At 40.9% G+C, this 140,772-nt stretch overlaps 1 protein-coding gene across 2 annotated transcripts; it reads right to left on the bottom strand.

Moving 5' to 3' along the window:
• Positions 1–26,730: 26,730 nt before the first annotated feature.
• Positions 26,731–120,352, bottom strand: efna5b (ephrin-A5b). Of its 2 annotated transcripts, XM_083912899.1 has the most exons (5): positions 119,212–120,352; positions 46,213–46,505; positions 32,852–32,917; positions 32,377–32,457; positions 26,731–31,040 (listed from the first exon to the last, which is right to left on the bottom strand). In XM_083912899.1, the coding sequence occupies exons 1-5, from the start codon at positions 119,334–119,336 to the stop codon at positions 30,913–30,915; spliced, it is 693 nt and encodes a 230-aa protein (XP_083769025.1). In that variant the 5' UTR covers positions 119,337–120,352; the 3' UTR covers positions 26,731–30,912. The 2 variants fall into 2 exon arrangements, with proteins under 2 accessions (XP_083769025.1, XP_083769026.1); XM_083912900.1 differs by lacking the exon at positions 32,377–32,457.
• Positions 120,353–140,772: the final 20,420 nt, after the last annotated feature.

Below are 140,772 nucleotides of genomic sequence, written 5' to 3'. Positions count from 1 at the left end.
TGTTTATCATATGAATTTGCATATTTCATTAATGCCATTTTGTTGTATACTGCAACTTACATGACACCTTCCAAAAGTTGCCTATTGAGCTGACAGCCTCCATCGGTCACCGACTATTTGAGACAATTTGTATCTGCATGGTGGGGGTTTAATTGAGCTGTGATTGCTCCCACAGAGTACAGAGGAAGGCAAGGTCAGAATGCTGATACATATGCTCATTTTAGCACATAAAGAGGAACATTAATCATATTTCCTACGAGAAAACACACACTACTCACAATTAAAATGTGAATACGGCAGTTGACACATCCAGTTCTCATTTTTGTATAAATCATAGCTCTTCTCTCCCAACTCTTGTGTCTCCCCTCTTTGAACATGTCTATCTCTGTTATTAGACAGTTCCTTTCTCGCGTTTGTCCATTCATCGCCATTTACTGTATTTCCTCTGTCCCTGACCCTGTGCACCCTTGGTGAAGTGCCCTGATCAGCTTGCCATCACACCCTAATTTTTGCAGAAGGATCGTCTTGAGGATTACATTAATTGCTCGGACATCTCTAATGTAAAATCAAAGCCCATGAGAGTCGCACAGAAGATAAAAGGAGCAATGCCACATAATTGACAGAGAAAAAAAATACACATCAAAATACTGAAATGTTATCAAAGACAGAAAGTGGAGCACATTTTTCCTATACTTCACATTATTTTCATTTGTTGGGCCAACAGAGGAAAAGTCTAGACAAAAACATCAGAGAACAAAAACTCACTAGGCTTTTTTATCTCATGGATTCCGGATCAATTTGTTGCTTACCTTTGCAGGGTGTTAACTGTTGGACCTAAACTGTTAGGTGATGTTTAAAATCACTGTAGTGTATCTTCTGCACAATCTCATATCCCCTCTCTTGTTTCTGTCTAAACTGCTGTGGTAAAGCAGTGTCACAACCCTAGCACTCATCACTCACTGTAAAGGTCTGGCTCACAGTGTGTCTGTTACCACTCCTATATGTAAACGCAGGTCTACTCTTCTCTGCCTCTTGTCTCGAGAGCCCCTTCTCTCTGCGCCTTGGCTGCTTACTCTCTGTGATTGCAATCTTCATGCCTTTGGCGATGCCCTCCGCATACCGTGCTCCCCTGTTTCGGAGGAGCTTTATCGTCCACCACACACATGTCCCTGGACTTATATTCAGGTGGCTGTGACTGTTTCACTGGGGGGTTGTCTATCAGATGGAGAAAGACAATAAATAGAAACACACATACATAAGAAGACACACTCACACGCAGAATTGAATTTTTGTGTTAAAAAAAAGGCATTGTTGGTTTATCATTAGTCTGTTTCTGTCACATTGAAACTGGCTGAGATGCAGATAAATCTAAACAACCACAGAAAGGAGCTTGTTTGATTCCCTCTTTAATATCTGTCTCAGCTTTCATGAGCCCATCTCAAAAACATCTACAGAAACACTGCTACACTGATAGCCGTATGAGAAGGCAGAGAATAAAAGTTACATCGTCCCAGAGCAGAAAAATAACAACGCTCCTGCTAGAGACCTGCTCAGCATGGGGCGCAGAAATGACTACAGCAGAAATGACTACAGCAGAAACAACATCATACTTGGAAAATTAATCCATGCAAAAAGGAGAAAGTTAATTGCTCAGAGAGAAAGAGTTAGGCCTGCCAAAATTACAGACACTCTCAGGGAGGCGTTCATATATTTTACTAGGAGCAGGTTGGGTTTAGATGTTGGTTTGAGGTTGCCTTGTGATAGTGTTCTATTGTTAGGCACAAGGGTTTTGTTTGCTATTGTGGTGGTGCGGTGTGCAAAAAATGTGGTGGGATTCACTCACACAGGATGGCAGTGATGGTCAGACCCATATCCAACAGCCAGGGAAACACAAACAGAACCAGGCAGCTGTAGACTAACAAAGCTCCATGCCAGCGTGTCCTCCTGAGATCAGTGAGAGATAGTTAAATCTGCGCTTGCATTCTGGCTTTATTCAGTATGCACTGTTTGATGGCTTGTCTTTTTTTTTCGGAAGCAAACTCTGCAAATGACCAATGGCCAGTGACTGGGACCCTCCATCCAACCTGTGGTCATCCATTCTATTTGTTTTATTGAAACACCAACACTTAAATTCAAATATGTCCTCTAATGCAGCCCTATAACTGCCAGTGGACCATTTCACTTATGCAGTGTGAGGGAGGGGAACAGTGACTCCCTTAAACTTCAAATGATAACATACAGTCATTGTTTTATTGCAGAAAATACAGTGGGAGACATTGTAGTAGTCAGCCCACTAATGGATCCGTCCCATAGTGTTACAGAGAAATGAGAGTTGGTACGAGTATGATAACTGTACGTCAGTATTAACCATACTACTATAAAAGCAGGTCGTCTGAGCAGCGATGCAATGCTCAAAGCCATCAGTTCTCATTATATATATTGACTACCGGATTCACCAGTTGAAGCTGGTATTGCAAATCACTCATTTAGGCTCATCAGAAAATGTTATTATCTCATTTGTTGTGGTTTTTAGCCCAAATTAGTTCAGGGATTCTGGGATTCTATGAGAATGGGGATTATAAACAACTACAACATGGGGATGGTGTGTGTGTGTGTGTGTGTGTGTGTGTGTGTGTGTGTGTGTGTGTGTGTGTGTGTGTGTGTGTGTGTGTGTGTGTGTGTGTGTGTGTGTGTGTGTGTGTGTGTGTGTGTGTGTGTGTGTGTGTGTGTGTGTGTGTGTGTGTGTGTGTGTGTGTGTGTGTGTGTGTGTGTGTGTGTGTGTGTGTGTGTGTGTGATGATTTAAAGAAGGAGAACATTTTTATCTGCTTGTCAGCTAGTGGGTCTGTGTGATACAGAGAAAATAGATGCTTGTGTCTATGTACAGTATATGTTAGCATTTATGTTTGTATATATGTTTCTGTGTGTGCGTGTGTGTTTGAGTCTGTGTGATTGATCCGTAACCACACAGCTCTCTCCATCACAGATGGTGCAAATATGGATGCCAGCATGATGATTCGTCCAACCCCAGTGGGAGCCAGAACGATTGTCTGAGATCTTGGAAGAGCTGGAAAACAGAATGAGGCACAAATTAGACTTGTTAACGAAGGACAATGAGTCTGACATGCAGCTGTCTAATCTCATATCTTTGAAGCATGCAGAGAACATTCAGAGAAGAGCTGCCTCTCAGATGGAGGCCAAGAACATGTTATGTATGTAGCAAAAGGCACTTGCCAGGCTATATTCTGTCTGAATATCTGGCATCACATGTCGGATATTGCACAATGGGGAAAAGCACTTTATTCATTCACTCATGTCTCCGTGTTCAGACCATAAATCGGCCACTGTGTTACTGAGTCTGGTCTCAAAGGTTTAAATTATTTGATTTTGGAAGCACATTCGGAATCCACTAAGAAATCAGCGTTGATCCCTTGAAAATGTCATTGGATTAAGAGACACCATATTTATTGCCGCTACCATACAAGAACAAAATTGTGATGTTATAGTGCTAAATCAGGATGTACGTGCTGGAAAAGAGCATCCCACAACAGTGTTTGTGCGCGTTTTATCTGCTCCATTGACACACTTGCATGTAGTTACTGCTGATGGCTGGATGACTTGGCCAATCTATGATAGCTGCCTGCCAAGAAATGGCCACTATCACTTAGCATTTATAGCTAGAATCTAAACTCTGGGAGATATTTCTTACCAAACCAAAAATAAAGAACAACAACAGGCAGTCATTTTCTATAAGCTCATTTTCATTTCCTGTTTTAGTGTCACACTATCTATCACCCTTGAAATAGTTTCAGAGTCATATGAAGCCATATGAAGGGCCAGTTAGAAATTATGGTCCAGCTGCATCACTCGTATATTAATGTAGAAATAATATATTGTATTTAGAGAGAAACCAAAATGTTACAAGATATTCTACGCACGATGTACTATTTATCATATACATCATATTAAAGCTATATCATAAAGAATATGAGATTTGATTTTCACCACACACTTTTTGGCATGAGTGGAAGCTGACCTTTGAACCTACCATAGCCTCCAGAGTTTTTCGAGCAGTCACAGACCAATCACAGAAGGTGTGGATGTTAGAATTTCAGTACAGCGCTTGTAGCCAAAAACGCTTAATGTTATTTCTTCCCCTCTGTAAGAGACTACAAGGAGACAAGTTTAAGAGTTATAATGTTCTCTTACATGACCTACAAAACCAAGCTGAATGATTTTAATGTGGCTGTTCATATGAGTTATACTATTATTCTCCCCCCTCACTGGGAGATTCATCCCCGCTGCCACTTCATAGCTGTTGTGATTGAGGCCAGTGGCTAAAAGGGCCTTGTCAACAACTGTAGGACCATGACTTTAATGTCTCATTATCAGAAAACGGAACAAAAACCACCCTAAATTATTATCTGAACTATAATAATGAACAAGGGGCATAATAAGATGCTACAAATTGCCTTTTATTGTTTTCTTTGGATCATAAGCCCACATGACGCTGCAGATCAGGAAACTTCATGTAACCGTTACAATACCAGTCAAGCATATTTTAGGGCTCATTTGTGCAGCATGTGAGGAATGTGGAGCTAAGAGCTTGCAAGTCTGGTGATTAACACCTGGCTTCATTTTATTCTTCATTAAAATGGATTACTTAAAAAATAATCCCATTTATGGGATCATAAATATCTTAACTCTGAATTCCTTCATCCTAGAGCCTTCAAATGTTTGTGGCAGGCAAATGTTGTTATTTCACATCTGGAATTACTTTTTTTTTTTTTGAAAGATTGGCACATGTAGGCATCTGTGTGTATACACACCCATACACACATCATGTTGATATTGCTCAAACAATAGCCATTGTTTAGCATTTGAATAGGAAACTGGGACAGTGTCTCAACTAGCCAGGACATTTTAAAAAGGTCCAATTGGAAGCGGTAACGGTGCAAGTCTGAGCCTCAGCTCTTCCTTTAGACTGGGCTGGGTATCAGAGTTGACCCTACAGTCCCTAATCACATTATATTACCACTATGACTCAGCGAGCTGGACAGTCAGCCAGTCAGCTCGCCTGCCTGGTCCAACCCAGAGCCCCAGCAGAGGAGAGCCGACTTAGAGACCAAGGCTTTGACATTTTGAGAGATAGCAGCCGCACAGCAGTCCACAGTTTACACCAACTGTCTTTCTTGGCCCTGGTTAGTGGGGCCTATAATATTCAGCACATTTCCTACACGGCTAATATCTTATGGACAGTGTCTGAGCCAGTAAAAATACACTCATTTCCAGGCCTTGAAGCTGGTTTACATCCAGGTCTCCTTGACAATTTATGGAAAAAATACAAGAGAAGGAAGAGGGGTGTAAAGGGAGGTTTAATTTCTCGCAAAGGGTTGCATAGGTTATTTGACTGCCACAAAGAAAAACAGTAGCATTCAGCTTTTAGTGTAATAAACCATGAGATAGAAAAGGAAGAAGGGGTCGATTTGAAATACAGTATGTTCCTCTTACTGTGTAGTTAAGAAGAAAATTCACAATTAATATAACAAGCAAAAATGTTTAAAAATAGATTTTAATTCGAAGAACAGATAGCGTGTAGTGTGCAGACTGCAGTTTAAATTATCAGGCTAGTGTCTGTAGGCCCTGCCAGATGGACAGATCTGCACATAATACACACGCACTCAAGTACACACATTAAATCCAAACAATATGTTGGAAATACAATGTCAATGGTTCTCATCGAAAGATGTTTGCTATTACTGATCTAGTGGATTGAACCAATGTGAACTCAGCCTGTTTCCCAGCTTGCAGCCAAACTTGGCTCCGGTTCAAACTGATGTGGTTTGCATTCTTGTGGAACATTTTGGACACGATGGTGGGCAGTTTGAGTTGTACCAACATTCTCTGTATATTTCCCCAAATCTATTGGTCATCAGAAAACACTTAGGCTGAATCTGTTCAGTTGTTTTTGGACACACTTTGTTATCCCACATGAAAAGGGAAACGTTTCAATGATCAATATCTCCGCGTCTGCCTGTCAGCATGCGATAATCAATTTTCTCCACTGAAATATCAGTTTATGAATTCAGAGGCATTCATTGGTAGTGTTCCTGTTATGCACGTTATGATGTTTTGACATTAGAGCACTGTTAAAGGAAACCGATCTCTTGCCTGCCTCAGGTCAAGATGGAAGTGTTGAGAACCACAGCCCAGACCAGATTCCCTGTGGTCGTTGAACAACTGGCTCATTCTGGACTCCCCTCTTCCTGCATTTTCCTTCCCCCTATCTATCCCCCCGCTTTCCCTCCCAGGGACTATTCCACCTCGAGCGGCTGGAAATCCCCTGTCTGTTGAAAGGCATCCTTTGCAGCCATTTCAGACAGACATGTGATTCGGGCCCAGAATGAATACAACAAGCTTCTCAATCTTTCAGTCGCTGCAAAATGACTACTGACTGGTTTAGGGGAAGGAAATACTTTGACAGGCAAAATGTTTATACCCTGACGACTCGAGACGTGTAAGCGTGGATTAGGGACAATATTTCATGGATGGAGCAGTCAAACTGAACAGGATCATGTTTGTCTATCTTGACAAATTGGACAAGGGTTAGGCAGCATGTTTTCTATCCAAATAACCGTAATTTTTAGCCTCTGAACAACTATATTGTTTTAGGGACAATGAACAATGTACTGTAATGCTGCAGTAAAGTAAATTGTACAACAGCCAAGGACCAGTTGCACTCTGTGAAATGTGCTGCCAAATAAGAGGCAATGAGTGTTTTGCACATTTTTACTGTATAATAAACTGAGCTAATGGTGGTGCAGGGTACATTCAAATAATTAATACAGCCTTGGAAATAAAAAAAAGTGCCAAACCATTTAATGTGTTATAAAATAAGTTGGTTTTCTGTGTACTTGATTCTAAAGTGGAACTGGCTTAAGGTCTGAAAATATGACTATATTATAGAATGTTATTTAAAATCCAGCCTCCCTCTTTTTTATAGCTTTAGTGTTATATGGCTCTAGATGCCTGTCTCCCGACTCAGGTTTATGATTCTAGCTGTTGCACCCCAGAGGTATGTTTTGTCTCAGCATCTATCCCCATTTCACTTTTTAACACTCCTTGTCAGAAAGGGGATATGTCATTTCCCTCTGTAAATCTGAGTGGAACGTTAGCTTCCCCTGGAAACACATCTTTTACCTTTACAGACCTGATGAAGGTTATAGCCTCTCAGTCATCGTAATATGGCACTCTGACGTTCAAGCATACAAGAATACAATTTCACATGAACAACCTCTCACTCTTACACGTTAACACACACTCACAAGATGCACAACAAACCTAATGCCCAGAAAGAGTGATATCATGTGACAGTGCTGCAGACCTTAGATGGTACCCCATAGTAAAACTGTGAAATGTTGATATTTAGTTACTTGCCAGTGGCCTATGACGCTATGAAGGACAGCATGGCATACAGAGGAGAGGCCTTGGGTTAAACACATAGTGATAAACAAAGCAAAGCTCTAGCTATACACACAGACAGCTATGAACCAGATTTATATTTTTTATTCCTATGCCTAAAACTGCATTAAATTACATTATACCCTCAGTCAGGTGTGATATACATCCAATGAGTTTCTTTCTAGCTTCAAAATAATGAAATTATTGAGTTTTAGTTGCGTTTTTTTTCAACTCGCTTTCCCATTATCATTTTCCCAGTGACCTCTGTGGTAATTGCTCGAATAATTTCCCATTAGCCACAAGTGTTTGCTTGAGTTCAGTGGCCTTGACTAACTGTATCTCAAGGTGGAATTTCAGTTTGAGGACAGACTTTAGATGGATAATGTCTGTGGGAGAGCACACTGACACAATTACTTTAACCATTAAGGTTGGTCTAGGCTTACACTAGACCAGTGATTAAATTAATGCTAAGAAGAGGAGGGGCGGATGGCCTAACAGCCAATTACACCAACCCTGAACCACTGGACCGCATTATCTAATGAGCACTTACTCACACATTACACAACACAGGAAGGGTGAGAGGAAGGTGCATACTGTAAGAAACTTTAACCCCCCGCTGCTACAATTTCTGTGAAAATAGGAGATTTTCTGCAACTTTGAATGGTTTTCACATCCTGACTATCACTCACAAGCATGATTGCTTCCTGTGGAATTGTGGAATATGAAGCACCCCCCCCCACACACACACACACACACACCTTTCTACTTCTTACACACACACACACACACACACACATAAACACATACACAGGGGGAATGTCTAATTGATAAAATATGGTATTCATTAAAGCTAATGGACCCTCTTTTCAACTGCACACATGATATAGAGAGGCAAAATGGCTTCACCTGTGCCCTACTCCACACAAGCACATAGCTCAGGGTTCACCCTAATGGAAGCAGGGCGCTAGTTACAGGAGACATTTTAAGTGCACAATTTCAAGGTCTGTAACCAGATACAGTTCGCGGAAAAACTCAGTGCCCTTCCAAAGAGCACAGGGAACTGCAGTTTCTAGAACTTTTTATGTAAGCAAATCAACAAAACCTCCTGTTTCCTCTGTAAATCCATTTGGATAAATTTATGTGAGAGAGATTAGATTCTGTACATGAGTATACGTGCAATATTCAAATAAAGAAATCACTGTAAAGAAGCATGGAAGATTTTATTTGATTCCAGTGTCTGATAATGTTTGTGTAATAGTGAAATAATAATGTGTAAAAAGATGTAATATACATATAAAGTCCCCTTACTGTAAAACATGAGATTTCCATGTCTTTTTTAATTTTTATTATAAAGAAGGTTGAGCTGTGATATAAATACCGCGAAAGTATCAAAACACTCTATCCACGGAGAAATGCAAACAGTCCATATTCATGGAGTATGTCAGTATGAGAAAAATAATGTGTTTGAGAAACCCAAAATACAAGTACAAACCTAAGAGCATAATTTGGTCTCTTTAAAAGCATTGTATGCATTAATATAATTAAATTATTAAATTATGAGTGAATATAACTATCCTCAGTTGGACTTTTGCTCTTCTGGGTTGAGGCAGAACAAAGCAGGCCACTGCATCTCTTGTTATAGCTGGCAAGACAGACTGTAAGTGATCACTGAGCTAATGATGTGCGAACCAGCTCATCTCCCTGTTAGTCTTCTAGCCTGACCTGGCTCAGGGCACTGCAGCTGTGGACCGAGACTGTGCCAAAACACCAGTGGTAAAGTTGGTGGATAAAACAGAGGGTAGTAGGGGCATAAAAAAGAATTAATGCAGCATTTTAATATGTGACAGTAGTGCTCTTTTGTAATAATGCATCTGTGGCTGTATAAATGATCAGATAGGGATGTGGCAGTTTTCAAGGTTGTTTCTAAAACTACTTTACAAAATAAAATAAGAAAAACTGCATAATCTCCATTTCACGTTTCACAATTGATCATACAGTATTAAACCATGCAAGCAGCAGAAAAGAACGTTTGATTGTGTGGTGTATTGGGTGTGCTAATAAATGTTTATGCAAAGCAAGTGAGAAAAAAACAATTCTAGCACACCAGTGATAATCGACCACATACAGCTACTTTTTTTAATTTCACACAAAGCCTCATAGATGTGGGATGAATGGAGTTCATTTATTTCTAATCTGTTACAGATCTAGCTGGGGAAGAATAACAAAAAGTGATCATGCAAACTAGTCCAGCCAACACATCGGTTAACACTGAGGTTGGCAGCTTTTGTACCAGTGATAAATAAACCTCAATGGATTTGCAGTGCACAATGCTACTGCATGAGCAAATGAAGAAATACACTGGCACATTATCTGTTTTAGGATTTGGATAAATTCTGTCATAGAAGGTTGATAAGGAAGGTAGAAAAATCTCTGATCAATTACATACAACTGAAGTGATGATACTTGTCATTTCATTAATTTGAAGCATTTGAAATTAGGATGTAAAACACCTAATTTGCTATGATTGAAGTGTGTGCGTGTGCTTGTGTGTGTGTGAGTGAATGTGTTAGTGCCCAGAGTAATGTGTGTGTGTGTTGTTATTAACCCTACAGCACAATTAATGATTTTCCAACCACAACAGGGATTATACATTGGTGAGCAGACCATACAGTAAATGTATTGTCCATCAATTATATTGACATACTTCTATTGATCAACTAAAGACATACTATCCCAATAACCCAAAGAAAAATCTATACATGGGGTCATGCTGCTACACCGATTCCAGATGAGGAAAAACAGGAAAATGCAACTTGTGAATTAGGACATCTACTGTGAAGAAAAAGAAGCAAGAAGAAACTATTCTCCCCTGCTTGGTAGTGCTCTCATTTTGTGGTGATGTATTCAGCGCGGTGATGTGATTACAAAATCCCATCTCATTCCTCCAGACCCTATAAAAAGCCAGTATGACAGCGGCAATACTGATGTGTGACTGTATGGCCCTGAGCGCACCACCAGGTGAATGTCCCAGAAAACACAATTTTGCTCTGAACTTCTTCTATGATTCTATGGCCTGTTTCTGAGAAAGGAAGGGGAACGCTATAATTTATTTCATGTCTGTGCAATTCCACACATGTTTCCTTTTTGGTTTCAAAGAAAGAGGGATGAATTAGCATGAAGCTGGGGATGAAGCACAATGTATGATATTAACCTTTCTTTTTATATTTTTTGGAAATTAAAAGCTTCCTTTAACATTGTTTTACACTTTACCTTTGTTTGGAATTTGAATTTGTTTTTTCAGGAGAAACAAGGTGAAGGTAAAGAGACAGCATGGCAATACAACAAAAGCATCACTCTGTGACCTTGAGATCAGCTGCTGGCACTGTGCATAGAAGGGCTATAGGAGAATGAGGGGGACATAACAATTAAAGAAAATCAAGCCAGAAGAGAGAGAGCCATCAGGGGTTAAAATGTGGATGCATGAGTGCATGTTTGTGTGCCTGTATGGAGTTGAGGGGGGAGAGAATTGGGGGGCTTGAGTGGTACCCTTCATGAAAAAAAATAGACCCTACACATCTCAATTAGTACTTAACAGGATTCTAAGAGAACCAGCCTGAAAGCAGTTGGAGTTGTTCAGGAGTGGTGAGGAGGAACTAGAGGAAAATCAAAGACATTTTAAGCAGGATGCCGTATATGCTTTTATAGCCCTGCCTAGGTTTTTAGTGGAATAGCCGCTTGATGCTGGGAGTAAAGCTTGATACAGGCCCTGAAAGCTTTTTACGATGATACGGAAAGTAGATTCTATGGTACAAGTATGTTCTAATAAGGCCCACATTACTGCCATGGCAACAGAGACACCAAAAATATAGTTACAAAACAATATGAGAGGAATATAATTGAGATCAGGAGAAGGAAAAAAAAGAAGTGGATGAAGTGTATCATCAGAAGTAAAAGACTAGTTTGTGGTTTACAGTGGGAGAGAGTTCTCCCCCAAAGGAGCTTATTATCCACATATAGACACATCACTTTCCTTCTGAATGACATAGAAGATTTGGGCTCGCTGCAGTAGATCACTCTCACACACACACACAAACACACACACACACACACACACACTCACACACACACAAAGACTGTTTTTAAAGCAGACATACTACAAAGAGAGTTTCCACAATGTTTGACCACCCTGCTAATCTAAGATGATGAAGTGTCCGTTGCTCTCTGCTGTGGGAAACACATGTGCACAAGTATATGTGTGTATTTCTGGGTGTGTTTATAGGGCTACATATGCTCGTGTGTGTGTGAGTGTCTTCATCTATTTGAATCTTGCTTGTTTCCTCATTGTGAATAATTGCTTGCCAAGAGAGGTTGGCTTTGGAGTGATTTTCCTTCTCTTTCTTTTTTGTAGATTTAGTGACAGGGTTTAAATGGACCTCAAAAAGCTTCCACTGGAATGTTGTATCTAGAGTTTTATTACATCTACTGGAATGACTGCGTGAATGAAAAACCTTAAATACAACCTCTGGTTCTATGGATCAACAGGTACTTTCCCATTGTACCACAGACCAAAGAAGTTTTCTGTGCGGAGACACATCTGTCCTTGACCCAACACTTCAAGCAGGGTGGTTTAAAGTTGTTGCGGTTTGTGCAGCTCAGGTCAGTAAGATGCCGTGAAATGGTCAAAGACTCTTTTGGTTTCTGTTACATGCAAAAACCATAGTCATTTCAATTTTGGTTTTGTATTTTGTCCAGACTCTTCGGGGTTATTGTAAAGTTTGATCTCAACAAAAAAATTGAGTGAATTGAATGAGATTATAGAACAATATAGAGATTATTATGTATTCCTTGTGTATGGAAGTGCCCTTTTGTTGATCAATAGACTCTGTGATTATACCTTCTCATTCTCTGACCCATGACAAGATGGTTAGAGATTCGCTGTATATGAGGCTGAACTCGGTTTATGACCAACAGCTGAGTTTCTGTTTACATATAGACATATTCATGCAGACACTATCTCCTGACCTAAAATCCTTCTGCAGTGGAGTGAGCATGCTTCTTAGGAAATTAAATCTGAAGGGAGGAATATCATTATTTTCATTTACTCAAAAAGGCTCATCAAAGCAGCATGCTGTAACCTAGCTTTCACATCGCCATGTAATCATATAAAGCAAAGGTAATCAGTCTAATATTTCAAATCGGATATTTCAAGTTTACTTTCCGCGCTGTTATGTACAATTGAGCAGAATTATTGTGCTGTAGTGGTGCAAGTTTCTACCGCCACATCTATTGTAGATATTATATAGTAGTTATTATAGGCGCTAAACAGACATGCATCTTTCTACAGAAGAGATGTTAATGTCACTCTTGTCTTTTGTTTGACTCTGTATGACTGTTTGTTGTTTTCAAATAGTTTGTGTACAGAGTTTTGGGCAGCAGGAGGTAGATTCTCACCTGCTTTGTTTGGTGCTAGAATATGTTATATTATGTTGTTTACCACTCAGGTCACAGCTTATGACCAAGCATCACAAAGACTAGAAACATTTACGAGCCACATTGAGACTTGCATTACATATACAAACGTGTCTCAAGTAATTAAAATGACTTGTTTACTGTTACATAAGCAAGGTGGCTTAATGGTTAGCACTGTTGCCTCACACTAAGAACCTCCTGTATCCAAATGTCAGACAGCAGTTTGTATGTTGTCCCAGTCTTCACATGGATTTCTTCCAGGTGCTGGACTGACAATCTGTTCAGAAATATTTCCCAGCCTTTAGCCGAGTACATGCTGGATCTGCTCCATGCCACCTGTAAACCTCAATAAGTGGGTTTAGAAAATGGATGAATGAACAATTAATTAATTGCACATCACTTGATTAAAAATTCCTTTAATGAATGCAGTTTGGAAATTAATTATTTGCTTTTTGCTATTCTTAAGAGAGCCCGTTTGGTCTTTGGATGTCTCTGGTCTGCTCAGTTGAGTTGGACCATCAATCGCCATCAGGAGCTTCTCCATTTGTTTCTTTGGAAATGCTGCATACTTTATAGGCATTATTTACAGACTAAAGGGTTACATTGCTCAAAGTGGCAAGGATAGAAATAAATGAACTGAAAACACCATTATCTAGAGGAAGAGATTAACACACTTTATATGACTTTATTTCTTTCTGCATGCATTTAGCAATCGTGCACATGAACTGATTATTTCTATAATCCTTTAAGGATTAGGGCTCTTCTTTACGACTTGACTGTTTGTGATTATACCCCACGCAGTCAGCTCTGCCTGGCTCAGCCCAGAACATGTGTTTAAACACTTTGTTGAGAGTTTCCATGGTCAATCTGGCTTCCAAGATGAACTGCAATTCTGGCTTTTTTAATGTCCCCCAATAAAACAGTAGTACTCCATTCATATATATATATGTGTGTGTGTGTGTGTGTGTGTGTGTGTGTGTGTGTGTGTGTGTGTGTGTGTGTGTGTGTGTGTGTGTGTGTGTGTGTGTGTGTGTGTGTGTGTGTGTGTGTGTGTGTGTGTGTGTGTGTGTGTGTGTGTGTGTGTGTGTGTGTGTGTGTGTGTGTGTGTGTGTGTGTGTGTGTGTGTGTGTGTGTGTGTGTGTGTGTGTGTGTGTGTGTGTGTGTGTGTGTGTGTGTGTGTGTGTGTGTGTGCGCCACACAGCGCTGTGGTGAGATCCAGGGAGGTTTTTTTATTTGATGTAATAATTTGTCGGCTTTGAGCACAATACTTTTAAGCCTCCCCAGGTGACCTAGAACTCAGTCAAAATGTCTGCTCATGCACACCATGACAATTACACCCTAATGTTAGACACACACACACACACACACACACACACACACACACACACACACACACACACACACACACTCCATTCTCTCCATTTTATTTATTTTTATATTTTCTTGTGCCCACGTCCCCTGCATTATCATATTCATGTTAATTGATTTGACATTATTAACATGATGTCTGTAATAGAAAAAAATGAAAGCCATCTAATAAAACCAGTCCACTGATGTAAGTCTAATCGATAATGTCCAGACAGTAGGATCACAGACGGCCCTGAAACTAAACAGCTTTAATAGTGCTTTGGGAGGAATAACATCTAAGGACACTTTGTTTTTGACATATGGGTATTATTCATGGTTATTACCCCGTGTCATCACCGTAACCACAAATCATGTTTTATCCACTGAATAAACTTTTAGACACACAACACATTACAAATAAGAGCATGGAGCCTTTTCTGTTATGCATCAGTAGATCACAAAGGTTTATACATGGTATATGGATTCTCACTCTTACAGCCAAAGGCAACAACAAATGAGCACTTGTCATGTCATGCAATTAAAGTGTAACGTGTATAGAGTAAATAATAGGGTAAATGAGGGCATTGATGTGGAGGGGGGAAATAAGGGGAAATCAATAAGACTATTATAATTCAGGAAATTTGTATTATTTAGACCCTCAGGGACCAAAGCCAGATGATATCATTGAGAGCCTGTTGACGCCAAGCATCAACTAAGCAATATAAAAGGATAAGTAGCATGAACTGCCAGAGTTCATGTGTAGTGTATTTCTGTTGACATTATGCAAACCAGGGAGTGAACTTGAGGGCGTGTAATTCAGTATCCCCCCTCCCACATAACTTTTTTCATACTTTTTGGAAGATTATTATTATTAATAATAAAATTATGACACCTACTCATTGCTGAATATTTTTCATTACTGAAATTTTGCACTGAGATTACCTCAGCACGGAGCCTGGTCAGATTGACCAAAACCAAGCACCATGATGTTTAGTCTTTCACACAATCCCCATTTACACAGCTCTCAGCAGAACACACAGCTCATTCAATGACAATACGCTTGTTCAATTCCACTGAACACAGAGGGTCATACCGACTCAATTTAACTACAGTGCTACGAGGTGGCCATCTGAGGGGACAGAAACACAGTAGAGTGGTTATTGGATTGTTTGGTATCTGGTTTCAGTGATAGACGCCAGTGATAAATTATTGTGTGAAACAGGCCTTGACATTGGTGCTATGATTTTGATTAATAGACTTTTTCTATATATTACCACTGTGTGATTCAATGAAGGTGAAAAAGTGATGTAAAAAATGTTACTGTATGTATTAAAAACAATAGAAAAATGTTGTTTCCTTCGCTATTTCTACTAGGGCATTAACACCATCGTCCTTCATTTATACACAATATTACAGAATCTGCGGCATGGATTTGACCTCATCTCACCATTATCATTCATTCATCTTCAACCCCTATCCCTGTCGGAGCACGGGGGGGCTGGAGCCAATCCCAGCTGAGATCTGGCGTGATGTGGGGTACACCCTGGACAGGACGCCAGTCTATTGCAGGGCACATAGAGACGAACAGAGACAGACAACCACTCACACCTATGGGCAATTTAGAGTCATCAATTAACCTAACACATGCATGTCTTTAGACTATGGGAGGAAGCCAGAGAACCCCGAGAAAACCCACGCAGATACGGGGAGAACATGCTCCACACAGAAGGGCCCCAGACGGGAATTGAACCAGGAACCCTCTCGCTGTGAGGCGACAGTGCTAACCTCCACTTCACCGTCCTAAATGTGTGTTCAAATGGAGACAATGTTTAATTGGTACACCTCAAATTAATTAATTCCAGTTAATTGCTTCTGTAATTTAGAGCACTGATTCTCAAAGTGGGGTCAGGGGACCCTGAGGGCTCTGTAGCACTCTGCAAGAGGTTCTGAGAAAAGATTTCAGATTAATTTAAACTATTATTATTGACTCTTTTTTACATAGATCAACGTAATTTAATTTTTAAAGTCAATAAAAGCTAATTAACTTTGTTCTAATCTCTTATAATCTGCAAATTGTATATATATATATATATATATATATATATATATATATATATAATATACATTTTTATATACATTTTTATATTATATTATATATATAATTTTTACATATATACAGTAAATATATATATGTATGGATGTATATATATATATATATACAGTTTATATATATAATTGACTAATTTATTCTCAAGATGTGTTCTATCAATTTTTCAATTATTCAATCTAGTTATTTCAAGTGACATACATGAGAGGGTCCCTGGTAAATTCTCTAAAGAGACCTTGGCTGAAGGAAAATTGAGACCCTCTGTCTAAGAGAGTCATCTAGTTCAGAGGTGTTTTCATCTATAAACTATTAAAGATTTAAAAAAAAAATCAGAATTCATTGAACTATAAAACCTTTTATGAAAAAAAATGTCATGGTAGTTTAGATACATGACTTATCTGAAAAGCTTTCACAGACCCCCTGAGAGTGGGGCAGGGTGTCATGGACTGCTGCATAATTATTTTCAGAAAATGTCTTTTAGGAGAAATTAAATTAAAGGGTAATAATTCGGCCCAAGGAAGGCGCTGTAATTACGGGTCAATACCATTGTGCATACTGTTGTTGCTGCCCACTGTTCCACTGGTTTCCATTTTTTCCCCCTATGTATGTAGACCAAAACAGAAACTCGATTGCATCTTTGTACTGTATTTGCAATTTACATGTTTACTGCCTGCAGTTTTGCAGTGAAGTGACAGTTCTTTCCACACAATATTTATATAAATATAGATACATACGACTGAAATGTTCTTCAAGTCTTTCATCTTAAATATCATGATTCATCCTTGAGATATCATGTCTCTGATCTTCACATAGTGTACTACCCCCTCAGATCCAGGCATCAATATGTGGTTTTAGCCTCACATTACCACAGTTCACTGTGCTTTTATCTGGAATTAGTAGCTAAGCCTACCTAAGAGGTGCTCACCACTGCACACCTTTGTTCTGTCATCATCAATCCACCTACCCACCAAACCCACAACTATTCTAACACATTCCCAACCATTCACCAAAAGCTTAAACACACAGGCTTCAAGGGCACAAAATCTAATGCACACACAAGTGTGCACATGCGCTTCACTCAACAGCTACATTTCAGGTGGGTTACCTAATTTAATTTTCTGCATGTAGTGGCTGGGTCGCCTTTGTCCTTGACCTTGTTGCTGTTGGTCACCACCCCCCTGCCAAAGGGCCTGTCTGCCTGGCATATTTATGACCAGGCAGGACAGGGACAACAGCATTCATACAGAGTGCAGAAAAAAACACTGACCATAAATCTGCCAGTCATTGTTTCATTTTCAATAATTACCCCCAAATCAACACATACGAGCAAAGGTAGCCACTCTTTTGACAAGCTAATGGAGGAGTGCTGCAGGTTAAACAGAATGAAATGTGGCGCCAGCTGGAAATAGTTCTGTAATGTTGACACATCCAAATGTATCAACTCTGCATGATTTTAGTCACGTGTCATGTCCTTACCTGAAAAGCTGAAAGCGTATAAGTGTTATTACATAGAGGCCCTCATAAACAGCAAATGCATTTTTAAAAGTAAAATGTGGAAAATACTGTACAACACATTCTGTCAGTGAGTTTCACCTGCAAACCAGGTCAGTCAAAGTTGTCCAGGTTTCTGCGCTATTGTTGATGTGATCACATTACAACGTGAAACACTGACATGACTAATCCTCCTACACCCCGTCCCAAACTTTTGTATCTGACCATAAGGTTATAGTCATGACAGGTACTGAAGTGCACAGCATTAACTCACATGGTGTATGCAAAATCCCTGTCATATCTGCTGCCCACACACCAAGCAGAGCCTACTGCAGCTGTCATATAACATCTGTTCATCTGTCCTCTGTCTTTCTGGGCAAGAATTTCTGGATTTAGCTTTCATCCCTCAAACTGAAATAGTCTATAACTTTAACACTATTTGTTATACCATCATACAAAAATGCAATCCAGGCCATTAAAATATTTGTGATACACACCCTGTTTGCTTTTCCCTGTACACACGCTACTCAACATGAGTAGGGCTTTGCATAGACTAAATAATGTAGTGTGATGTGATATAATCATTGCTCTGTTTCAACAACCTGCATCGAGGCTTGCAAGAGCATCCAGACGTAAAATGCTGATAATTAAATCTCCACAACAGCAGGACAGGACCCCATGAAAACAACAGTTGCTTTAGTTTAAGCTGAAATTGCTCCCTTAGTTATTTCACGCAGTTTGCAGAACTACATTATTTTTCCTCAATACGTACAATGCCTTATGGTTAAAATGGTTTCTGTAAAGCACCGTTTTAGAATTATTGAAATACTTTTGACTTAAATAAGTCTCCAGAACCAGAAGGATGTTAATACTGTAGCCTTGTCCTTGCCATTGGTTTCATCAGCCTTACCTTCCCAGTGAAGAGAGAGATTTTCAACACATGAGAAATGTGCAGCAACACATTTAAATGGCTTAAAATATTGCACTAGTCCATGCGTCCTTGATGTATCTTGCAAAACACTCAGGGAGATAAAACACACCCAGCATTCAGTAATACAAAAATGTATTCAGCTTTTATACATCTATCCAGTGCATTGAAAGTGACAAACATACTGTAAGTATTTCAGTATCTACATTGCATGCAATGGAAGAGTGTGCTATTATGTGCATACTGCTGCAGAATGGCTTTGCTATTCCAATAGACATTCCTTTAGTGTTTGTACTGAGGTCACAAATAAATACCACATATTTGTACCCATGTATATGTGTGCCTAAGCCCGAAGCATGGTGACAGTGAGTGTGACAGCACATCAGCTGGGACAACTCATGTACTTTACTTTGGCAGTGCAGGCAGGCATTGACGGCCATATTTAAATGTTGACCTTGTGACCCCTGACATTTAGGACTGACCCACAGCAGCCAGACTTAAAAGTCAGAGGTCAGCAAAGGCGCCACTTGTATAAGGATCTGACTTCAATGAAGTGTTGAAGTTGTAAGTGCCTACAAAGCAGAGGAGGTTTTATATATTAATGTGTTTTTATTATGACTCAAAATACCAACTGATGTGGTTGCATACTCATAAAAACACAACACTCTTGTGTAACCTGTACATTTTGTTAGTTTACATGTGTATGTCCTATGTGATATCACGTATAAAAATGAGAGGCTAATAGAAAAACGGGAAACGTGTGTGCGTGTGTGCGTGTGTGCGTGTGTGCGTGTGTGCGTGTGTGTGTGTGTGTGTGTGTGTGTGTGTGTGTGTGTGTGCGTGCACTGTATGCACAAAAATAGGGAATATGTGTGAGGGGGGCGGGAGAGAGCAGAAGAGAGGACAGCAGGGAGAAAGGCAGAAGTTGGAGTTGGTCATTTGCATGATCTGTGAAATTATTGCCGTAGCCTCAGGCATTTTACTAAGGATACTGAGCTTAGAGAGAACTGAGTTTTTTATTTCCCATACTGTGTGTTCACTCTGACAGTTCCAGATTAATAAATACACTTCCACAAGCATTAAAACAACTATACAAGACAAAGCTCTTACCATTAGCTCTGCCTTTTCCCTTAATTAATGATATTCAGTGACTCTTCAGGATAATGACATTTAATAAATACATTAAGAATATGATTCCAAATGCTTGATTTGGACAGTATTACCCTAACAGATTCCTTTATTTTCATTATTTGGGGACATATCTAATTCCGAACTGTATACAAATTCTAAGATGATTTTAGTAACATCTTAATGTGAAATATGTATGTTGCACTTTTTTGTTAGTTTATGAGTTAAATATCCACTTTGTAGAACAGTTTAAAGGAACTTAGAAGTCCACATAAAATTACTATTTCTTTAAAGCTATAAATGAATTCATCCTTTGCCTCAAAATATGTAAAAAAGAACTGTGTGTAAAATAATCGCTAATTTATCTTGAGTTTAACAGTAATGAGGGAATTTTTTTTGGGAAATGATGAAGTGATGGCATTTATATATCCAAAATGTCAAAGATCAGCTTCACTGTGAAATCATACTGTTCTGCAGAAAAAAATGTTTTCTTGCCCATTATTGAATGCAATTTTGGTCGGATACTGACTTGGTAAAAGTAACCTTGTAACCATGGTGATTGAAGACATCTTCTGTGCTCCGAGGTTGAAGATGTGTGTGTGAAGTAGAGTTAAGATTCTCTGCCTAAGTCTGAGTCCGACCCTGACCCGACCCACTGACCCATATTTCCCACCACTATCCTGGGCCGGGTCTTTGATGAGTGCTTGTGTTTTTGTTTTTTTAAATCATTGCTTCATTGGCTTAATCCGAGGAGAAAGCTATGCCAAAGCTATGATCCTTTTGGGATCCATTCCATTCTGAATAAATCCATTCTGTAGTTCAACTCCTAATTTTATTTGAAGCAATCAGATATAACAGCCCATTTATTTGAAAAATTGCCAGATTGAACTCATAATTGATTGGGCTCATAATTACTGTTAATGTGTCGGGCCGGGCTCGGACCAAACATGCACAGGCTCGGGTAGGGTTGGGCTTGATTTTCTTGGCCCGATCTAAGCTCTAGTGTAAAGCATTATAATTTATACCAACATCCATAGTAAAAGCATTGTCTGTCATGGCTACAACTTTGTGTTCTATCGTGTTCTTCTTGTAGTACACCACAAGCTCATTGGTTTTGCTGATATTGATCTGTGTGAAGAAAGCATGTGTCTCACTGGAATTTATTCACTGGAATCAAATTTGTCAATAAACTGATGACTTCCATTTTGCAAAGAAAATAAATGTTAATACCTTTGTTATTAAATTTCTTCAAAGTCTTCACTGCATTATATGAGTCTGGACAGACACTGGTAAGCAAAGGCCTGTGTTGTGCATGGACATGCTAAAAATGAGCATGCTCATAGAAGATAGACTTAATCCCTAACCGTAACCTCAGAGAGGGCGCTATGGGAAACAAAATACTTTTCGACCCGGGAGCAAAGACAAATCAAGTTGAAGCATTCAATAAGTCTCTGAGCAGTTTACCTACAAAAAAAAGTATTTAAATGGAAGCAATGAACTACTTCATTTTTTAAAAACTGTGTGAACTTAGATCACTCCCTCTCCCCTCTCTGTCCCGAGCCAATGTGCTCTCTCTCTGAAATGACCTGTGATTGACCAAAGTCTCCACTCATGGCTACATTTTCTAAAGACTTAAAACAGAGCCAAGTGAAGCTGCAGAAATCTCAGAGCTGTCAGAACACTTGAATTAAAGTATGACGAAAGATTATTATGGGATTTTTACCCAACTATGCCAAAAATAAACTGCCTTCCCCAGGTCTAAGTGTGAACTTGCACATCACTAGCAGAGGCATACAACCGTGACAATGCAATTCTATTTTTTTAAATTATTATTTTCTTGATGTCTTGTTGCAGAGTGAACCTACAATATTCATACATGGGTTAATGAAAAAATGGAACATAACTCGAGCTGTCTGCTAATCTGATCTCAGTCATACTGTACTGCATTCTCATTTGAAATACAATATGATGCTATCAAGAGAAGGAGTGATAATCCATCCAAAGACACATTTGCAGAGATGAGGGCTTCCAAGAAATTGTGAAAGAGTGACGTGAAATATTGTCAGAAGAGGAAAGTCTGGAGATCTCAGATTAAAGTTATGGCAAGCTTCATGAATAATGCAGCCAACGTTTATTTCCCAGGAAGTCAACTGTAAGACGGTCTTCTGGCCAAGTCCCCCTGCTCCCAGTACTCTCTACATTTCATCGACACCGGTAATGATGGATGGCATTTTAAAGTAAACTAATTAAACCAGAAAAATAAAATGAATTGTGACAATATTTCATCGCATCAACATTATAATGGCTCAAGTGTCAGACTATTTCTTGCCATCAAAAAATTAAAAGCATAAATCAAAGGTTATGGAGGCAAAGAAAAACTGTCTGGGTTTGAAAGTTATTGTTTTAACAGGATGACAAAATCATTAGGATCTAATTTATGACCCTGGGGCAAAGACCTTTCTATGATCTAGTGTTGGCATGTCGGTGTAATATCCCTGTCATCGCTTTTGCCTCATTTATTCAATGGGCACTGGCAGGAAATACTTCCGTCTCAATGGCACACTTACTCTCAGTGAGCGAGCTGCTCACAAAATCACCACGGCTCTCTCGTCACTGGCAAAGTTGGTAAAGTGGTGTGCTCATATTGGACAGCAGAACGCCACAACTATAACTAATCCAGTCTGTGAGGTAGGAAGCAAACACACATGCAGGATATAATGCTGACTCTTGTCTCTGATTTCCACATTGCAAAATCGTCTGCAATAATTAATTCCGATTGTTGTAAAAAGTAGAAAAATAATAAATACATTTGACAGTTTTTGTGATTCCACCCCCCTGATGTTAATTTTACAATACTTTTGAACATTAAAGTTAAGTCATGTCAGCTTTGTCAGTGGAAAAAAACACTATCTGATCAACACTTTAAGTAGATGTGATTGAAAAGTCAACACTAAATGACAGTGGAAACGTGCCGTGTAAATTTTGAGACCATTTGACACAAACTAATTTGTTTTATTGTAACTAGTTTTGTGTGTTTGATTTGTTTCAAAGCAAACAAGCCAACAGTCTTTAATGCTCTAACCAGCATTCTGTTGCTTTCACAGTAATACTTCTGGGTCAGATCTCTTGGTGAAATTAGCTGTCACTTCAAATGAGGAAATCTTCATTTCTGCATGTGTGAATAATGTAACGCATCAGACCTGGTGTGAAACACTGTGTGAAAACCTGCTGTTTTCATACTGTGGCGCTTCGTTACATCCGACTGCCTACACACAGTACTGAAAACAATCCACTACTGTAGTTCACATCTCACAGGGACCCTTTTTTCCATTTTAGTTAAGATTTGAAAATGACACCACAATATCAGACATGCAATCATGATCCATAAAACATACACACACAAACATGATTCTCGCTAAGTCCTCACCTTCGACCATCACCTCTTTCGAGCTCTGTCTCATTTTTCTTCAAGTTTATATTTTGTAGTGGCGTCACATCTTCCCGTAATCCTCCTCTGGATTGGCTGCAGCCCCTCATCCCTCAACCCTCAAGGTCAACATGTGAGAGGCATCAGTAAAAGAAAATGACCTGCGTGAGACATGTTGCAGTAACCTTCACCTGGGCACAGCGTAACCTGCCTTGGATTTATAGAAAGACAGATGGAGAAAGAGAAGCCTTGATCATGAGAATGAGAACTGATAAAATAACACGCATACAATCAAAACATCTTTAAAACATCTTGCAGGCCATTTACCTTAAAGGTAGAGTTGTCAGGGTCCAGAGCGGGCGACATTGAGTTTTATCTCTGGGACTGTCTGTCTGTCTGTCTGCCTTTGTGTCCATCTGTCTGTCTGTCTTTGTGTCTGACTTTGGCTCTGTCTGTTGATCTGTCTCTCTGTCTCTTTCTCTCTCCTTTTCTTCCTCCCCAGGAACGTTCAACATTCCTGACGGTTAAAGGTAAGGTTTTCATCGCCACTGTGTGCACAAGATTGCCTGATATACTAATACTGTATATAATTACTATAATAATTATTACCATTTTTATAAAAGGTTGTGAGACTTGTGCTGCTCATTGTTGGGTGCCTGTAACTCATGAATAAATCATAGAAATTGAATTGAATAGAGTGTGGTCTTGACCTAGTCTATATGTATGTGTCTTTTTCTCTAACTTTTCTTAGGATTTTGCACTGTAAAAAAAATTGAATTAAACTGAATTGGGATACAAATCCAATACATGTTTTGTCAAATTTAGTGAATATCTCCTCATGGTCTGCTTGCTGTTTAGCTGGCTCTGTAAATGGGAAAAAAACAAAGTAACCCAGCCACTTAACACTTGTCCGTTTGTGCTCATAAACAGGGCAGGAGGAAAGCCAAGGATGTATAAGGAGTCAGGCAGCGGGAGCAAGAGGGGTGGCAAATCTGGTACATGCCTACGTTCTGAAGGTCAAGGGCTGTATTTGTTTTGGCATGGAGTTCAAATATCAATTTTTCTCCGGGATCGCATATCGCAATTTTACCATCTTTGCAAACACACCTTTTCACCGTATTGTTTATAAAATGCTGCTTTCTAGTATTTTGAGCCTGAGCTTTCAAGGATCGAGGCTGCTTATATGCCTGATTTATTCAGTTGAAATTTTGGAACTCATTCATATACTCTAAAAGCTTGAAATCTGTGACTTCCTGTTTTCTCCGAGGTACTGACTCTGCAAGTACAATGAAAGTAACTAAGACATTTTTTTTTTGATGGGTATTGATCAAACACAGCTGATAGGAAAAATATATCGCAGCTGCTTTGACAGAAACAAGGTGTTCGAATAAACAAGTTTCATGATGCTGTTGATGGCTTTGTTAAAAAAACCTTTTTTTTTCCTCCAGCTAGCGTTTGCTGTTTTATTTTCACGTCCCCTCACTATAATCATTTCTATTTTTCTTTCTGAGCTTGTTCTTGAAACATGTCAATGCTGTCATAAATCATAAATCCTGACCTTGAAATCAGTTCCAACTTTCTAACCCAGAAACACTGTGACATTCCACAGTGTGACTGAGACTCTGAAAATGCATTCAGCTTATCAGTTATTTCTGGCACAAGCAGCTACCGCCCAACTCCCTCTCAATAAATATGGGGTTGACTAAGTTGATATGCCTCAGAGGCATTTTAAATATTCCCCCAAAAATATATATTCATAAAGCAGGGCAACATAATTGGGTGATTTGTGACCTTTTCACACCACTGAAGCGATTAACTGAAGACATCATTCAGAGCTGTCAATCAAACAGATTGTTCACATGGAAACGAAACACCATGCAGCCAATAAGGGAGCCAGCTGGCGTGAGAATGATGCCTTCAAAAGCTTTTACTGAAGTGGCTTCTTCAAGATTGTCAGCTACATTGTTATTGTGTTAAGATAAAACTTCCTCTATCAGAAAGAGAAATAGAATCAAAGGCACAGGTAAATCTGTGCACATTCATGTTTCCATTTCAATGGTGACATGGTTTCAGTTGAATGCCATCTCATCCCGGTGCCCTCCTCTTACTCACTGCTGGTCACAGACCTTGATGTGTTCATAGCTTAATAGTACATCTGGGACACATCTTCACATAAAGCTATCATTACATCAGATTTAATGATCAGGCGCAGTGATTTGTCTTTATTGGTCTTTATAGACACACACACACCTGCATCTCCAGAGCCTTCCTTTGGTAATAATACTGGGAAGAACAACTTGACACTAATTGGCTCATCATGTCAAGTGTGTTCATGCATGACTCATGTATTCTTCTGATGCTTAAAGAAGTACACACTTTGGAAAACAATGAGATTGGAGAGGATTGCATCCTGGATGAAATATCATTATTTTTGCATCAAAACATTTTACCTCCGCCAACAAGGCTACTTACACTGTAACTGACTGTATGGTGGTGATGGAAAACCTTACATACCACAACTATCCTTCAAGAATCCAAGCTTTTTGTTTATTTTATATGTCACATTTTTTCTTCAAATCCATCTATTTATACAGTATGTATCTGCCATATGGAGAGTAGTGTTTGTATTCTGTTAAGTCAAATTTCACTGATCTTCATTATGTCACTCCAATTGGCTTATCAGGAGGCCTTTCTCCCCCCTTCGGTCCTCAGGGCTTGCCTGGCTCTCAGTCTAATTACCAGAGATAATGGAGGGTGAAACTAAATGGCGCTGATGGGGTCCAGCAGAAGGTTATTAGGTGTCCTCATTAGTGCCCCACTGAAGTGAAAGGAGGTTTAAGGTCTTATTCTGATCCTGATGGATGGTGTGTGTGTGTGTGTGTGTGTGTGTGTGTGTGTGTGTGTGTGTGTGTGTGTGTGTGTGTGTGTGTGTGTGTGTGTGTGTGTGTGTGTGTGTGTGTGTGTGTGTGTGTGTGTGTGTGTGTGTGTGTGTGTGTGTGTGTGTGTGTGTGTGTGTGTGTGTGTGTGTGTGTGTGTGTGTGTGTGTGTGTGATGGTGCATCCAATTTGGCACATGATGAGACATGATTGTACCTGAGTGAGAGTATTTTCATGTGCTGTACTAGTAGGTATGTTAAATGTGGTATACATAGCTAATGCACTGACAAGTTTGACAGTGCTTCTGATTACAAGGTTAACACAATGATCGCAGTACATACATACAGTAGAAGAGAAAAACAGCACAATGATCAAAGTAATGTATTTCTGTTTTATTGTATTACTCATAGTTGCTCAGACACGTGTATATACAAATACAGATACTTTTTTGTCAAATTTTTTGTTGTCGTTTATATACTGTAAAAGAGCAGGTTGGAAATGTTCCCCACTGATGGCAAAGTGTGTGTGTGTGTGGGGGGGGGGGGGGGGGGGGGGGTCGAAAGGCGGGGGAAGAAGGACAGCAGGTGGTGTGGTTGAGGTTATACAAGCACAAGAAGAATGAAGCGGGACAGGTGCGCAAAATGAACAAGTGGAGCTGTTGAAAAAAGAGGCATTGCCCTGTACGCACAGAGCCTGGATTGATGATAGGCTTTACCCAGCTAACAATCCAGTTCAGGATTTGGTGGAGGGGGTACACTAATCCTTGAACTGTGCCTAGGACCAACGTTTACCGTAGGGAGAAGTGATTCATGGTTGTTAAAAAGGGAGAAAAGTGAAGGGCCCTGTTGTAGTCTCTTCGACGCCAGCAGCCACACCGTGTAAAAGCACAATGGCAGAAAGCATCTTGTACACAGACAGGGCTGCCAGGGTAGAGGCTGAAGGGCTAAGGCATGGGAAACACTCTCCGTTGCCAAAGAGGGTTGCCGCTTCCCATTCACTGCGGCAACAGCAAATGAGACAAGCACACACACAAACTCAAAGGTCTCACACATTTTTTCACACTGAAAAACATCCACGCAGTGATGTATACACTTCTAAAACGCCTCCTCTTGGGAGAGCAGAAACAGAATGAATAGTCAGAAGAGACAGACTGCAACTACATGGGATGAATTTAGTAGATGTGTACAGAGTCATTCTTGGGAGAAAAAAAAAAGTTGCTTTTGAAATACAAAATGACCGACCCCCACTGTAACTTCTCACTGGTTTCTGTTATGTACATTTGTCATCTGTCACTACACAGCTTTAATGACATCACTCGAATGGGGATGCAAAAACACACAACATGAAAGTGATCTGCAAATCTAACACATCTTAAAGAAAAAGAAAATAAGAGCAAAAGAAAGTGTCTTTCAAAAACTTTTTTTTTTTTTTTTTTTTTTACATGTCAACAAGTTCATGCGCATGCCACATAATGAAACTGGTGAGATCCTTCCATTAAAAAGCAAACAGTCCACTCATGACAGATCATTGAGCTGACCAACATGCTTTCAAACACTGAAGACAAACAAGTACAAATAGGCCGTCCATTAAGTCCAAAGTGTTTCTTTCCATGGCAGGATCCTTATGAAGAAATGTGAAGGTTGATGACTGGTTTGAAACATGTAACAGGTAAGCCACTCGTTTGGCTAATGTTCAACCTTCTGTACACTGGTGTACAGCTCCCACAGGTTTCCCCTTCATATTAGTTAAAAGTTTCATTAGGCATTGAGGATCAAAGCACACAATGCATTGTTTGAGGACAGTACACACTCCGCAAAACCCAGAGATAATACCGTATTCATGTTTTAGAAAAGACATAAGAACCAAATTAATACTTTAATATCAAACACTATTTACATCAAGAAGTTTTCCTAATAATAATAATAGTCATAATCATCATCATCATAACAATAATAATAATTATACAGTTTAAACAATGATCTCATTTTTTTCTTTTGTCCTCCAGAAAGGTACAAAACAGATACTAACCTAATACTACTTGTTTTATGGTTGACTACCTCGGGATACACAGTATCCAGTTTATAAGTTGATCCTCATTTCCCAGGTTACGGTGTGTACAGAATAAACCATGGTAATAATAGCAATAATGACAAATAGTAGTATTGGTAATTATAAGAGAGTACAATTGAAGCTGGTTTCTGATTAAAGTCTAGTGATAATCTGCTGACAAGCGTCCATTTTGAATCTTATACGGTGCTCATTCCCTGTGGTGTTCTCCTGAAAATTAGTACCTCATTAAATGGCCTCGTCTCCTATGACCTCCCATAGCTGAGCTGCTATTCCGCCTAAATAGCATTGTTACCGTAGCACAAAAAACAACTGGTAAAAGGCAAAGGCAGTCTTTCGGGGAATTTGAAAAAAGAAAAAGGCAGCCACAAAAATGAAAAAGGAATACAAAACTCAACAGTGCCTTTTGAGACAGAGTGATACTGAACAATAGGTTTGTTATCGAATCAGGTGGGGTTTTTTTCAGTAGTGTTGCATGGATTTCTAGTTGTATTGTTTAGTTAGGCACTCTAGTCACACTATCTTCGGTTACCTCCCATGTCTTTCTATCTCTCCCTGTGTGTGGCTTCTCTCCCTTTAATTCTCTCCATCTCCTTCACTAACCAATTCTCTCAAACAGCAAGGTCATTGGTGCTTTAAAACCCCCAACAGTGGAAATCTACACCCCCCCTCCCGAGACCCCCCAAGCCTTCAACCATCTATTTTTAATACCAGGAATAACTCCCCTTGCCACAACATGGAGCCTGCATGCCTGTCATTTTGAACCTCATTAAAGAGTCACTTAAACCTGTAACTCTAGGAGTTGAAGGTGCACATGCAATTGCTCCCGAGCTCCTTTTCTTGCTCCATTTTTCTCTTTCTATCTGTATTTCCAAACCAATTGGTGTCCTATTTGTCACACAAAAACCTGTCTCTAAAAGGAAGTTAATTTCTGTATCTGTCCATATTCCTTTGAAAGCAAAGCAAGAGAAGTCCCTTCTCTTTGAAAAAAAGACATCATTGCTTTCATTAAGCTAACTCACCATATGCATCTCGACACTGAATATCATAATAACACAGTGAATTCCTTTTCATGTAAGTGCTAACATAAACCTGACTAGACTAAATAGAGCTGTGCATTGCCTTGAATTAAATGGTTCCTTTAAATAATTGGAGCTATGCATCAGTCCTCTAAATGTAACCCTAACTGATGCAATAAGTGATGATGATGCAATGTGATAACCAGCTAACTAATATTTGATGAGCATGAGTCAAAGCTGAGGTTTAAGTGAGGCGGACATGCTGTGAATCGAGGTGTCTTCCCCATGACATCGGTTATTGTTCTAATTTAAGTAGATTTCAGACAGTACAAATAAGTACAAAAACACAAAGTGTACAGTGTCTCCATAGTAAAAGACAATATTTGGAGACGCTGCTGGCAAAGTCAAATAGTAGTTTTAGTAGTTAAGAACAAGATAACGTCTCCCATTTAGTTTTGAATCATTTTTAATCATTCACTTTCATAATCAATAATAGAGAAAGAAAAGTTTTGCAAATGTTTATGGGAGTGTTCATATCGACTAATACTCAAATGGAACAGAGAGAACAATTGCAGCCCTGCTCTGTAAACATTGCATAAAATGACTGTGACTGTTGCCGTGAAATTGTGTGATCAACATTCAAAAGATATTGATCCTGGATCCTAATAGCAGTTTAAAAAGTGTATGAGAAAGTTTCAATTTAGCTGTGAGTCATGGTAAACAAAATGTGTTTTATTGAGCAGACTGCTCTACACAAAGAAAAAGATGCCTCGTGGTTCCATAGGTTTTACACACTCGCTCTAGTTTTAAGCAGCTTATCCACCTAGACACGCACTTTGTATTCAAGAGAGAATTGGGTGCTATCTTTAAACCAGGACAGCCTGAAAATCGGCGGGCTAAGGTGCGTGACATTTATGTATTTCTCAGTGCTGGGGTTTACAGTCTGACCTCTGCTTAAAACCATTATTCTTCTTTTGTTGCATCTTCATCTTTCAGTATTGTACCTCACTTCCTAGTAAAATGGAGGTTTCTAAGGACCACAAAGAACTTGATCAAAGATATTTCCGATGGCTTCTTGAGAGGTCTCGGGAAAACTATCTACTTGTGTATGTACAGTTCTTTCTAAGACCTAGAATCTTCGCTTTCCTACTGTGTACTGCTGCTACTGTATACAATTGTAAAAACCCTACTGCTATTAAAGTTTAGTGTAGTGTCGAGTTTTGTATTTAACTCTCTAAGCGTATGTGTGTGTGTGGGGAAATCAGTGCCGCAATGACATAAACATGATGTAAAGGGATGTCAAAAGTCACCGGAAAATAAGAATCACTAAGTGTCAAAAAAAGGGATTTGGCATCTTAGTTGAAGGTTTAAGAGGGGGAACTGTCTCTCCCACTTCCAACATCAACTTTGTTTCACTCACAGATGGAGAAAGACCACTTAAATATATTTCTGAAAAAATAGAGGGTTCCTTGAGAAGCCTGTTCTGATGCCCAATCAAGCAAACACGCTTCACCCAAATCCTGCCACTTCCCTGCAGCCTTGGGCAGATTCAGGCCACGCTAGGTGTAAATTCCCTCCGGGACAGAGGAAGGCGCTATAAAGTGAAGAGTGCTGATAGGCAGACCAGCAACAAAGCCAGGAGCGGACTTGTTTTTTGCAGGTGCGGCGCAGCATTCGTTTCGTCACTTCGGGAAGGCTCAGCCGGTTCATGGCTGGTGTCGTCTAAAGGATAAGAAAAAGAAACAGAGTGTTTATTGTTTACTGTACACACTGCTCTTTTGCAACAGTGCAACACAGACCAAAGACAACGTTATACAATAAATTAATAATTATATTTTTAAGGTTATCCTGGGTTACAAAGCCATTTTAAAATCAATAACTGCGGAGATGTCAGTGCGTCGCTGCATCTCTGAGCTGTGAAGTCTGAGTTGCCATATGAACTTGGTTTGCTATGTCAAGATATAAATCTTATCAGAAGCATTTTTAATTGAACTCCCAGGTGAGGTGCCTCTTGTGTCTGTCTGGCAATGGCATCAGTATCTGTGAGCAGCCATGTGCTCTCAGCACCATGAGAAAGTAGCTAAACCATGCACAGCAAAGGACAGATAGACAGAACAGAGGGCCGGGCAAATACATAATTATACAATTGTGTGCGTGTGTGCGTGTGTGCGTGCGTGCGCGCGCAAGGGGGTGAAGGGATGTGGCAACAGTACATGACGGATGGGTTTATTAATGTCCCTTCTTTGTCAAGCATAATAGGAATGAGCCATAAATAAGCATGCAAGGTGAGAGGCAGCTATCAATGATTCAGGCAGGATAGCAAGGCAGGCAAATAGGCATATAGAAAATCAGGCTGGAGGAGAGGCAGATGGGCATCACAAATGCCCCAGGATCTGGCCGTGTGTATGTGTGTGTGTCCAATTTAGATGGCAGTTTATGATAAACTCTGATCTTCACAGTGAATTAAATAGAGCTCATTTTCAAATTAATAATATCCCTAAAAATATGTTTCCAAATGTCCTATATTTGACAGGTTGTTAAATATGTTTTCCTACTGAGGCAGTCTTTGAGTTGTTTCAGATCTTAGGGTGAGCTGCTGCTGAGAATGAGACATCAGCATGTGGGTGATATGGAGTGTTTGAGTTCAATACAGACCCATGTATGAAGACATAAACATGCAGAAAATCATCAAACAATAACTCATGGAGGAGTTAAACAATCGTCAACTGTATTGCTGCTCTTTATATACTCTATACTATATATATATATATATATATATATACATATATATACATATGTAATTAATTGTACACACTATGCAGTGTATATGCAAATATATATCGACATGCAACATAGTCCAATCAATATAATTAGGCAAACAACAGTACAGTAGCATGATACAACATCTTGAGAAGAATCAGTGTAAGATAAGCATCAAGCAGAGATGTGTAGGGACAGATCACCTTCCAGACAAACAGGCACACAACAGGAGACACAGATATACAGAAGTATGTAGGTCATACTGAAGAGAATCAAAAAAGCAGGAAGCCATACTAACCTCGTGGTTCTAATGTATTGTCTACTTTGTCGTTAACGTCAAAAACGCGGTCATGTACGCCTATAGTTTTCACACAGCTGTCTATAACAGAAAATAGGGAGAATGAGAGATCATTAGAGGTTTGTGCCAAATAGGTTAGTGACATTTGAAGCCCCCCTTCTCAGTCCTGAAATTAAACATCCCAAGCAACAAAGCTCATGGCAACATTCAGATGAGGTATGAAGTGACCTCGATTTCATTTGATGTGATCGTTTATCAACCTTTTCATGTTTTAAAAAAAACTAAACAATTTTTTTTTAGCAAGTAAATCAGTTTTTGTGATAAATGAAAGGGGTATGTTGGACAGTGAACAAAAGGTAATTTAGGAGGAAGTGAGGTAACCAGAGAAGTAGACATAAACTGTTTTGATTTTCAATCCAAATGTGTACTTCAGCAAGCTCTATTACAAAGCCTTGTGTTGCATGCAAACACTTACTTGATGGTCGGACGAAAACTTTGAGCTTCAGGCATGTTTTCCGCCCATTCTCCGCAATGGTGGAGGCTGAAAGAAATGCAAAAGATAAAGAGGGTATTAATATAAGATTACATATAGCGTCACAGCAGCACTTGTTCCTGACAGTATTTTCTCTTGATATAAAACATTTATAATAATGAATATATTTTCTTCCCTTTAAGACAACTGCTAAAAGTGAGGTAGTTTATTCAGAAAAATACACTTTAAGATGGTTAATGGTGACTCTTAAGTGGATTTTGTAGGGTTAGTCATGGTTCTTGTAAAAGTATAGCCAAAAAGTATTTACAGATGTGCTAGGTAAATGTCTCTAGGGAAAGTTGAGTGCTTTGCTCAAAGTTAAATTGTAGCATTTTAGAATTACAACTGGCAGCGGCTTAATAAGGATCAAGGAATTTGCATCCTTTAAAAACATTAAAAACTGAAAGATATGTTGCACTAATAATACTTTATATGTATTACTGTATTTTTACGGTATATGTACCTCAACACTCTTCAAGGGAGACAAAATTCGCACAGCAAGGATGTATGTTCTGCATGTGCGGATGGTTTGCGGTTGCTGTCAGGAAATGGATCGCTTCCTGTCAAGCCCATGGGGTGTGAATCTCTGAGCGTTAGCTATCATAGAGGTTGTATCCCAATACCTAAAAATATCTCATATGGTGTGTGTGTGTGTGTGTGTGTGTGTGTGTGTGTGTGTGTGTGTGTGTGTGTGTGTGTGTGTGTGTGTGTGTGTGTGTGTGTGTGTGTGTGTGTGTGTGTGTGTGTGTGTGTGTGTGTGTGTGTGTGTGTGTGTGTGTGTGTGTGTGTGTGTGCGTGTGCGCGCGTGGGTGCGTGTGTGACCACTAATGGCATTGTGGTTAGGCACCAGGTGCTGTCTCCTGTAGACGAGGATAGGGGTCAAACACATGTCAGTTGGAGCATGGTGGGTGTGTAATGCGTACATCCATTATGGCAGGGGAAAGTACAGAAGCTTAAAAATATATGCCGTTGTCTTCTCATGTCAGGACCTCATATCTAATTGAGAATATTGTGTGATTTTTCCCACCATTGTGATATTAATGCTATATACTGTAAACTAGTTTTCATGTCTACCGTATTGCCTCCTAAGATGTCTTTGGGGCATCATTTATGTCCTCTGTTGATCATTCCCCAGCTGATGTAATGAAGCCAAGCATTTCCAAAGGCTATCATTTGAGATCTGTCAACTCCTCTCTAGTGAACCTTTACCTAACCCCTCCTTCCCTTCCCTCTCTCCCAGCTGTGTCACCCTCTCTTCACGTCTGTCAGCGTGGCCATATCCATTCATCAAAGCTCAACTGACTCACCTTTATCATATTCTACAGCGCACACACACAGACACACACAGACACACACACACACACACACACACACACACACACACACACACACACACACACACACACACACACACACACACACACACACACACACACACACACACACACACACACACACACACACACACACACACACACACACACACACACAAACTAATGAGTGCCAATATGCATGCATACACATTTTAATATATTTCTGGAAGTGTTTCTCTGTGTCCTCTTAAATAACAGTATTTACAATTCTCTGATTTCTCCCTGTCTGTACAATGTTTTGCCTTCAAAAATGTCCCTGTACATATTGCTGCAATTAATGTCCCAGCATCCGTTTTATTTTGAGGCAGTGGAAAAGTTGTAGTGAGCTGTCTCTGTAGCCAAGGGATATGTTCATAAAGAGAATTTTTGACTAATAACCATGCAAAAAGGGTCAGAAGAGATTGAAATCTATTGCTTTCTTGCACGCTCTCTACTCCCGATCAACTCCCGTTTTACCCTGAGCTCAAGATTGCCAGTTTTTCATCAAATGTTTAAATCATATTTTCAATCCTTTTAACTTTGCGAAGTCTTTCCTACGGCTCATCAAGTTCTCTCTCTCTCTCTCTCCCTCTTGAACACCCATTACCATTTTAATGTTGTCGCTTCATCAGCTGTTTGTAAGTCATGTGTTAGTGTGCAAGAGAGGTGACTTGAGATCAGGTGCCCTTTTTGACAGCTCAGTTCATATTCAGCAGATGCAGGGTGAGAGGAAAGTGGATGGAGGAGAAAGAGGGGGCCTTATTATTTTGGTGTGGAAGCAGCCGATGACACGCTAATGAACCTTGACCACAGACGCTCACCCACTCAGTCGTATACACCAGTACCCACACAATTTATGTCACTCTTCTTATTGCTCTGCTTCTCTTTTCCACCACTACTTAAGGCACCCATATTCAATATGTGCACATATATATGGCCAAGCACACACACACCCCTTCTCCAGATGTCTTATCTTCATCATGGCTGTGGGCAGAGCTGAGTCACAGCCATCGACACCAGCCACTTAGCAAAGGCAGCTGATCATGAGAGATGTATGGCCCTGATGAAAAATGAAAAAAGCATGTGGGAGTCTCTGTCATGATGACAGTTAGTGAAGCTGTTGTGATGTTTAAAGATTTGGCCGTAACACGCTATCCTTCATGAGGAGAATCGTGGACATAAGGTGCAAAAGTGAACAGATATCCTGATTGGACAGGCAACAAAGTAGCTTTCACCAACTACATGTTGCACACTGGGATACATTATATGTATTTATTATTATAAAATGTATATGTCTATGTTTCCTTGAGCAGTTTGCAGCGAGTATGACGCTAAAACCTCTTTTGTCAATGCTTTTTATAAATACAGTAAAGGACAATGATGCTAATGTGAGTAAAGCCAACTAAATTAGCTCAGCTGAGCTTGGATGTTTCAACTGGGTTGGCATACTGGAGATGACTGAGGCATTTTGCTGCATATTCTTGACTACAAAGGAAAGACTAAGCTTTGGCTCTACATAACTTTCTTGGTAGCAGCTCTTCATATTTGTGTATTTAATGAGAATTCCTCCACCCGGGGCCCAAACCGTCCGCGCCAGTGTGTGTTTATTTTGGATTAACATGCTGCTGAGGGCCAGCTTATTGTACTTGTAGGCTGTTACATCAACACCTGCTATTCTGGTTCCCATCAGACCAGCAGCCTCAACCATCAATCCATCCAGCCTGAGCAAGTGGCTGCTTTGAAGGACAGAGGCCCTGAAAAGATGTCCCACAGACGGGAGGGGGATGATGGCGGCGGGCGAGGTCGGGTTACTCCTCCAAGCCTTGTCCCCTGGCTAGTAATGGCTGGTCCCCTCAGTACACTGCATTATGCATCAGCATTAAGGCAAATGGAATGAAGCAGAATCCAATTACTGAAGAACAAACAGGTGGGCTCAGTGCGGCTTAGGCACAGTATTGTTTCAATCACAGCCCAAGCCAAGCTTTATTGCAACTGTAATGTTATCTGGAAAACACATTTCCGTTGCCTTTCAATGAAAGATTCAAGAGCACGTTCCAGACATGAGGACATCAAACCATGTGTCTGTAGGGATGGGAAGCTAAAATCAAAGTTTATGCTGGCTAAATACAGCAGATAATATCATGGGAGAATATTGATTTCTTATCCATCATTTAGGAGGTGTAATGACTCAGCTGTAAAATGATACTGCAGGATGAGTCAATCAAACTGCTAGAATAGCTTTTTCGAAATAAAGGAATAGTTCAAATATTTTGAAGTTAGGTTGCACTGTATGAGGTATCTAAAGGCAGTGTTTACATATAGTATATATAAAGAGAAGCAGAAAGGAGTACCAGCATGGAAGCTAAGGGGCAGCACCTAAATTTAGCCACCTATAATTTTTTTTTATCTTGAACAGAGTTGCTGATCTACCACTGCCTTGGATTCACGAAAGTCACACAATAACATAAAACAGCCTCAGTTTCCCATCAGAAAGGGCTGTCTGACCGCAAGATAAAGCTGTAGAATAGTATAACAGATGAAAATATTTTAAATATAGTATACACTTAAACCAAACTAAACCAGATTGTATATAAGGGGGAGATTTTTTGGGTGGCTGAAATACATTTATACTGCTCATGCTGCCACTGTCCACAGGAGTACATTTCTTAGCTTCTGTGTCAAAACGCCATCTATTGTACACGGAATATGGATAAGTACCTCATACAACTCCACTTATATCCAAACTAAAATATCATAATTATCCCTTTGAACCGTGTGGGGTCTTCTCATCATCAGGGAACCGTTGCCAAGATGCATATACAGTATATGGCACTATTAACACAACTACAAGGCTTAATGCAATATTGCAGATTAGCAATCCATGTGGCATGAATACTTTAAAATTATTTGTAGAGTGAAGGTTTCAAGTTCCCTTTTTTGACAACTATGGTTATGATGTTTGTAGTGGTACTATGACATCCGTAAATAGTCCATTGAGACTACTTGTCCCAAATGTCCACAAATGTAAGCATAGGTGACAACGAACTGGTAACATTTGATATAAATCGGTATTCTTCAGCAAAGAAGCAAAGCCTTGCACAGATGTATGTCATCATGTGGACATATAACATTAATAGCATCAAGTTAGCATGCCTATAGTCTGCGTCAGGTCTCCAGCTGGCTTTAATAATGGTGCTCTAATCCTTTGATCCCTGCTTATTTGTTAGTATGGGGCGGGTTAAACAGAATGCCCTCTAATGTTGTGTCCAGCACTGAGCATTCCTAGCGAGCTAATTCTGCCAGCTCTATGAAAAAAAGGCTGCCGGCCTTGTCTTTGATTCACTGAGATTACTCATGTGGTTTACACCATGCAAAGCCGTCAGAGTCTAGATCCAGGAGTCCAGGAGTCTGAGTTTACATAAACCGGGAGACACACTCCGGGAGTGAGAGACACACATGGACGAAAATACACACAGTGTTACTTTCTAAAACATTTGTGCCATCTTCTATCCACATCTCCATCTAGCTAATTAGACAGTTTGCGGCCAGAATACATTTTGTCTATTTCGTGTACAGAAATCACTGCTGGGATTCATTAACGTTTGTCCTTCGGTTTCAGGGTGTGGAATCAGTCAAAAGAGGACAATGAAACACGTGGAAGAAAACCTTGAATTTAAGAGACAAGAGGGAGTTTAAGACAGAAAGCGAGAGAGAGAATAGTCCCCTTCAATCGGTAATATCGACTGCTACACTGTCCAAAATCTCTTTAATGCCTACAAAAGCACACGCATACAGTACAAATGAAATTAAATGTTTTGCAGACATTAAAATTACTGAAAGTCCTTTACAGGAAGTCATTCCCATATGCAACCAGTTACAAATCAGCATACTTTTCTAACAAGACATTTTATACAGAGGGAAACCATAGAATTAAAATCGTAATATTACAAACCAGCAAACATAAACTGTGTATGTGTTTTTGCCCACACACAAAATGAGCGCATGTATGGAGATTGAAGAGACTATCCACCGAAGAGACCCATTAACCAGATGCTACTACAGCGAACACACAATAGGAGGGAATAAGGGAGCAGGGAGGAGCCGTCAAAGAGGGATTTGGATTCAGGCAGCCTGGGGAACATAAACTCTCCCCCCTGGTGATAGTTGGCCTTTTGCTCTTTCTTGCATCTTTCAACCTCCGCCAAAAGTGAACCAAAGTCATTCCTCATGCCGCTTGCTCCGAGGTGACGAGGTCACAAGCAGTGAGGAAACGACTGAGAGAAACAAGGGAAGAGGGGGAGAGAGCAGTCGGTCGAGAGGGTAAAGTGAGTTAAGATCAATGTCTAATTTGTACTGTTTTCATCGCAGTATTGTATATCAATGCAAGAGTGTGAGGTTACAATCATTTCCCTTTGCTATTATGTCAATCTACATCAAGCATCATCATTTTAGGAAAGAACACAATGATAACCTAACAAGTTCCTCTATCTTCTTAAAAAGTGACTGAAAGTCTAAAAACCCTGGAATTTCATTAGTTTATTCATGTGTTCACACTCAAATAACAATAGATTAGACAAAACTTGGTTATGATTTATTAATCTGGGGGTGGGGGGTACTGTGCCACACAATAATAAATCACTATACATAATAATGTTTCATTAATGCACGTAGTTCATCCCATAGAATCATAACATTATTGTTATGACCTGAGTATCCATCCACCAGATAAATAAGAAAGAATGTGTGGATGTGTACACAAATGTCTGTATTGTTATAAAGGAAGAATAATGAACAATAACCAATTAAACATGATGAGCAATGAACTTGGTTAATTATATGTGTTAATGGTTTAATGGCCAAGGATAAAATGTCCTTATCTTTGTGATAGTGAATCACAATCAGCTCCTGAACATGGCTGTTAGAAGCATGGATCATATTAGGCTGAGAAGAACCTTGTGCCCCCTGAATCACAGTTTTCGCACGCCTTATTTTTCTTTTGATCTCTTGGCTTTTCACAGCCTTTCTGTTTCTTGGCAGACAAAGTGATGACTACTTTATAGGCGGTCAAAGTCAAAGTAACTTGATTAGAGACTTTTCTCTCTCGCCTTGCTTTCTCTGGGCTGTCAACAAGTGCATGGTGACTTAGCTCATGCTCTATTATTAGCAAAGTCTGGCCATTGGGCTAGATCACTGGTTGACTGTTTTCAGTTTAGTCTGGATAGGGGAACTTGAAACTTTAACAAGTTTGTCATGACCAGACCTTTAACAGTTTATTCTTTTGTTATTGGATTTGTTATTTTCTAATACGTTGATGTGCATTTTTAGATAGGTGAAATATTTAAGACATGTCAAAATAAAGTGTCTTAGTAAGGTATAAGGCCACCACAAGCTGCCAGAATAGCTTTAATGCAGCTCTACATGTTTTGTGAATTCTACTCGAGGGATGGAATTACATTCTTTCAAATGATATAACCTAAATTTGTGTTTTGATGGTATAGTGGGGAGTGCTGTTGAACATTAAAAATCTCTCAGTTGCGGTGAAATCTTGCGACTGTTAAGGCCATTGCATATGATTCCTATGATTTTCACACACCAACAAACCATAATTGACCCTCTTGTGCCTTTCATGGAAGCACATGCACTTGTTACGCTTTATTCAGGGTTTTCCTTTAATCAGTCACCAGCCTATACTGTAAAAGCCCAGTATGAGTGTGTCTGTTACACGAGATCTGAAGGGCCAGAAACTGGTGCAAAAGAGACACGGGTTATTTTAGTAGTACTGTCCTAAAATACAAAAAAAAAGCGATGGAATAAAAGGAGGGAGAAATTATGTAGTAACCAGGGAGGCAGAGGCGGTGGAATGTCTATCCATCTATCAGGATTATAATAATGCATTCCAGACAGCGTGTGGCTTTTATGTATGTCTGTTCAAGCATGTGTATGCATATTGTACATGAATGCATGAGTTTCTTGTGAGTGTGCCTGTGTTTTTCTATCACATTACTCCATGTTGTCGGATCATTTCTGAATCCCGATGACAGACTAGATTTTTCATGGAAAAATGAATGGATGAAGGACTGAGTTATGACAGTGTCCATATACCCTGCACCACAAATAGAACAGCACCGGCTCATCATTATTAGCAGACCTCTCCTAGCTCTAACAAAGCACAGACTGTATACATCATCCCCTGCCACCATTTTATTTGTCCATTAATGCCATTTTCCTGATGCTGCCTGCTTTACAATCTCTACACATTTCTGCTCTAGAGAGCGATCTGAAGGAGCATGTTGCATCACAGGATTTATGATCAATCAGACAGCAGCTATTGTCCATGTCTTGGATAATCTGTTTGAGCTTTGTGTGTGCATGTAGCAGTCTAGTAAAGTTGAAAAAATACCTTTTTACATAGTGGCCTGTTGGCATCTGCAGAGTGATTGAAGCCTCATAAAATGTTTTTCATTTTGTAATATAACATGCGTAGAATCATTGCACACCCTTTGGGTTTTGTTGGCCATTTAACAAGTTTTCATTTGATATAAGTCACAGACTCTTCTAAAATCTCTGTAATATTGTTCGTTATCAGTGTCATACTCAGAAATATCTATACAATGACTCCATCCACTCAAAAGTGTTATTTATTGCATTTTCCTTTAGAAGCAGTGTTTTCATTGAGAAGCAGCGTAAGACCATGAAGGTGAACAAGTCAAACGGCAAGAAAATGCCATTTTAGGGAAGAGTTATGTCTATCCTTTCTGTCGACAATCTGCCACTGCATGATCACACCAAGTGGTTTACTATTTGCCACACATCTTACACGCCTAAAAACACCATAACTCGGTTTGCTCATCTCTTGGAGGGAGCTGACACTGTTATTGGATTGTTGCCCTTTTCAGATTAAAATCACTCAAATACGAGATTGTGGATTGTGTCCATATTAGACAACTGCGCTTGCATCAGCATTCTGCAAGATGGGTTTCACTTAAATCATGAATGTACTGTGAACTCTGACCTGAGAATTGCTCCAACTGTCCGCTTATCCCTTCTGTCTGTCACGGAAGCAGAGCTCTAACTACCTGCTTCTACAGTAATACTGCATTTTGCTGAATTGCTTTACAGCCAGCATTACATTACTCTCTGTATCTCCCTGAGTCTGCTTCATTTTACATTTATAATATATTCTCATGTTAATTATTTCACTCTGTCCTGTCTTGCATTGGACTGCGGAGAGAAAACACAGCTGGGTGTGTTGTCTCCACAAAGATCCGGCTCCTGACTGACTCCAGCTTTCGTCTTGTCTTCAATTACCTGCCAGAGAGGAGAGGCTGACACAAAAATGAAGAATTATGACCTCCATTTGAGTAAATTCCCTCCATCCTGCTAGCGTTGATTAAGCTGTTTCTGTTGTTGAAGCAGATGACAGCAGAACCCTGTCTCCTCTCTCTAATTTTATCAGAGATGCAACAAATCAACCCTCGACCCGCATCGAACTCGTAGGGCGAAAACACCATTAACGGGCATTTTCTCCGCAGGAATATGATTTGACAGCTTAATTTTCATCTACAAACAAAAAAGCTAATCAATCACATCACTGAGAGTAGCTTTTCCATCCCCTTTTCCCTCAGGTCATTTGGCTACAGTAAGTTATTAGAAATGAGGAAAAGATTAATATTATGATACTGTGCACTGTTTTTATATACGGTCTCTCCTGTGCTGTGTGTAGTTAGACATTACATTACTGAATACTTGAGTGAAAACAGTGAAATATTGATTGTGAATAAATATTCTATCTTCAAGAATGTACAAGTAAAGCAGTGCTATAAAACAAAAAAACAAAAACGAAAAAAACCCTAAATGATGTACTGTTATGTTTCATGTGCATGAGCCCATTTGCAGGTTAGCTATTGCCAACATCTGCCTCAAGTGCTCATGGATAGTGGCCTCTGCCTCTGGACACACTGACATTGCTGTTTAGTGCAGATGTGCAGTAAAGACAGCTTCAGTGGGTTATGATGCATACGATTTTCTAGCTATGCTAACAGCTAAACAGGCTACAAGTCTTACCACTGCTGAACTGCAGTTATCCTTCTCCTTATACAGTAGAAATGTCTTTGCTATGTTGAAGCTAGTTGTAGGCACTGTTTGTGGTGTAATATCCACACTGGTTGATATTAGAATTTGAGATATTCTTTCAATAAAAATAATTAATAAATAATAACTAAATATTTAAAAATGAAAGTCACGGATTGCTGTTTGGGATTCATCATTTTGACTTTGCCTTGGGTACTTAACATTTCTATGCACTGTAGGAGATGATAAGATAAATATTTAAGGCCATAAAGGACATTTGACCCGCTTTGTAGGCCCTTAAGAGTATTAAAACTAAAATATTCTCATTTCAATTAATTCACAAGTTATATCTTCTCTTCTACAAGCCTCACTGCACTGCACATGTGCAAGTGCAGGGCTTAGTTCAAGTGATGACAGGACAATTTCAAGTAGGAGACATAATGTTGACTGATCACAGCCGCCTGTGGTCACAATCATGTGAAAACTGACAAATCTCAATACTGATTAGTGTCCCTAAAAACATACAGACTGACTGAAGGTTGTTGAAAGTACAACTCACCTGCCCAACACTATCTTTACTACAGAAGTAACGTGTATGCAATCCTTTCAGGCTTAGTTTTCCTTGGCACAGACATTGTTTTCTGTCTTCGGTCAATCTGAATATATTTAAGCTCCGTCCGTAACACTGAAAACTGCCTCAAGTCGGATGACATGTTGCTCTGTTATTTTACGCAATTATGTAAGCAATGCTACTAAAAGTTTTGTTAACACATCAGTCAAAAGAACTTAGTAAGCAAAGAGAGAGGATCACATAAGGAATATTTTCACAATGGAATGGAATTTAGGCTTGCCGAGGTAGTTGGTATTACCTGTTTAATCTTTAAACCTTCCCATCTGGAGGCAACATTTGTCTAGTGTGGCCATGATTAGTGCAGGTGTCGCCACAACCAGCATGCGATGCTGCTGCAGCTGGCTCCAAAGGTAAGCTTGACCAGAGAGTCCAAAGATCAAAGTAAACACTCCACAGATATTGAGAGTCATTGGCAAATATTTTTCTTGTAAAAGTATCCAGTTTAAAACAGTAACACTAGTTTATTAATCAGTCGGAACATTTCCTCACTGTTGCATCCCTAACAGAGTTATTGCAAGAGTGCAGGAATACCAACAAAACACAATTGACCAGCAGCTGGACCCTTTACTGGTGTTAACAAACTGTATGTAAGCATACAGTACACTTGGGAAATAACATGTAAATGACCAAAAGTTGGTGAAGTCGATGACAAACAGACTTGCTCCTGGTGTACTGTGGCATTCCGTTTTGCTCTTTTAAAAAGATGAGGGGATAAAAGATTAAAGATAATCAAGTTTGAACCAGTGTTTGTAATTTAGTTTCTTGCCATCTTCACTCCTGAATATTTATAATGATAGTATGTTAAGCCAAAATGCAATTCCTGAAAAGAGCACAGTAATTAGGTTATACTCCTTTGAAAAATTCCCGGTTGTGAGTGATTTTGAAGCGTGTTTACTCCCAGTTAGAAAGTTGCATTCATCACTGAATTCTTAAGATTAAAGAGAATAAAAATGATGTAACCCAATGCAACCAGAAATGATTTGTATGCTTCTAATGCTAGGGTATGAAGAAGATTCTCTCCTGGTGATGAAGATCATGGCAGCAAAAGAAACAGATGTTGGCGATAAATTGGCAGGTGTACTAATGTCTTCTCTGCTACTTATGAACTTTGAGGCCAGACACAATGGCAGTTGGAATCACATGTCAGATGACTTCATGGTAGATGACTTTAATATCCGCCACAGTAGCCAGAGAAGCTATGTGCTAGAATCATTCAATGGCCAATGAAGCCGCGGGCCACTAAACCAATATGGCGTGCTACAGTCAGAATGGATGTGTTCCATGGAAGCCCTGTCGGTCGCAGTGTAATTTAATCCAGCCCCTAGGACAAGCATCTTTCAACAGAAATGGAAAAAAATATATGTAAGAAATTGAGACTTGGGGGGAGTGGATGAATTGCATAACCCTTCGCTAACCCCCATCTACGCTCCTAACTTAGGAGACTTCCATTTTTCCCTCGTCTCATTTAGTATGACTGTCATTGCAAATTGACTATAAAAGCAAAGGAAAATCTGGTTACTTTTTAACAGACAAATTGCCAAACACCTGGTTGTTGAAAGGCCTCTGGAAAGGATCTCAGGCTATTTGTTTTATGGACAGGCTTAAGAGAGAAAACACCTATTCACCACGGAAACAACGGTAAACATTAGGGAGGCACGCCTTTTTTTTTTCACTAAAGTCTTTAACTTTTACGGAGCAGGGAGAGAGCGGAACTCATGAAATGAATAAGGGACACAAGCCTTGGCTGGCTGTCAGGTTAACTGCTTCATAAAAAGGTGCCAATTTGGAAAACAGATCTCAGTGTGTAGAGCTCGGCTGAGCTACGCTCCCGAATCTTTCAACGCTGTCTCTGATAGAAAAAGAAAACACAAAGACACAGGAGTTTGACAGCCACCTAGAGCTGCATTAACACCACAGGCCAAATTTTACAGATACTCGGATAAAAGTATAGCATAACTAGCAGCATTTACTGTAGCAGAGAGTGTTAACTGTCTAAACTGACACCCCCTTGCTGAGAAGGAATTTATACAGTTTTTCTCCATTTAAACTTTTCCTTCAGCAGCTGAAGCAACAATGTATTATACTGCATGATAATGCACTAATTCCACTAATATGAGAACATACCAGCATATCCCTGTGACAAATGTGTTTTGAGCGAGTGGCGGTGACTGCGCCCATTGACAGTAACTCCTCCATATAGTCTGAGTTGGGAGGACAAACTCAACTCAATTTCACTCTATCCCCTTGCTTTGATAAAACCTAATTTCCCAGGGGCTTCAACTTCAGATGAATTCCTTTAGGCTAAGTTTCTATGTCAAGAAGCAGACAAGTTAACATCTAACGTAAGCTGAATAAGAGTATAACATAATGCAGCGAGGAGGGCACCCCTTTTTGAGGGATACAGCATTGTGTAGCAGGGGAAGTGAGGTATAACTTTCAAACTGTCTCAATTTATCTCCCCTGTGAATTCCATGGCCATTTTAGGGAAGAGTTATCCACGAGCGATGAGAGCAGCATGAAAAGCTTGGCTGAAAGCACAGTATGAAAGCTTCTACGAGGATCACTGTAATGCCACACTCAAAGCTCTGTGGTGAAGTTGTAAAAACATAGGTTAGAAATAGTGTGTGTCTCTATCTCTCTTTCTATGGTGTATTAAAAGAAGAAACATTGGGTCACAAAAAGGCCATTTAGGTTCGCAATTCATGTTAAGTTTGGTGAATTGGCCTGATATTTTTCTATGAATGCATGTGGAGTTATTATTTTTTTTAAGTATATAGTATTCTTAAAGATAAGAAAATAATATTGAAGTTAACATTATCAGTGGGGCTCGGTATCACTTTGAAGATGATGATACCATTACCCTTACATTTGCAATAACAATACATTACTTATTTGGTGCTTTCAAACGTTTTAGTGGCATCTGGGCATGATGAACTGCCAACTCTGTCACTGCACCCAAGACTGTATGGGCTGTAGCTGCTGCAGTAGTGGACCGATCACACGCAAGATGAAGAATGCTTCCGGTGATTGGCTGCATGCATGCTGTTTCAATACTACTTGGTACTGGTTATTTCAGTCGATACACCCAGCCATAAATATCAGTATCACTGCAGCTCCATGTTGTTACTAGTGTTGCTGCACTTTGTTGTATCTACAGGGGATGAGGAGGCACCTCACCTCCCCTTACTGTAACATGTATGTATGTATGTATGTATGTATGTATGTACAAAACAGTCATGGTGGTGACTCACAGATGTAGTAGTATTCTCTGCCCGGTCTGAACTCGAAGCCTAAGGAGAAGGGAGTGAAGAGCTGGAACTTCTCTGAGAACTTGAGCGGTCCATTCGGGGAGTGCGGCCTGTTACACTCCCAGCGTTTGAAGCCCTTGGCGGTGTGGTCGCATGTGCTGTAGCCGTCGTAGTTAACCATGTAGAGGACGTAGCGCTCTGTCCGCTCTTCAGGCACCGTGTCTTCATAGTGAGGACAGTAGACATCCAGGTAGTCGTTTATGCACACGTCGATGTGGTAGTCTCCACGATGGAACCTAGTTGGAGAAAAGAAGAGAAGAGAAGGAGAGAGAGGAAATGGTTAACTTTTTGGTATTACATGAAATATATTGTTATTTTGATAGATCTTATCATCTTGATGTATCAATGTTGCACAATTATCACAGGAAAAAACACTGTTGGAATTGCACATATGCAGATAATGCAGGTTGGATCTCTCTGCACTCTTTCAATGCTGTGGACATTTACGAGCACTAGTTTTGTCATGTTATGGCTTCAATAATTCTGTGGGTGGGCGTTTTACCTATAAATGTATTATTGCAACAGATATCTAGTTGCACAAATACACACATCTGCCTTTCCAATGATAGCACACTCAACTATCCAAGTCTGAGTAAATGTGCTTGCAAGAAAAAAGTTTTAGGTCTCATGAGGGAAAAAAAGGCACATTTTCTTGAGGGTTTTTTTCAACAACATACAGGCAGACAACCAAAAGGATCACGGAGATATAGGATGGCCCAGACAGTAAATGTCATGATGGGAAAAATACAGAGCCTGGCTGTCTCCGAGGGCTGTGCGGTGAGGCATCTTTACAACTGCAATGATCTAGAACAGGCCACACAGGGTCAGAGGGCTTCAATACGTACAGGCAGATTCATCAAAAGGCCACATACTGTCGCAAGCTTGCATCCCCACACACACACACACACACACACACACACACACACACACACACACACACACACACACACACACACACACACACACACACACACACACACACACACACACACACACACACACACACACACACACACACACACACACACACACACACACAATTTCCTCACTGCTGCCCACAAAATAGGTCTCTCACCTGAGCAATTTTCCAAAGCTACCAAAATTAGAGAGTTATTCCTGTGTTGCAAGTTTCTGGCGGGGTCTTGGATGGTATGACCCTAACCTTGGGGTCACAGGGGGTCTTACAAAGAAAACACTGAACACCTGTAAACTTGCTAGGGATGCCCTCAAACTAGCACACACGCTCAAAGCACTCGATGTGCACCACAAAGTTGCTCAAATATACACACACACACACAGCTGGTGTCACCGACTCATTTCACCCAGAAGACAGGTGGTGTTAGTTTATAATTGCAACACACTCTTTAGTGATGTAAGAGCACAACCTGACAAGAGTTTTGACAAAACTTTTAATTGAAAACTGCCACTGCTGTCTATAAGAAGGGTGCTTAAAGCACAAGGATGCACAAGGGGCAGAGCGTATAACAGGCTAAAATAATTTTATCCTGAAGACTCTGGAGCCTCAGGATTAACATACTGAAGCAGTACACCCTCAGAACGAGTGACCTCTTTCTCTCACCCCACAGTCCTGTGTGTTTGTGTAGTCTGCCCTATTTCCACATCTCCATGGTGGAGGAGGTTGTCTCAGGTCCCATCTTTTTGGGCAACATTTGTTAACAATCTATCTTTAATTTTGTAATCCTGATTGTCCATACTGTAATTACACTATGTTAGTGTATTATATTGCATGGCTGTTTGTCGTGGAAGAGGGATGGTGTCTTCCATATTTCCCCCTGTTATAGGGGGTGTTACATATTGTACAGATTGTAAAGCCTCTTGATGGAAATTCTAGATTTTTGATAGTGGGCTCTATACTTAAAATTGTCTTGACTGGACTTTTCTGTTGCTCTCATGTACAAAAGCAGCACTATGTTGTAAAGATTTTGTATAGAAATCACAAAATCAGCAAGTGAGACAATTCTTGTAGTTGGTAATAATAATAAGCATAATAATAATAATAAATGCTTTATTTTTGGATAGGGACAGTGCACATAAATGAACATCGACATTTAAACATCCCTGCAAACATGCCGGATTATAGCAAAGCTGTTAATTTGCATCCATAGTCCCTAATAAATGGAAAGAAAAAATGCAAATAAATCTATAAAATTACCAGTGGCATTTTTAGATGCTGATGAAAATACTGTGCTGCACAATGGTATAAAATGTCTTTAGTCTTATTTACCCTCCTTTTCTCTGTCAATCTCTTTGCACCCACTTAATGGCCCTTTCTATTCAAAACAACAGCTACTGCTCATTATCTGAATGTGATGTTTGAGTTCGGATTGCAAAGAATGGATTTTCTAAGATCTAATCACTGTATACATGTATATGTTGAAAACATGTATCTTGCTTGGCTGTGTTTACGTCTATCTGCAGTTCTAGAAACAAAAGTATACAGAATTAAAATCATAATGCAAACCAGACCACTTGTTTGAGGATCAAATAGCAATTTGAGCAAATTCTGCTTCCAGTGCCTCTACTGTGCACAAAATTCATGTTATTATTTGGAATGATTAATGTAACAATCAAGCGACAAATCGAACCAAAGCCATTTCTCATTAATGTGATCATGTGTATCTGCTGGTTCTGCTCTCTGTATTTATTTATGTGCTTGTGTGTGTGTATGTGAGCATGAGCTAGCATGAAATGTTTCTTTTCTGTGTTTACCCATGCAGGGTAAATACCAATGTGAGGGTGTTTACAACCAAGGCATGGAATAGCTCATCTGTAACATCTCATTTAAAACATGTCTGTGGAGGTCCACGAAGAGCCATCTCCCTCACTGCTTTAAAATGTCACTGACTTAATGGTCACATCCTCCCAATTCACTCGCCCACTGCATGTGTGTATGTGTACTGTGCGTGTGTGAGAGAGAGAAAGAGAGAGAAAAAAAAATAAAAGAATAGTGTGTGTGTGTGTGTGTGTGTGTGTGTGTGTGTGTGTGTGTGTGTGTGTTTCAGCTGCCCTTCTCTCTCTGCCTCAGCAGTCAGAATAGTGGCTTGTGGCCCTGACTGCAAATGAAGCAGAGGATGTTTGGGTGAGTGAGCACATAAAAGGGACAGGACAGGCATTTGTAACATGTAACAAACTCATTCACACACCCACATATATGCAACAAACACGCAACCAGCACACACCCCCACATGCATGCATACACGCACGCACATACACATACACACATTAGGTTTGTGTTATCAGTTCAGTGAGCTCCCTGGCACATTGGCAAAGGAACAGCAGTGAGACAGCCAGAAGCTGCTAATGGCACAGAGTGAGAAAGAGAGTGAGGGTGAGAAACAGACGGCGTGGAAGAGAGAAAAAACCTGGTTCCAAAAAAAGGTGAGGGAATACAAAAAAAGAGGTAGCAAGACTAAATAATGCAGATAGTATTTCCAGGCTCCCAGTGGATCCAAGTATTTGCAGGAGTAATTCAACCATGTATTTATCATTAAAGGAGATTCTACTGAAACTGTATGTGTGTGACATAACTTTGTTTGCAGCCAAAGTCTAGTCAGTGCTGTATTATCACCAAGATGAATCCAAGAGAAAGTCTTGCATTTTGCAGAAAGCTGTGTTCATTGTCCTTATAAAAACCCTGTTATCAAGGGACTAATGTGGGAGTTTTAGATGCCGCTGGTGTCTTGTATATAGCGATGGCAGCTTTAATCGTCTGTCTCTGTTCTATAAACAGTCCCCGCCTCATCAGAAAGGGTAAACCGTTTTTCACCATGAAATGGACATGTGTTATTCAAATATACATCAGCCCTTGTATAGGACACAGGAGCAGCAAGAGGTTTCACCAATGGAATGTAAATCAAGGCTGTGCTCTGTGAGAATACCAGAGTGAAATATTAGCGGGGGAAAAGATGGGGTCAATAGAAGAGAGTAATTGCAAAATAACTAATCCAGTGGGCACAAAAGAAAATGTAAATTAAAGCTGTTTGTGTCAGCTATATAGTGTCGGGAGTGTGCTTCCAGAATAATTAGTAATTTGCTCAGTGTTTAATGCTAAGCAAATAAAACATTCGTCCATTTGAAAAGGGTTAGTTATATGTTGATCAACCCTTATACTGCCTTTAAATGTGAAATAATTATTACATGTTTGTTGTTTGCTATTGAGCTTTGACACAATGAGTCCTGCACCTGTTACTCTGTAACTGTTATTAATCATTATTATTAAATGTAAGGATTCAACGTTAAAGCCAGAGGAAAATTCATTTTGCGATGGCATATGAAAGGCAGACACATGAATAAATTGAAAACATGCTAATCTAGTGTATCAATATGCAATTTATTAATTACTTAATGGATCAATTTAATAGATATTTATTTATTTTAAGTTATTTATTTATTTAACTATTAAATGTTATAATTAAACACTAAAAAGTTGAATCAATTTGGTGGGACACTCCAGAATCCATACAGTTATGGTTTACATGTTTATTTATATCAGTGTTCCTCAGCAGAGAGATAAAAGCTGCTCACATAAGAAATTAGCCAGATGGAGTTGACGCTGAGTTGTCCTCGCTCCTCCACCAATACCACACACATGCGTCACTCCACCCAACCACCACAATCCTTCTGTATTTTGACACACTGATGGTAACATCATGAGCGGCAATCTTTTCCATTTGTGAGTGTTGTGAGTAAAGAGTAGCAGCTGAGAGTGGCTGCCGAGGCCCCCTAGCAGTAAAATAGGTAATTAAGGAGCAATGTTGGATGGTCGGCTAATCGTCAAATGGTGATAATTACGTGTCTTTGTTATGCCACAGCTGTCCCAGCGAGCTGTAGGTCACAACACAAAGCCAGCGAAATCAGCTGGACACAGAGGGTGAGTTCATGTCTGTGTATGTGAGTGTTAGTCAGTGAGCGAGTGAGTGAGAGAGAGGGAGATAATCTTTATTACCAGCTGATTACATTTTCACACCACCTCCTAAGGCCCTCAGGGCTGAAACTGAAGGGCCAAGAATTGTCAGCACAAACACGCACACTCACAGCGATACATAGAGACACTCGCACACGCAAACACAGAGTTACAAATGGAGAGAGTGAGTTCGGGAGTGAATGCCGGGTAAGGTGGCACACCACTGCAGTCGCTGATTGGCTCATTTCCATTTCAATTACACAGCCCAGTGACATCGCTGTGCACTCACACACACTCACAGAGAGACAAACACACATGCAAAACTACACTTACACGCACAGGCTCTGCGCGCACGCACACACTGTATCCAATGAACTCCCATCAGCCACCTCTCTGTGCACCGGTGGCTGCAGACAGAAAGCAAGAAGGACATGGAGAGATAGCTAACCTGAGTGAAGGAGAAAGACTGAGAAAAGAGGGTGAGCAAGAGCTCAGTGGCAGGTAGAGGCAGAGAGCAATCCGAGTCATCTAACCAGTTGAATAAGTGAGATAGAAAGAGGAACTTTACAATGTGCTGCTGTAGCAGGTCGCTGGTCTAAATACCGCCGCTCAAAGATGCAACCCAGGAGAGTTAAAGAACAGCTCCTAACAAATCATATCAGAGATTTATAACAGCCCTGTATGAAATGTTTTTCTACTCTAGTATGGGAAAAAGATACACTAGAAAATGATCACTCTTAAATGCTTGTCTTCTGTCTCCTATGTTGTTTAGACATAAAGGGCAAGAGAGTATGAAATCTTAGCAACGCCAGACAAGCCAATATGCACTTATCAAGGCTAAACCCTAGGCACAGCACACACTGAGAGAGGTAGATTGTCATTACAGAACTGTAATGACAACTTCAAGGATGGACAATTGATGTGTTCACATTGAAAAAATACGATAAAGATAGTGAGCTTTTTATGTAAAAACAAATGACTGAAACAAAAGCTTCAGAGACTCACTGACAGGAACTGTCAGGTCTGAAGCACTGACACTGCTGACAGCTGCATGTATTACAAAGTCAAAACCTCTTCTACCTGAGTATAAAAAAATCATCATTGTTTGTCTCTACCTCTTTTTCCCCTCTGTTCCCTCTGTATTTTCTCGCTCCCACCGCTTCTCTTTCCTGATTTTCTCACTCGGCCCAGTCCGTCGCACGACCCCAAATCAGATCTATTTACATTATTTCACCTCTCACTGTTGAAATTCATACATCTGATATATTTTCAATTCAATATCCTCAGGCAATGTTCCGTTGCCTGATAAATCAAATCACAGTAAACTAGAAATGCACTGGGACCTTAAAAGGCAAAACTGTGATATCCTCTTGAGTGTGTATGCTTATGCGGATGTGTGCATGTGTGTGTATGTGTGCATGTTCCTCAAGTGAAAGATCATTTGTTGATTTTGGTCCGGAGGGAAAATATGTTTAGCCAAGAGGAGATGAACTCTGACTGAACCCCGGCTAAAGTACACATGTAAAGGCCTATTCAGGACCTTTCAACACTTACTACACAAACGCACATCGCAAACACTTCTCGATTTAGTTGGTGCAGTTGTCTAATTGCAGATGATTGGTTTGGTGACACAAGATGAAAGAAAGATGAGAACAGAAAGAAAGAATTGAAAGACAGAGAGAGGCAGAGGGAAAGAAGAGAGAAAGGCTGTTGGGATTGATCATGCTCTTTCTCAACAGCAGTCAGAAAAAGACTTTGCCTTCCATCTAGAAATGTATTCACCTTGTTATTACTGATGGCAAATGAGTGTTATGGAGGGAGAAGGATGAAGAACAGATAGCTGCATCCATACTTCCACTCAACAATCATCTTCACTGTAAAATTAAATTCCTCATCAGACCACCTTCTCAGCAATTCTCTTTTCCTTGAAACCTTCAGATGGAAAACATTTTTTCTTTAGTCAGAGGGACTGGCAAGTAATGGCAATACCATCTTCTGGGATGCTCATATTACAGACCCTAATACCCAAACTCTTTTTTCTTCTTACAATCACACAAACCAGGCAGCAATAACCTCGGCTATACCTGGGCTGCAACACTGCTCAAAAAGATTTAACATCACAAAAAGGGTGAGGTGGCTTTGATAGATAATTTCAGTGTATTACAATATACAAAAAAATCAACTGTGGAATATCGGACAAAAAAGTCTGTTAGGGTGTTTGGCTGGGTTGTAAAGAAGCCAAAGGTTTAGCCAAATTATCTTAACTGTGATCCCTCATTGCACAGGAAAACTGTGTGTGCACAATGAGGTAAGAGCGGTAAGTCATAGTTGAAAAAACAAAGCTGTGCGAGGGATTTGTTAAAAACTTGCATTATCTGACTGCTGTGTCTTGTCCTTTCAGACTTAGTAGTAGTAGCAAAGATGCCATGTTCCTCGATTCTGTTCACTTGCTGACTACAACGCACAATTTGTACTGATAGAAATGATGGCCAAGACTATGGAAACAAATGGAGGAAGATCTATGACCCCAAAATACTAATACAGTATATTGAGGTAGAGAGACAGCTATGGAAAGAGCAGTGAGGTCAGAGGAAGAACATCTGAGAGTGTAGCATGTTATATGAGTTGACAGCCACATTCCTTGCTGGCTAACTGGCTGATAGGCTTACAGTGCAGGGAGGGGATGGAGAGAAGACACGGAGACATCAGACCTATAGAGTATCACATATTACTGGTAGTGCCTCAGGGAAATGAAGGAGGGCTGGGGTGTTTGTGTGTGAATGTAGGCATACTTTAATACATTTACAAGGGAAATCTGCTGTAATGGACACACACACACACACACACACACACACACACACACACACACACACACACACACACACACACACACACACACACACACACACACACACACACACACACACACACACACACACACACACACACACACACACACACACACACACACACACACACACACACACACACACACACAAATGCATAGCTGCTGGTCATGGTGCATTTTATTGTGTCCATCTGCTGTAGCTTTATGGACGGTGTACTGCAGGCTCAGAGCAGGTGGTCAGCCCAGTATAATATACTGACTGTCAGCAATGAGGGACACAGGGACATACCCATGCATTCCTTCATCCCTCTTTCTCCCATGTATATTCATTCAACCTCCAATCTTGACCCTTTCTCCTCTCGTTTCTGTCCCTCTCCCTCTTCTACATCTCTTCGTCCCTCGCCGCCCTTTGCTCTCTCACTCTTCTCACCCGATTTTCTCCCAGCGCCACCCTTGACTGTGATCTTATGATATTCGTTTCTGCCATTTATGTCTGTCAGCGCTCATTTTGCCCCAGGGAGACAATGAATTAAGAGCAGTGACAGACAAGTTCTTGTTCTGCTCTTGGTGCTGAGTGAAATGGCGAGATGTAGGGCTCCAGTGACTTTTTGATGTAGTCTGCATTAGCATGCTGCAGCTTAAGTCCAAAGCAGAGAAGAAGAAAAAAAGAGACTGATACTTCCTCTGAGCTCATCCACTTACTACTGTGCCAAACAACCACTTTTATGGGTGTATAACACTGATGTGTGTAGGCTATATATGTGAGTGAATGGCTGAGTGTGTGTATGTGGGTCTGTGTATATCTCCCTGTGTGTAAAAGGAGTTCTTTATGTCTCTGCTCGTCACCAAGGGAGTCAGGGAAAAATGACACATCCCCCAACATCCTGTAAGACCCTGGGGCCATTCTCCTGAATCATTGCTGCCCCAAACCCACTTCAATCCTTTTGTAAATACTGTACGCTCTGACATGTTTACCAGGACCAGAGTGGGTGTCTGTACGCCCATAGATGCACACAAGTTTATGCACGGTCACACATGGACAGTTAATGTCAATTAATAGCAATACATCATTGAGTGGGAGACATGTTTGCCATTTATCATAAGTCATTGTTTTATAGTGACAAGGTATTTGGCAGCTGAGACAGAACAGCAGCAATGAAACAACTCTGAGTCGTGTACGATGTCTTCCAAATGTGAAAGAAAAAAGAGCAGGACATTCTATACAGGTAAGGAAAGAGCTGAAACCTTGGTCTGTTGTCTATTTCATCACCTGCATTCAGCTCTAAATAGCCAGCTAGCTGTGAACATGCTCAAGAAGGTTAAATTAAGGCAAACTTCCCACATCGCTGCTAAAAGTTTCCATGTGTCTTCAGCAATTAATGATTACATAAGTATAAGTGACACAACTAAACACTTTGATAGGTGATGCTAACAATCCTGTGTAAACAAGGATACAAGCAAATGTTGCATGTTTGCACTATAAATATGTCATAATGAGGCAAACTGCGAATAGAACTAAAGAGGTCTTAGGATTGGATTGGGTGAAACATTTTTTTAAATGTGCACCATTTCCATCACTTGAATTTCTTCTCATACTATTCAGAAGATAATTGTACTTGCAATACAAAACCTAGGTGCATTAAATAATGTCCCTGCTGTAGACCGTCAATTGAACTAAAAGAGTCTCTTCAAAAGGGGATTGAACCGTGGCTGGATTTTTTAAAAAGGCTTTTCTAAATGAAATCGTGCACATTCTCTCAAAATTTTTGAGAACATCGACTCCAATAGAGAGAATAGAAGAGTCTGCACATTTGAATTCCAATGCAAGAATTTAATTAAACCGAGCATACGTGCATAACAGCCTAATGAGTAGGTTTTTAACAATATACTCCTTAAAACGTCTGAAGATAAACATAGGGGTACATTTTGAAAACCTAAATTACCAAAATTAAAGAAGATGACCTCATGACAGCTGAATGACTACTGCAAACCCACACCTACACCCCTTTCTGACTGACACATTGGATCAATGAACAGTGGATCTGATTGGGTTAACAAATCCTTGAACATGGGTTTGGAGCTCCTTTTCCAACCTGGCACTTCTTATAAAGTTCCCATATTGTAAAAAGTGATTTACATTTTTTATATATATATATATATTATAAAGCAGGTCAAGGTGCTATAAAAATACTGTGAAAGTATAAAAACTCTCAATCAGCAGAGAATTGTACATCTTCAAAATGTGGAAGAACCAGATATGCTGAACAATCAGAGCAGACTGAGGACTGATCTTGAGGAGGACTTAGAGACAGGAGCTAAAAATGGAGTGTTTCAGACAGAGGACAAATAAAGGTATATTCAGACAGATGGTATGATAAAAAAAAATTGTATTTTTTGAACATGTTCTAGTCTAAACCAAAAATATAGTTGATGAACCTGAAAATTGGAATAATATGGGATATTAGCACATTACTCTTCCCTTTCTCTCTTTTTTTTTTACTTGATCCACCTCCTGCAGCCCACCTGTATATGGCACATTACCGAAGAATGTCAGCCCACTAATCTTCTCTTGTTGCTATGTAAGCCCCCCTCACTCCCTGTCTCTCAGGACAAATGATCAGCAGATGGATGGAGGAGTGAAATGAGTAGGAAAACTGGCAAAAAGGGCAGAGATGAACAAAAAAATAAATAATAAAGGAAGCATACCATGTGGGAGAGGCAGGAGAGATCCAATGTGGGAGGAGGGATAAAGAAGAAAGGCATGTATGAAGGTTTAAAAGCTCTGAAAGACGATGAGAAACATTAAGGGAAAGGGTAAACGTGGGTAGAAGAAAACATAAAAGCAAGGATAAAAAGAGGACACACAACATGCATGTTCCCTGTTTGTTTCATCTCAGCAAGCCAGTGTTTGCACCCATTGTACTGATCATTAAACCTGCCATCACAGCAATGAACACACACATACACATACTGACCCACGCTGACACTCCCCATATATATCCATACACTAAATGCATGGGCAAACACACACTGACCTTCAAGGTAGGTTGCCATGGAGCTGTGTCAGGATGTTATAATGTCACCACTTTCATAAATCCCTCGCCCCTTTCACAGTTCACAAACCACTGACTGAATACTGCTGTACGCTATGTGTGTGTGTGTGTGTGTGTGTGTGTGTGTGTGTGTGTGTGTGTGTGTGTGTGTGTGTGTGTGTGTGTGTGTGTGTGTGTGTGTGTGTGTGTGTGTGTGTGTGTGTGTGTGTGTGTGTGTGTGTGTGTGTGTGTGTAATCCGATCTAGACTCAAACTTGACTAAGCTTAGACTTAATGTGTGTTTGCAGTCCTTTTGAGAAGTGGGTCATATGAGATTCCTTTGCATACTGTAGAAATTTTAGGTTGTATCTGGACACAGTAATGAATCGTAGTTTAATATGACATTATCACAAATAATACAATAAAGATTATTTATTCTTAATTGTATACATACGTTGAGTCATCCTGGCATGCTGACATGAATAAATGTTTATTTATTATTAATGTTGATCTACTGTACATCAGATTGTACAGCTACTTATTAAGAGGTGAGCAAGTGCAGCTGGGAATCTTCTGGATGTAAACAGTGTTGTCGAATGAGACGTCCCTCCATTGGTTGTCCTCCTCCCTCGGCTTAACTCTCATATTTCCAGGGTCATTCCTAGATTTCAGTCTTGATTGCTCCAGGATTGTGTCATATTGCATGAGCCCGATTTTATCTAAAGCAGACTTTTGGAAAGGTTTTGTTATCCATCAAGCACTCATCCCGCTGAGTTGAAGCTATATGACAAAGCTTGTTGGGATTCCTATCTCAAATGTTTGCTCTAAGTTGATTTTCCCACAGTTTCCACTATAATCTATATATTTCCTCCTCTAGTTTTCCCACGCTTGTAAAAGTTACAAAATATTTAATTTGATGGTCTTAGCTCTCAGCCATTAATTTTTACACTAATTACTGTCCTGAGGCACTACAAGTGGGCTGTGAAGTGAAATGCAGTATAATGTTGGCATGAAAACCAGCCCATGATATAAACTCTACCCAACTAATTTCAGAATAATCTGATTCACTCTCTCTGTGTTGCTCAACAGACATAGGAAGGCTTGAACTCTGCCAGTGTTTGTGGTTTGTTTTGATTATCACAGACACCCATAATGAAAGTCTATTATTTCAGTGAACTTGAAATACTTCTGCCGAGAGCTAATGTTGTGTGATGAATTTTTTTATCCCATCATGTCATGTTTTGCTGCATCAGTCTAAACGTGTACACCTCATAGCATAGTCTACACAATACTGTCAAGACACAATGTTGCCACATCCAAAAACAGCAATGTTCCCTGATACCTATCATCCTGGAAGCTATTCAAATCAAATTTCAAATTTTGAAACTAGGGTTTACAAAGGGCTAATGCATACTTTCATCTTAACAGGGAAAATCTATGAGAGTGATAACAGTCAGATTACAGGCGCTGCATGGCCCTGTCTTCTCTCCAGTCAGATAACAACTTTCAAGTTCAATCATAACTTTTAAGAACAATCGGAATTCACCAACGTCGTCAGTGTCATGACTCTGTTATTGAACCACAGATTTGGCAGGGGGTTGATATGGCAGTGGAGTGGAAAGAGGAGGTAATTTCAAGAGCATTTGCTGATTGTAAAAGGCAGAGTGTTTTAAGAGCAGATGGTTAGATGATGGAATTCCTTCATAACCAGCCTCAGCACAAGGCAACAACAGAAATGTTTTGTATGGGGCTGCTGTTTCTAGATGTGAAAGAGATTTTTTACTATTTATTCAGCTGTAAAACAACCATGTATGCAAAGATGCAACGATATGCTGGAGGCTACATGAGTGCTTTTGTTAGATAAGTCCAAAACGCAAAAATATTCAATTTGCAATTTTAAAATAAAATAAATAAAAACGGAATCAGTGTTTTTTTTGGAATTCTTGCTTGATAAAATTAAAACAGTTTTACATATTTCTGTTTACAAATATTTGTGTGTGTGTGTGTGTGTGTGTGTGTGTGTGTGTGTGTGTGTGTGTGTGTGTGTGTGTGTGTGTGTGTGTGTGTGTGTGTGTGTGTGTGTGTGTGTGTGTGTGTGTGTGTGTGTGTGTGTGTGTGTGTGTGTGTGTGTGTGTGTGTGTGTGTGTGTGTGTGTGTGTGTGTGTGTGTTAGAGAGAGAGAAAAATAGTGGTGGTCAGGAGGACAGAGCAGTAGCTGTAACTCCAGGAGGATCAACAATGGTTTTGTCAGTGGGGGGCTGACACATGGGCCTCTGCTAATTCCTCGTGCTTGTTTAAAAGCTATAAGGTCTACCATGTATATGTGTGTGCATGCATGTGCAGAGTGTAAGGCTGTATTAATGCACCGAGTTTGTGTGTGTGTTTGGTATGAACAAAGCATTTTACCAGAGCTTCGGGGTCAGCCTCCTATGGAGAAGCTGTCAAGGTCCCAGGCAGGGGGTTAAGCGGTGTGTGTCGGGTTCTTGTGCTGTGTGTCTTATGTGGGCAATGTCTGTGTTATATAGGGCAGCAAAGGTCACTATATAATATAGACGTGAGCAAGCCTAGACTCTCTCTATCTTACACACACACACACACACACACACACACATCTGAATGCATACATACACATGACATTCATCTGCACACATAAATCCCTAGATGTTAACTGTACAGTGTATAGTTCAGGGACAGTTTGCAGTTATCCTTGTATTGTAAATTGCTAACATTACTTAGGCTTCGGTCTGACTACATGTTTTGTATTTATTGAAAGATAGTTCCATATTTTAAAACAGCGTAATCAATGCATCTCACCGGTGTGAATTTACCTTAGAGTGATAATGTTACGCATTCATAAGGTTCCTTTCCTCATTGGTAGCGATGGCACCTGCTTATGAATGCTTAGCACGAATGGTGGAACTTTCCTTCCATTCTGTTTCCCTCTAAAAAGCCTAAGTGTGTTTCACTTTGGAAAGAGCAGCAAACAGGATCAAACCGTGCAAAGTGGGAGCAGTCAGTCCTGTCCTTGCCTTTGATCCCAACTCAGCCCTGTTTAAAAGGTCCAGTTTGACGAAGCAGGAACTCTGTCAGTTTAATGCAGCTTTGTGTCACGTCAAACAAGCTAAAAGATGCTCAACAGGCCTTTGTTCTGCTGTCCTGGAGAGCATGCCTTGGGCGATTAGTGTTGCAAACGCGCCGTGTGGGGGTGGGGTGACCTCACTGTATGAGCATATGTGCACCCGTGCATTTGTGTATATATCTTTGGGTGTCTGTTTATGACTTTCTCAGGGAAAAACTATCCAAACGGCTACGTAGGAAGAGGAAAAGTTACATAAAGCCAGGCAATGCTGAAGGTCCAAGTGTTACCTTTGTGCACACCCAACCCAAAACCTCATCTTCCCACTTATCCAAATATATGCATGCACCCACACACACAAATCTCTTCCCAAGCCATCCCTCAGATAATAGAGTCTGATTGAATGCAAAACTAGCTTGGGTTCAGCAAAGAAAAAAACTAATTGGCCTAGTTGAGTTTCCCCATGTGTAGAGACACAGAAGGTTTTGGCACTGAAACAAGGTCTGTAGGTCATGTCTTGGTGGGCACAAGCTACATTCTGTTCACACTTCCAACTGTGAGTTGTGAACTTTTGAACTCACAGTGCAGAGCAGAAAATTGAAACAATAAGCTTCTGGAAAGAAAATGAAATTTCAACACAGAAACAGGATTTGTTATATTAGCAAATGATCTGGCCCCATCGTGCTGTTTATTTATGCACTCTAGTTGGTTTGGGCAAACGAAGAAATGCCCCCCAATATAAGCACGCACACACACACACACACGCATGCATGCACGCACGCACGCACACACGCACACGCACACACACACACTCAGGGGGTTTTATAGAAGCAAGTGTTGACACGCTGTGGACAGGTTTTGGGAGGTTTACCGACATGTGTGGTCTAAAGTTAGAGCAGTTGGAGAATGCCTTCCATCCTTGCATCCATCCATCCCTGAGCATACACTCGTCCCCAGCTGTCTCATTCATCTCATCCTCTGACCTGAGCTGGCTGTCAGGGCCTCCTGCTTCAGCACACCATACTGCACGTTCACCACATACCACTGCTGGGTGCTGCAAGACCTCATAAAATAAAATGACTATCAATCACTATTATAAAAGAGGGTCCAATTTTTACTTAACAGCTAAACTAGAACCATATGTTGTACTGCATGTGGTACATATGGTGCATTATTACAGAGATGTGTAATAGTTTTGGGCTGCACTGATTTCATAAAATACCAATTGCATTTTTCAACCTTCTCACAAGTTTATTGCAACAATATTGTATATATTTACATTAACAACTAAATAATCAGTTTGTCCAAACATATTCCTTCTGCCTGTCTCACTTCACCTGCTGCTCTCTAACCACACTCATGACGCTTGTGTGTCGAAAGCCTAAACCGCCTGGTATTGATGTCCCCATCAGGGCACAGCAGGGGCCCCTTCATCACGGACACACATGCAGGCACACAGATGCCTGGGTGAGATGTCCCAGTTGAGGCATTAGTCAAGTGGGTGTGTATGTGCGAGAATATGGTCCATATCAAGTCAGCAGTAGGCTTAGCAGGGCTGGCTGAAACATCCCACAGGTGTTGGGGATCAATTCAAACACAAATCATTTCATAAACTAATCCCTACTCACACCCTCACCTGCATGTTTTACAGATTCTGACATTACACAGCTGTTAACAGATCTAGCCGTATCTCCTTTTTTTTTCTAACTGTAAAGTGTTTTCCAAGCGATGAGATAATAAAAAAACATAGATTCCCATTAATACTGCTGACATTTTGTTTCTGTTACAAGAAAAAAAAACATCAGGCACATTATTGGGTACTGAGCAAAAGACGGATCAAGATAAGGGAAAGAAGAAAACGATCACATGATCCAAGACAAACATTGAGACTATTCCTGTCGTGAAAAAAGTGTAATATTTCAAAGAATATCAGGGGTGGGAGCAGAAGAAATATGATTATGAAAGAATGTCATACGGTAACAGAGAAAATAAGTAAAGTGGAGGAGATTATAGAAGTAGTGGAATGAAAATCATATGTTGCTATCTAATTGACCATCTCTGAAGTTCAACACATCAGTATGCAGTATAAGGCATACGCAGGGGTTGGTTTAATATTCAAGCTTTTTGACTGAAAGAGGATCATATGTAACAATAACTTATGAAGACAGGGAGAGAGAGAGAGGCATGAGGTATCTGTTAAGATACAGAGAGCACTTGCACGTCTCATTTAATCAAATTTGACAGATGACAATGGATCAAAGTAATACCAGAAACAATCAGTGTTTCACAAAATACTGAAAACGTCCCATTAAACTCACTGACTGATGTTACATATGGACTTTGACACACACACACACACACACACACACACACACACACACACACACACACACACACACACACACACACACACACACACACACACACACACACACACACACACACACACACACACACACACACACACACACACACACACACACACACACACACACACACACACACACACACACACACACACACACACACACACACACGTAACGTCGCAGACACTAACACACACAAACACACGTAACGTCGCAGACACTAACATTTTTCATAAGCCCCGACTCAATACATTTCCCCTTGAATGCTGAAATATTTGAAATGGATGTATCCTGAATAAACAGCGGGGGTAGTGATTGGCTGGAAAAGCTTATTTATCAGGAGGATTCGACAAGGGTGTGTGTGTGTGGGGGGGGGGGGGGGGGGTGGGAGGTGTTTGGAGTACTGGGGGTGGTAAAGGCAGGGAAACCTTGGATTTAGGGAAAGATATTGTGGGTCATATTTTCCACGGTCACAGTTGGTTGGCCTTAAATTAAACTGGCACACAGGAGGGCGCGCCAACACATCTGAGCATGCATGCATGTATGCAAACACATACAAGAACCAAACTAACATGCATACACTGTACAAACTAGAATTTGAAACATGTACAAAAGCAATGAGTGAATCAACAGAAATTGGGTTCTATATACCTGCATCCAATTGAGCTACTCAGATTTTCATCAACAGCGTCTGCACTACACAAATACTCTCTCACATTGAAAACAAACTGATGGCCAACCACCAATGAGCATCGCTGAAATGCATACACTTAAGGAACAATGTAATAGGAACATGTGCTTTTGAAGCAGAGCATGCTCTTGCATAAAACATCACGCGTTGGGCATTCTAAGTGCTTCTATTGTAATCAGGTATAAGCCATAACAGCTCCCATGAAGGCCTGGCGAGAGGCTGAAGGTCCATTTAGGCATCCAGAACAAAGAGCTTCACTTGATCAATAGACAACCTCGTTAGGGCAATATGCTGTGACGGGCACATTCTAAGGCACAGGGGGATGATGAGAGGTGGGTGTGACAAGGGAGGGGGTGGATGGAAAATGGTGACTGTGGTGTTCCACTATGCACATGGGGTTGAGCAGCAAAGAAACAGTGTGCAGAATTAATATACAGATGTGAACCAACATGTATGAAAGACTGTCCAACAATCGCTAACCAAGTGTGTTTTGAGACGTGTGTGTGTGTGTGTGTGTGTGTGTGTGTGTGTGTGTGTGTGTGTGTGTGTGTGTGTGTGTGTGTGTGTGTGTGTGTGTGTGTGTGTGTGTGTGTGTGTGTGTGTGTGTGTGTGTGTGTGTGTGTGTGTGTGTGTGTGTGTGTGTGTGTGTGTGTGTGTGTGTGTGTTTGTGTGTGTGATCGAAAGCCACTAAAAGCTCTTTAGGGGCACCGTAGGGAGCTATCCTTCATGTCTTATCAACCAGGCAGGCAGGCAAAAGTGTGCATACACCTCTACGCACACTTACATGCACTTATACACACAAAGTGGATCTTTAATGAACCCTTGTCAGTTTGAAGGGAACAAAGGTTAGAGAGAAAGAAGAGAACTAAGAGGAGTGGAGAGTGGAAAAAAGAAGAATAGAGTGGAGTGGATGTGAGGTGAGAGGGAGGGTGGGAGTGAGGATCCTCTCTGGCTGTTTGGCCTTGAGATCGATCGCTTATCACTGTCACCTAATCTGTCCATCTCTCCCTCTCTTTCCCCTTTCTCTCTCTGTTTCTTTCTCCTTCCCTTTCTCCATCTCGCTCTGGTGCAGAATGGTGTAGAGAAAATGAAGGGCAGACAGATATATAAGGAGACAGAATGATGGAGTGTGCATCTCTCATGAATAGGATTAGAGAGAGAGAGAGAGAGAGAGAGAGAGAGAGAGAGAGAGAGAGAGAGAGAGAGAGAGAGAGAGAGAGAGAGAGAGAGAGAGAGAGAGAGAGAGAGAGAGAGAGAGAGAGAGAGAGAGAGAGAGAGAGAGAGAGAGAGAGAGAGAGAGAGAGAGAGAGAGAGAGAGAGAGAGAGAGAGAGAGAGAGAGAGAGAGAGAGAGATAGTATAAGTATGGCCAGAAATAATCATAATAGTACATTTTATTTACATTTACAACGTATTCTCATCAACAGGCTGGTATGATATCTTAGGAAATATCTATTTAACGCTGTGAAACAAAAGGTAACTGGTTAGGCATCAAAACCACTTGGTTGGGATCAGAAAAAAAAGGTTGTTGGCGTAGTACTTCCGGGAAACAAACAGCGCCAGGACACAAACACCGTTCCCCCTAGTGAAAATCCTGGGTTTCACAGTCTCATACTAGTTCACCAGATTGTCTTCTTTGCTGGTGGTTCTCAACCTTTTTTGAGCAAACCCCCTGACGTTTGCTAAAGTGTCCTCATGGCAGCCAAAACGTGTGCTACAGTGCCCTCTTGGGAGCCAAAACGTGTGCTAAAGTGCCCTCTAGGAGACAAAATGTGTGCTAAAGTGTCCTGATGGCAGCCAAAACGTGTGCTCAAGTGCCCTCTTGGAAGCCAAAACAAGCGCTAAAATGCCCATCTAAGAGCCAAAACTCATGCTAAAGTGTCCTGATGGCAGCCAAAACTCTGTCATCTATGACTATGGCGGAGGCCATGTTGTGTGGAAAAGCGCAGCTTCAGGCTCTGTTGAGAAACCCTAATCTAATGCTACACCTGCGTTCTCTCAATTGCCACTACGCAGCAGGTGAAAACCATTGCTCTCCCCACTGTTGCGCAATTATTACACACTGCTTCCTTTTCCCTCTCTCTTATCTCCCTTCCCATCCATCCTTCCTTCCTTTCATCCCTGTTATTACCCCACTCCCATTCCCTGCCTCCTGACTGTCTTTTGGCAGCACATGAGGGATGACAGATGAGAGGGAAGAAACAAGAGATGGACACAGCAAGGAGAGGAAGAATGGGCCATTGTTTGGTTTTGCACCTCAAACATCTTACAGTAAGTTATGAAGATCTTAATGTCATGTTCACATTCAAAGTCCTGTAAACAACAGTAAGAAATTAGCTCTGGATGCAATGTTAATATATTTCCCAAATCACCAACTTTAGAAAACTGATACATATATCACAGCAAATTTGGCAATAACCTTTTGCAAAAGAGAGAGACAGGAATCGACAAGGAGGTGAAGTGGCCCACTGTATTTCCCAAAGGGTTCCTTTGAAACAATAGAGGACAGATGATGGTGTAAGAGAAAGAATAAAGGACATCATGGATGGTTTGAAATTCCCTCTTTAGCTGCAGTAGGGGCTCCACTTAGGGCTGCAATTAACCTGAATGCTTAACCCCCATCAGAGGCAGATAGGAGAGACTGAGGGCGTGATCACACTGTCCTCCCGGACCGAGACCCGGACTTTAGGGTACTTGTCCCCCCTCCCTCTCCCCCCCGCGCCCCAGCCCCGTTTGTACTCACACTGCCTGGGCCTCGGCCAATGCTTCTTGCTGTCCATACGCCATCACGCCGTAACACGTCACACGCATTGATCGCGTGTGTGGCTTTGTTTACAAATCTTTCCATAGACCTCAGAGTTTTTGTGCGTCTTGTCGACTGTTTTTGAATATTTTCATCCGACCAAATCTGCAGTAAACACTCCACCTCCGCATCACACCAACGTGAACCTTTCACCACCATTGTTGTTGTTGTTAAATGTCCGCGCATGGTCCGTCCTTCTATTTACATGTCCGAACAGGCGGACATAACGCTACTGCCGTAGGGCTCGTGCTCGTGCTCGTACACGTGCGCACGCTCGTGCTCGTACATGTGCAAACAGCTCCGCTAAAGCCCACCTCTTTCAAGCGGGCCGTGGACGGTCCGCTGGCCGCAGTTGAGCGCGGAGCGGGTGCACTCACATGGCTTAAAGGTACTAGGCTTTAGCTGAAAAAACGGTTTTGGCCGCGGCCAAAAGGACAGTGTGATCACACCCTGAGATAGAGAGTGAAAGAAAGTCAAAAAGCAAAAAGTTCCCAATTTTGTCAGACAGCACAGAATGAATGGAAACATTGTAGAGTCTTACCACACAAGCTCATTAAAGAAAGAAAGAGCTGACCATCAAATGAAAAGAAGATATATCTTGAATTCAATAGCAAAATTGCACAAACTACATTCGAGCAAGTGAGCACTTCTTTCTCATCCCTTGAGTGTATTTCTCAACACGCTGTATTAAAAGCACACTACGGCCACACTGCCAAGCCCAAAGCACGACTCCACTTCAGACACAACTGTCAACTGATTTCTACTCTGTGGTAGATTTTTTTATGACTCTGACGTGGTTTGTTAGTCGTCTTCCTTTCACTTTTCATCAAAGAGAGGATTTCTTGCTTTTTTTAGGGATATCTTTTAATGATTTACTTTTTCACTCCTCACATTGAGCCAAGACAAAAGTCTATGAATATATTCCTCTTGGGTGATAAGCAACTGACAGCAAGAAAGGAAGCCGAGATTGAGTCTCTCTTTTTGTTTCTTCCACTCAATTCTGTCCCATCGGGTGAGGCTTTCATGGCATGACCATAGATTAAAAGTATAGCCAGAACACATGGCATAGGAGAGCGCAGACGGGACAAAGATATACAAAAGAAAAATAAACATTAAGCAGTATGTGAGTGTTGTTGGATGTCAGAAGATTTGAAAAAAAATGAGACAACAAAGGGTTGTGTTTGTGACAAGCATACACACACCCATGCATACACTCGCACACATTATTCTGCAGCTGATCCTTCCACTCTCTCCCGCTGGCAAACATTTCTTCCTGGCCTTGAAAAAGCTCTCTGCACATCTGTCCATCCATTCCTTCTGCCTGTGCAAACTGCAAATGGTTCTGAATGTGTATCTCCACTTCATGTTCCGCCTTGCCACTCTATCACCCTTTCTCCCTATCACTATATCACGCTTATCCATCCTCCTACTACTCTCATAATGCAAAGTCAAATGTGTACACATATATACACACACACACAAACACAATATATATTGCAACAGGGGGAAATGTTGGAGAAAACCATGTGTTGAGAATAATTACTCATAATTGTACAACTGCACACTTGAGAACATTTATTTTTGTGTCTGTCCACTTCCCTCTTGTTTAAGCACCCACTAGACACTGCTGTGATATAGGCAGACATGCCCCTGTTTGATTGCCTTCATGTGCTCCTCACCTCGTCTGGGACATCCCAATCATTAACAAACCTGTGTGACATATTCTCCAGCAGTCCTGTATTGTCAGCAGTAGAATGAGCTGCATTTATCACTCAGCCAATATGAAGGCATAGTCGGCTGGAAATGATGTGATGTGAGATGTCCTCTGATGAAATAACATAGTGAATGCCTGGATTAAGACATTGTCACACCTTGTATCACCATGACAACTGAACCTGAAGTGTAAATTAATTGCATGTATGAACAAATATCTGCACTACATTTTAGTCAGTGTAATTCATGTGACAGTGAAGAAAAAAATGATCAGTAAAAGTAAAGTGATGGTTAAAATGCTCAATGACTTGATTTAAAAATGATCAGTGACGGTATCCTACAAACAATTAAGGATGCACTGATACTGATCACGGATATCAGGACGTCACTGACTCAGATGCTGGATCGGGTATTGATGGGGCCGATCTATTCAGTTCATTATTATTATTATTTAATATTTTATTAAATAAAAATGAGGTAAGTTTATATCTATGTATTTATTTGTTACATTTTGTTTAACAAAGCAATATTTACATCTTATACATATAAGAATGATCCAAGTCACTTCCACGCAGTTAGTCATATGGCTTAAGCACTGCATCCAGTTCGATACTCAGTATCCGTCAAGACCCAAAACTATATAGATATGGATTTTTTTAGGGCCAATGGCGATACTGTAGGTTTTTTTCATCAGCCTTGGCGGATGATCGATACGAAACGCTGATTTTCTTGAGCCGATATTCAGAACTTTTGCTCCCTCAATTTACATAATAAAAATTACACAATGATGAAAACAAATGTTATGAGCCTCAATTACAAAAAAAAAAAGGAATGTTTATTGAACTTAAAAAAGGCGTCTCGAGCAACACGGAGCTGCCTGGGGACGGCTGTCTGTAAATAATGCTGGGAAAATCAGCGAACGCAGCAGCCCGCATTGGTCGATACTGATACACCTAAAAAATGCAAATATGGACCGGCCGATGTTTCGGTCTATCACTACCCAAAACCCAGGTATCGGCACTGAAAAAGTCACATTGCATCCCTGCAAACAATCTAAGATGAAGATGAGAAACTGCAGAAGCATAATAATATCTGAAGAGTCATTTCAGGTAAACTAAACTGAAGGGAAATCTGAAGAGTACTTCAAGGTAATCCCACTGTAAGCAAGCTGGACAATTTTCTAATCTGGGGTTGATTCATCATGTAATGACTAAAGAGTAATCTTAGAGAGCTCATCGTCGTGATATATTACCAAATACCATCTGGCAGGGAGGATCACAGTTAAATGTTGACAGTAATGACAATTTAGTTCACCGGCCTTATTAAATAAAGAGCTCATTTGTGTAGACATATGGCCAATCAACTCATTGCCTGGCACTTCATCATGTACACACAAACACACATTCATATACACACACGCACACACACAAATAAATAGACAAAACAGACCGTGAATGCATGCACACTCATTAACATGCAAATCCCAAATTACTGTATCAAGATATGCCTTGGCTGAACACCTACTGTGACATGTTTTGTCTGAAGAAAAGTCATGCCTGCTTACAATTTGATACGAGAGCAGCAGGCGAAGATTAGTTTAAGACGCACAAGGAAAAAATTGCAACTTTCTCCATTTCTTCCCTCACCAAACACATAACTCAAGTATTTGCCCATTTGCTACCAAGCTGAAGCTATAGGGATGGTAATATTATCTCTTAAAAAGAACTAAATCCAAGGGGAATATGGTCACATGGGTCTTAAGGCCCAAGAGAAAAAAACATTTTATAACACACAGACACACACATCAGTTATGCAAGTTTCAGCAGAGATTTTAAGACTCTGTGGAAACAAATAGAAAAGTTGTGTGATTATTGGTGTGGGATTTGGAGAGAGGACAGACAGACAGCTGGGACGATCTTTATTGGATTCCACATAAACACGTCGTGTGTGTGCGTGCGTGCGTGCGTGCGTGCGTGCGCGCGTGCGTGCGTGCGTGCGTCTTTCTGTCTGTCTTCCTCATGCCTGGTTCGTGGAGTGTGTGCAGGTGTTGATCTGTTTAAAATGCCCATGATACAAGCTCTGTTCTCCACACTTGCAACTGGCATTCAGCTCTAGATGAGTGAACACACACACACACACACACACACACACACACACACACACACACACACACACACACACACACACACACACACGCACACACGCACACACGCACACACGCACACACAGGGGTGAGTGAAAGAAATGCGAGCGACACAAGGTAGGGAGGGAGCGGAGACACAAAATATCCTTTGTGTTCTTCCAACAGATCCAAGTGCATCATCCATCTAATCTTTTGCCTTTTCTGCCCTTCCATCCATCCTCTGCTCTTCTTTAGCTTCCAGCAGCCTTCAGCAACACAATATGATAATCTATTAGCTTGTTGTGTGTGTAACAGGAGGAAGGAGGTTAGCACATAGAATGGAAAAAACAATACAAGATGAAACTCCAGTAAAGCCCTACATGTACATATTCGTTTGGATCAGGCTGGAAACATCAATAATGTTGTCACAGATTTACACACTGTACCCTCTGTTTAAGCCAACATGACTGCTTTTGCATTTGACTGAAGCCTTATCACAGCAGCTGAGAAAATCCCACATCATATCATCTCTCAAACAAAAGGAAATGTTGCACTTAACTGGTTCAAGAAATTGGCAAGAAATCCAGCGATGATTTCCCAGCCTTCTTTGCTCATCTTGTTCTACACACTGACACACACTTTTAAATTCTGTTGATTCACATGAGTGAAACCTGTTTTGTTCTGTAGTGCCATTCTTATGCTTGGCTTGGCAAGAGTTTCTATGTGCCACTTTTGGGCAAGTTAAAGCAATGTCTGATTTGACTTTACAGTGACAGTGGGAGAAATCTGCAAAGATGGTGACACTGTCAATGAAATACATTTTTATGTGGGAGAATAATCAATATGATAATAAATTTTTATATTATAGAGAAATATTTAAGATTTGAAACAAACGGTTGCTTTAAGTCATATACTAACATGTATACTGGGACAATTTTTGTCACATTAGACGAACCATAGTGTTTTTATATCTACACAAACTCATTTGAAGTTGTGATGGTAAAAGCCAACTGCCCCTTACGACATGTGGTATTTTTTCAGTTTCTTGACGTCTAGATTTAGACACTAGTCAGAATTTCCCCTTGAAACCTTGTCTGTATTCATAACTGTCAGAAAACATCTTTCTAGATATTACATTACTCACATGTTCTAAAATGGTAACATAAAGTATAACTATAAATTAACTTTAAATTATTCTTCTTAAGGCAAGGACACACCAAGCCGACTTCAAAGAAGTTGTGTCAACAAAGGCCGCCTCACGTGTGTCTCACCCAAAAAGTGGCAAAGGAACACATCGCAAAGTGTAAGGCCAACAGCAGACTAGAACATACATTATGCGCCTGCCTGTTAACAGAACAAATTATACTTACCGTTCATGAGCAAAAGTGACAAAAAGGTTTGTTTACTTCGCTCACTTCCGTTTCTCTTCTTTTGCACTGACTGAATTGCCAATCAGAGTAATTTTTCTATTCAACATGCTGAATCGCTCAAAAACGACGGCCCACTGTCAGCATGGTGTGTCCCTGCCTTAGCCCATGAAGCAATATTCAATATCATATCTCTTTCCCATCTTCACACCTCTAATATCTCATATCAGCATGTCATACCACTATTTGTTCCATTGTTCCTGTATGCATTCTTGATCTATCCATTTTACTTTCCACATTTCTCTTTTCTTTCTTTCACCATTCAGACCTCATTCTCCTCTTCGCCCTTTCTTCTCCCCTCTCCTTTGCTCTCAGGTGTAGTTTAGATAAGGCTAGAGGAGGGGATTAGAGAGAGCTTTCTGCCATGTTTGCCTTCAGCACAGAGGACAAAGGGACCAGGACATTTTCACTGCTCTGCCATCTCCATTCACCTGCATGAGTTTGTGTGGAAAACAGCAATGCAAGGACACACACACACACTCACACTCACCTGTGTAATGACTATGTCACCATGCCCCAGTTATGAACTGAATCAGCATAATCCCTTCACACTCCATTAATCAAAAATGCACAAACACGCACACAAAAATACAGTGCTGACATATCCTCGCCCTGTGTGGTCTACCAGTTTTAGCTGGTCCCAGGGGCTGATGTTATTGGTCCATTGAACCAAGTCAGACACAATGGCATGCAGTCTACAGGTGTGTACGTGGATGTGTGTGTGAGCATATATGTGTAAGAAAGAATCTGAGTCAAGCCACTGAAGACAACATACAGGGCAGGGATATTAGAATATGATTGGCTTTGTTTCCACCACAGGGCCTTGCAACGCTAAGCAGCTGGTTCTCATTGTAATCGATTTGGTATCTCTCAGCATTTCTGTTATTTTCTTTTAATTTTGTTTCCTGCTGAGATGATTAATCAGATCACACCTCAGCCTTTCATGAAGAAATTTGACTTTGGATCATGTGCTATAAACATCCGATGAACATAGCACCGGCACCCTGACTACTACAGGGAAGTCATGATCCCGCATAGTACCTGTCATCCATATCACTCCTTAATGTGCCTATTACAGCTCAAATAATGAAATTTCTCATGTGTGTGCCAGCTGCTGTCTGGAGAAAACGATGTATCTCAAAAATGTGGACTTTTCAGCAACAAAGAAAAGCTGTCATAATTTTGACTTTGTGATCATGCTTGTGATAGTCCACAATAGTCCAATGGGCTCTGAATAACTTAGTCTTTAGATGTACTAAAGTTGTGATTATACTCACAAAGTCTGCAGTCCGCAGACTTGTACCGGTCTTGCAGAGACATAAATGGTTCCATCCTACCTTACGTCTCCCCAGTCTGGCTAGAGGTTCGCTTGGCCTGGCCTTCTTCTACTTTGCCATCTACTGGACTCGAGCATGGAACAACTAGAGCATTCTCAGTAGGCACAGTTGATACTACAGTCTTACTTTATTTGGGCAGCACATGGACGGTCCTTACAGACATGGCCAGATGAAGACAGGATGATGACATTTACATCATGCGGACATACAGATGCAAATATGCATACAAAGACAATATGATTTGAGCTTAAAGCTACATCTACACTACTATGTTTTGCTACGCTTCCTATGCCTCCACACTACAACGGTGTTTTCGTAGGCTGACATACCTTTTGCGATTTAATCCTTCTTGTGAGTGCTCATTTCCCTTTGCCATGGCTTCCTTAGGTGATGGATAATGCTCCCAGTAACACTGTATTACGCTGTATCTGCTTTGCAATGACTCCCAATCTATGTTTTCCACTGCAGTTACCACACCACTACAGTTCCATGTCATAGTTGTTTGAGGCAAATAAATCCCTGGTCTTACTTTTTGCCATTTTTGTCCTTCCAGAAAGTAAGAGTAAAGCAAGCTATAATGATGGCTTTACATTCAATCTGAACAGTCTTGAGAAGTAGGGGTGTCCAAATATTAATAAAACCTGAAGCCACAACAACATTGATATTTCAGGTAAGTGACAAAGCGTTCATATTATTTGTTATGCTCACTGATTTATTGTTTGCACAATGTTCAGTTTCCACTCCTCCGCCTACATGTCTATAAAAAAACAACAAAACCAGCGCAACATGATTCTCTTGTGCAGGCCAATGATGACTAATCCCTTACCAATCACTACAGGGACAACATCTCTGTAAGAAGGTCAAGTGAACAAGGCTAAACATTTATATTATGGTGCAAATTTATACTGTATTTTTCAAGCCAATAATGCTACCCACATTCTTAACCATATCCATGCCCATCTATCCATCAGTCCAAGCCGGGCAGAACCTCAAGGCTGAAATGGCTGTTGGTCCAGAGCAGACTGTAATCTAAAGCTCCTATCAACAGGGAACCGCTCGTCTGCCTGTGTGATCAGGCAGACAGAGTGCTGAGCATTTGATCAGCCTGATAGCAATCCCAGTGGGCAATGAGCCACCACGGAGAGACACGACAATCAGCGAAATATATACACAACAAGCGAGAGCATATAAGTACGGATTTACACACATGCACATGTGCAAGCCACAAGAAATGGTATACATGAAAATAGACTGATCCAGTGAGAGGGCAGAAACAATATTGAGCTAGTGAGTGAAAAACAAAGTCAAAGTAAAAGGAAATAAGCAAGGGAGGAGGATGAATATGTGTGTCTGTGTGAGAGAACTCTTGTATTTATGTTTGTTATCGAGCATTTGTGTTGATTTTCTAGCACCCACCTATCAGTCAGGGCCTGCAGGCAGCGAGCAGAGCAGTGTGGGTAGGAGAGGTGTCAGCTAATCTGCTGTGATTGATGTGCAAGTCCCAAACTGATGAAACTTAACCGTACACTGCAAAGGTCCACATAGCATCACACACGTACAGAACGCAAACAGTGAATGATGTTCCTGAGGGATGCGCAAAAATTATGCAGTCGTATAATGGCACGTGCACCCTGATCTGCTACACTCACAGCTCATCTCTAAGCCTATATCTGCATCCTCCAAAGCTAGAGATTTCCTGCCATAGCTGAGGTTTCAGTAAGACATGCTCCCCATTACATCTAATTGCCCATGAAAAATGGATGACAAACATAAACAGCGACTGTCATTATGTGTGTATGACCTGCTTAATGAGTGTTTGTGTGTGTGTGTGTGTGTGTGTGTGCGTGTGCGTGCGTGCATGCGTGTGTGTGTGTGTGTTGGTTTATATACATATATGGAGACTGGCAAGTGTTAACCGAATGTATTCTATTTGTTTTTAAGCCTTAATTGCTGAAATAACAGTATGCTTTCAAACAGCGCCCAGATGTGGTGAGATCACACACACAGAACTGAGAGGAAAGGGGAGAGAGAAATAAACAGGGTAGGAAAAAGAGAGAGAGAGAGAGAGAGAGAGAGAGAGAGAGAGAGAGAGAGAGAGAGAGAGAGAGAGAGAGAGAGAGAGAGAGAGAGAAAATTGTCATCTTTTCTGTCAGGAGGTGGTTTCAGAAAGTAATCACTGAAAATGAATAAAGAAAGAGGAAAATCATGTTTTCATTAAATGCCTCATGAGCTACAACTTGACAAGTACGACAAACGCACACACACCTATTACAAGAATAAAATACGACTTGAGTGGTGTTGTCACCTGTGTTGAGGACTACAGACAAAAGTGTCTTGGTTTTTTTTGGTTGACAATTCATCTGGATCTCTCTCAGCATTTTTAAAGAAAAATATCATCCTCAATAAAAAGATTATTTAACTATTCATATAATTCATCAGTTGTTATTTCTTAAAATCACCATTGTAACACTGTATTTCTTGTTAATACCTCCATCACCTGAAGGCTTCGACTCATAATCAAACTTTGTGCTGGAGTGTGGTCAGCTGCTGTATTACGCAGATACAGTGTCCTCTATTCAAACAAACAGTAACGGTATATACAGCGTTGTGGAGGGTATAGGCGTTGCTTGCTGAACACAATCTGTGTAGTTCAATGAAGGATTTAGTTTTAAGTACAAATGCAGACACACTCACCGACAGTAGATGAAGCAGGAATGCTAGAGGGGAGTACAATGCGCTGGTGTGAAGTGAAAGAAGTTTCATGTTGCTTTTGTATCAGAAATGGCTAAACTTAAAAATCAACAAATTCTTCAGGATAGACCATGAACCCTTACAAACTTTCTCCCACCTCCTGCCACATTTGCAGTGTGTGTGTGTATGTAGTATATGTGTGTGAAAGAGTGTTGAGTTGTGACGCTCATAACTAAACATTACCCATCAATGTTTTTGTTCTCATTTAAACTAAATACAAATTCCTACCAGTACTTACAAACACTGTCACACATGTGTTTGAACGCATGGGAGACATGCATACACACACACACTGATACAGCCCAGGTCCTCTCTCTTTTTTTCCCCACTGCTATTAAAACTTAGAACAACAAGCAGGCACAAAACATGGAGCCAACTGCAAAGGTCCTGCAAATTCCAAAAGCCTTCCAAACAAATCTTTAGCAGGTCCCCAGAGAGAGGGGGCCTGGGTTAGGATTAGAATCAGAATCAGAAGTAAGGGACATTGACATTCTACACGATGTTTGGTGATGGGAAACTTTGGCAGGCTTGTTCGGCCGTGTTGGGCTGGAATTCCTGATGAGTTGATGTTTATCTTATTTGGGGGAGATAGTCATTTCTGAAGTGTTTTACATCAATGGGGTATTAACAAACAGCAGTGCTGCAGCCAATCAGACAGGGAACGCTGCCACACATAGAACCCCCCAAGCAGCATCACATATACCCTCACATGCACACAAACACATGGCTTTTACAGACATAGCCCAGTAAATTGTGTTCCCAGTCTGAATGAGATGCAGAGTGAGAGCAGTAACAGTGGTCCCACTGCAGAACAGAAATGAGAAGAAAATGCCCTTCTTCAGGAGCAAGTCTCATGAGGGTCAATTAGTCAAAGGAGCCTTGGCAATACTACTCAACCGTCTTCTCTGCTTTATTTCTTTTGATGGCTCCTTAGCCCACTATGAAAACATGTACAACAAAGCAAATATGGGTAGACAGAATTTTAGCGTTTCACACACGGTGCAAAATGCAACAATTCTTAAAACTGGATTCAGATATTGTTTTGTGGATCATGTAAATGTGCATTGTTTTTCTGAATAAAGATTGTACTAGAATAGCTCAAGATGTATTCTAAGGATAGGTATGTCTACCTTCCAACCTGTGTATATTGACAGGTCTGACAAAGCTTTAATCCGAGGTCTAACACCTGATTGGGTCTTGCTAGCTTCCTTCCTGCTCTCTACCGGCATTCTTTCCTGGTGCAACAAAAGTAATTACCAGAGACCTCTACCTTGCCCTAGGGACAGAGAGGAGAGCACATGCTATCAGACACACACCCACACACCCACACACCCACACACCCACATCCCCACACACACACTCTAAGTAATACTGTCCAATACGTGTTCACCAACTCTAGCTCCCCGGCCACTGAATGACAGCCTAGCTAATTAGAATCTGATTTACCCATTTAATGAAAAAGGAATAATTAGATAGCTAGATAGCAGCCAGGAGACATTTACTCTGTATGCATTTGGAGTCAAGGAGTCAGACTGTGTGTGTGTGTGTGTGTGTGTGTGTGTGTGTGTGTGTGTGTGTGTGTGTGTGTGTGTGTGTGTGTGTGTGTGTGTGTGTGTGTGTGTGTGTGTGTGTGTGTGTGTGTGTGTGTGTGTGTGTGTGTGTGTGTGTGTGTGTGTGTGTGTTGTGCGTGTGCATGTGACCTGGGGGGGAAAGATTTTTGAAATAGGATGCCTGATTGCGCCGCCCATCTAACTGCATGCTAAATGAAATTACTGTTCATTAGATGCACAAATGCTCACAGATGCGTGCACACACACACACACCCGGATACACACACACATACAGTATACACACATCAAAGTAGCAGAGTGCTTTGTAAACATGTAACTGTTTCCTATGACAAAGCAGTCATGGCTCTAACTGGGATAAAAGTATCTTCCTTCATTGTCTATTTCTTACTTCCATATGGCTGTCTTTTCAAATTGGTGTGTATTTCCGTATCAGATGTAATTGGACACAGACTAATTTGATTTAGTCAATGGGAATTCATTTTGTCTCGCCACAACTCATGTTAGTAGTGTCCCTAAAGAGGCTGTATGCAGCTTGCTGCTTCATGAACTGCCTCCACGAGTGTGAGGTTTTTGTCATTACAGGCAGGGATTGCCTAAATCCATAGATGGAATTTAAAATCTCTAAAGGGAATGACATATTTTTGAGGAGAAGAAGATGAGCATTATTGTCTTAAATTTAGTAGGGGGAGATGGATGGGATGAAGGTGGTGTGGATAATATAGTGCACTAGGCATCATTTGAAACAAAACTGTCACAGTAATAGTTAAATTGTTAATCCTGCCTGGATGATGTTGAAATGATGTATGTAGTCTTAAAGGATTAAACTAAACTCTAGGCCTGTGTTTAAAGCAGTTGCAGTGATAGTGGGCTCATTTTAGAGGGGGATGAAATTAAAAAGAATCTTCAAAAAGCACAAACTTGCATTGAAGCATTCGAGTTTTTATCCCATCATCGAATTATAGCTCATAAAATAAGCAAAGCATATTGGTTATCGGATGAATTTGCTGAATTCCCTTGTTTGCAGAAAGCTTCAACTTTCAATATTTAAGAGTAAGCTGCCAAAAAGCATTACGTTCACAAGCTAAGTTGTCAGAACTTCAGTTCCGGATAAATCAAAAGCTGATACATGGATTTTTATTTATATATATTTTCACACTCACATATATATATATATATATATATATATATATATATATATATATATATATAGCGGTAATTGTACTTGTACTTATAATGCGCCTTTCTAGCCCTCTGACTACTCAAGGTGCTTTTACACAACTTGTCACATACACCCATTTACACAGATGGCAGAGACTACCTGCCCATCATCTTATCTTACCACATTCCACACCCATGCAGGGATTGAACGGCCAATCTTCCGCCTATACATGGATGATGTAAAAAGACAAGATTGCGGTTTAGCCATCGCATCTTAAGTTTTGGATGTCAGCTTCCAAGTGAGAATTTTCAAAACAGTGCCTTCTTGCAACTGTCCCATCTAGATATTATACAGCCTATAAGTAAAAACAAAATGTTTCTAATAACTTATAGTATAAATAGCAAAATCTTTGGCATAAATATGATGATTTGTATAATTGTCTATAAGATGCAAAATAACCAGTACAACCCCTTAAAGTGACAATGAACATGGACAATGTATGACATTTGAGTAAACAAGCAAATTAATGCAAAAATGCACACAGATGGACTGAGAGGTGCCTGCCCCTTGTCCTTGAGCATGATGCTTAGGTAAATACCCCAAATGGGCAGTTCCCAGGTGCGTTTCTGATCCTTTCTTCCTTTAAACATTTTCCCTGGCCTTCATTGTACATACTTATATGTGAACCAGTGAACCTACGAGCACTAATAAGAGGTTAGATTTCAAATTAAATTTCTAGGAGAAGGTCAAAACTATTTGAGATGTGAAATGAGTCAGAACCTTCTTTTACCCTTCTGGCTCCAAACTGTCCATATGATGTAAACAAACACAAAGAAGGACGTTTGTAATGAGATGGCATTGTTAGTTTCTCAAGTTGTGGGCATTAGAGAACTATCTCTCTCTCAGGGTCACATACAGCCTGCTTGAACGTGTTGGGGCAAGAAACAAATTCTCACATGGGCAGCCTCAAAGAAAACATGCAAGTACACAGGAGTATGCTGTGCTGGCCACAACAATGTGGTTCATGCCTGTTGCCAGATTAATTACCTCTTATGTTGGAATTGTATCAAATACAGTCTGTGTGGCACACTGTGGCTTTCACTTTCTTTGTGTGTTTTTTTTTTTAAATATTTATCTTGGCTCTGCATTGTGGAGAGAGCACCGGACAGTGTGTAAAAAGAACTACACAAGTTCACTGGTCTTTAGTGAAATGCCAACAAAGCTATGTTCCCATCCAAAACCTTCCACTTTCTGACCACTTTCTATGCTGGAAGTTTGACTAAACTGCTCTTGAGGCAGAAATGCCCGCCCATCCTCAGAGAGTTGATGGAGCATTCACCTTACGCCTCATTGAGCTGACTCACTGTAGCATTGCAGAGGATACAGCATATGGGAGGAAATAAATAAACAAATGCCCCAAGTGTCCTCTCTCCATCTTGGCTCTGTGTCTATTCGCAGCCGGGGGGCTGTTTCCCCTCCCTTCACTCAGCTCTAGTGAGAGCAGCCCAAAGCAGGTACTGGGTCCTGTGTTGATCCATCATGGTTCATCATCATGCTGGATCAGCCACCATCCTGGTGCCTGAAGAGCCGCGTACCTCACAGAGAAATCCATTACACTCTTCTTTATTCTCCTGTCTAACTCACTTTCTTCTTCCCGGCCCTTCCTCACTTTTTCCACTCTCTCGCACACACACACACACACACACCTCTATACACATCTGGTCAAACAATGCATCCCCTCTTTGCCATGCCCTCCAGCTTGCTTAGGTTTGCCTGTCATAAAACCGTCTCACACATCCAGGACAAGCAAACCAACACCTTAATATCCAAATGCACACAATGGAATGGGTAGGCTGAAGACAGGTAGAAAATTTGGTACATGACAAAACAGGTAGATAGACAGTTATGTCCTCAGGGCCACTGATTAGGTGACTTACTGCTGGCAAGGATTGTGGCATGAGTATCATCAGTATCATGTATCGTCTGATAACAAGTCCTTCCTTGTTCCTGCTGCAGCTTCAAAAGCGTCCCATCATGATGAGATTATGAAATAAGCAATGATGTGGAAGTGAAAAGAAATTGTCTATGTATGTACACATTGTGTTGTTTGCAAAAATGCAACTAAGACCTGTCTGCATGTGTCAACAAACATTCCGGCATGCAAGTGCGGGCTTCAACACAAACTCTGAAATTTGCCCAGGGCAACGTGCTGTCATGGAGTCACACTACTGAGAGGGGAAGAGTGATTGGCATGAGGGTGTTTACAGTAAACAAGAATAAGTACAAAGACTGGCAAGCTGACTGGCTGGCTATTACGAAGGAATGCACCCTGCCCTCATCCTCATTCTTGTTTTGTATCTTCGGCTGCTTCTATCCCCCTCTGAAACACCAACACAGTGGCATATTGTCACTCTGACATATGTGTGAATTGTCTATGCCTTGCCTACACATGGCAAGGCATACCACAACAGTGAGCGTGTGTGGCGACATGTTGATAACAGTGTTTAATCAGATGAGGAGAGTTAGCATAGTAAAGTTAGCTGTCTATCGACAAAACAATATTTGAATCTTCTCAAATATTTGAAAATTTGAATATTTGATCTGGACACAGTTTGTATGTTTGAGATCAAATTACTTATTACCCAAAATTAGAAAGTGTGAACAAAGAGCTTGAGACCACTGGGAATTTATTTACATGTGTGTTTCAGCATGGTATCTATATTTTCATTAATTAGTTAATTAAAGACAAGGCCGTCTTTCATTCGGCTTCCTCACCTTCTGCCAAGTTTCTCTCTCTATCTGTCTGTAAGTAAGGATGTTAATTATCTTAAAGCAAGGGTGGCACCACCAAGACAATTTTGAGATATAATCTAATCTCTCCTTCTTTGATCTCCTACCTTCTCTTCCTGTCTCTTTCTGTTCCACGCCAACTGGTCTCACAGCCTTCATCAACACATGGCATGCTGTTGTTAAGCACTGACTTGGGGCATAATTGATATCAATTGTTATTTATATTTTTTATACATGGAATTTGTGCCTCACCCTAATTCTTCCGAAAACCACCCTACGTGTTTAATAACTGCTGTTTATTTCAGATCCTATTCTCTATTGTTCTTTGAGGAAACAGCCCCACATGAATCTACACTATGCCCTCATGCTAGATGAGATGAATACTTAAACACACAAAACGATTACTTATAAGCTTACTCATATATACAGATGGTATCCTCTGATCTCTAAGCTTGTGGTGTCCCAGATGAGTTCCCTCACTCACAGTTTGTATTACAGAAACTGCTGTTGTAACAAAAGTCAAAATTTAACACACCTACACTGCATGTATGCATTGAATATAGTGCAAATACAAAAGGCATGCAACTAAAACAAAACTGCGGACATATGCACAAGCACACACTGCAATCTATCCTCATTTTCTTTGCTGGACACAGTGCTTTTGTCAACATGGCAAATCAATAGGAAGACAAACAAAAGAAAATTTGGCTGAGGACAGATTGATCCTGCTGTTTTGGAGCAGTGGGGTGCTGCATATAAAAGGCAAAGCTAGAGGAAGTTCAGAATTTATTACAATTTGTTTCTTCTTTCTTCATGCCAACTTTCCCCTTATTGAATGCTTCCCTCTCTTTACTACCTGCCTTCCTCTCATCCTCTTCACCCCTCTCTCACCTCCGCCTTTTTCCCATTCTACTTCTTTGCAACATTATTGCAGTCAGACCCCTCCACCTCTTTGCCCTTTGTCGGTGTTATCTGCTACCTGTGGCCTGACGTTGTCTTGGGAACTTCAAGCTTGATAAAATCGCAGAAAGATCATCAGCTGATATGTGTTTCCCTCCTTCTACCACCACCCTCACCTCCACCCTTTTGTCATTGCCCTTACGTTCCAAAAATGTCTGTCCTGCTTAACCGTCTGGCCTCCCATACCTTTGCTTTACCTCAGCCCTAACATCATCCCAAGACAGGTCCAACTCCTCTCTCGTAACAGGGTGTGTCCCCATGTCCCTGGTTTTAAGCCAACTCTTTTCATCAATTTTCCTCTTTTTCCTATTAGTCCCTTTTATACATATTCTCCAAGTCCCCTCCATCTCTTCCCCTCATCCCATTACCCCTATAGCCCAGCCTTCTAAGACATGTACTGAATCCCTGTTATTGTCCCTTTGATGGTCTATAGAACCAAACCACAGTATCCTTTTCCTTATCAAAGTGTGTTTTCATCCTTACAGTATTTAAAAAGGAAATCAAACAAAAAGAGAAGAAATGCATAGCTGGTCCTGGTTGCTAGGAGACCCTGTGTCCATGCTTCAAGCAGCTATTCCCAAGTGTCTCTCTCTCTCTCATCTCTCTCTCTCTCCTTCTCTCTCTCTCTCTCTCTCTCTCTCTCTCTCTCTCTCTCTCTCTCTCTCTCTCTCTCTCTCTCTCTCTTCTCTCTCTCTCTCTCTCTCTCTCTCTCTCTCTCTCTCTCTCTCTCTCTCTCTCTCTCTCTCTCTCTCTCTCTCTCTCTCTCTCTCTCTCTCTCTCTCTCTCTCTCTCTCTCTCTCTCTCTCTCTATATATATATATATATTTATATATATATATATATATATATATATATATATATATATATATTTATATATATATATATATATATATATATATATATATATATATATATTTATATATAAAATAGAAAGTGGCAGAAAAAAATATATAAATATATATATAAATATATATATATATATTTATATATATATTTATATATTTTTTTTCTGCCACTTTCTATTTTACTCTGATTCACTGTATATCAACTCAGACTCAAACTAGTACAAGAGCCAGTAAGAAGGAGAGATGACTCTAAGAGGGTTTCTCTTGTACGATGCAGAAAAAAAAGGATGCAAAACATGAAGTGGAGGAAAATAAAATCAGATTGATTTTTTTCTCGTTTCTCCTCCCATGTCCAGCTTTGTGTCACATAAAGGGGAAATTAAATCAAAAGGTCCTGTGCAATTTCTTGTTCTTTTTACCTGTTTTATATACAGGTATATATATCAATATCAGTATCCCTTTGCTCTGCCAGATTTCTATCCTCATCTGTCTCCACTCCCCTCCCCTCCAGTCACATACAGCCCCTCCTCCCTGTATATTTTTCTGTCTGACAGCAGCGCCAGGGGCCTGGGGCAGTTGAAGGGGGGTGTGGTAGCCATTAGCCAAGCACATCTAGTCTGCTACAGGGTGGGAGGATGAAGGAGGAAAAGAGGAATAGGAGGACGTAGTTTGGTTGATCCAAGACAATCTCAGTTGCATGTTTCCTCCTCTGTTCTGTTATGTTTCGTTTTGTCCTTCCCCTGCATGCTCCTAATGGCTTCCTAATGATAGCTTGCAGGCACAACACACCCAGCCATTTATAACCATCTAGACAGACAGTCTGTGTGTGTGCATGTGAAGTGTGTAGAAGACAGGGGGACATTAAAAAGCAGATGCACCTCATCCGCTACAATCACATGCTGTTAGCCATTAGCCTACGCTGTCCCTGTTTAAACATCAGTAGCCCAGGGCAGCTCTACATGAACCTGGGTTTTTCACTCAGAGTTTCAGCATCTTACCAAGACTAGCCACATGTAGTGTGGAAAACCATCATTAGAAATGGCAAGTTTGTTTAAATACCTGCAGGCTATTTTTACTTGCAAATTCACAAACTGGCTCTATCTCTCGTTCTTTCTCCACACACAACTCACAGAAGTACAAACAAACCAACAACTTGGCACCAAACTGTTCGATTTTTCACTACTGGTTGTGAAAGTAAATGTTGACCTGTGACTAATAAAGCAAGAAGTGTGAAACAGCTCCCACGTATGCTCTCTCTGCATGCCAGTTGCCATTCAAATCCACTGACTATTTATGTGGTTATACCATACATTGCAGGCACTGAGAGTACTGGCTGCGTTAATCCAGCTGCATGCTAAAGATTTAATTCCCCACCCAGGGGTAAGAGAAGACAACACAGCAAACACCTGTTCCATTATTTACATAGGGATTGCATAACTTTCAGAGACAGGCCTTGCCTCAGCAAGTATAGTGTTTCATTAGGAAATGGACCAAAGGAAGCACGGGTGGTGAACGCAGTACTCGGCATATCGGCAACAACAGCACAGTATGTCAAGTAAGAACCACAGGGATGAATGAAGAGCTGAGAGATTCAGTGACACATCTGATTTAAAGTGGAAAGCACAGCTGACGATTGTGTATAACTTGAGCATTGTGTCTACATTTAAACTACGTTCATTGATAGAAGTTTCAGGGAAAGATGTTTGAGGAAGAAACCAAACCGCCTCCAGAATGAACAGACCTGACAGAAGAAGTCTGGCATAACTCATTGGATATGTGCAACAATTCAACAATGTCGCCTCTTGTTAATTTCCAAATAAAAAAATTGGCAATAATTTTAAGTGGCTAAATGAAAACAAGAAACAGACATGCAAACACATACAAACACATAGATAGGTTGCTCTAAAGTAACACCTTACCTGCAAGGTATATGTGATACAAGAGAGATCCTATCTGTGTCTGAAAATCATTAACTACATTCCTGCTGCGCTGAAAGGAAAATCCCTCAGCAGATAAAGTGTATGTCTTATTTCTATGTATGTGTGTGTGTGTATTAGGGGTGTGGATGTGGGTCAAATCAACACCTTCTCAAAGTCTCTCTCTGATTTTTCAGCATGTGTTGAAAATGTACGCCACCCCAGTCAGACAGACTGTGACCACACACATAACCAGACAGACAAGTTATACTAGGGCAGAATAAAAGGGGTGTTTCCCAAGATCAGTTTGGTGTTTGTTTTAATATTCATATTCCTGATTTTAAAAAAAGCCTGTCAGCCTGTCTTTATTTCCAGCAAATCATCCAAATCAAGTTCCTCCTGGGCCTGTGATTCTCAAGAGATTACAAAACACAGAGTTGCCATTGAAAGCACATCCTCAGCTGTTAGCAGAGCCAGTAGCAGACATATGATCACAGTGTTGACAGCTCTCTATGACCTCATCCATTTAAGTTCATTTTCGGCTCAGAGGCAAAAGGCAAGAAAGAAAGGAGTGAATAAAGGAGTTGAAAAAATGAAGAAAGGGGTAGATAGCCAAATAACGAGCCAGAGAATACATAAGGAGAGCCAGAGAGATACAAGGAGTAAGATTCAGGAAAAAAATGCAAAAGGGAACAAAGGAGAGAGAGAATGAAGAAGGGACAGGGGAAAAGAGAACACCTGGCCTCTGGTCACAGTGTAAATACACTTCAAAGTATTTCTGCAAAAGGTGGGATCAGATGGTGAATGCTGCAGCGAGAGGGAGTTCTAGGAGATGACTTGTAGGCTACATCCACACTACTACCTTTTTTTATTCTAAAACGGCCCTTTAAACTGCAAAAATGGGGTCAGAAGCATTTCCTCGGGAATGCCGAAGTACTGTGGACGCAAGGCGTACAGATAGGAAAAGATATGTTTTTAAACGAAAACATAGTAGTGTGGATGTATCTTCAAAACATATGCAAACGTTCTTATGCACCTGAACAAGCTCCAAGCACACAGAAAATTAAACGGAGTGAATTCAGAAATTCTAGGAGGAGAACAAGCATAAATGTGCACACTGAATGATGAAGTTGTGAGGGTATGTGAAGGTAATCCAATCCGACACATGGATCAAGAGTGTTATTGCTATTATTTTGTGGACGTTTGATATATACCACCTTAATGCTCTCTTTAAAGTCGTGTCAGCTTCTCACACTGGCTGTCTAATCAGCCTCTTCTCTTTCACTTCTAATTCACTTATCATGGATGAGATGAGAAAAAAAGAGCTGATGGGTGAGATAATTGAGCTGACTCGCAACCTGTCCATACACCAGTGTGTACATGAGGCCTCCACGCTCACACAAGTTAGCATGCACATTGGTTTCAAACCAATGTGCACATTCACTCATGCATGTACCTGCAGGAGCGCAGACAGATGCACACAGCCACAAGACGGCGATCAGGATGGAGTGGATAATGAAACTGCTTCTGACCCTGTCCACTTATGATCCTCTATCCATTACCCAAATGGACACCACTCTCTCTTATTGATCACAGCCGCTTCTCTTTCACTTCTCTGTTGCTCTTGTCGTTTTTCATCTCGTTACCTTGCCGCTCATCTGCATCCCTACGCTGATGGTTTCCATGGCCGTTGATGGGACAATAAATCAGAGGCCCCGTCTAGCGATTATCACCACAGAGACCAACTGAGCACACACTCGTCGACCCTGAAAACCCCAAATGTCCTCATTGGGAATGATACACAACTCTTCAGATGGGTGTCCAACAGGCAGGTGTCCTTTAGCTCAAGTCTACCTTTTGGGAATAAGTGGAAGACAGTGTGTGTGTGCGTGTGTGAGTTATGAGTTACGAGAGCAGTAATGGAATCCCTTCTCTGATGTGAGGTGCTCGGCCCATTCGAAGTCCCGTCAACCGTGAAAATGTCAGCCATGATCTAAAGGGGCTGGAGCAGGTTTATGACATCATCAGTGGGCTGCCACAGCAGAGATATGGCATGGAGATCCATCCACAAGGTCTCAAGTTGTGCCAACAGTCACAAAGTGTTGGAACGCGACTTGTTGTGACACAGATAGCGGCAGCATGGAGAGCGGTTCGAACTCAATCAAAAGTGTACACACTGTAAGCCAAACAGGAAACCTACGAGTTTGTTGTGGGTGAGACAGAGGGACACTGGATATAGGCATTTTAGCTTGGTATTTAGTCTGTGGCAGGGGCTTTGCTACTTGTCTGCTGTCTGCTGTGGCCAATCCAAGCAAACTACTGTAGAAAGGCTGCAATCACAACAGGACAATCACAGGGGATTAATACTAGCATACACCCCTCACCACATATGCACATTAAGGCACTTAAAAATATGCAAGTAAAAACAAGCATGTGCATACACACACTTGGGCGTACACACAAAGCCACGCAGATGTACACAGTGGGCACTCTAGGCCCAAGTCTCACTCCTGATTTCTAAACATATGGTTGTCTCTATGTTGCCTGTGGAAATGCGAGAGACTGAGTTTATGGAAATAATGTTTCACTCACCGTCAGGAGACTAATGTAAATAAATGTTGCCACAACAAGGTCTGTATTTAACATGTGGAGAAAGCATCGCCTCTCAGTGTATTTTGGACGGACAAATTATGTTGGTTGCTGTACAAGGCCTCCGCCCCACTCGTTGTTTACCATATTCCTTAGTAACACTGAGTCCACGCTGCTGTTCGTGCCAAAGATCACCATCATCCATCTTTTCAAGCAGTAACATGAACACCAAGGTGTGTTTCTTCACGTGGGTGGATGTATGACCGTTCATGAGAAATGAAATTTTCACCCGGGACCCTTACAAGGATGCAACATAACACTGAAGACCTCGGGAGAACCACAGGTGGTGGAATAGAAAGACATAATTGAGAAAAAAATTTAGAGAGAAAGCAGAAAAGGGGGGAAGAAAGAGAGTGCACGAATGAGCAGGACAGAGTGTAGGAGTAAAAAGAGCGCTATGTGGATAGTGGTAAATGATAGGGTACAACTAAATGAGGGTATGTAATTTGGGGTGTTTAGTAATTACACTGGTTTGACAGAGCCATGTCAAACCATCCCTTTGTTGATCTCCCACTGCTCAGCTGCTTGCTTTTCTGCCAGTGTCCTCATGTTTTCCACATTTAGCTCTTCTCACTCTCTCTATCCCTGCACTCCCTCCCACTTGCTTGAAATGCTCAGCTCCAGTCAGCAAGCATCAGTCAAAAAGTTTTACCAGCTGTATGTCCCGTCTTAATCCCCCCACCCCACCCCCACCCCCACCCCTTCATTTGACAAGCTTGAAATATAGAGGAAAATGTTAATATATGTTTTCTAGTCTCTGGCCAGGTCTATGAAATTCATTTATATTGGTGGAAGGTCTGCCAAGGAGTTGATGGCGGTTGCTTGTGATCTTGTGGTGATTTATTTTATCCCAAAAGCATATTATTCTGAAGTGTGAATGTGGTGAGTGTGTGCGTCTGAAAGAGCGAAAGAGAGAGAGAGACAGTGTTTATGTGTTTGTATTATACATTACTTAAGTCTACATGTGTCCAAGAACATATCCCTAAAGCTTGAGCACCAACTGTGTCATGGAGGGTTTGGTTGGAAACTTTCAAAAAAGGGAAACGTTACTTTTTGCTTAAACATCAATATCCACATGCTGAGTTGATAAAATCCACATTAGTGAGGCAGGAAACCGGCAATAAAACCCAACACATGGAAACAGTCAGGCTCCTGTGATTTCGCAGTAGTATATGGGCTCTCCAATGAATATAAACCATGATATACCAATGATGAAAGACTAAACAGAGAATAAAGTGGGGTATAGAAGGATAAAGAAATAAAGAAGGAGACATGTTGTGTGAATGTGTGTGTCTGATTGACTTGGATACAGTAACAGCTGATGTCACCAAGAACTGGGATCATGAAAGCACAAAACTCCGTCCGTCTCTGTGAAGATTCAAGTCTTTCCAAATCAAAGCTTTTCTACCTCATAAATAGTAAACACATTACATGAGTCTGGCTGTTTCCATACTCCAAAGGAAAAATGATAAAGAGTCCCTGCAGTTATCTGAAAAGTAACCACACACACACACACACACACACACACACACACACACACACACAGGTAGAAAAGGACTGAAAGGGTGTTGAAATGAACATAAAGTCGGCATTAGTTTAACCACCTGAAAACCCTGGGAGAGCCATTCCTTTAAACCCACCCCCTTATTACATTACATGACCACAGATTTTTAACAACTGCACACATGCGGCACACACAAGCATATAAACACATATCCAGACTCACACACACACAAGCACACACACATACACACACACTCACAATCACACTCACACTCACACACAAAAAAACATATGCATTATGCCGCTTCCCAGTTCTATTTGACCGCCCCGGGCCCCTTACAGTGTTTGAACCCTGACCTTGTCACATTCGAGTGGGTCCAAGGGGGAAGGGGGGATTCTAAGGATTCGATTTTACATGGAGGAGGTCGCGGAAAGCCTGATCCTCAGACAAAAGCCCCGGTTGTGGCGGGTGTCTGTGGGTCAGGGTGGGTCACGGGTCAGCTCCACACCCTAACCCTCTTTCTGTCTCTTCCCTTCTTCTCTTCCTCTCTTCCATCCATCTCTCTTTTCAATTGGGAGGAAGATCCAAGAGGAACAATGGCCTTCTTCTGCCCCCACTATCATCCCAACAGTGGGGATGCATACTGAAAAGGGGCCACTGCGAGCCAAGGGGTTCCTCTCGCTGCTTTGCCTATTTTCTTCTCTTCTCCATGCTTTCAGCTCCCCTTACCCATTAAACTCTCCAGCCTCTATCTACTCCATCTCCTCCACCCACCCCTCCTTCTTCCCATAATACCCTCATTCTGCCTCTGCTTGTTACAGTCTGAAACAAACTAACCCATGTTGCTTTTCTTATCTGAAAGCATCATCTGCATTTTATGTGTTATGTGATGGAATAAACATTACACAATCAAATAGTAAATCTCCCCCCCACCCCCCGAGTCTGCCTGTCCAATGGGCCTCGCAGGCCTCTCTGTCCAGCTGGCACTACAAGCCGACCTTTGCCACAACAAAATAGCTAGGACGCTCTCTGTCTCTGCCTGCACACACACTCATGCAAACACACAAAGACACATGGACCTACTACTACAAATGCAGCAGGAATGGCAGCAGGAGCATGAAAGAGGCCATGCTAGAATACAAAATGACACCCTTGTTCCTCTTTCAGCTGAGGGTTAAACTAAAGTGTTTCCCCTGTTTGTCCCTCAGCCCACCAGTGTGTGCTTGTCTGACCCATCTAGTCCTTCTAGTTGCACCTTAGCGAGGGGGCTCACTCTGAAAAGTGGCAGCCAATCTGGGTCCAAATGTGATTAATTTGCTGCATTCACAAGGCTTGTTCTCTACACACAATAGAAATGGACTTTCTCAGAGTCCATTAAAAAGCCTCACAAGCCAGAAGGCCCCAATCCCAGGCACTTGGCAACGACCAGGAGGTCACACACTGCAGTCAAGAAGTTTTTAAAAGTGCGTGTGTAGGTGTGAGAGTGTGTACATGGCAGGGCTCGCATGTGTGTAAACTTCAACATTTATTTAAAGAGAGAAATAATATTATGATAGCCTGGCATGTCACAATATCTGGCAGTAATTCAGTAGTGCTTCTACTTTGTGATGTGAGCCAATTCAAAGGGATTCCTCAGTTAATCAATCATGAAAGGTGATTAAGGTGGAGGAAAGTCATAGAAAGCTCTTATTAAGCTACATTTTAATGTGCGTGATGAGCATTTTGTTTTCCTGGATGTTATTGGAGCTCCTGCTTAGTCGGAGATGATTATCTCTTTCTTTAAAGCAGTGCATTTAATGTTTAATTCATCCTAGAGAGAAAGCACTAGGAAGTAAATTCACATTTAAATAGAAAGTGCTGTTTAAATAACAGCGTAGTGATCATAATACAAGACAATTCCCATTAGGCTTAAAGAAGTTCGAAGTGGATATACACTACTTTTTATACATGTCACATCTTCACTTGCATTTGCATTTCTGTTCTACTCTGCTTATGAAGCGCCTCTATCTTTGTTAACTGACTCTCTCACTCTCTCACACGTGTGGTCTCATTTGCTGAAACAACGCTGAGTGCTGAGACAATGTCATAATTAGTCCTGATTGATGTAGCATATTAAGCAGCAAACAATTAGCATACAGTATATTGCTACTCTAGCCATATGAGAATGACTGATGTAACTGACCCGTACTAAGCACAAGCTCAATAACAGAGAGAGAGAGAGAGAGAGAGAGAGACTCAGAGAGAGAGTGTTGCTTCATAAGCAAGGCTACGGATTCAAGCACATTATGTTCTATTTTTCTGTCACAAACAAATCAATTCAGTCTGTGCGATCATAGGTTTAAAGCTCTCACAAGTAATTTTAACACTGTCATGAATACTAAATTAGAGCATGTTTTTGCCTTAGTATACCTGAGAGGTGATATCTGTTTGTTTTGTCCTCTGATTAGGGTTAAAGTGGTGACTGGAGTTAATGATGTTCACAGTTCATTATGTACTTTGTACATTGTACATAAAGACAGAGAATGAGGAAATGCTGAGATTTAAAAGACAAAGATGACGAGATTAGGAGCAACAAGGTATATTTCAACTCTAACCAAACGTGTTTAATATTTCTTATTGTTCGCTCACAGTTAAGCGTGGTCTATCATTAAGCACCAAGCATGCTCCATTCACACAGACGAATTGGAAAAGCCTGCCTATTGTAAAGTTGTCCATCAAAGCTTAATGTTTACACCTAGGCTGCATAACAAGGCAGAGAAGATTACAGGGTGTATATGTTCAGCTATTGAAGGCACTCAGCAGATCAGTGAAAATGCACCGTGAAGGCAAAGAGACCGAAATGACACATAGCTTACATTAACTAACACTGTTTTAGTTCAATCAAACAGGAACCAGCGAAAAAATGCAACACATTTTGTTTGCATTTCTGCCTGTATGAATGCCTGTGTGTGTGAGCATGATTATGCTTGTCAGTGCATTCATGTGGACACATGTGTGCACAGGAAGCCGTCTGTGTCCAACAGGCCACATGAGCCGTGCTAGCGAAACTGAAGGGGGTCAATTATCAAGCTTTGTTCTTAGCATGGCACATCATCTTATCCCTGTACAAAGAAAAGAGGCCTCTGAAACCACTGCGACCAATTGTTCTCTCTCCGTCATACAAATGGAAGGCAGAGGTTCATATTTTGGAGGGGTTTAAGGCATACATGCCGGGGGCCTGTACATTTACATTCCAGCGGTGTAGATTTACAACAATATACAAATGTTTATGACCACTAAACCACTTATTACAATTTTCTTTTTGGAATCTTTTTTTCTTCCATCTCTCTTACACTCTATTTCTGCCCTCTCTCCTTATACATCTTTCTGTGGTGTAATATCAGACCTTGTGCAGCTACAACAGGGTCTCTGGAGCTTGCAAATCCCTGTGAGGGCTCCCACGGCAGCTACAGGCCCAGCCTAGGGCTCCCTACCTGGTGCTCTGTGCTTTGCATGTTTCCTTGGGGACCCGGAGACATGGGGGGAGGCAGGCTAGAGGGATAAACACAAATGTATTACTACTGGGAGGATTTAAGAGGTGAGAGTAAGGGAGAGTGTATGGTAGGTCTTGAAGGCAGATGAAGTCAGAGTCAGAAGAGTGGAGGAAAGCAAAGTCGAGAAAAGGTGAAGCAGTTGGTAGCAAAGCAGTCTTTTCTGTGATCAAAGTATGCCACTATTTCCCCTGGGCATGGGTAGGTATGACTGGGCAGGTTTCCCAAATGCAAATTAAACAACAGATGAGAGGGGGTGAATGAGGTGTCTTTCTTTGGCAGAACAATGGCTTGCTTAGAACACCCAACAAGTTTGTTTCTGCATATAGCCGTCCAGCCTGTTTCTAGTTTAAGCTGTAGCAGAAGACGTTTCATTATGAGATATTTTCTCATAGCTTTTTTGCATCTATTTGTGGCATATGGATTCAAACAGAGGCACAGGACTGAAACCTGTGAGCGCTGTCCGTTTTATATACTGCATGAATGTACTGTTTCTGATTCTACCAAATATTTGAGAGAATGCCGACTATGCCTTGAGAATATGCACGCATGTGTGTGTGTGTGTGTGTGTGTGTGTGTCTGTGAAGCACTGTGGTGTTGAAAGGATCCTAGCATAAAGCCACAGGGGATGGAGGGCACACCTCATCTCCTGCCAACAGAAAAGGTCAAGCTCCTCAATATTAACTCGGGCTCAGGTCACCACACTGATTACGCTACAATAACCATTTTACACACTGAATCTATGGACCCCCCTCCCCACACACACACTTTTTACTCAGCCCGTCCTCACACGTCCATTTGGAATGAAAACCCACAGAGGGAGAGCCCTGTTGGCGCCCCATGCAGACATACATAAACACATTCTCACACAATCGTCCGCAATCACGATCCTTTTTAATGGTCTTAGCATAAACCCAGAGCCCTCAGGGACTCCTGCTCCCCATGCTACCACAGTGGAAATATAAGTTGATATGGTAGAAGTGTGAAAATGCAAACTGACACACATGCACACACAGACACACAAAGTGTAAGAAGCATGAATGCAATACACCATTAGGGCTAGAAGAATGTTGTAGGTTTACACCAGGGACTTGACTTAACCTCCAGCCATGGTCCGGTCTCAGCATTTCTTCACGCAACGACAGATTGGAGTTAGATTAGACTAATACCTAAACCCCTTCACCCCTGCAATTCCCCAACAATAAAAATGACTTTTTCCTTACCAAACTTCAACAGAGAGAAGTGTGGAGTGGGGAAAAATGTCATCATGAATAATGGCACGCTGTAACATTTTGGGAAATATGACGCAAAACTGTTTTGATTTATGCTTTTGACTAGTTATGAAATGTGGTCACTGTTTCACTGCAAGCACATGTAAACTATCTGACATGAAGTAAACTGTCTATGATAGTAAATCGTGTCATGGTTTCTTGGCAAACCTGTTGACAGAGCAAGCTTCTGCAGGCTTCAAAGGAACTAGTAATGGGCATGTGTGTGTGTTTCAAACACACCCCCACTCTTCCCTTAATGTCAATAATTACAGAGATGAAATGAACTTATTTTCTAGCAAATTGGTGGTATTCTGATTGCTGCCACATTAGAGAAAAAAAAGACTGGAATTAAATGCATCCATTAAAACTGTGAGGCATGCAAAAAAAGAGACAGGGGAACAAATGCAACACGGGTAAATGTAAATATAAAAATAAAGAAAATGACAAGAGCAGAAGTCATCATGACTGAATTAATTTTGGCTCAGCAGTGGAGCTGTATTAAATGACACCTAGTGAAACGTGTGGCTAAAGCTGTCATCTGGGGCGCCTCCTTTCTACACTGAATCATCCTAATCCTGTCTAATACCGCACTGCTAAATGTCTGTCTTTGCTGCCTACAATGCCTTATATTAGCCTAGTGTGTTAAATTATGTGGTTGAGCTTTTCCTCCTATCATGGTACCAGAGAGAAGGAATGCAGTGGTGCACATACAAATGGAATATTATTATATATAATACTTTTAAACTATCATGGTCATAAGATTTCCTGGTGGGTTACAGGGGCAACTTGTTATTTGGGTTTTAATCTGTTTTTCTGTCTTTTTCCATATCTTTTTTTTTTATTATTATTATTATAAAGCAGGTTGGGGTGCTATATAAATACATATATAAGTATCAAAACGTTCAATCCAAAGAGAAATGCACATGGTCTGTATTCAGATGCTGTGACTATTAAACAAGCATTTAGGACTTCTGTACAGTGCCATTCCAGCCATTACCCTGCTACAATGATGGTGCACAGACAGTAAGGGCACAGATGTGGAAGACCTGGGAATAGTATGAAGTAGGAAGTATTAAAGAATTCTAGTTAATACAACAAAACCTCACTCTAAAAATGCTCTATTAAGTTTTACAAGTGGCGATTAATTAGTATTACAAAGACGACCTTTTGAAATTACACAGTCTGGACAAAAACAAAACAGGAATGACAGTATGTCTTTCTTATCTGCACACACAAATAAAACTGACTTCTCAGTCGATTCTAACACTAAAAACTCCACCTGTGTTCGACCAGAAGAGTCTTCATCATCATCACTGCTGATTCAGAGCTTAGCTAGCAGATAAATCGGTGTTAATTGTGAGTCTGAATGCTCCTATAGCCACGTTGGCCGCCGCCAAGCAACAGCTTAGTGGATAAATCACATTTACCGCTAAGAGATGCCACACACTCCCCTATGCAGGAGCTGAAAAATGAGTTCCAGGTAGAAAGGGGGAGTCGTGACGGATCTCCTCCCTGGTCTCATATCTGCTCCTTCTGTGATCTGGGCCATCCATGGGTGAGGGATGAGACTGGGAGCACGGGAGAAACACTCTGTCATCTATGACGATGAGAAGGAGGAACTGTCAGGTATAATCAGCAGGGTGACAAGGGTGGAAGCAAAGAGGGCACAATTTGAGGATGGATGAAAGGAGGCTGGCATCCCTCTTGTTAACACAAATTATTAATCTCACTCTGTTGGTTGCAGAGTTTAGAGTAAAACACGAGGGAAAGCAATAATTTACCTGTCACAATCCCCTTTGGGATTTTTTTTAACAAATTGCCCTCTGGGTGCAATCACAAATGTCTGTTCTGACACAGTGTCTCCACACTACTAGGATTTATAGTTGTTCTTGTGACCGTGACCTCGACATGATCACATTAAGCAAATACATGGTCAGATCTTAGTCGGTTGCATAAAGAACACATTAGACAAAACAGTGGACAAAACTGCACATGAAGAATTGTTCTCTGTGTGTTTAACTAACCATCTTCTTTTCCTTTCAAATGAAGTGCAAGTGTTACCATGGGAGTAAAGAAATCCAAAGTGAATATCTTTACAACCCCCTACTATGCCTTTGTGTTTTACCCAAACGAGTGACAAGTTCAATAGCAGACCATCTTCAATTATTTGATATTCTTTAGATCTATTTGATGGCAAAATATAATCTATAAAATCTAAATAAGACTGAAGTTGATTAACTACCTATTTTCCCCATGGGAACTATGGATAAATAATATCGGCCAATAAACAAGCTTTAGCTACAGTGCAGTGACAGCATAAGCAGCAAACAAAAGGGGAAAAGGATCATTTCAAGCAATCAATTACTTCATTTGATCCACCAGCTGTAACAGTGATGGTGTGAGCTAGAAAGCTCCAGAGCCGACCACAATATGATTTATAATGGTACAAAAATGAAAGACGATACAGTATCACCACAACTGAGAAGCAATTGATACACCAGTAAATTAAACATTTTGAAGATTGCACAGAAACTACAGTAGTTTTCACCATATTGAATCTTCATATTCAAATTCACAAAGTTTAACAGGTTTCCATCACCAGTGCCCCAAGTCTCTTGCTCTCTCAGGCTCTCAATTGTGCAACTAAACAGAACACACAAGGCAAAGAATGCTTTAATAAAGCAATAAAATAATTAGCTTGTCAGCCCTGAAACAAAAAGACACACATATAAAGATAATCAGGTATGCACACACACATCTCATGCTCATGTCTCTCACCTGCCCTGTTGTGTTTAAGACTTTTGTTTGCATTTGCAGAACAGGATCTGTTGACCCTTACATTAAAATAACAGCTCACCATCCAACTAACTGAATTTGCAAAGCAGTCCCAGGGTGGATGTTGTTTTTTCTGCTGCGAAGCACATTTCTTATTTTCTATTGATTAAGCAAGATTGACAAGAAAACCAAAACAAAGTTTTTATCTTTCTGTTAGGCTTAAAGAGAGTGCAGCATGTAATATGTGAAAGTAGAGAGAGATCTCTTTTTATCTCTTTTCCACTCACTGACCTCCAGATGAAATCAGGGAGCTGTTGTAAAGCAGAGTGCCCAAAGAGGGCAGAGGTTCCTTGGCTACCTTTTCACCACGTGGACCCTACAACCACAGTCCCCTTGCAGGAATGAAAGAGGAGAGACAGATGAAAGCAGCAAAGAGGGGATGACTCCCCTGATCCCCTCCTGTCTTCTCCGTCACCCACCCGGAGGAAAATTTAATAAAGTCCACATACCAAGAACCACACAAGACAGAGATGAGAATACATGAAAGGAAAGATGGAGAGATGGAGAGGAGGAGATGGAGGGGTGGCAGTGATGACTGACCCCTCTCCCACAGTGTCATCTCTGACCTTCAGAATAGCCAGAGAGCATTGAACCCCAGGACACAGGATGAAACACGGAGATGCCACACACTCACGGGCAAAACACAAACAAAGCTGACACAAAATAAAGCTTGTGCACTGACTCACTTACAAAACATGCTTTTGACACCAGCACACTCCCTCACACGCAAGTATGCACACATTTATTTAAGTTCAGCATCAATTCCTGTGAAATTGGTCTGCGGATTATATGCCAATTTGAAAAATAGGATTTGAAAAATATGCCTGTGATTCAGCAGAGAATGAGCCCTATTCATAAAGGTTCCAGAAGCAAGAGTCAGCAACAGACTGACATACGCGCGCGCGCGCGCACACACACACACACACACACACACACACACACACACACACACACACACACACACACACACACACACACACACACACACACACACACACACACACACACACACACACACACACACACACACACACACACACACACACACACACACACACACACACACACACACACACACACACACACAGCGTCTGGTCCAAGTGACTGTGACCTTGAGCGAGGATTTGGTGAGTGTGTGAGGAGGGGGTGCTGGGGGAAACAAAGTGGGCCATGTTGGCATCATGGGCCACTCATATGGCGACACACACATACACACACAGAGCGAACAGTGTTAGCTTTGGTAACATTAATGTGTCCTCTTTCATAGATGATTACTCCCAGCAGGGGAGGGGGCATCTCTTTAATGACACTCTTTCACACCCAAACACTCCCACCAGACAGAAGGGAGGGAATGAGGGAGACATTTAAGGAGGAAGAAAAGCATGAGTTGAGGAGAAGGATAAAGAGAATGAAGGAAAAAAGGAGGGCAAATGAAAGTACAGTATTGAAAACCAAAGAGGGATAAGGTACATACTGGCTAAAGGGAGGAATAAAAACAAGAGGTGAATGGCTAAACTAATAACAAAGTCAGGAAGGTTAACAAAGTCAGGAAGGTTAAAACAAAGTGAAAGGACAAAGATGATGGTAGGAAAAGTTTTAGAGACAGAAAATTAGTAAATAATGTAGAAAAGGGTGAACAGTGCAACAGATGATTAAGGTTGTTTGTGTGTGCAGAAGAAGGCTATGCGTTTGTCAAGTGGCAGCCAACAGATGGTGTCTAATCTATGGAGGGCACCCCCCACTCAGGGCACAGCAGGAGCTAAGGACCCCAAGTGGTGCTCACACAGTCACCAGCCACCAATGAACTTGTTCTCTAAAAAGAACAGCACACACAAACACACACACGACTCATGCATTCAAATATGTGAAAACAGATTTCTATACACTTGCCGCTTAAACACTTGCTCATAGATGTACAGTATGATTGTATAGACATGCCAATTAAAGGATCAAATCACCATAAATACATACAAAAAAAAGATAGATTTCTCAATTACCTCTAGTCGTATGAAGCCATGTACATAGTTTTGGTTTAATTTCTATTAAGATTGCCATCCCCTCCAACCAAAAAAATCCAACAACACATATTCAGGATACTGTGGATACCCCACACAATGCGACTTCAAATTGTTTTATTGGAACTACTTTTTACAATAGAATACAATAGTTAATGGATTATCCAGAGCAACAGGGACACTGCTGAGATAGTGGGATGCAGTGGGAGAAGGTAAATGCAGAATCTCAGAAAACTCTGAAATCAACTAAAATGAAAACTTTTTGCATGACTAGATACAACCCCTGGAGAGGTACGTGAGAAAATGTGTTCTTTCCCCTGTGAGTTTGAGGTTAATTCACTTTCCCGCAAAGTTAATTCCGGAGGTGAATTTCTTCAGAATCAAATAACTCAAAATCATTTTGTCATCAAATGGCTATCATATCCAATCTGTCACAAAATGAGGTATTTTAGCCAACACTTTTATCCAGGCCAAATTACAATGAATGAGCAAGTGAGGGTACAACATCAGGAGCACTCAACACTAAACACTGGCTGTCAAATCTGCCACTTCTCTCTAACCGCAAGGCCACCCTGTCTGCCCTTGTGTAATAATATAGAGATTGCAGTTCCAGCATACATTTTGGTCGAATACAGTATAAAGTCAATTAACCATAACCACAGATGCATGCTCAGACACACATGCACACATCCCTAGTAACACACACACACAAACAGCATAATGTCTACGTGGCTTTGCATGGTGTCTGTCTGGCGTAGCCCCCGGTGCTGATGCTGCTTTGACAGCTGTCTGAATCAGCAAGATCCAACATTGACTGACTGACTGGGGAAGGTACAGCCAAGCAGGAGCCGAGGGTGAAGGTGCGTGCTCGTGTACGGATGTAAATGTGTGTCTTCGTCTGTGTTTGTACACGGCTGCTCGGGCTATGGGTGTGCACAGGTATAATATGTGATGTGTGTGTATGAATATGAAACTGAATGAAAAAAAGGGTAAGAATGAGAGAAAGAACCATGTGGGATGAATTAGGCATTTTTCTGTGTAAAAAAATGGAGTTCTTGAAGGCCTGATGAAAACCTTGGTGTGAACAAAGAGGAACTGTTAGTCACACCGGCCCCCCTTGAGCTGCCCCTGTCCTGTGACAAGCAGTGAATCAGAGGCCATTTACTCGGTAATACACAGAAATAATAGCGTCTCCAATCAGCTATTCTAATAGGGCTAAATTACTCAGCAGTACCACCCTGTCAATTTTGAAGTTTTTTTTTTTTTTTTTTAGCCAAACGGAAACCTATTGTATTCTTTGTCTAGCCAAAGGTATCCGTAGAAATTGTAATGCTGCCTTCAATCTACTGGGAATGCTAACGAAGCACTGTGCTGTGAAGAGCCTCATTGTGTCAAATAGGTGTGTATATTTAATTGTGTGTACTGTACACAGATATGGGTGTATCCATCTGGTGGTGTTGCTGTGACAAATATACTATACAGTTTGTCTTACATTACAGCTGATGCTTTAGCTACACGATTCGCAGTACAAAAACGCACGTTGCATTTTGTAATACAAAGTAAAAGTGACTTAATGAGAAGGAAGGTGAATGAGTTTCTCGTCACTTCAAAAGGGTCCATTTCTCACAGTTATGGGTCATTCTATCTCTCTGTGTCTCGTTTTTTTTTTTCCCCTTTACCGCCTTCCACTCGTATCTTTTTTAAATTCAGTCCATATAACCGGGCACTTTACACTATTAAACCCTCCCTTACCCCGCCCCCACGGCAGCTCCCAGTGTCTGATCTAGAGACACAGGTCATTTGTCATCAGAGAAGGGAGCTCGAAGAAACAGCAAGCCCAGCATGGGAGCTCCACACTGGGCCTGACAGCTCTCAATGCTGCTCTACAGAGTCGCTGAATACAGTTAAGTAGTCAAGTAGCAGTCAGAGAAGGAGAGAGACAGGGAAGGAGAAGTGGTGTCAGTGTGTTTCCGACTGTGTGTCAGTCCTCCCCGACTGCTTTACTGTGAGCGGTCTGTGTGTGTTTGGTCCTACATGAGTTCGCCTGTTTGTTTTCTCTCAGGACGTAGCTTGACTGGGGACAAAGAGAAGGTTAAAGCAGAGAGGACTGCAGATAGAGTCAGCTTTACACACACACACACACACACACACACACACACACACACACACACACACACACACACACACACACACACACACACACACACACACACACACACACACACACACACACACACACACACACACACACACACACACACACACACACACACACACACACACACACACACACACACACACACACACACTGAAATGCACACGCACTTACACCGATGCACAATATCCACACAATGTAAGGGTAAGGGGTTATAATGGTGAACGCCCTGCTTTGCTGTGCGTGTTCGCTCTCAATGACCCCGTAAGAACCTATATCACTCTCATTACTTGCACACACAACACACCCACATACACGCATTCAGACTCTCATTACAAGCAATCCCAAGGAGAAGGAGGCAAAGAGGAGAAGGGCACGGTAAATGCATTTGCAGTCTCTTAACTTTCTCACCCTTCTGCATTACATCTTTGCATCGATTTGAGGGAGGTAGTGAGGGGGCATGTACTGTAAACCGAAGAGAGACTAGAAGAGGAGGTTGAGGAAAGACACAGGGACAAAAAGAGTGCACGGTAGGCAGAGAAAACAGGTAAAAAGGAGAAAGAACAACAGGACACTGGTTTAAGAATAGCCAACCCCCGCTGTGATACTGTCTTAGTGTGTGCTCGTACCCGTGTACATGCAGATACTGTATTGATTTGGGCTGTGAGGGGGTAGGCAATGACAGAGGGGTATTAAATAAAAGAAAAGGGGGGTGAAAAAATCAATTCCTTCTGCTTTAATGACAGGCTGAAAAAGAGGAAAGAAAGAGGAGAGAAAAGAAAAAGAGAATGTAAGAAATAAAATAGAGGAGTGTTGGTCAGCAATCTAGGTCAGTTCATTTGGGCCAGTCTGTTTATGGTATATCTACTCTCTCTGCACCCTTGCCTAGACCCACACTCTTCGCTCTTTTTGCCACTGGATGCTCTGGTCAGCACATTCTGCCTCTATGTCTGCAGAACCTTCACCTTTCCTTGTGTTGTCAATAACTGTATTGCTACCAGGTGAGTTGAAATACACTAAGCCACACTTGGACATGGATACAGACAGGTGCAGAAAATGCTAAACGCAGCTTACAGATGCCCAAAAGTGTGTGTGTGTGTGTGTGTGTGTGTGTGTGTGTGTGTGTGTGTGTGTGTGTGTGTGTGTGTGTGTGTGTGTGTGTGTGTGTGTGTGTGTGTGTGTGTGTGTGTGTGTGTGTGTGTGTGTGTGTGTGTGTGTGTGTGTGTGTGTGTGTGTGTGTGTGTGTGTGTGAATTTGGGAGTTTGTCTACAAGCTGTGTGTAGAGTTCAAACATTGCGTGCCAAGAATCATCCAGGGAGATTTTTTTTTTGTGGACCCACTATGTCACCCAGCCCACCCCAGCCTACTTCTAGTGTAAGCCAGACGTTGGCCACTTATCTACTGGTCGTCACCCTCCTCCACCTCCTCCCCACACCCTCCTCACTCCACCCTCCACCCAAACCCCATCAACGACACAGGACCAGGCAAGCGTGAGAGAAGGGCTGGCGATAGACACGAAATGTGGCACGAAATGCAGAAACGGAGCCCCTCAGACACACATAGAGTCAAGCACACAGACGTCTCAGCCTTCCAGCCAACCCTACAGTGTGGTTAACTTCTGGCATGCCATGCAGGACCAGAGGCAGCTGTTCTTAGAGAGACGCCATGGCTGGATGGAAAAAATCTTCCTGGTGTCAAAGCAACCAAGAGGACTATTCCACACGCATCTAAAATTTTCAAAATAGCACAGAACCTATCAAACTAAAATACCATTTGTGCACAATGATACTGTGTATATATATAGTGTGATATTATTTAATACAAATGAGCATGTTGGCATCTTTACTCTTTTTTGAAAGGACAAATACTTCATATGGTATAATCTAAATGATGCTTTAAAGCAATTTTCAGCCTGATTTTAAAATCAGTTTATCATGAAAAATTCACTATCCATATGGTTAATATAATAACTGGGAAATTGCATCTTTATGTCTGCGGGTGGGTTTGGATAACCTTTAAATGTGCAGTGCGCGGGTGATCTCCTGCTACTCTGAAACACGTCCCCCTGACCTTCCAATTAGAGCTCACTACCCAACAGAGGCAACACACTAAATCTCCCCCAGGCTGCAGGTTTGGACACCGGTATAAAACAGCCTGCTATAAAATCATTACTAGGTTGTAAAACACTGGAAAATTCAGAATTAAAAGACCAACAGAGACACAGAAAAAACAAAGCCAGAAGGAGAGGGATTATTCTGTGTCCAGATATGTGAAAGTAAAACATTTGCACAAGAGACAATAAAATTCTATTGGGAGATGCGCATGTACAAAAGTAATGTTTTCTCCATTGGTTTCAAAGAAAATTACCACTGAGATATAAACAACTCATTCTAATAGCATAAGTGTTTATACATAAATCCATATGATAAGCCATGACAAGCAAATAATACCATGTCACTCATAAATCAATTGCCTTTTCTCATACATCACAATCTGCTCTGTGAGCAAATAAACATAAGGCAAATCTGAGCTTTGCTGTGACATTTAATTAATTGGCTATTTACGTGAAAAGCTGCACATAAATAACACAGGTTCAGACAAATGTATCAAGAAAGACAGAAGCTCATCCTCCAATCAGCCATATGGGTATTTAAACTAAAGGCCATCCATGGGCATTAGCGGTGGCATTTCCTGATGAGACTTTTTCTTGATAATGCACTAATTAGGTCTAGACAATTCTTCTTGACATGATTGCAAGGGGAGAAATAAATTTCTATTACATTCATGCTGTATGTCAATACATAAAGTCATAAAGAATAAGTGCACAGTTACATGTTAATATGTAAAAGCCAAGCATTAGTGAAGCAATTAATGGTAGAAAAGCATGATGACACATTGAACTGTTGTACAATCTAATTAGTGGCAGCATAATAAGCCATTATATCATATTAATGACATTACATTCATGGGGCGAGGAATGTTTGTGGGGTTGGAGGAGGGTGGGGGGCATGTTTCAGACAGAGCATGTAAAAGGTCACGGAGGAATGATTTATTGGATGCAGTCTCATCAGTTTGGCATCAGAAATCGTCGAAATGAAAAGTGAAACCGTAGTGCTTTGTAAGCTGAGTCTGGATGCAGATCTGAGACGGACCCAGTCAGCTGTGGGAGGAGGATTCCCTCAATTAACTTCACAGTGAGACAGAAAGGGGTCTAATCCATACCTGCTAGTGCCAATAATGTTCCAGCAGTGGCACGCTGAGCCAAGCTGTAAATAAATAAGAATATGAGCTCAACTAGGCATACTGGCCATTTCACATGTCTTACTGCTGAAAGACCCAGGATGTATTTCACACTGGGGCACCACTATTGTTTCCACACACCGGAGCAGCAATGTCCTTTACTTAATATTGTGTTGCGTATTGAAGTTTCCTTTTCTTTTCTCATTTGGGATATCGAAAAAAACAAATTAGTTGCATATGAAAAGAATAATTGCAATAAAAAGGATTCTGGTCCTTGCAATTTCTTTCTAACAAGATAAAGGCAAGTCTCTAAAGAATTTAAACACTAAAAAGATTTTTTTTTAAAACAAACATTCATTCCAGAGGACTACTGCAAAAACAGCTCAATGCAGCATTTAGCCTGTAGGAAGAAAACAATAAAACAAATCAATGTTAAGCTTGTAAATGCTGCAATTTTAGTTTGAAAAGCACAGTCTCAATTGGAAATAACTAGGCAAGTCCACGATTAACAGGCCCTCTATCACTTATCGATCCACATTTATTACTTTTAAATGTGGGTAATTGGAAGAGTTTGGTGCAATCTCTGTCCGCATCTTTATAGAATGGCTCCAGTAGGTGTATGGGCCTTAAGTGCACTCGTAAATTGGTTTTATGAGTTTCTGAGACATATCGCTGCTAATGTTTCCACTCGACGGTTTTATGGTCACATTGTAGCGACTCTAGTGAAAGATACTTTCTAATATATTGCAAAAGTGATGTTGACAGAAAATATACATTGCTTGGATGAGGAGATTCGTTTAAATATAACAGCTTGTCTGCTACTGTCAGTCCTTGTTTTAGAAAATAAAAGAGAATCGTAGAGAGTGAAGAAGAAATTCAATTTCAGTGAAAATTAATTGGCCACTATTCATGTATTTATTTGTGACAAGGTACAGTCAGAATATTTGCATATATGTAAAAACATAAGTAATTTAGGAAATTAACTCTTGTTGTGATTAGAGGGGACATCGTATTAATCAACGCAATCAAGAATTGACCATAAAAATACTGGTGTGTGTGTGTGTGTGTGTGTGTGTGTGTGTGTGTGTGTGTGTGTGTGTGTGTGTGTGTGTGTGTGTGTGTGTGTGTGTGTGTGTGTGTGTGTGTGTGTGTGTGTGTGTGTGTGTGTGTGTGTGTGTGTGTGTGTGTGTGTGTGTGTGTGTGTGTGTGTGTGTAAGTAGAGAGCATTAGCGCACAACTGTGTACAACTCCCAGTATTATTCTCCAGATGTTCTCTTTCACAGCTCTGTTAAAAGACTACCGACATTCAGCTGCCTTTCTATTTTCTATCATCCCCATTCCTCCTACTCACACCATCCGATCCCTTCATCAAAGCAGGCCACTTTGCCAAACATGATCCCTGCCTGTTGTGTATTGGTTTGGTTTCGAGAAGCGGATTAAACAGTTCCCACCAACTCTCTGATGTGGACCTTATCTCAGGTTTCTCTTGACACTGGCAATGCTGTGGTGTTATTAGAAGCTAAAGGGCTTTGTTATGGAACACAAAAGGCAGAGCTAGGCAGCAGTTAGTGAGGCTTTGTTAAGGGTCAGAGGGGTGTTAAATAGACTACACCTGAGGCTGTGTTAACACCTTCACCTGAGACTTCGATGGAAAGGTGTTCAGTTCAATTGCGGGAGCTCATAGAAACAACTGGGTAGGAGGTATGAGGAGATGAAAAAAAAACGATAATATCATATTATTATGAAATGTCATACTATATATATTAGAAGAAAGTAATGTAGGAATAAATCATTTGAAGAATTAGGTCAAGACAGAGATATGAATACGGAACAGACAGCATGTTTTTCCAAGACTTGTCTCGCTGAATTTCCCAATAGATGGCCTCTCTTTAGCATTGGAACAGAGCCAATCACTGCTCTCCTCTGGAGGTTGCTGTTTATTGATCATTGTATCACATGGTTGTAATGTGATGTCAATGCCTCTCTTACCTGCCTGAGTAAGCAGGTAATGAAAAAACTAGCTGGATTAGGTCCATAGGAAAACCGAACCCATGAGTACAGATCTATTGTGCAGATAACAGAACAGTTGGGATTACTCCTCCCCAATAATTTAATAGGCGAAAATAAATCTGTACATTCCAAAATCAAATCTAATTCAATTTCAAAAATATATTTGCCCACAGTGGAGCCTCAGGGTAACTTTGGGGGAGAATCAGACCACATTCTGGGCCGGCTCAGCGTCAGGCCTTGTTACTCTGGATCCCCATCTCCTCTCCCTCCCACCTCCTTTCATCCCCCCCCCCCCCCCCCCAGACTAGTCTGGCTGGCCTACACACGCGATCCTCACGCTAGCTAGACCTAAGCCCCGTAAAGGCTAACACAAGCTCAGTGTAAAAACTCCTATAGGGGCCCACCTCCATCCCTCTAACCCCCTCACTACCCCACCAATCCCCCTCTTCCCTTCTTATGCTGCCTGACTACACTTTCGCTTTGCATTACTTCTGCTATTCTTACTTTTCCACTTCTGAGCACTATCAATTATGCACAAGAATAACAGTGGGGCCAGGCTTGGCAGCAGGACATAAAGGCCGATTATGAGTGTGAATAATTCAGCCATCTTCATGCCATGTTCCTCTTACCAGTGATACAGACAGGAAAGCTTTGCTGCTAATGTACAACTCCAGACGCAATCTGACCTGGTCTTAATGTAAGGACAGCCCTCTACATCCCAAAGAAAGGAGAGGATGGAGAGCTGGAGAGAGCATAAAATGTGGCTGTACTGCATTATTAAAGCAGCCATGACCCTGGTGTCACTCAGACTGACAAGTCTGACACAGTCACGGACCTGGCACCTGGCACCTGTCAATCTGTTAACAAAAAAAAACTAGGAAACAAGAACCAATCATTAAACTAATTAATTGTGATATTAATGTCATTCACCTATTATAACAACTACAGAAAGTACAAAAAAGTTTTAGACAAAACAATTATATAGACAAAAATAATCCTGAGAGCATGCAGCCAAAGAGAACAAACTCCCATAGTGGAACGGTCCTGTACAGTCAAAGCAGCCATTATGAATTCTTTGGGTTAGGATCATACGAACAAGACAACCTTCTATCACATTCATGCTCACGATATGTCTACCATGACTTCCTTTTTTCATGAATTGCGTGCGAAGGTTTGCAAGTGCTACTCTTCCTAGATATCACAAACAGTAATGAATATTTTATCAGTCCCCCCACAGCCAGGCACGCACTCTAATCCAATGCTAGAAATATGTCCGCAGGCTAATCATTTTTCATAAAAGGTAAATATACTGTATTTCCCCAGACAATCTTAATTTAATTATATATATATATACTTTTTTTAAAGAAAAATAGAGCTTAAATTAGGCTGCAATAATTCATTTCATGTTAACAGAAATAAACTGTACAATGTGATTTTGTCAACTACATATAATAATGTAAATATAAGTAAAAGCGAAAACTAAAAAACTGCAAAACATTTTTTTAAATTAATGTGATGAAAGTTTGTTAATTATAATTGTGTTTTGGATTTAACTTTTTAAATTGTGCAAAATGCTTTTAGGAAACACAAATTAGAAAAGTGCATTGAAAAAAAAGTCTAAAGGCATATTAACATTTAAACAGCCGGGCCAAAAGTTATGTGATTTTTGCAGGGGAAAAACCCCTTCACTCCTTCTTATTTGTGCTTCCGTTTGCCATGCACGCTCTAATCCTGGCTGGAATGTCTCCGGTTGTGGAGTCCTGTGGCCCTGAGGAACAGAACAGCAGGTGAAACTGAACTCTCTGAGGACTTGTCCCGCCTCACAGCTACTCCAGTAGTTCTCCTGATATAGTTAAACCAGAGCCTTTGTTACACAAGAGCCTAAATGTGCGGGAAAACTATAATTACACATGTTACTATATATGACTATTGTAAATTTGATATTTTATATATATAATTATTTATTATTATTTAAATATATATATTTATGTTTTTCCAAATATATGTTATTTGTATAATATTGTTGTCGTTAAATATGTTGTTTGTATAGCTGGAGTTTGCGATGAAAATAATTTCCCCCTGGGATTAATAAAGTATTTCTGATCCTGATTCTGATTTTAGGTTTTCGGACATCTGTTGCTTTGAATTATGGGCAGATTATCGATTAATTTCCCCCTGAAGGCTATCCTTGCTAAGAAGCTTTATTCATTGTTCCTTAAATAATCAAATTTGAAAATTTCTCAGAGTCAAACATTGCTGCCATATTTACTTCTTTGTGTCTGGCCAGCCGCCATGTTTTATCACTCACACACAGTGTAGCTCTTGTATTTCTGTGCGTAGAAATGGAGAGGGTGTTAGGGTCGTACATGTATTTTTAAAGATTAAAATAAAACAGGGGATATAAGAAAGAGAACATAGGCAACTGTCAGTCAAGGTCTACAGCCACAACACTGAACCTAATGCTGACCGTGGGCATGCTGCGTCGCCTCAGCAGGCCCCCTACAGCCAAGGACATGGACAGTAGTTAAAGATCTGGTAATCCCAAAGACAGTAGAGAGGAAGGGAGGGAGAAGAATATAGCACAAAGAGCAAAAGAGCGGGGGAAATCGTCTTTCCTAATATCTCAGGGATACTTGGCGGGGTGAGGAACAGAGGGCATGGGGGTGGATTAGGACAAAGAAGGGAGTTAGACCTGATGTTGGTCAAACTCACAGATACCCAGAACCAAACCAACATCATGAAATCATTTATTCATCACCCTGCCACTTAGAAGGCAAGGTGATGATTCTCTTCAATAAATATAGTTTAGTGATGTTTTGGCTTTCAAAGCTCAGCAGGGAGATCAAGGACATTAAAAACTTTTGTATGCATGACTATGATGGCCAAAAAAACCACTACTGAGGATGTAGCCATAGGCAGCGCTCATCACCTCTGTTTATCCGGAGGGCTTAGGCCACTTTGGGGACTCCCCTTAAGTCTCACTTATCTCATTAGCCCCTTAAAACTGATTAATATGAATGCCAGCAGAGGCCGGCTCAAGGCATTCTTAAGAAAGGAGGGAAGGAGGAAAAGAGAAGAGAAGGATGGGGGGGTTAGAGGAAGGGGCTTTTTGTGTCTCCGGACAATGAGCTGATGGCTTTTTAAGCCTCTCAGTGGCTCTGGGTTAATACCCAGGGCTGCAGTCATGGGATAGGCCGCGGTTCAAAGGCTGCTGCACTCCGAGGCTCGGTGCTTGCTGATTTAGAGGAAGAAAATAAACAAGCCGAATAAATACCACATCTCCTGCAACTTGAACCTCACTGAAGAAATAATGAACTGCCCTTCCAAACCAGTGTGTGTGTTTGTGTGTGTGCATGTGTCTGTCGTCTATGTTCTTTAGGGTGTCATATTTGGTTATGTGGGATAATGTTTGGAGTAAGCCAGACCAGTCAAAGCAGGGCTCGGATGAGAGGCGAGGGTGAAGATGGGATTTATCACACATTCCGGGGATCAATCGTTTTTCCTTCAGGGGAAAAAACACGCACTCAGTACACTTTCACACAGGAATACCAACCACCACACATAAACAAAGACTCACACACACACACGCACACACGCACACACGCACGCACACACAATGCAACTTCACAAAAGGGGAAAAACTATCGAGCAGCTCTCAGAGGTGCAGACTCAGAGAATTGGGTCAAGAATAGTGTTGTGTTCTACTACAGTAACGGTTGTGATTTCCTGCTGCTTCATTAAAGCGGGCCTCAGTGCAGAGGTCGGCTAAGGATAACCACACACGCACATATAGACTTATGCATGCGCACAAATAACTATGCACATGTGTATGCGCACATGTGTATGCGCACTAGTTGCCAGCAAACACACAGATATGCCAAACACAAACACGGTTACCCACAAACAAAAAACTCTTGTCCAAACATCCAACCCAGATTCAGCTGACAACGTCAGATTCAGTTCTGGGTTATACATTTTTTAACAATTCATTATCTGCCTGATTCAAGATTATTCTCAGAGCTCAGATCAGACAAGCATATGTTGCCTAATAACATTGATTTAAAAAAAACATATATACATCATATAAAACATATATATATATATATATATATATATATATATATATATATATATATATATATATATGTTCTATACGATGATAGATCTAAAAATAATTATCATTTTTTATTTTAGTTTTAGTCAAAATCCCCCTTAGCCTTATTAGACCCCAGGGCGTCAAAAGGATGCAGCTAGGGACACAAAAAAGAAGGGATTTGTTACAAAATGAGATATCCATCATTTTAATTACAATCATACATAATTAGACACATTATTCATAATGAAAGGAGCGCATCATTATATGACTTTCGCTTGCAATGTAGATCTACTGCTGAGGACAAAACCAGCTCATACGTATTGCACCAATTTGTCTCCACAGCAGATTTATAGCATTTTGGAATGAAACCCTCCATTAAGTCGCTACATTACACACACCCTGGTACTCCGACAGTCATATGCATTTCAGTTGAAAATGCACTTTCAAGGTCACAGTGTGCAATGTGTCACAGTAGTTAAGACCAAGATGCAACTTAGTGCCACAGCACCAACCCCCAAGTAAACACAGCCCTGTGCGTGGGAGCCTTCACTCAGAGCCCTCAGTCAGAGGAAACAAAGCAGGGGGTCTGAACCTGAGCGGGCTTAATCCTGTCTCTGTAGAAAAAAGCCCCAGTGTCACTAAAGCCGGACAGCAAAGACAACAACCCTCTCAGGGTGAAGACCCAGAGTCACTCCCCCGGAGAACCACCTCCAACCAACCAACCAACCAACCAACCACGTTCCCCCCCACAGGAGCCAAATGCATCTTTAAACCTTGGCAAGGACAGACGAGGAGGGGGGCTGATAAACTGGATGGTGTGAAGGGAGGCAGATGAGAGAGGATGGATAAGGCTAGTTGGAAATGAGGGAAACTGCCACTTTTCCACACACTGTGTCACTCCTGGCTACTACATGCCTCTCCCCTCGTGTCTGGCGCTCACATTATACTCCTCCTCTCCTCACTTTCTCTGTCCGAAAGCATACTACAACTTCCGCTGTGCACTCTCCTTTTCCCAAAGCCATTCACACCATTCTCCCTCATTCCTCTCCTTTGCCCTCCCTTTTTTTTCTCCCTCAGTTTAAAGCGCATGCATTACTTTCAGCACTGGCTATGTGAAGTGGACAGAGAGAGTTGAACAATGGCTGCCTTTCAGTCTCATGGCCCAGTATTGGGGGTGCGGAGGGGCGGGGGGTGGGGGGGCATTGGCTGCTAGTATTTTTCTCTACTGTCAATTCAAACAGGCTAATGCAGCTAGCTTATTATTGGCACGTCCTACCACAACGGTAGACTGAACAAAGTGAAAGCCACATTGTTTGTTTATTTATATTTATGTCAATGGAAAATTGTAGCAGCAGTGAGATCTTTACAAAGACGCGTTCATGATAAAAACAAGGCCTGACCATCAATTAGTCCTTCCACCTTTTCGTGAATTTGCCAACACAAACAAAGAGACGCCAAACGAAAACAGGAGAAGCCATATAAGCCATCCCAAGATACTCACTACATACAGGTGATGAGGTGATAACATCATCTTTGGCTAAAAGCAGCACTTTATGACTTTAAAAAAATGGGGGTATAAATGTTTGGAAATGAACCAAGTAGATTGTCTCAATTCCAAAGGGAAAGCAGACCACACAATTGTACAGCCACTCTGTGTGTTTCTCAGTCTGTCTGTGACGATTAGACGTGTTACCTCATGAGTCATTTACAATTGGCTACAACCCGTCAATTAGGTCTTTATTCAAAAGCTGGAGATGTGTTCTCTTCTGGGATCTTTTCTCCACACTGCTGGCCAGCTAGAAAAACATCAAGTCACTCCCCCGCAGATCCCCAAGTTAAATATGAAAACGGCAGTGTAAGGTCCGGAGCCAGCCTACCATGAAAGGAATTATCTGTGGAAAATGTCGAAACCATTTCAATCGTTCCCGTCACATTTTCCAGTTAAATAGTGAACGGTGACAGAAAGAGAAAAACGTTTTTCAAACCAGTCATTTTTGCCCTTTATATGCTAGTGTAGTTCCTGCAAATATAATATGACTTTGACAGTAAATGAGTTTAACGAGGGCAAATCAACCAAAGCAGAAAGAGCTGGTTTAAATCAAGCAAAAGTGTGTAGCTTTCACTCCAACTGTACACCCGAAATGCTTTAAACTGAGAGCAGAGGGCACAATAGGGTATCAGAGCTCTCTCAGTAGCGCCCCTCTCCGGTCAGGGTTGATAGACCAACCAAGCGTTACTACAGTAACAGCTGCTTCTAAGCCTCCATCTTACAGAGGAGAGCAGAGGAGCTGAGGGATATGGCAGCGCCATTTTCAGCCTTGAACAAGGACTTATAATATATGATAGTGAGGTTCATAAACAGAGGTTTTTACCCTTTTTGGACCTGCAGCAATGTTGTATTCATGTTAATCATTCCTTTTTTCTCTTAAAATGAAATATGAGCTTTTGTGATATGGGAGCATAATAAACCTGAAAGCAAAACATATTTTTTTCTTTTTCTGTCTACTACGTTCACATCAACTACAAATCTACGAGGTGTTCACCTTAAAAATACAACTTTGGACTGCCAGATATGTTCCCACAGCTGCACAAAGTAACTTTAGGAAAAATAAAGAAACAGTGGGGGGGTGGGGAACTTTCCACAACTTTTAAATTTGGAGTGAAACTGAGACAGTGAGAGCAAGGATAGAAAAAAAAAGATTAGCCCCTGAATAAACAAACACATTCATATAGTGGCAGCCAACACGCAAAAACAGGAAACAATATTTTTCATCATTTCATGGCAGAATATGAGTCTGACATTGAGCTTTGCACATGTGGATGATGCATAAGGTGGTTAATTATTATTGTTTCCAAGTCGAGCTATACGAGGCGTTCCCCTTAAAGACACAGGGTGAATGAGGGCTAAAAGACAGATCACCCAGCTGATAGCAATGTTTCAGCACTCCATCTGACCTTGGAGTGATTACTCTGAAAACAAAAACCTGAACATTAAAATCTGGTTGCCCAGGTAAGGGAGGGAAACATGTGCAACTGAAGTGAAGCTGCCATTCAATATTGTCCATTTCTGTCAGAAGAATAAGATGCCCCGTCTGCTTTTTGATGGATAGCCAAACATTGAACTTTATGTTGGTATTTTTAAGTCTCTTAGTACCAATTTAACACTGTTAACCTTGGTCAGGCTATGAGTAACACTTATCGCATCATGAGCAAACAAGTTTTCTGAGGTTGTGTTCCGATAAATAAATTACCAACATGAAGGTCAGAAAAGAGAATTCCTTGTGTAAAAGTAAGTGCAAAGCATGTTTTAAAACATAAAATGTTTGAACAAATTTATTAAATTTACAAAACCAAGCTAATAATATACCACTTTTTAAGGACAGAATGTATTATTTTTACATAATTTCTAAAGCCTCCAAATAAATAAATCAATAATAATCCAATCTAATATATTTATATATATATATATCTATATATACTATATAAAGATATATATATATATATATATATATATATATATATATATATATATATATATATATATATATATATATATATATGTTGGGAATGTCTTTTTCTATCCAGTTGTAGGCTGCCTTTACTCCAGTAGGATTAGCCAAGACTACAGCGTGACCACCAGGCAACCCCGGCGACAGGGCTGCTTCTGTCCGCCGCATAGCACCTCGACAAGGGTCACGGCCAAGAGTCCTCCCCCCCTTACACTGCGCACTGAAAAACAGCTGTTCGGCCAAGCACATTGACTAAGCATTGACTACTGCCTGATGGGCTCATTTTTTACTTAATAGAAAAAAATCTAATTTAAATGGAAAGTGCATTTACAGGTCTGGTGAGAAAACACAGAGTGCCATTTAAACCTAATTTAAGTATTCCATCGTACAACACAATCATTACAGTTTGCTGGTTTTCCGTCAGGTCCTGTGTTTATTGTTCTACATCCTCTGCCTCGCTCTCTTTGTGTCCCCTACACTCGCTGTCTCCGCAGCTCAGTCACTGCTTGTGCTTGCCAATGCCACAGGCATAAAAGAATGACAGAGCAAGGGGTCATTAACAAGAACTAATCAGCCCTCAGACAGAGAGACGAGGGAGAGAACGAGAGCCAGAACAGAGGAGAGGAGAGAGTAAAAACACAGTTCTGAGCGGGTCAGTATAAAAACAATAAGGCTGACAAGATAGACTAGCATATGGTCAAGAACTACCTATATCAGCAATCAAAGGAGATATAAAATTGATTTTACAAATCCAACGCTTTCAGAATTTGAACTATAAATAATATTGTAATTTATCATTTTCACTGGACTAACTTTCCACCTCCATGCGTACATGCCTTTGTTAGTGTACAGTCAGCATTACACACACACACACACACACACACACACACACACACACACACACACACACACACACACACACACACACACACACACACACACACACACACACACACACACACACACACACACACACACACACACACACACACACACACACACACACACACACACACAGACAGATTGACAAGACGCTTATTCATGTCCCACTGGTCTGTGACAGGTAATGAGAAGTCCAAGGGAGAAAGCTGTAATTAGTCTGGTATCTATGAGTCTGAAGGAGGAAACAAGCCCTGTATGACCTCACGGCTCATTTGGTACATTGCATGCACATGCACGCGCACAAACACAAACACATGCACACTAAAACACAAAACCATGCACATGCACAGACAAAGACAAGCAAGAAAAGACTGCAACAAAGGAAAGTTGTCTTTGATACCAGTAACACAACTACTGTACGTAGGCCTCCAGTCGCAGTGCATACAGTACACCGTAAGAATATGTAAAAACTACAACACAGGACAGCACATTAGAAAAACAGGTTTGTTTGTAGAGCTACAAACTATGCAGCAAAAATACAAATCACCTTGAGCAACGTGCATGACCACAACCGCATCAAACCGTTACTGTTGACAACAGCCTCCACTTCAAGGAGTGTACAAGTTACTAGTTTGTCAGTCACAGGCCAACTTTCTGCTTCGTTATTCCTCGCTGTATGCATGTGACCTCTCCCTCAGAGTGTGCCTGACCTCTGCGCGTTTTCCTCTACCATCAACCGTGGAGGGACTCCAAAAATATCTAATTGTATTCATTCATTTTCTGTGCCCAGCAAGAAGCAGAGAAAGGGATGAAGGGAGGGAGAGCAAAAAGGATGGGGAGAGGCAAAGCGCCGAGAGGCAACATGGGAGAAAGGCCAGGAGGAATACAGGGAAGAAGAAAAGGCAGAGGGGAGAAAGGAATGGAAGGAAAGGGCCGTCTCTTCGGCATTACGGCTGAGACATCATTAGAGCCACTGGCTGTCCCCTCATTATAATAAATACTCATAAGCAAAGAACGTCAGCGAGATAGCAGAGGGCAGAATCCACAGAGAAATGTCCCTGTATTTTATTTCAAGCTGAAGGAACTCTCTCAGTACAGATTAAACTTCAAGATTTCCAGGACTTCTCTAAACTGTCCCTCAAAATAACTTTTTGATGGGCAAAATTCTGAAAAGCTAAAAGGAAAAAATCGAATTCATAAACAAAGGACTAAAATAGAAATTGTGGATAAATTAAAGTGAGAGATGGGTGAACAAAAGAGAAGATAAAGGTGTTTAAAATTAAACACCAAGTTTCTGGTTTCATGTTGGAGTTGTTACACAACAGTGGCCATGGAAATCCCCTTAGTCCCAAACCTCAGTCACCAACAGCACAAACACGCAACGCAATGCAGAATACAATAACATTAAACCAATATAAAATTCCACACTAACCTACCAGCTGCTTATAATTCTGACCACTTGAAAACCAAAAAGAAGAAATTCTAACCGGCAAAACATTTTTTGATGACCAAAGGTACTACTATTGATACAACTGTACCGATGGTTTAAGCTGAAAAAAGTCTACACTTCTGTTTGTCTACCTTTGACTCAAACAGCAGCAGAAGTAACAGTACAGTTTACACTTTCTCCAATCATTATGCAATACATGCCACTTAATGAGACGATATAACTTTCTAAATGCTCTTTTTTTGTTTTAAACTTCAAATTAATTGAATGAAACAAGTGTTACAAGGTTTGTCAGTAAAACAGTTTTTAGTTTGGCATTTCCATGAAAAGGTTTTCATTTCTCTCCATGCAATTCAGGTGATTAAGGAAGTAAGCAGAGCATAACGTACTGCACATGCTGATCCAACTTGAGCACAATGATTTCAAAGCAAAAAAGATTTTGTAACAAAACCAAACTCAAACTACAGCTTTAGTGAGATAGATTGTCTAGTTTGGTCAGTTTTCCAGAGTCTGTGGAAGCCGCAGTTTCGTACACAGTGCAAAAATTAATGGCAACAAATGGCTTTTTCTGGAGGCGGTAAAATGAGCCCTGAACCACTGTGTTCAGACACCAACCAGAATGAATGTTGAGAGAAAGTCAAACTACAGTAGAAGGAAAAAAAACATTTTTTTAAGTTACCTAGCAACATTTACTATGTCAAATTACATTATTAATTGTAATTCATCTATTATAATGTAACATATAGTTTTGGCTCAACTCTGCCTGTTTGTATGTGTGAGGCGTTCACACAGTAAATTCTGGGAGCAGCCGAACTTTCGGTGTGACTGTGGAGCCTCAGAACAAAGGCAGACGTGGGCAAGTTACATTGCAGTGACACACCAGCTTTCTACAGTAATGCATAAAGAAAGGGACTCGATATTTATTAACTGAGTCATCAATAAGACAAGTTTGCTATCTCTCGTCTCCTCCCTGCTGTTGTGTTACCTTTGTGGCTTCCTGCCTCAGGCTTACAGGGGTGAGAGTCGAGCAAACTCCATTTAGAGTAAGTAGAATGGAGTGACTGGTGTTAGCAGCATTACAGCCACTGTGAAAACCTGTTTCCTTTCCTCGGGCAAACCAGGGCTTCAGAAACGGATGAGGCTCAGGAAGCTATCTATTTCTTCAATTTGACTTTGGACGCAAAGAATTAAACGACACAACATGCATGCAGCCAATTGGATCACAAACTTCTTGTTTTCTCCCCTCTCTCTTTCTCTGTTAGCATGTCAGATCTGAGATTAACAGATTGATTTACTCTTTTTTTTCTCCAACTACACTTTTTTTCCTTCACTGAAACTGAGAAAACTTGTCAGCACATCTGGAAGATATCAAGTTAACTGAGCGGCCAGTCAAGTCAAAACTTTTGCGTTTAAAAAAATGTACTGTCTAGTGAAAGTATGTCTGTCAACAGCAGAAATCTAGATTCAGCTCAAAATTGTGTTTGCCTCTATCAAAGAAAGCAGTCCATAAATAAACAGCCGGGGTAAGTCAGAGTAAAGACCTAGACCACAACAGTCATGGTCTACGGTGTATCAGGCCGAAAATCTATGCACCCCGCGAGACTGGCCCTGACTTCAGGAGAGGTCTTACAGTCAGCCCTCCGTTTGTACCCCTGACCACTAATTGTTTCAAGCAATAAATCATGTTTTCCAAAACATCAAACTGAATATAAATAGTTGTGCAACAAATTCAGCTTGTGTTATTAATGGCTTCGTACACACTTGGAGGCTAAGCTTAGGATTTTATTCAACAAATACTAAGTGCCGTTGGCAGTTGAGTGAAAGATCTCTGTAAACTCCACCAGCAGTGTTTAGACTTAATAAGCCGGGGACAAGGCTGTACAGTCTGTCTCCATAAGGGACTTGGAGTGGGAAACGCTGTCTCGACAAACACGTACACCGAACACTGAGGTTGAGCCTGTCCAAGCAGACAGGGGTTTATCTCAAGCACTGAAGTACATCTGAGAAACTTTTATTTTAACTTTGCTGATGTTCTCTCGTGTGGACCGTAAGAGTCAACAGCAAACCCTATGTTCACTATTAACAGTCTAATGCTGAACACACACTTGCCCTTTTATTAATAGAAATGAAAAGTGAAAAACATACACTTTTTCTTCCTAAAACATTTAACAATATTTAAATGAACTGTTTGAGTATTTTTATTTTGAGACATAAGGTCACAATATGACTTGTGCCTTTGGACTTATAAAAAAAAAAAATATTCATGCTCACCAATATGCAAATGGGAAAAAAACATTGCATGAAGTTTCATTTAGAGAAACTTTGTCTATTTTAGAAGGAGGAAGCCGCACACATTACACAGAATGAAAGTTTTAAAAAGTTTTGAATGGGGAAGTCAATTGTTTTCACCCTACACTTAGTTTAATAAAAATCCTATCACAGTTTTCACTTGTGCTACACTGGGATTTATGATCCGGATTTTTTTTTTTGCAGTATTTAGTTTGATTTTAGAAAAGTTAATTTAAATACATTTCTTCACATAAAAAGTGATTCAGTAACTATTTTTAGATTAATAGTAGGACAAGAAATACGTTTTTGTACTCAGAGATGAGTTCATCATTTAATGTAACGTGTCTACCAAGCTGCTTTTATAATATTCATGTACTTTAAAGTGTGCTGAGATTGCTGTATGCGCATTCATTGCATATCCTGTCCTGACATTTGTGAAGGAGCTTTTTTACCATTGACTGATGAATTATGTTCTCACTGCTTCCATTTAATATCGCTAGTTAGTGATGAAGCAACACAGTCCTAAACATAGGAACACATACAAAAGCTGCCCTTCTCACTACAAAGATCTGAGACGTTTGGTCTACAATTTAAGTTTTCCGAAACAAGGCAATACACCTACTCAGTGTGAGGTGAGGGGATGAATGGTCATATTTGATGGACTTTGTGCTGATTGTAAGGCGTTTAGCCTAGTTAAATACTTGTGGTAATAGGTCCAGTGGGGTCGTGTAAATGCAGCCGGACAGAAAAACAACGCACCATAATGCTCCAGGCTTTATAGCCTTTTACAGTTTTGAAACTTTAGGCTACCTTAAGGTAGAATATCTTACAATTAAATAGTGAATGCCCTTATCTTGACAATAATGACAGCGGATACAACACCAGACGATAAATATTATGTCCAGGCCTTATTACGCACGATTTCAATCTATAGTTTCCTCGAGGGACGCGCTAATAATGAGCAGCCACGTAGTGAAAAGAAGACAGTATAGCCTTTTTTACACTCCTGTTCTTATCCTCAGCTACAACCTGTACCTACAGCCACTGGCATTATGCCCTCACTGCGGAGAATAAACACCGATGTGGTCCAGCAAACCTGCGAACCCCGCGGTTCATGCAGATGCGAGGAGAGGGAACATCGCCGGCTTTTCGCGGCAAACCTGCCCGGTGTGAGGCCACTTACTTGGCGTTGGTCCGGTTCCAGAAGACGGCGTAGCGGTCGGCCACCACTTTGGAACTGGGCTCCTGGCTAAATACACACATCAACAGCACCAGGCAGATGAAGATGACGATTTCCATTTGAAGCATCACTACAGCGAAACTTCGGCACGTATTCCTCTTCAGTGTCGGTCAGTCAGTCTAGTTGTGGGGGCGCTTCAACCGGGACAGGTGATGAGTCTCATTCACATGTGGCCGTGTGTTGCTGGCGTAGTTCGTGAATTCTAAACAAATATTAATGCGCACAACATAGAAAACGCGAAGGGAATAGAATTAGGTGACCATTCAAGGGGACACTTGAGATGACACTTGTTCAGGTTGAAGGAAATTTAAAGTTACAAAACCGACGCGTCACGGTGTTGTCTCTGATGCAGGTCGAGGGTCCAGATGAATCACAGGCTTTATGTCATGCAGGATGTCAGCTCTGACAAATCCGTGGTGGGCTGACAAAATATTTCTCCCACTAATGCACAAGCAGTGAGATCAGCACACACAAGTGCTCAGCACAACAGGCAATGCCTTCTGTGGTGTGGTAATGCCCCCCTTATGCAGGGAGCTACTGGATGCAGCCTGTGTCTGGGCAAATGACAACTGCTGAACACTTCTTCTTACTCCAAACCCAAAGCGCAGGGGATTAGTCAGTCCAAGATGTGATGGAGAAAAGAGAGAGAGAGAAGCTCAATGTGTCCAATGACGCCGTGTGGCGCACGTCAGATGTCCATGTTCTCCAGGCAACTTTTTAAAGCCATACAGTCAGTCCGTGACAGATGAATGGTATTGTTAGACTCTTTATTTCGTCTCCAGCGTAAATAAAAAAGACTGATCCAAATCCTTTCTCAGCGGTTTACCGGAGGTGTCACGGCCGAGGTGGGGAGGAGTCCTTCTCGGTGTAGGAGAGAGGACAGGCAGCGTTGTGTTTTCTCATGCGCTTCTCTCCGTGGAGACGCTTGTTTATGTCCGCATCCCAAAGTGTCCTCCTCATATATAAGCCATCGTGCGACGTGCAGGTTTAAAAAAAAATCTTGCGTTTTCCCATTTGCGTGCTGTGTAGTCTTCCTATTTCTTCTGTTTGGGTTTAAGACGCCGGGACACGCAGGAAGGTGAGGGCAAAGGCAGGCAGCTCCAGACGCCGAGTGAGAGAGTGGGTTTGGTTACGGCGGAGCGGGGGATAGTCCCATTGGTTTGAAATTATTTGAATGGGCGTCACTCGAACAAAGCCAAGTCCCTCCCCCACCTAAAACCGAGTTAATTCAATTACGGAGAGGGAGAGCTAGAAGGGGACGGGGGGAAGAGGTGCACAGGACAGGGACCGCTTTTAGAATCCGCTGTCAGATCCGTCCGATAAGAGCGCACGGCGCTATTTTATTACATGCAAACGGACGCAGCGGAGCACAGAAGACCATGGACTCCGGTTACTCTCTCTCAGTTCAACTTAACTCAATTCACATGAGTTTTTTTTCTAATAACTAGGTCTAGGTAATATAGACTAGACGTTACCAGGGTGTTTTTTAGTACTTTTAAAAATATATATAATAATTACTTTAAAAGATAATTTATAAGTTAAAGAAATATGGAAATGGTGCAACTTAGCTGTTGCATCGATTTGATTATGATATTATACTATTGTCCATTCCTTTCATTTCATTTCAATATTTATAATTAAAAATGATGATTAAAAAATGATTCTTTTTCATATATAGTCTATAATTGTGAGGAATTCAACTCCAAAAAGGTCGCATCTATCCCACACGTTAGGAGAAGCAGAGGAAGCTGGTGCCTCTCAACCTCTGTGTGATGGCGTTATGCTGAGAGATGATGGCCATGCAGGGCTCCGGGTAGATGTGACATGACAGCCTGTTGCGGGTTGCAGACTGAAGGGGGTTCAAGGCGCCGCTCCAGCGCCCAGACGCCCCGCAGTGGCGATCAGGCGGGATAACTGATTCTGCCGGGGACCAATCCAAGTTCGAGTGCGCCAGGATAACCGCGTCTGTCGTCGCATTAATTCAGACATGTGCTCACAAGGAGGATTTATGAAACTTAAGAAAATGAGCAGCAGGCCTAAATTCAGGTGGGAAATCCCTAACGAAAATAACTGTAACATGACTTCATACAATGGTGCAATGTGCAGAACGTCTGGGGTGAATTTATAGTGACCTTAATGGCATGTAAAAAAAAAAAAAAGAAATTCTCCAGATCTAGGACTGTTATGTGTTTAATAATCTTTTAGGCTATTTATGTGCTTGTGTGTTTCTAAAGTGAGGGATTGGATATGACAAATATGTTTTTGAAAAGGCATGAAGTACATTTCCTCTTCTGCCCTCTGTGTCATGCAGAGCAACACTACGAAAAAGTAGGTAATTAGAAATAGAACAAAACTGTTTGAGGTTGCAAGAGCATAGACCTGCAAGCACAAAGTAGTGGGAGTTGAAATATAAATTAAAAAATAATATGAAATATAAAGCTATAGAAGCAAACAAAAATACAAGCATAAAAACCTTAAAGATTTTGAATCTAAAGAGGTAAGTGAATACTTTTTTTAGTGTTTTCTTATTTACCTCATCAAACCTTTTCTGTAAGTTGTCTGTCAGCCAATAAGTAATATATGAACGATGCAAACAATAAATAAGAAAGACAAGAAAATTTAGTGCAGTCGTAAATGCTGTGTGTGTGTGTGTGTGTGTGTGTGTGTGTGTGTGTGTGTGTGTGTGTGTGTGTGTGTGTGTGTGTGTGTGTGTGTGTGTGTGTGTGTGTGTGTGTGTGTGTGTGTGTGTGTGTGTGTGTGTGTTTGTGTGTGTTTGTGTATGTGTGTGTGGATACAGAAGAAGAGAGAAAAAGCTGAAGGGAAACAGAAGGAGGGAGTAAGGGGTGAGAGGGCAGTTAATATTTTAAGATAATCCTCTTGACCTCTTTTCTTGAACTATTGTAAACCGTTCACTTACAGCTATCACCACACATCCACATCCACACACACACACACACACACACACACACACACACACACACACACACAGCAACCACCACACAGACTCTGGTAAGTATTGTCACATACACACACATTTTCTCAAGCAACACACACAGACACAAACACACAGACAGGACACTATCAACTACCTGGGGAGGAGGAGTGGGGAGGTCAGTGAACATGGCTGTTTTTACACCCACTTTACAGCCATGACTGCATTCCTCTCCTGCTGCGTCCCGTCTCTCTCTCTCACACACACACACTCACATACGGAAACACACTTGATAACAAGTATATATGATGACTAAAGTGCACACAACATACCCCCAGCTGCTTTCATTTTCTCTGGCATAGAAGCAGAGCACTCCCTCCCTGCCCCTTTCTCTTAACCCGCTGTCACTATCATAGTGGGCTGTGTTGATTACTTCTCATGCCTATTTTCTCCCGCACCCCAATGTGCGAGTAGAGCGGAACGAAGATGTCTTGAACTCTATTTCCAAAAATCTGGGTTTATTTTTCTGCTTGATTGATTAGTGAGTAGGAAAACAATACAAGCATGGGCTATCGTTGATCAGGTGATGTGTTTTTCTAACGGGGTGGACTCTTTCATGCACATGCACTTATTTTTCCTCTCTTTTTTTGTCTCTTTCGGCTCCCTTTATTTACGCTCTCATGTATTCACCTTTTAGTCACACAGAGTATCTTTTAATTTCACTGCAGAGCCTCATCTTTCCCTCTAAAATAACTATTTAACTAAGGTTTTATTGTCCAATTCAGTTTGGGTCGTGATTCTAATAATGCCTTTTTGATACAGGATAACTGGTTTCATCAAGAGCTTCAGTTTGATATATAGGAGTCATTCTGGCCAACATGACAAGTGCCTGGCGTAAAGCCCAAGATTTTTCTCCTCTCACACACTGTAATCTGTACACTTACACAGCCAGGGTCACAGCAGGGTGAGATGGGAAGGCTGGTGACTGACTGACTAGCTGGGTGGTTCATGCCTTTTTAAAATGTTATTTTTCTTTTGCCAACAGTACAATTAGAGACCGCATCATAACACAGACTCATTAAAAAAGATGTGAAAATGCGGCTTGGTATGTCTGGTGTCAACACGGCAGGTCAGGCATGCCAACAGGCAATTATGGACATGAAAAGCAAAAGACATTCTTTGAACAAGTTTTCATGAACATAGCTGTCAATTAGAGGTACAGTATGTGTGACAACGGCAAAACATGTTATACTGTTTGGCAAAGCATTAATTAAAACTAATATAATTACCTTTTCAGAATTTAGATGTATTGTATTCATTAGATGTGAATTCCGATAATTAGTTGATGAGATGCCCTTACATCAAAAGAGATATAAAAATAAATCACTGTGTGGATACAGAAAAAATGGCACCTTACAGGTGTAATGGCTTACTTTTAATACCATAAACCATAAAAGGTAACATTAAATCTGCTCTCAAGACACCTTTAAAATCATTCTCCTTCATCATCAATTTTTTTTATAAAGTAGCCCTACTTTTTTCAGTACATTACCACTGTATGCATCGTGTCATACTGTATGGCATTTCCCTTAATGTTATTTCTGTTTACTGGGACACAGGGCAGCAGATCGAGCAGTGTACCGGAGATGATCTATTCACACAGTGTATCACCAGGTCTCATTGATATACAGCTCACATATCCGTAAATATGATGCTCTCTGACAAGCGCAAGCAATGGAATAGTTGTCAGTTAGAATTACTGAGAGCACTGTGCATGCATTGTGCCCTGTAACCCCATTCACACCATTGTATGCTTCAAACTGAACGCAGATTTTGCTAGGCTACGTATGAGAAGAAGATAGGATTTCACCTCCTCAGCATACAGATGTGAAATTTTTATGGCCATTTGAGATGATAATACTCATATTTCTTCTTTTTGCAAGAGGATATAGACTCCACAAGGAGTTGGTACCTGTGCATATTCATAATTTAAAAGCAAGTGTAGCATCCCAAACTTTAGTATCTGCATCCTGTTTTTACATAAACTTGACACAAACCTTTCTCATTACATATGAGCTCATCGAGAACATTACCTCCCTTCTCTGTCTTGCTCCCTCGCTCGCTCTTAATTCTCCACCGCCTCCCTCTTTAGGATGCATATTAGATTAAAGATTTTATTGTCACACTCAATGCACTTAGAGCGTTGGCAAACTAAATCACAGGGAGACAGCATGTCATAGAAGAGACACCTTGGGTTGACTAAGTCATGACGAGCCAGCACAAATCGATGAGAGGGACTAATCGGATGTATCTGCTGGGACGGGCCCTGCCCTGAATCCAAATGATGGACACCAGATGGGGACGGATGTTTCCATTAGTACACTATCAGTGCAGTAGACAGAGCAATGTAAGGACAAGGGCTTCCTATTCAATGAGGAATAAGGATCTCAATAGGGACAGCCAAGGTCCTTCTATTCATACAGGGAAATCAGGAGCCTACAGTGTTGAGAGATGAAGAGAGAGTTTTTGTGTGCATTTGTTCTTGTGTGGTTATACTTATGAGGACCACGTGTGCTCACAAAAACCGACAGATGAAGACGATTATGTCAATCCTCGAAGGATTTAAAAACCTTCTATTTAAACAACAAAATAGGTTCAATAACGTGTGAAGACAGTTATTTATATGAGTGTTTTCCGATCCACCCTCTCATGGCCTCGTGTTTAGTTATTTTTAGGCAACTAAAACTACTTGGATAAAGTTTAGGAAAGGCTATGGTCATCGTTAAAAGATCCAACACTGACTGCTTGTTGGAGACAGGATACAATCTACGCTCAGTAGTGTCCAAAGCCCCTTCCAGACCTGCACTGCAACCCTGAACTGAATAACATTACCAGTAGGCGCTGGATGTGGGAGCACAAATATCCAAATTTGGATGGAGAAATAAACAGACTTTATCCTGTGAGCTCCCTAGTACGACTTCCATTTAATGTCCAATTGAGCCCATGTGTTACCAGAGCTTGTCATTCTCCCGAGAATTCACAGAAAGTGTGTTGATGACATTTCTATTGTGGTGCTGGTGCAAAACTGGAAGAATACAAACACCTGAGTCTGAAGATGAAGGGTAATTTACAAAAAAACAACTATAAAAAATTCCCGGAGAGACGATGAGATCCAGGAACTTCTGTCAATAAGAGACAACACGGAAATTCTCAGATAATCGGCTATATGACTGCTGTGTAATCTGCGTCATGTCCTGCCTCCTAAATGCTCTACCCAGGCGCCACCCCTCGCCTACAACAGACATATATCCAGTAAGTGAAAACGCGTCTGACATGGACAGTCTCCTGTTGTGTGATCCATGTGGGAAAAGGGTTCATATGAGAAAACCATTAAAGTAAGACACACAATCAATGTTGCCATTTTCCCGGAATATTTTCTGGCTAATTCGTGCAAAACCCAAAGCTTGAAAGGGACACATTGTGGTATTTTTTGCTGTAAAAGCCTTGTGTCTTATCTTGCATCGCAAAGTAAATATTCCAAAAAGCAGTTTTACTTTCTTAGATGAATGAGAATGTCCAAACATGTTTCTCCAGGGATTTGGGACATACTGTCAGCTGATAAAGAATTAATATGAACATTCTTCATCCTTTAGCTGGACATTATCAGCCAACGCTGGTGTGAAAACAGTTGTTTTATGTCCTGACTTACACCCAGTTTTTCAACAGCCTTGCAGTCATGCTGCCTGTTGTTTTCCTCCATTCCATCCACAGTTAAATGAAAGAAGGCTCGCTCACACAGGCAAAACCCCAAACAGCCCCCTGCTCCAGTACTATAAATGTTTATGTGGCCTGCAACAAAGCGGTTTATGTCTTAATGTCTATATTTGATGCATTATGTTTTGTGATATTTTATCACACCACACACTAACGACATTAACTCAAGCTGTGTGCTGTGTGTGTTCCCAAATTCAATGCAAAACACAATATATCTCTCCATGTATGTGCATGTGTGCAGGATATTCACTATGTATGTGTACTTCTGTGCACTCCTCTGTGTGAATGCTTACAATTTAAAGGTTATATTACCTACAACTGTATTGAGTTACTTTTTCTTGTTTTTTTAAACCAAACTCTTCACATTTATTACCCTTAAGCATATTACTTCCAGTGGGCAAATGCAGAGCTAACGATAAAGCGAACATTGCATGGTGGCATTTTATCCTCAGATCTAATTCAGAGAAGTCTAACTTATCCTCATTACAGGGACCTGTAGAGGAGCAAATGACAAATCAAAGTATGCGATAATAAAGGTGACACTGTGAAAATCCCTTGGCTGGGATCCATCTCATCATTATGAGAGCATTATGAATGGATGTAATAAAAGTGAATTAAGACAGGACACCACTGATATAGATATTATGAGCACATTGTCCCTTCCCTAATGTGAACGGTGCTTCGGTAGGCTTCTGCAATAAGCACCGCAATTTGGAGAGGCTACTTACATACAATCACGACCAAAAAGCTGGGAGGAGAGAGGGTGGGCAACGATTGAGTTCTCTTTTGCACTGTCGCTGCTCTTTCATTATAGCAATGAATGTAAAAAAGCCTTTGATATCCCTGCCTACAGTGTGCAACGCAGCAGTCGTTTGGCTGTACAGGGCCTCACGTCTCTCTTTGAAGTCCCAGGAAGAAATTGATGTTCCACTGTCCCTTTATGGCTCTTCTGTCGAAGGGAAATATAGATTCATAGGCCGCAGACAAAGCTAATAGCCAGACTTGTTCAAAGCAAAGGAGCAGAATAATAGTGGTGTCTGTCAGTTCATGCAGAAGAACATTAATCTCTTATTAATACCAGTTGATTCTCTTTTCAAACTGTACTTTCTCTGCTTCTGTCTTCCCTTCTCCCTCATCCTCTTGTGGGTGTTGCTCTGTGGAAAAGGCCACCATTGAAGAGCTCAGCTATACATCATTGATGAGGGTACAATAGCATTAGTGTATGCTTAGCCTGCTAATTCTCACTGTCATTATGGAAAGTTTTCTAATCGGGTCATTTGTAATTCTGCACATAAAAGGATAAACTGAGATCCAAGCTTGCAAGAGGGCTTATGACACTGATCAAATTAAGATCATTTTCTCCCAACAGGAATACCTGATAATGAGAAATACAATTGCCACAGAGAGTTTCACTGACGGGCTATTGACAAAGAGATTTGCCCTTCCGTATTTATGAGTAGGTATTTGTCATGCACATTGCATATGCAGGAATATTTCCAGCTATGGGCCATCTATTTTCATAGTCAGCGCCTTTGCTTTCCAGAGGTGTTATTGCAAACATCAAACTTCAACAAAATAATGTCATTTTATGTGTATTTATTAGTGAATCATGGCCCCATTGTGTCAGTCATACATTCCTGACTGTATGAATGTGAGAATGTTTCACATCCCCCTGACGCCACAGTAATCCTCCCTCTCCAGATATCACTCAGTCAGTGAGATAGACCATTTCCCTCTCATGTTCTTAACTTGTCTTTTTTAATGGAAGGAATGAAGGACACATAAGAGCTCGGGGTACACTCACATCTGATTTTGACAAATGCACAGGCAAAGTCATTACAATGGCAGGCAGCACAGATTCTTGTTTGAATGTTTGCGCGGACCTAAACACGTGTAGTAGTTGAAGGGGTAGAAGAGAAGGGCTCACATTCTTGCATGCATAATCATAGACACAGAGACATGAAAATACAGCCTCTGGAAATTACGGGGTGGAAACCTTCAGGATGGGGTTTTCCTCAGAGAAAATGTTTAGTGTAATCATGGCTGAAAGGAAAGTGAGAAACCACATTTTTTGGTGTTGGTACACTTAGAATAATGAAGATACAGCATTATGAGCAAATATGACTCAATTCAGCTCACATATGTTATATACACAAACACGCTGGTGTGACTTACTGCTTGAGCGATGCCCATCACACCTATGTTGTGATGTCATAAACTTTCTTCTCAGTTCTTTAAAAAATATCATGTCATCATTCAATGCCCTGTCATATGATAGGATCCAGGGAAATGTGAGGTCAATCAATCACAAAGACTTACTCAAGAAAACCAGAGTGCAATCCCAGGCAGGGCTGTGTTCAGAGTGGATCAGCACCTCCTTAACACATGGATCAGGAAAATAATGACACTGTCATTTTGATTTAATTGTAGCATTGACCATATATTACTGCAGTGGGACACTTTGATTATAATGATTAGTACCAGTGAAACATACGTACAGTATATATTGTGCCCGAACAGACCATCTCACACATTTGCTGAAAACATCTGCTCAAAATGTGAGGCATTTAAATGTGTGTGTAACAAATTACAAAAACAAAAAAATTCACACTTGGTTCTTTGGTTATGTGTATCCAGGTTTTGAGTATCAAGGACCTTGTATCTGCAAATACATGTTACGGCTGAAATTTTTTAATGTCAATTTTTTTTTAAATATTACCACAACACAAATTTGTATTCACCTCCACTGTATTTGGGTGGCAGCAGAAATCCCAGAGGGATTTATAAACAACTTGGGTAAATAAAATAAAAAATATCTGCATGTTTAGATACAAGGCTACTAGAGGTTAGTGAGATAATATGTTTTTTGGTAAACCAAGCATTTAAGGAGTACTTTAAATTTGGGATGTGTTTTAGATTTGAGATTCACTCCCAAAATGGAGAAAGGCACATAAAACAGCTTTCACATTACAAAACCCAATCATCCCCGTGTGATAAGTATCAGTATTACACATCCACCCACCTGACTATCACACCTGCTGGCCAGCGGGCCACTGGAACATAGAGTCGCCCTCTGAACCGACATGTTTGACTAATACCAACTTGTCAGCACTATGTATCCCTGCAGCTCAGGATATTGGAGCAATTACCTTCATACAGCACCCCCTAGGAGCACAGGGGTCGTTGGAGCCCAATTCATCTGTAGGAGCCAGTCAAACAGAGCTAACAGCGCCAACGCTGACTTGTTAGAGAACAAGGAGGCTGTCATAATTAGCGGTGACATTTGCTGACAGAGAGGCCAAGCAGTCCTGGCCTCCACTGAGATGTTTTAGCATAAAGAAAGAGGGAAAAAGAGATCTATCAGATAGAGAGAGGTCTTTCAGCCGCCTCTTAAATGGATGCTGTTGCCTAAGGGGCCATTGTGCCAATCAGCAACTTTCCAACCAGATCATTTGCATCATAAACAGTCTCTCATGATGTGCTGTGAATTAATTTGTTGTTCAGTTAAACAAGAGAATGAAAAAAAGTTAAATAATTAAATAATTTTAACAAAAACAATCAAAAACTAGAGACCATCTTGGGATGGGATCACACCAACTGAGATGCTAATGTTATATGTTGTTTGGTTGTTTGGTTGCTTATCCTGACCGTATCTGACATGGGTTGTTGGGAGGGATGGCAGGATTCGTGTGGTTTTTTTTGTTTGTTTTTGTCACTTTAAAGCAGTCACACTGTATTGTTGTAATGCTTTTTCTTGTGTACTTATGAGTACTCGTAAAAAAAAATTAGAAAACAAATTTGGGCAGCAACCTCTGTGGTAGTACTGGCTATAGGTGTCTCCAGGGCCACATTTGGCCATGATGATACACACTCACAAGGTGTAAACAATACCAGCGTCACAGCTGGTAATCAGATTTTGATTACCACATCTTAGACATTTCTGTAAGCTCACCGAGGAGTCCCAAGCGATACAGCACATCTTACTTGCCTAAGCTTTAGTTTAAAAATAACTGTTGATTGCCTTTTTCATTTTCATCCTACAGTACACAACCAATCCAAAAAGAGTAGGCTATGTTTCCCTGTTTTACACTTCTGACTCTTTCAACAGTAGTTAGAAAGCCATGATTCAACTGTTGCTGCAGCTGGCATCTCCAGTTATCAACGGTTATGGTGCCTGCTAATTGTCAACCCCCCAGGGGAACAGGGATGATAATGTCCCACCCTGTTTTGAATTTTTACCTTTCTCCCCTGCCTCATCAAACAGTATTATCTCCATGGGTGGACCAGTATGAGAGCAATGTGTAAGAGGAAGCTCAGTGGTGTCTGACTGATAATGCACTGATGAGTGTGTTGGTATTATTAGCCTTGTGTTTCTCTGCGTGGGACCCATTCACTCCACCAGAAACACCAGGGAGAGAGGGATGAGAGGAAATAGGGGAAAGAAGAGACATTTTCACTGTATCACAGTTTGCACTTACTACATGCATATGCAGGATAACATGCATGCATAAAACACATCTGGTGTCCATCAGAAACATTTTCTTAGGTCAGGGGGCACAGGATGTTTAAAATCCATCAAAGAATCCAGATGACAAGGTAAGGTAGGCTCATTAAATTACTTGTATTACTCTTGTCTCTTGTGATCCAGAAGAAAAATGGCAATACTCATTTTAAAGACCAGGAAACATAACATTGCCACAGTCCAGATGATACATTTTCTTCGCAAGTTCATGCAGGACCGAATAGCGAACATTTTTGTATCCCACTGTGTTTGCCTCGAGGCAGAAATGTAACATGGATTACACTAAATATATGTTGAGTAAAGGAGCCTCACATCACCCGTTTCTCTGGCATATGTCATGTCTGAGTAGCACAAAAACAAAACAGCTCTAATGTCAATCACTCACATCCTAAGGAAATTCGGCAATGAAGGAGATGGATTAACCTTTTTCAAAGATAAATGAGCACAAGCATGTCTCGATTTGCTCACTGTCTGCCACCCATGAAGTATGTTCACTTTCTCACCTGTAGCAATATCTCACTGGCCTCTCTCTCTCCTTCTTTCTGCCTCCCTATTTCACTTCCTTGCCCCAGGCAGGACATGGGACCACCTGCCACTGGAGAGGCAGGAACACAGGCAGCAATGACAGCTCTCCTATGGATTTGTACACTATTGGAGACCTTGAGGCTCTGTCGTAATGGGGAGAGTGGGAGAGCAAAAGAAAAGACATTGGAGAGAGAGTGAGCGAGAGACTTTACAACTGCCTAACCCAGGAAATGAGCCAATTAATTATGTAGATCACACAATGACTTTTTAACATCAGTGGCAGAGGTACATGCTGTGTAGTAATTGGTAATGTACAGCAGCATATATGATATAGTAATGAGGTCACTATTCACTTCAGTTCTGTCACAATCCCATATATCAATTGCTGCTATTACATAAACCATAACTTTTTGAGTCTTTTTTTTTCATTTACAATGTTGCTGCCATGACATTTTTGTATTGAAGCGAATGAAGTGACGTGAGGCTTTTGTCCCTAAGAAGCAAAGGAAAAAAGTCACCTGAGATCAGCATCCTGTTTTCTACGAAAAGTCAACGTTTTTTTAGGATACATGAGTTTTACTGCAGACTCACAACAGGGGATACTAATTTGATTGGCTCAGCACACAGAACGTCCTAAAAATAGCAAGCCGGGGTTGTGTCGCAGATGGTTGCCCCATCAATATATGTTTCCCCCTATCAAAATTCTTAATTTTAACAGGAGGGAAACGCTATTCAACTGGGGAACAGTCTTCGACACAACACCTGTTCTGAAAAAAACAAGGCCAAACTGGACTGAATTTCAGTCACATTGGCAACAAGCTTGAAAATACATATCAAGCTGAGGCATCTGGCCTTAGAGGTCTCGGGTCTTGCAGTAGCTTATTTTAAAAAATAATAATAAATGAATGTGAACTACTTCATTTTTGGGACAGTGAACTTAGTTCAGATTTCAAAGTTGTGAACTACAAATGTGAACTAGTTATTTTTAATCTGTGTGAACTAAACTTTGAGCTAGTTCTTGTGTGAACTTGCACAACAGTCAGCCCGTTTGGCTGTGCTGATGAGTAAGAAATGTTTGGTGTATTTGAAACTTGTGACCTAATCCCTGTGGTTTTAAGTTCAGTTTCACATGCAGTTTTTGTTTCCTTACTTTACTGTTTACCAATGGCTTTGCAGCACTATTAGAGGTGTGTTGAGAGACTGCTAATGCAAACTGATCACTTTCTGCAACTGCTTTACATTACAAGGCTTCGCTTTGAGGCTTTTATTGTGAAGCGTTAGCGGAACTTTGTTATTATTATTATTATAAGGACTTATTTACATATGAATCTGTTTTTTTTCTCTTTAGTTACAATATTGCTTCCAGGATTCATTTTATTAAAACACATACATTTTCATTATTGCTTAGCACTAACCTACAGCTCCAATATTACCACTATCTATTAACATTGGTTATTGGTTTTACACATTGGCAGCCCTTCTCTTGCTATTCCCTGGCCCATTTAGACCGATATTGCAGACTGACAAACCTGAAAGAGATTTATCGTCTTCTCCATTACAGACTTGACACAGGATATATTTCTGATTGGCTCTCCGCGCCTGTCAGACATGTCACGTCTAATGTTGTTTTTTCTGGTATTAAAAGGAATCAGCTGGAGATTTTCCTACTGGTGCTCTTGAGAGTCCTGCAATCCATGTGCGACTGTTCAGTTCACAAGTGCTTGCTGTACAGGAATGTGTGTGTGTGTGTGTGTGTGTGTGTGTGTGTGTGTGTGTGTGTGTGTGTGTGTGTGTGTGTGTGTGTGTGTGTGTGTGTGTGTGTGTGTGTGTGTGTGTGTGTGTGTGTGTGTGTGTGTGTGTGTGTGGGTGTGTGTGTGTGTGTGTGTGTGTGTGGGTGTGTGTGTGTGGGTGTGTGTGTGTGTTAGCGTCCATGTGTTAATGTGGGTATACTCTCTTTGAGGGTCTACCATGTAGGCATGACACCACTAGCAAGATAAAGGGGATAAGAAAATGGAGAGAGACAGAGAATGAGGCAATATATATGGAAGATAAAGACAAGATTGATTCTGAGACAAGAGATCCCCTTTGAAAGTCTCTGATCATAAATTAAACATATGCATCTTAATAACACTGTATAGGAAAAAGAACACCACCCTGAATTGGATCTTCGGTGCTTTCTGCAGTCACAGTGAATCAGTTGCCTGCCTCCTACAAGGGTAGACTGCATGAACACAACAGCAACCGCTGCATCCGCATCTCAGGGCTATGGATGAATAGGAGAGGACAGATTGAGGAGAGTTTGATGGCAATGGGGGAGTGGAGGGGTAGAACAGTCATTGTTTTGGCAAGGCAACAAATAATAGCAAAAAGTTAGACAATGAGGGAGAGTCATTAAAGGGAAAAACAGTGAGTCTTGGGGAAGGATGTGATCTAAGTCCTTAAAAATGCCATTAAATTCAGATGTTTTACAATGCCACCATGTTGTTTGTTGAGTTACTGTGGAACAGAAAGACATTTGATTCACCCAAACTCCCCACCTTCCATAAAATACATGGCAAAAATGGAAGGGTTTATACTGTAGGGTATGTCAAGTATTTAGAGGTTCTGTTGAGAGCATGTATACAACAATGTGTTTGCACCAATCTTAAGTAGTTTATGCATATAAAAATTGGGGTGATTTTGTGGAATGGACTGGAGGAAGAAATCACGCAAAGTAAAAATATTAATTTAAAAAGATGTATAGAAATATGTAATTGATTGAGTATTGATTAGATCAGTATAGAATAGGGGTAGAATTAGATTAGCATGATGCTTCTTTCCACTCCTTTTCGGACAAGAATTGTTAATTTCTATTTAATATAAGTTACATGGGTGTGTGTGTATATATATATATACTGTATATATCAGTGGCGGCTGATGGTCTTTCAAGGAGGGGAAGCTCATTTTTCCAGCCTACGTCATAAATGTGTTTGTTTATTTATATGTAAATTCTACCCTTCGTTCCTTTTCAAGAAAATCATCTGTGACCTTGTCGTACCAACTAGGCGTCTTTTTCAGGGACTTGACCAGTGTCCTCTGAATGGCCAGCAGAGCTAGGCTGCTTAAATGGCCTTGGCTCAGCTGGAGCTTCTACGCCAGGCTACTTTGATGTGTGACCGTCTGTGAGTGTGAGGGATCACAACAGGGGGAGAAGCTCCGCAGCTGCAGCTGCTTGTTGGGAAAGGAAACCGCAGAGTGACAGAACAGCGTCGCCAAACACAACGCTAGTCGTTTTTAACAAAGACAAAGTCGCTGGGGATCGGTAAAGTCTCTGGATCAGTTCAGAACAATGGAATGAAAAATTTGGAAAATGCTCCGGTGGATGTTTATTCTTCAAGATCGCTGATTCGCTCATTTAGCTGTCAATCAAAAAGGGATTCTACCTCAGACAGCTCATCCAATCATCATGCAGAAGCCGAGCGTCCGGTCGAGCCCACTGCCCCATAGACCCCCAGAGACACTGAGGGTCCGATGGGCGGGACAAAGCCCAGCATTTATCCAATGACCGTCTAGTTTTGCTGCAGTGGAACAACCCGCTCTACGCTTCCCCATTGAAGTCAGTAGAAGCTGAGCATCCGACTGTGTAAAGCGATGTGGCGCTGTGGGGACGAATGAGAAGGAAGTTGTGCCGGTTACCTGTGATAAGTAGCTGATTCTGAACAATAGATGAAGGCTTTCTAGCGCGTATTTAGTCAATGAAATGTATACACAGCAGTACATATTTCACCACTTTTTTTTTTTGGTGACATTTTAGGGGAAGCTGAGCTATATCATTTCATTTCATTTTTATTTTGTGTGTCCTACACACAAAGTGCCCAACCCTCATGGGTTTATAAGCTCGATCTTTGAACAAAATATTCCTTCTTCTTTCCCAGGCTTTACCAAAAAACTTTGCTACAAAAAAGGTTCCCTTTTTAAAGAACTTAAACAACTTAAGTTTTTCATATACATCTAACCAAAAGAAATAAGCATTAATGGAAGACATTTTAGTAAAAAATACATTCCTCAAATCATCACAAACTGGGCAGTAAAACATAAAATGAATCTCATTCTCAATCTCACCCAGGTCACACATCAAACAGAGCCTGTCCTCCTCTGGGGTATCATTGAACCTGCCTGTCTCCAGAGCTAGTGAAAGCGTTCCTGAGCGTAACTGTGCACACAGCAATCTTTGGCCTTTACTTAAGTTAGAATTTACATAGGGTTCAAAACTGTAACTGTAACACTCTTTTCTTAAATAATATGTTCTTAATTTTGGCTTGTCCCATATGTCAACTGACCATTTATGTTTAAACATATGAAACATGTTACTCCTTATCTCTTGAATGTTACAAAGTAATTTGTTTTGAAAAACATAATAAATATCATACATATAAAACTCCTTCTCCAAAGGATGACAATGTGAGACATCCCATAAAAAAATCTTCTTAGTGAGCCTCTAATCAGACTTCTTCACAAGTCTATTCCAAAGCCTATGCATTTCACATTTATGTCTGATGTTAGGTGGTTCCCATCCCATATTATTTATATAACATACAGTTAATGTTTGAAATGAATTCAATTCGAGTAATCATGTGCTGTGTAAGAGATGGATGCTGTTGCTGTTTGTTCTGTTCTTGTCTTCCTACAAACCTGTTTGGGTATATGTGTAGGTCAGAGGAATACGTTGTTTGTGTGTACACAGTGCAGCTAGAGCAAAATCCGCAGGAGCAGACAGATCGGAGCTCTCTGCACAGTAGTGCCAGAGGCAAACCATTAATTAAGCAAAGAGATAGAAATTGACCCAGCTGGTGGTATAACCTATACACACGAAATACTCACACACCCACGTGCAATCTGCACACATAACCATGTACCCCCCCCCCCCCCCCCCAAAAAAAAAGCACAAATGTGATGCACATACACACATCTGCATGTACACAGACAAAATCCACACTGATGAGGGTGTGCCTGCAGGTGAGAAACAATTAGTCAGTGAGCAAAGAAACTCTTTGATTTAATGATTCCCCCTTCATCGTCTAGCTGTGTCTAGGTTTGGTGTTTGTGAAAGTCTAGCTCCATGTAGCTGACACAATTACAGCCCCCTCCCCCTATTCCACAATCGAACCTGTTGTTAAAATATATGTGAGTGGTTGCATAGACAGGCCTGCATATATGGAGCTACAGTAACGATTGGTTGTGAAAAGAGAGGACTTTTATGGCTTGGCCGTGGGGTTCCCAGGGAGCCACTGGGCTTTGGTTTATCTCTGACTTTACATCTTTGTCCCATTCGTCATGTCCAAGACTGATAGCGAAAAGCTTTACTCACATACACATAGGCTGCTCTGCCACTATTTCTACATATACCGACCTATATCCACCTCTCAGTGTCTCTGTCACACACACACGCACACACACACACACACAGTCACTGAGGAAAAGAAGTTAAATCAGGTTGTTTAGATTGGCTGTCTCAGAGTAAATCCTCAGTCCTGGACCCTATGGAGTGAGGTCATGGAAGAGCAGTCAATATGGATTAAAGGCAAATTGCTGGGTTGTCTATGAGAGGAGAGGAGAGGAGAGGAGAGGCGCTTCAGTGGGAGACTCCTACAAAATAAACACTCAGTTTGGTGTAACAGATCTATGCCCTGTTTAGAGTTTAATTTTGAATGTAATACCTTAAAATGGACCAGGAGCCAAACGCACAACCATACTAATACAATAAATAACAACAGCAGAGGAGCAAAACCTGCACACATAATAATAAAAATAGAAAAATGTTAACACACGGAACTACTCAAACTTAACCCTTTACCCTTACACCTGCACAACCTCATTCACAGTGCACACAGGGACACTGCAAACAAGCCTACACATGCATGCACACTTACAAAAACACAGCCATTATAAACAAATCTCCACACAGTCAGTAGCGCTCTCTTTCTCTCACACACACACAAACACACACAAACACACACACACACACACACACACACACACACACACACACAAACACACACACAGAAACACAAACACACACTTAAAGACAGAAACACACACACATTCCCTCTGTTTCTTATTATCTGGGCATCATGAGATATTTTGCGGGTGACATTTCCAAAAATCTGTCACTCCCAACTCTTTCAACTGCCCCTCTGGAATGTGGAGCATTATATAAAAAAATGGTGCCGCTGCTGTCTTTGCTTCACACGTTCACAATGCTCCATAATGGTAATTACTCTTCACATCATGATTAGAACATATGCAGCCAGTGGATGGCCAACAGATGTGGCCTGATAATCCTGTACTTTTGGGATGAAGATAATTCTAACCTAGCCTTGAATACACAATCACCCTGCTTTTGAGAATTTCTGCAGCTCTGTTTTCACTGGCCCAGTGTGGCATTTTCTGACATGATGTATGAGTTTGGTTACTTATTTTATTGAAAAAAGATGCACCCAATAGTTTATTTGTACTTTTGATTAAGGGATTCAAAGAGGCTGATACTACTTACTTTTGAGAATAAGTTACTAATGCAATTTTCAAACACTGAAGTTTCAAGAGGCAGTAAAAATGTAATCTGCCTGACCTTATCTTGTCCACATCTGTCTACTCATTTTTATCCAAGCATCTTGGAGTGCTGATCTAGCTTGTTTGTCTTGGCCAGTGCTGCCATGTACAGTTATTTCCTCATGTTTCCTGTTATTGCTGTAGTTTTCCCATCTCTCTTACCCAGATTTAAGCCGCATAACATTCAGATTATATTATAAAGGGCTGGAAAATGAGAATATTACCCAGTGTGACCTACATGTTTTCCACATTTAGTCAATGACAAGAAATAAACAACACATCACCAGACATAACGCTAGAAAAATAGATATGTAGTTAAATGAATGAAGGGTTCAACAATTACATAGCTAGTTAAAAACATGAAAAGATTAATCACATTTTTTGTACTCAAATACCTGTTACCAAAAAACATGTTACCAGTCACAGGTTATCCAATGCAGGTGGGCATGCTGCCCCACTCATTCACAGAAGAAGGATCAAATTACTCTCACTGAATCCTAACCTGGACAATTAAAGGATCACATGCTAAACTGGTGCTTTATCAGCATGTGACTGACATTGGGCCACAATCCTCAGGAAGGGCCTTGGGCTCAATGGAGTAATATCCATTACCCATAAAGCACCATGGCAGCCCTGGGCTGCCCATCACAAATGAAACCATCTGCCTCGTCCATCTGCACTCATTTTGTTCATTATTCTTGGTCCAAAAACAGTCCTTCCCTCCATCTTCAACATCTTAATCCACAACTTACCTTTTGCAATTACTCTCAGTGCTTATTTACAGACATGTTTGCATATTTAAACACAATCATATTGTCCTTGTGTAATATTATGTTGTTGTATGTTATGTCACATCCCTTAAATCCTACACCCTTTCCTCGTTCTGGTATTTGCGTGTGGTCATTCATAAAGCAAATTCCCCGTCCCTACTGTATGTGTGACTGTGTGTGCGTGTGTGTGTGTGTGTGTGTGTGTGTGTGTGTGTGTGTGTGTGTGTGTGTGTGTGTGTGTGTGTGTGTCTATGTGTGTGTGTGTGTGTGTGTCTTTCAACATCTTAATAAAGATGGAGATTGCATCGTATCCCAACTTATTAATCAGCCATCCCCGCTGCATCACTCAGCACGTCAGCATGTGAACTTGTGTGTCTCCATATATTAAACTTCATAAAGCTCTGTATCTTATCTGATTAAGTGATCAACATCTGTTTAAGCAGTAAGTAGCCTTAGGTGGTTCACATTTATTAATACGGGCATGTTGAGAATACCATACAGTGTTTATCCTCGCCTCCAATCATCCCCCCAATTTCTTTTGTTATTTATTTATTTAATTAGCAATATTTAATAAAATTCAACAACTAATTACATAGCAACATATCAATCAGACTTCAAACACCGGCCTTGACACTCTACCACAGTGTTTTGGTTTCATATCTCCTTAACTCATCAGTAGTTAGAAAGTGAAGAGTACGGTCCTGATTAACAACCAATGTCCTCATCCTTGATTAGCTGGATGCTTCAGATGTCCACACAGTAGTGTTTGTGGTGGCAGCATGATTTAGACATACTAGCACAGTGCCCTCTTGACATACTCAAGATTAATCACTTAGGTCTCATTAGATTAACTTGGAAGAAAATATTTTTTTTTCAGTTTCAATAAGGCTAAGTCGGCGGAGGAGGAGGAGGCACGTGGACATGTTGATGATATACTTTAACATTCGTGAGAGGGGTGGAGCTGTCGTATATATTCTAATTATCAGTTGGCCTGTAACATGATAGAAAATATTGGTTCATGGGACTTCAATGGGAGTGTTCGATGAATTCCAGGCTTATGGCGGGGAATGTCCATGTTCAGATTGTTAAGATATTAAATGGATCACTTGGCCAAGCTGGATGAGTATTGACCCTTCTTGAGATCTATGAGGGGACTCTCCTTTGGATTAAATTGTAAAATAAACTCAGGTCTCCTCAAGTCTTTTTCTACACCTTCCTTTTAATCTCCACATATCCTTCTCCACCACCTTTTTTTTCTCCGCACCCTCATTTCTTTTCAAACATCTTCAATTCCTCCTTTCCTTCTATTCTTACTCGTTCTTGATTGATTGATTGATTGATTGATACATTGATTGATTGATTGATTTTTATAAGGGGTTAAAGGCACAACAACTTAAATTAGTATGGTGACCCAGCAACCTCCAGAGCATAGCACTTAAAAGCTTTACTAGAAACGTTTATTTCCAAAGTGGTCCTACATGGAAACACCTCGTCCAATGAATCCATTCTCTACCCTTCGTTTCTGTTCCTAACTCTTGTGCAATTCCATTCCTTCCACCCTCATGGCAAAAGACTGATCTGTGTTGATGATATCACAGGGCTTATTTTTTCTCATATATTCGTACTCATACATCATTCCAAAAGAAAACTGCTATCATAATACGACAGGGTACAATAAAACACAATTTGAAAAGGGCTTAACCTGCAAAAGGGTCATGCTTGGACCAGATTTTGGAACTGACTGAGTATGAGTATAAATTATCAGGGTGTGTTTCTGTGTGTGAGTGTTTAGAGGAAAAGTTTGGAGATATACAGCTGGAGTGGAGAGTGTGAGGTGCAGGAGTTTTATAGCCTGGGGGCATTGACTGGGGGAGTGTTTTATTAAAGTTAACGAGAGAAGGCCGCGCCCCTTCTACTGCCTATGCCTGAGCTTAAGTGCTTGTTACCCCGTTACTCTGCAGATGTGTAAATCTCCCTCTATCTCTTTCTCACTCTCTGACTCTCTCTCAGACACACTCAGATGAGGAACTGCAAACCAGACAGAGGAGTGTCCAATAAAATCTCGGTCTATGTTGAGAGGGGTGTTGTGGGGTTCACAGGGCATTTGTGTCTTCTGTTATGTTTATGACAGCAGCATGTCCAGTTTTAAACACCTCAGACTTCACATTCAGACACACACATGCCAAATGGCAGTGATTGACTCCCGTAACCTCTTTATGTCAAACTCAACATGTAAAGGTTTCCATCCAATCTGCTAGCATTAGGAGACAAAATAAAGAAAAGGTGCAAAAGGGCAAAGATTGTATAAACTGGTTGTAAAAATGACCCTATATATGTCAAAGTGAAATGTGCTTTCAGCCTCCTTATCTGGGTTTACAAGTTGTCTAAGTTGT

Source organism: Echiichthys vipera (assembly GCF_963691815.1).
Source record: "Echiichthys vipera genome assembly, chromosome: 4".
Classification (NCBI taxonomy): Eukaryota; Metazoa; Chordata; class Actinopteri; order Perciformes; family Trachinidae; genus Echiichthys; species Echiichthys vipera.
Note: the sequence above shows the minus strand (reverse complement) of the source record. Positions and strands in the feature narration are given on the sequence as shown.

What these genes read in the sequence shown, in the direction of transcription:
- efna5b (XM_083912899.1), bottom strand. Translation starts at nt 119,336, where the DNA reads ATGCTTCAAATGGAAATCGTCATCTTCATCTGCCTGGTGCTGTTGATG. An exon ending in AGTTTTCGTCCGACCATCAA is followed by an intron (nt 32,458 to 32,851) that starts GTAAGTGTTTGC and finishes TTTCTGTTATAG; the next exon opens with ACAGCTGTGTGAAAACTATA. An exon ending in CAATACATTAGAACCACGAG is followed by an intron (nt 31,041 to 32,376) that starts GTTAGTATGGCT and finishes CTTATCCTTTAG; the next exon opens with ACGACACCAGCCATGAACCG.